The sequence below is a fragment of the Anopheles gambiae genome, chromosome X (assembly GCF_943734735.2).
Source record: "Anopheles gambiae chromosome X, idAnoGambNW_F1_1, whole genome shotgun sequence".
Lineage (NCBI taxonomy): Eukaryota > Metazoa > Arthropoda > Insecta > Diptera > Culicidae > Anopheles > Anopheles gambiae.
Window position 1 is genome coordinate 16,944,139 of NC_064600.1, and position 128,093 is coordinate 17,072,231.

Consider the following 128,093-nt stretch of genomic DNA (forward strand, 5'->3'; position numbering starts at 1 on the left):
GTCCTCCCGTTGCATGGATTGACAATATCCGGCTGCGTGGCAATGAATTTAGTCTCGAAAGCCTATATAGGCCGGCATGTCCGCGTATGACGTTACGCCATATATAGAAGAAGAAGAAGGCTCTGAAAGTTCTATCAACTTTGAACGGAAAAGGGTTATTTCACGAAGAGTGAAAGGAATTGACTGGCCTTATTTTTGTAAGATGTTCTCATGCCCTGATTTTTCACTTATCCTTGCTAAATCATTACAGAATTTAGATAATTTTACAAATTACAGTCAGTCAAAGGTCCTGCAGTATAGGGCAGGGGTCTCTTCACATTGCCTAGTAAAAATAATGTTGTTGAGAGTCATTTTGACGTTACCTTTAGCTAATCGGTGAAGTTCAATTTTGGTTTGAAAAATTGGAGGAAAAAAACTATTAATTTTAACCCTTTTGAAGTCCTCAGTGTTATTACTTAGCAGACAGTATTACAAGCTCTCGAGCGCCCGCGGGTCGTAGGAGACCTCTGGCTTAGAGCGATATTTATGTTGGGGGGAAAAAACAACGGTTTGCTATGGAATATCCAACACGGCAACTGTGAAAATATGGCCTGTTTGACCGCTAAAAACATATTTTGTGTAAATTCATCTAAGCGATCGGCAATGTGCGGCTCTTAACAGTTCATATATTTTATTGAACTTTCACACATTTTTTCTCTTGGTTTAAACATTTGGCTTACAATTTTTACGTAAAGTGGGCCAACCGCAGACCTAAGCGAATCTGGACAGGCAAATTGCATATGCTGCTTAAAGAACTCATCTTAGAGAGGCAAAATGTATGGCATATGAAGAGACTCTGAAAATGTTCATCTTAAAAATACAATCAATATTGCAGATATGACGTCTTACAGAGATTTCACCATAAAACAAAACGCCCGATATCAGAGGTCAAAACCACGGATACAATTAGCGTGGCTTAATAGAATATTGTTTGATAATAGTTTGGAACATATTAAATCGTACTGTATTGCTTCGAAATAAAGACAACAATAATTAGGACATTTTTGGCATGGGATAATTTCTTACTATTTCAAATTTGATTGGCCGAAATTTAGTGATATTTTCTTTCATATTCTAGACAGTTTCGATATATTACATGTTTCATATTACTTACTTACTTACTTACTTATCCGGCGCTACAACCGCTTTGCGGTCTTGGCCTGCCTCAGGAGTGTCCGAAACCGCTCACGGTCTCGCGCCTTCGTCTGCCAGTCCGTTATCCCGGCCTTAATGGCGGACGCCTCCACGCCATCTTGCCACCTCAATTTGGGCCTACCACGCCTCCTCTGTCCTTGTGGACGGCCTAAAAAGACTTTACGGGCTGGGTCGTCCGTTTCCATGCGTACAACATGGCCAGCCCACCGGAGCCTGGCGAGCTTAATACGCTGTACGACAGTGAGGTCGCCGTACATCTCGTATAGCTCGTCATTATAGCGGCTCCTCCATTGTCCTTCCACACATACGGGGCCAAGTATCCTTCTGAGCATCTTCCTCTCGAACGCGGCTAAGAGGGCTTCGTCAGATTTGGACAGTGTCCATGTCTCAGAGGCGTATGTGAGTACTGGTACTATATAGGTACTATATAGTCCCAGCTTCGTCCGTCGCGACAGGTTCTTTGAGGTGAACTGCTTTTTCAGGCTGTAGAATGACCGGTTGGCAGCCAGCATCCTTGCGCGCAACTCAACTTCCATACTGTTGTCGTTGCTGACCTTTGACCCAAGATAGGTGAATTCTGGGACGACTTCAAAAGTGCGTTCACCTATCTGTACATCACGCCTACGTAGATTTGGATTATTTATTGGTAGGTCCGCTGATGTTGCCACCATCAGTTTGGTCTTTGCCTCGTTTATCTGCAATCCGAGGTTCTCTGCCGCCTGCTCAATCCCTTGGTAGGCTTCTGCTACATAGGAGAGCCGCAGACCAATGATGTCTATATCATCAGCGTATGCCAGGATCTGGGTTGACTTATAGAAGATGGTTCCCGTAGTCTCCACCCTCGAGTCGCGGATGGCCCTCTCTAGCGCCAAGTTGAATAGGAGACAGGCAAGCCCGTCCCCCTGGCGCAGACCCTTGGTGGTAGCAAAAGGTCCTGAGAGTTTTCCATCCACCCTCACCTGGCATGTGACGTTGGTCATAGTCATTCTAACTAGCCTTATCAGTTTGGCCGGGATTCCAAATGAGCTCATAGCGTCGTACAGTTTTACCCTGGCTATGCTATCGTATGCGGCTTTGAAATCTATGAAGAGATGGTATGTGTCGTTTCTGTATTCAGCCATCTTCTCCAAGATCTGCCGCATGGTGAAGATCTGATCAGTGGTTGATTTTCCGTTTCGGAATCCTCTTTGATAGTTTCCTACTATCTCTTCGACGTGCGGGACAAGGCGATCCTGAAGGATCAGGGAGAATATTTTATAGGCAGTATTCAACACCGTAATACCCCTGTAGTTGTTGCAGTCCAACCTGTCTCCCTTCTTGTATACGGGGTAGATGATGCCGAGATTCCAATCACAAGGCATCGATTCGCTATCCCACACCTCAGTAACAATTTGATGAATCTCGTTTTCTAGTCGTGCACCTCCATTCTTGACCAGTTCAGCTGCAATTCCGTCGGTTCCGGGTGCCTTGTTATTTTTCAGCCGACGGATAGCCTTTCGTGTTTCTTCTATGCTAGGTGGCAGTAGCATGACACTATCTGCTAGTGGCGCTTCTAGCTGTTCGTTTAACTGGTCGTTGAGTAATTCATCAAAGTACTGAGCCCACCGCGAGAGGACCTCTGGCTGGTTACTAACCAGATCTCCATCCTTGTTGCGACAGCAGGTTACCTTAGGTACAACGTTGTTTCGGTGACCTGCTATCGCTTGGTAAAACTTTCGTGTCGGTCCGTACGCCTCTCTGGTTTGTTCGAGTTCCCGCATGTTTTGCTCTTCCAAAGCATGCTTCTTGGAGCGGTGAACTCGTTTCTCTTCGCGTCTGAGCCGTGAATATTCCTCTGCGCATGCCCGCGTTCTATGCCGTTGCTGCATTGCTCGGTATGCAGTATTCTTACGTTCGGTCACTAGTCTGCATTCATCGTCGAACCAGCCAGATTTGGTGTTGCCACGACGTGGTGGGAGTATATTTCTTGCACAGTTTATTATTTTTGTTTTTAGAGCGTTCCACCTCTCGCTCGTAGTTTCATATCTGATTTCTGGTAGTAGAGACTCGTCTAAAGCGGCTTTGAATTCCTGTTGGACAGTAATGTCCCTTAGAGAGTCCGTGTTGAGCCGAGGCTGCGTGTTTTCTCCGCCCCCATTGGCGCGGGGGCGGGCGATTCTACAACGTATCACTAAGCCAACCAAGTAGTGATCGGAATCGATATTGGCTCCTCGATAAGTTCTGACGTTTAACAGGCTCGACTGTCGTCGGCGGCTTATTAACACGTGGTCGATCTGGTTGAAGGATTCGCCATCCGGGTGCGCCCACGTCATTTTGTGGATGTCCCTCCGCGCAAATTTGGTACTTCCTACAACCAGATTGTTCGCTGCGGCGAACTGGACCAATCTACTACCATTATCGTTACTGTGCTCATGCAGACTGTGACAGCCAGTGTATTGGCGGTACATTGGCTCCCTACCGACTTTTGCGTTGAAGTCCCCCAGGATGATTTTGAGGTCATGCCTGTGGCACGCATCTATAGTTCTAGCGAGGCGGCCGTAAAAAAGGTCCTTCTCCTCTTCCTCTTTATCTTCGGTAGGGGCGTGAACGTTTATGAGGCTTATATTAAAAAATTTGCCTCGCATGCGCAGGGTGCATAGCCTATCGTTTATAGCCTTGAAATCTATGATTACGGATTTCAGCCGGGGACCTACAGCGAAACCCGTTCCGAGCACGTGGTGGCGGTCGTGGCAGCTGTAGTAAATGTCGTAGCATTGCTTACCACGCCTGTTGTGCACACCGTTCCCTAGCCACCGAATCTCTTGTAGAGCTACGAGGTCCATGCTCAGTGTGGCTAGGGCGTCATCAAGTTGTTTCAAGGCTCCGGCTTTGCTAAGAGTGCGTACGTTCCATGAGCCCATTTTTATCGTTGTCCGGGGGCATTGCGTTGGGTCGGTATCGTTAAGTCCGTTTCGTATCCTTCTGATGCTTTCTGTAGTCAGTTGTTACATGAGACTGGGTGACTGGCCCTGCGCCCACGTGGCCGTTTTATTTTGCGTCGGGTTGCCCCCCCGACGTTCAGGCACCCAGTTTCCCGGGATACCCACCCCCCTCCTGGTTCGCCATATGCCACCATCCGCCCAAGGGGTTGGATCTAGCCCGTGTACCCAAGCTAGGATATATGGAGGCACATGTTACCACTCTGCACGACGAGGACGTGTCGGAATAGGAGTTGGATGGGAGAGCCTATGTTATCCCTCGGAGGGCTTCGGATCCCATCCCATTACAGAGCATGTTTCATATTACATATTATTATTATCATCGAGAAATGCTTATGTGTGTCTTTTTGTCGATGCAGGAGCCCAATCACTGGTACCTACTTCATAGACGGCACTGCAGTTTATCGACAAGAATTATGCCAAAGACCGGTGCGTTCTTTTAGACTCAAGATTGAATTTTAAACAGCATATAGATGACGTTGTATCGTTCGATCGGTTCTGCAATATTCGTGCGTAGTCTGGTGCACGACTACTGCTTCTTCAATTGCTCGTCTTGAGGCGATTCATCGAAAGCACACGCGATATGGCCTAAGCCTACTTCCCTGACAGGATCGCAATAATCTTCCTCCGTATGCTGCGCGGTGCCGCCTTCTAGGTCCTAGGTTAGAAGACGCAATGCACAGTGCGCTTTTATCACTGGTCTGCTAAACGGCTCTACCGACTCATCGCCTTTCTTGCATCGCATCGATATCTACCATCCCGACCACTTAGGTCTAGAGAAACTCTACGGGTCGTGCAGCCTCGCTCCATCGCTGGTAAGTTTGACCCTATGTACCGCATGACCCTTTTTGTAGATCCTCGTCCCTTCTCATGAAACTAGGTGTTTACTATTTGGCTTAGAGACGCTTGAAAGGAGACGTGAAGTAGCACAGTTGAAATTTATGTCTAAGCTAATTATAGGTGAGACTGATGCGCCCGAACTGCTAGCAATAATTAACATAAATGTATCCTCTAGAACTTTTCGCAATAATCGACTTCTTAGAATTCAACTGGCTAGACGAGCTGATAGTGAAAATGATCAAATAACTGCGATAACTCTGAAATTTAACGCTGATTACGATAGTTTTGACTGGCATCACGCGACTCATTTTTAACAAAGCTGCATATTGTAATGTGCGTTATGCTATGTATTTGTTCGATTATTTATAAGCTATGATTCGCTAGATTTAAGTTATAGGGTAATAAAGCCATTCCGCTCGGCCAATTTCTTCCGCAATAAAAAACAATACAATACAATACAATGTCAGTTGTATTCAACACTGTTTCGCACTGCTTCGACTTTAACATTTCAACTCAGTGCTTCAAAGAACGTCTCCGGCTTCTGCCGTGGCCACAGTGAACTGTGATAAAATTTTTGATTTTGCTATGTATTTTTTTTTGTACTGTTATTTATCTTGAATAGGCCATATGGTCCGTTGACGATTAACTAATAAAATAGTAATAATTACGGACGTTTTGATTCGCATTCCAGACAGTCACGAAATTTAATCAATAATCTTCACTTTTACACATACACTACAGCTTTTTTGTTTTTAACTTATTTTAAGTTCCGAACACCCAATTCTGATGATCAGTGTTTCTGTTCTGGATCAACCAATTCTGGATCAACAAGATGACGGTCAAATTGACAACGAGGTTTGGGTGCACAGCTATCTTCAAATATTGTTGTTTATTATTGCCACTGTATCTTTATTATCATTCAGGCCTATTCTATTTTTGCAATCGAGATGTCTCGACGTCGTGATGGATATTGCCAAGGAAATCAGATTTACTATGCAGCTAAACTATTTCACTTCCGTTAGCGGTTTCAAGGTTTCCATAAAAATGTGTTAAGTAAGCAATTATTTTTCAATTATTTCTTTTGATTATCTTTTAGGAAATTCCTTATTTTTTTGCTCACATTCAAATTCTGTTAACGTATTTTAAATGCATCTCCGAGAGTTGGACAGACAATTTCACGCCTACTGCGATTTCGGTTTCCCACCTCGATGGATTTTCCCTAGCAAACTTCTGTAACAATAAGCATACCTATTTCAAAAAGCAATCGAAACAAGTTTCTGGACTCGCCTCGATATCGAGAAATAGAAGAAGTCCAAAACTGTCTAAAAATTTGTTTTGCAAAACAAAGTAAAACATCTTGCTTCTATCTTGGACAAAATTGAATACGTGTTTTAGTAAAAATCAGAGCACAATATTTAAAAAAAATCTTTTCATGATGATAACTACTTTTACAATAGATTCCGATGTACTTTAATGCATATGGACCAATTTTACAGAAAATATCGAAGATATTACACTGGCGCCAAAACTGCTAAGAATGCCTCCGGTGGTGAACAGGCTGACAGCAAATATTTATTTATCATGACATCGGGGCCTACTAGAGGTCTGAAATACTTTTAATTTATTCTAGTTCATCATGGCAAATATCTAAAAATTTAAAAGCAGCATGACCAGAGACAAAATTTATAGAAATTAAATAAAAATATCATGACTGTCCGGAGTTTGAAGCTGTCCGTAATTTGTATTATAACATTTTTTTAGATTTTGCTCTATTTTATTTAAACTTTTGGGTAGCAAAACAAACTAATTTAGCTGATGAAAAATAAAAAAACAAATTAGTAATTCATTTCACTGAGGATCAATCGCCTAGCCATCAATCAATCAATAGATTTGCATATGGTATCTAGAACACAGTATGTAGTTTGGGGTATTTTTTGTACCGTAGTTTTAGGCAACAATTATTCGGTTTTAAATATTTATGTAACAAATTTTTGGTGATTCAGTTCAATTATTGTTACGTAGGTTTTTATTTTGTTTTGGAAATTGCATCGAAAGATAGGAGAATATTATTATTACACAAACCTTCCTACCTCTTTACTGCACTTAAACTACCGTATTTTAGGTCACTGTACACTGGTAGTAACTTGTCAACTGTAATGCAATGCAATTTTAAGTAGATAATGTAGAGGATGGTATAATTGACTATTCATTTGAAAACAGCAGTGATGATAAAGTGGAATTGTAACAATTGTTTAAACCTTGTAAAATTAAAATTTAATTATTTTTTAAAATGTTTATAAATGCAACAGGGATGGTTGTTATACATACATGCCGCGATACATGTATCTTTTTTACTGACATAAGCATAATTGTACATTCTGGAACGAATATTCGATTTCTGAACATCTAATCAAAAGAATTGAAATGCTCTTCACTCGTTGTTCCGTGAAATATTGTCGTGGGTCAGCGTGTGGCTCGTGCAGTCCGCTTAGACGGTTGCACCTATCGTTTTAAAACTGTTTCCAAAATATAGATGGAGTAATTTCGAAGCATTATTGGTATATTTTATTGCAATTTATCAATATTTACCCATCACAGGTGGTCAATCCAAGGAACCATTGGGGCCAAACCGTTAGAGCGATAAGAAGGATCACACAATTCAACATTGTTTCACTTATTTACGCACTGTAGGTCTTGTTTATTCGTTTTTTTGGATAACAATTCTACTTTACACCTTCCACCCCGCCCTACAACGATGCACACAGCTGCATCAGCTGGTACGGGTTTTGGCAGCTGAGCAGTTTAAGCTCCTCCTCAAACCCGGGCTCATTCGTCTGTATCCATTTGCGCTCCAGGTAGTACTGGATGCAGCTGTAGTACTCAGCGTCATCGTAACCGACCACGCTGACCGGCACGAACGGGTCGAGATGCTCAAAACACTCGCGCGACTCCAGCAGCGCGAGGGAGGGCTCTTGTACCTGGACCGGCCCCGCCACAGCACTGCTTTGCCGGCCGGCTGCCGTGTCCTTGAACTCTTTCACCATCTGGTCGACGGTGACCACACACACGCCGTTCGTCCAGTCGTTGCGCGTGATGCTCAGGAACGGTTTGGTGAGCGTGATCTGGTCCGGCGTGATGCGTGCCTTGGCTTCCGTCAGCAAGCGCGTGTGCGGCTGGAAGAATGCATTGTACCCGTCGATCACTACCATGGCCCGGGCGCGACCCGCACTCGCATGCTGCTTCAGCTCCTCCACCAACGCAGCGATCGTGTCGCAGGAAAACTTCGCCCGGTTGATACCGTGCTCGACGAGCTCCATCAGCGGTGCACCGGCCGGCGTAGTTTCACGCTTCGTCCACACGTACTCGCGGCTCACCGTCAGGCCCAGGCTTTTGATGAGCGGCCCGTTCTGGCTCTTGAAGTGCACCAGCCAGGCCGCACCATCCAGCGGCAGATCGATCGAGCCCTCGTGCGAGGCCGAGTTCGCAATCTCCTTCGCGCGCTTCATCCAGTTCGGCACCCAGGGCACGTGTATCAGCACGTACTGCTGCTGGAAGCCGTAGTGCAGCAGGTGCGCTAGAACGAGCGATTTGCCCACGCCGTCCTCGCCATGCAGGACGAACCGGTTCACCGGGCGGGCGAAATCCGTCCGCTGCAGGTACTCCATGATCTCGACGGCCGGCCGGCGCACCATCAGCGAGCACTCGTTGAACGTTTTGATCTGGCGCTCGAAGCTTTTCGGCAGCCCGCCGTGCGCAAAGATCTTCTTGCGCACGTCGCCCGGCACGGTGTAGTAGCGGCCGAGCGTGGCGCGCGTGTGATTGGCTACGGTTTGTTCCGGCGTGCGGAATTCCACTACCTTCGGCACGCGATCCATCGCGGCGGCGGCGGCTGTGTTTGCTGTGACCGATGACACTATCGAGCGGGTTTGATACCACACGGTGTTTGGGATGGTCATTTTCAGTATCATTGTTGCGGCAAGTGGCAGTTTAGCTGGTCGAGTAGCAGTAGTTCTTCCCTTTGCGGCTGTCTTGCTAAAACGTTTGCAGCGAAAAATAATCAACATTACAGATTCTTACATAATTCCGCACATACAGCATGCAGTCGCACACTACAATTACCTTTCCTAGCTTATTTTAATATAAACAGCAAATTATTGGCCGACCATTGAACGTTCGATGGGGTTTTGCAGTAGCAGGTAAGTTTCTTGTATTTATTTTGACACTGCACGGATTTAGCATAATATGCTCTGACACCGGCAATGCGAGGTGATTACAGTGGGTGTTGTTATGTTGTGGTCTGGCACCATGAGGAAAAGCTTGCTGGGCAAAATTTCAAAAACGCGCAAACGCAGAGCTCGGTAGAGCTGTCAAACCCCATTAAAAGACAATGTGACCGGTGTGCATTGCTGCAATCGTGTTTGAGTTGCAAGAAAATAAAAAAAGATGCGATAAATGATCTTTTTATTGCTTAAAATACGTTATATTGCAGGTAAGTGGTGAATTTAATAATTAAAATAAAAAAACAGCCAGAAATACAACAACATTCACAAATTGACACATTCCAATGCAGACCATAATGCACATCTACACGTCGTGCGTTTCATAAGATGAGATTACGTGTACACGTTCACCAAGTTGTGGAACTTTTTCCGATATTTCTGGCGAGAGATTTCTTTCCGGCATTGAATAACCGTTCAAATAGACATAGAGGGAAAACGTCTCTCGCGATTCAAAAGTAGTTCAATATTGTAAACATAGCTGCTTGTCTCGCACGATATTTCTGCTTAATCCGAACCAGTCGAGTCGAACCAGTTGAGTGGAGCGTCGTTTATACGGGTACCTTACATTCGGCTGTCCGTTTATCCGTGCTGTTGAGAAATGATCGTTCAATACAAAGATGACATTGCGGACGATATTTGAAATAACGGTTATCAAAGCATACTGTCTTAACAAAATCGTAATTAACAAAATCATAATAATTCATGGCACATTTCAAATACAGTCTGTTCCCGAGTTACGCGGTTTCTGCGTTCCCGACGAATCCGGGTAACTCGAATATCCGCGTATGTCGAATTTCACGTTTTTTTTAACTAAAATACTATTGATTACTCGGAGTTTTTTATTTAATTTAGTACTTTTATACACTTTATCATTTATTTGATATGATTCGTGCAGAAAATTATAATATTTCTGGCTTTTAAGCGGTTTCAATTTGTTAGCATAAATGCAATTTATACCGAACTTGACGCAAATTGTACTGATTGTACTGATGTACTGGCTATGTTTTACCAAAACGTAATACAAATTAAAAAAAAAATGGAATTTGTGATAAAATACACACTATGACTCATAATTTGTGTTATTCGAGTATCCGGGTGAGGTTGAGTCCCGATAAGCTCGGATAAGCGGCGCTCCACTGTACAAGTAGATGATTTGAGTGAACTGAGCTACTTTGATCTACGCGGAGTGAAATTTATCAACGCAACTTAGAGAGCGGTACTTGTTCCGACGCAATGCGTTGCGATTTTGCCAAAATGTATGGGATTTGACAGACGCATGCGTTAACGACGCACGACGCAGCGTCAAAGTAGAAAAATTTCTATTTCGACCAAGGTGTTATAAATGACAAGGTGAAGTTGTTCAGAGCAAAATGACATTTCTCGACTTGACATTTCTCTTCCGGGGGCTCCGGTATAAAAATCGGGGAGGACTGGTGCGGGGTAATGAAATTTGTATGCAGAGAGTGACAGATGTCCCCCACAATGTCGCCCAGCAAAAGCGATAAAAATCAACCTTCTAAATACATTATCCTTGATTTCGACGCACGTCGTGATGCGTCTGTCAAAATGGTTTAACCATATCGGGCGAAAATCGATATTTTTCCACGTTAAATTGTTTCGAGCGCAGTTTTGTGTGTAATTGGACTACTAAATAATTTTATTAACAAAACAAAATAAATGTAGAGAAAGGAATTTCGTAATTGCTGCAAAACAGGTGTGTGTGTGGGTCAGTATGCAATATGCAATAAAAAAGCGAAAACATGCTTTGCACTGTTTTGAGCAGAACTGGAAATGATTTTACAGTTGTAATTTAACATTATAATCACATCAGAACCTATAAATAAGAGGCATTATTGCTGTTTGTTGATGTTTTTCTTAGTAAAATGTGTTGACATATCCATGCAGAACGCAGCGAACAGATACCAGCGTGCGTCACGCAATGCGTTGCGATACGCTGCGTTGAAACAAGTCCCAGCCCTTATCCGTGTGTTTACATTAGCCCTCTCGAACATTTCGAAACTGAGCTACTGAAGACCCGCAAGTGATGGAAAACTTATTCATCGAATCCATCGTTCCCTCAACTCCATATCATTTTGAAAAGAGTTCGATAGGTTCGCTTCTGGCGATTGGCATGTCTAAACAGAGGCATGTCTAAACATCGAAAACCAGCGCGATATTCCCAAGAACCACAGACCATTCATATAGAGTTTTGCTCGGAAAGTTGGAAGGCTATATCAGCATCAAAGTTCCAGGTGGTCCGACTAAATAGCGCCTAAGTAGCTTCCTTATGCCACGGTGCCGGGGATTATTTTGCTTTTTGTTTTATTTTGAGGCAATCAATTGACAACAATATTTGTTTTGTTAAAGTACATAAGTTAATTTTTAAATCTTTTCCATTACTTTTACATTTTACATTTAAACATTCATGAATTACACAAAATTTAAGACAATTTACTGTACAATCACAATCACTTCACTCAAAATAATTTCTTGAATTAACTTATCTAATTTGTACAGTAGCAATGAAATCATTGACGGGGTCGGTCTTTGATACTTTGACAATACTTACCTTGTACTGATGTCATGCATGAAAAAGCTATAAAGTTCCACCAAGTTCGGCACACATTCTTAAAAAGCCTTAAAGTTCCATCGTCAACCCTAAAGATAGTACTAATCAGCCGCAAAGTTCCAAAGAGTGTGCTTGTTAAAAAGCTGTATGGTTCCACCAAGTACCGTTTCATCTCTTAGGGCGGTGGCAACGCTGATCGGATGCGATTTTATCGGACGAGATTTATATGGAATTTGACAGATAACGTCGGACGTGCGATTTCGTCGTCCGACGCAAGGTGTTATAAATGACAAGGTGAAGTTGTTCAGAGCAAAATGACATTTCTCGACTTGACATTTCTCTTCCGGGGGCTACGGTATAAAAATCGGGGAGGACTGGTGCGGGGTAATGAAATTTGTATGCAGAGAGTGACAGATGTCCCCCACAATGTCGCCCAGCAAAACCGATAAAAATCAACCTTCTAAATACATTATCCTTGGTCCGACGTTATCTGTCAAATCCCATATAAAAATTTAACAGGCCGTCCGATAAAATCGTATGCGAAAAAACGTTGCCACCGCGCTTAATCATCCACAAAGTTCGACGTCGGAAAGATTTTTCGTTAAACAGCCCCAAATCAGCTATGGAATTCGAGCTGGCTATTTGGGTAGTAGATCAGTTTAGTTCTACATTTTCGCGTGAACAATTCAAAGTGCACATAAAAAATAATGTTCGATTGTTTACTTTGAATAGATTAACATCTTCACACATTTAATGGCGTACTCACAAAGGAAATGTATGCAATAATATACGTTGGCAGAACCAAATCTCTCATTTCATTCCTTCTGCAGAACTGGGCTACTTTTAGCTAGTCGGACGCGACTTTCCCCCGTACGTGTTGTATCAACTGTCAGATTGCTGCTTGCCGGACAGCCGCATGCAGGACCATTGCCTTAGCGTACGCGGTCCCATATTTATGTCGTGTCTTGTTTTCTCGACAGACGTCATCTATTTTCCTCGCCCAGTAGTCGTACGATAATGGTAAAGATGGATGCACGAATCTTCGATGATATGAATTTGTAAGTAAAATGCACTTTTATTCGGTACAATTTGTCATCCAGTGTCCACCCAACGCTTGCCATCGCACCAACCCGTCGCAAGAGTGTAAAATGTTTACCCTTTTTTCGCCCATCCGGCGTTGTGTTGGATATGGATGTTGTGGGGGAATGCGAAAAAAAAAACATCTGATCCGTAAACGATGTTGAGCTGTTTGTTTATCTCGTTCTTTCCGTTGTAACCGTGCCTTACCGTTTCAGCTACATCACGCCGGACCGGCTCTACATCGAGCCCTCCGAGTCGGAACAGTTCGTCATCATCGAACGGCCAGATGGAGCAGTTTCGCTGCACAGTGCGTATAGTAGTCCCTTTTCCAGACGGTGCAGATTTGTTTTATAACCTTATCCTCTCTTCCTACCACCTCTCTGCAGCCGTGGACAGCAAGGAGCGGTTACCGATCCATGGTTACGAGCTGCGGAAAATCTGCGGAGTGCTCGGCATGGTGCGGCTAATCAGCGGGCTGCATTTGGTCGTGGTAACGCATCGCATTTTCGTCGGCCTTATCAACAACGAGCCGGTGTGGCAGATGGCTGGTTCCGATCTGATACCGCTCACGCCTACGCTGACGCACCTGAGCGAGAGCCAGAAGGAACAGAACGAGACCTATCTAGCCATGATGCGGCAGGTGCTGGACACACCCTTCTTCTACTTTTCGTACGGCTACGACCTTACCAACACGATGCAGCGCATCGGCAGCAATCCGAAGGTCGGGGACAATGTTGGCCTTTACGGGCAGAGCGACAAGCGCTTCGTGTGGAACGTTGGGCTGCTGGAGAACTTTCCACTGCTGGTGCGCTACGTTCTACCCATCATACATGGCTGTGAGTACACCCGGTGGCATCATGCCTTTTCCCGTACATTGTAAACTAGTAGTGGTCGGACCTACCTGATTCCGATTCCGTGTTCGGAATCAATTTCAGAGCCTATTTCGATGCTGGAATTCCAATTTTGGAGTCGATTTCGGAGTCGAGTTCAATCGATTACGGCGTCGATTCCGGAATCGATTCCGGAATTAGTATCGGTTTCAGAATCGGAATCGAACTGGGAATCACAATTTACTCCGGTAACGGTATCAGAATTGACTCCTGAATAGGCTCCGGAATGAGAATCAGTGCTTGTACTTGAGAATAAGAGAAACAAGAAGTTTCAGAAGTAAAATTAGTCCGGGAATCTCCATGAGAATGGATCGTTTACCAGTAGATTAGGATTCTTTGCGGCTATCAATACGTAGCATCATAGGACCCAAACGTCTATTCTTATGAAGATGTCAAAACCGACTCCGATTTCGAAGCCGATTCTGATTTAAGAGCTAATTCCGATTCTGAAGCCGATTTCAATTTCAGAGCCGATACCGGAGCCGATTCCAATTTCAGAGCCGATTCCGGAGCCGATTCTGGTGTCGATTGTGGAGTCGATAGCGGTGTCGTTCCCGGAATCAGAATTGGACCCGGAATCGAAATCGGCTACGGAATCGGAATCCAACTGGGAATCGCAATTTGCTAGGGTAACGGAATAAAAAATGTCCCTATAATTGGAATTAGCTCCGGAATGAGACACAGTTCTTGTTCTTGAGAGTCAGAGAAACAAGAAGTTTCAGAAGCAAGCAGAAGCATTCTTTGCGGCTATCTATACGTAGCATCATTGGACCTATTCTTGGAAATGCCTATTCTTAAGGAGATGCCGAAACCGACTTCGATTTCGAAGCCGGTTCCGATTTTCGAGCCAATTCCGATTCTGGAGCCGATTTGGATTCCTAAATCGATTTCAATTTCAGAACCGATTTTGATTGCGGAGCCAATTCCGGAATCGATTCCAGCAAAACTTCGGAGCTAGCCCCAATCGATTCCGACGAAAACTTCATTTTTCCCATCACTACTTAAACATTAAGTTTTCTCTCTCATTCTCTCTCACTCTCTCTCTCTCTCTCTCCCTCCCTTCCCTCCCTCCCTTGCTATCGGTGCAGTTGTTTCCATCAACGATGTAACGGTGAACGGGCATGCTCTCAGCTGGATACTGATCTCACGCCGCTCGGTACAGCACGCCGGCACCCGGCTGTTCTGCCGCGGCATTAACCAGAATGGCGAGGTGGCCAACTACGTCGAGACGGAGCAGATCCTCGTCACCGGACAGGATCGGGTGTCGTTCGTGCAGACGCGCGGCAGCATTCCCCTGTTTTGGCACCAGACGCCGAACTTGCAGTACAAACCGCGGCCACAGTTGCTGATCGGACGGGACCATCTGGTCGCCTGCTCGCGCCACTTCGACGACCAGTGCAAGCTGTACGGTGCGCAGTGCCTAATCAACCTGATCGACCACAAGGGCGCGGAAGAGGTGCTGGAGAAAGCGTACGATGCGACCGTGTCCGGGGTCGGCAACACGCAGCTGCACTACGTCTCGTTCGACTTCCACAAGGAGTGCAAAAAGATGCGGTACGACCGGCTGAGCCTGCTGATGAACCGCATCACCCACGAGCAGGACAAGTTCGGCTTTTATCACACCAACCACGTCGGCCAGGTGTACTCCGTCCAGAAGGGTGTGTTCCGCACCAACTGCATCGACTGTCTGGACCGGACGAACGTTGTGCAGAGCCTGATTGCGAAGCGCAGCCTCGAGCAGGCGCTGGAACGGCTCGGCATTTTCAAGTTCGGCGAGAAGCACATCGATCCCAACTCCCAGTTCGAGGCGGTCTTCAAAGCGGTAGGTTGATGGTGCTAGTGGCTAGTGTTTCATATAAAATTGAAATGCAATTTGCTCTGTTTTTATTACAGGTGTGGGCAGATAACGCAGACCTCATCTCACTGCAGTACTCTGGCACCGGTGCGCTGAAGACGGACTTCACGCGCACCGGCAAGCGCACGTTCAAAGGGCTGCTGCGCGACGGGCTTAACTCGCTTACGCGCTACGTTAAGAACAACTTTAGCGACGGCTTCCGGCAGGACAGCATCGAGCTGTTCCTGGGCATGTACCGCGTACGGAACGGGGAAGGTTTGGAGTTTCCCTCGCCGCTCAGTGTCTCCGATCCCACGGTCGACTGGCGCAAGCGAATGGTAATGTACTAGGCCGATACATCTTCCCATGCCACGCACTAACCTAGCCACTTCCATCCTTCGCTCCTGTTCTGCAGATTATGGCCACGGTGCTGTTTGAAATAGCGATGTTCTTTGTCATCATGCTATACCCGACCGAGTTTAGCTTTAAAACGGGTGTCCTGCTGCTCGGCTGGGGCGTGATGGTGCTGTTTACCCATCGGTTCTTCGTCAAGCATCGCAGCGATTTCGTCGACCGGCCGAAGCTGCTGTCAAAAAAGTAGCTTGCCGGCAGGGGCCTCTAACCGCTGGCGAAGAACTGGCCATGCGCGACGTGAGCATGTACTACACCATCGTGTGAGCACGGCACGGCGGCAGCGTGCGGATGCCGCACGGCAAGCGGAACAACAGAGGGGCAACGGATGACCGGCTTTTACATTTATACATTTGCATGTTACGGGTGCGTAGGAACGGTAGGTTTATATTCATTTGCGCGTGTGCTTTGATTTATTTATTAATTTATTATATTCGTTGATTTTTGTTCTTTTTTTAAATTTGTTTTGCAGTACCTTTCGCGGGAAAGATGCACAGAAATCACAGGCACGTAAAATTGATTGTAGTCCTGCGTAGTTAAAACAAAATGGGTTCATCTAAAAGAATGATCATGCCTGCTGCCAGTAGGAAAATTCAAATTTAGACGAATGGGGCTTCAGATGATGCAAATGAATCAATAATCAACTCCTAACCTTTCCTTACGATTTGTATCGAATGCATGGTCTACGGGTGCAGCAATGCAGCTATTTTGCTTCCTATACGGTTATTTCAGGGTAGGAGAATGTTATTCTAGCGTAAACCAATAAATCAAGGTGTAGTGGATCATTGCAATTAGTTTCTTTCCCAGCCGTAGCAAATCATTCACGACCGACAGATAGTGATACAGAGAGAGAGAGAGAGAGAGAGAGGGACAGAGAGGGACAGAGAGAGGGAAAGATGCAGATTGTGCGTGAAATGGGAAATGGTTAATGGGAATAAACATTCATCAAGGTGTAGCAGGTGTTAGGAACTGTTGGTTGTAATTGACCGTTACAGATAAGCAGGTTGAGCTAAATTCCATGCCAATTCCAGTTTGATTGTTTGTGACTAACAAACTATAAATATTTATATATTTTCGGCGCGGTCTTGTAGGCACGTAAAACGTAACGTATATGAACAATAGATATCTACAATAAAATCACTCCGTCATTCAAGAAAACAGCAAATGTACATGGTAGTTTCCTCTATTTTTGTTTCCTCTACTAAGCCTTTATCGGCATTAATAGGGTTTTGTTTGCCCTTGTCTCGAGAATGCGTAATTACATTTATCATGCTCATTTCATTCTATTACGATTGCCTATTCCTGTAATAATTTTGTAATTATGCGTGTCATACTATCTACTAGTATCATTTTTACTAACGTTACTCACAGTATGAAACAATCAGCCTTATTCTATTATTGCAATCAGCTATACTGCTAAGGAAAAACGATTTACTTTGAAACGAAACTATAATGGGTTTGAGGTTTCTATAGAAATATGTCCAGTAGTCCAGTACAGTGGTCTCAATTGGTTTTCCCTAAGAGCCTTCTAAAACAACAAGCATGATTAAAAGATCAATCGAGTCAAATTTGTCGTCTCGATTAGAATCTGGTAAAAGACTGGAATATTACACGTAATATGGTTGTTTTTATTATCCTAAAAAACCTAAGACAAGACAAGGAAATTAAATTTTGGTCTTGTAAATACAGTGGCCGGCAAAATAAAGTGCCCACTACTTACAATTTTACATTTTTCCCGTGAAAAATGAAGTAATTGTACTGCTGTGGAAACGGTGCATTACATTGAAAACTTAAGGATTTCTAGATCAATCACATCATCGTTGTAGCCAACGATGTGGATGACATTGTTAGCGAACAAACGTAGGATGGGAATCCGCTTACTCGATACTATGTTACATAGTTCAGGAAAACGGAAGGATAGGAATGATAGGGTGATGCCTGGCAGAATTTTTGTCGAAGGCTTTTGTCAACAAACGCCAAGCTGGAGACACTCTAATGCACAACGCAAACTCCAGTGTGCTCCAGTGTTTCGTCTTGCATGCAAAACTGGCATGTGGCAGACGATCGCTGTATTCGTTGCAAAAGCTGTCCATGCTGCATTTTATTGTGGACCAAAAGGTAAAACATCGATCTCTGCAGCGATGTCAGTTGACGACTGCCAATGTTGTACCAAATCTTCCTCCAGTTTAGCGTCGGTTGCTCTGTTACTATTTTCGTTTCAGGTAGTCTTTTGATGTGTGTTAGGTAGATAGATTTTGCTGAAATGATAGTTATCGTTAATTCTGGTATGTAAGCTAATTGTAGAATTACTATTTTTAAGCAAGGATAGTTGGATGTTGGGTGGGTTTCCCACGTGTATGATATGCTGCGTTCCGACTCGAAGAGATCTCTGTTGGATAACATAACGGCTTGAAAGCAGTGATTTTGGTTTAGCCGAAGGAAGATGTAGATTTAGCCCACGATTTCTCGGAAGAACCAACTGTTCCAGTGGAATGCGAAATCCTCCGGAACCATTCCATAGAAATGCTCTCATTGCCCTGGATACGATTTCTATGTTTGCCTCAAGGGCACCGCATACAAACCTAAGTTTCGGAAGAACAAAGATGTTGAGGAGTGATACTTTCTGGTATAGATTCGGGCATCTCACTCGATGCATCCATACCAGCTGCCGGAATTTTGCAATGATGATGTCCCATTGTCTGTCATTGTAACCCGTATATTGTTAGAGAACGAGATTCCCAAGAATCGCGATCGTTCTTCTGTTCGTAGCCATGGGATACTATACGATTAGCAATAGTGATCAGTCCAATGTCTATGGCCACCGTCTTTTCTAGATTAAGCTTTGCTCCCGAGCACATTCCACAAGCATCAATCAAAGCCGTCACTCACTCGATTTTGGGAAGGGATATTGACACCACCGAGATATCATCAGCATATGCATATTTCAGATCATCCCGATTGCAGCATACACAGTGGCGGATCGAACGGACTAGGCGGTCGCCTGGGACCCCACCGATGTAGGGGCTCCGTAGATCGCTAGTCCTTAGTATGCCGTATGTATTACATGTATGCCGTATGGACAGAGTAGCGATAAGGGCCCCCGGAAGGATGGACGTTGGGGTCCCGAGGCTGCCGCATCATTTGCACCCTCCCCCCCACAAAAAAATTTAAAGTCTGTGACTGATTATCGTAGGCCCCCCCAACAGCATAAAACATTGTGGAATAAAACATCGATCGAGCGGACTTTTCAACACTTGATCGTCCAGGCGATCATAGAAACCTTTAGGAGGTTTCCCTTACTGGAAACGTTGGAGTTTAGAAACCTTACCTTAGGTAGGGGGACATAACTAAACTCTTGAAATAAGTTGCAAGGCGAAGTATTAGGAAGCGTAACGTCCTATCTTGGCAGTCCGAACGAATCTGACTTGCCACGGTCGGAATTGGTTTTATTTATACAGTGGGTTTCGTACCTTTGGTTTTGGAATGTGGTTTTGTCCCAATTGAAGGTTATTGATATGAGGTGCAATTTATACATTGTATCTGATTGAGGTGTCTGTAATTATGTGCCTATGCTGCGCTTTTAGTGTTTTTACGAAGGTTCTGGAAAGTATAAACTGTTCTAGCCAAAGAACGGGTGCGTTCGTCGATCTTTGCCTACATTGCACTTTTAGCAATAACTTGTTATGCGTTCTCTGTTTGTCCACTTTGCTGCAGTAACGCTTGAATTGCTTATGTTGCTCGTTTCGGTTGTTTTCGATAAATGTGTCTCAATGGTTTTTTTTTCTATGGACGGTATGGTCTGCATATGTTGCTATGGTGTGGATTGATTTGCTGATATAATATAATGAATGTGTTGTAATAGTGTGATTTGGCTTTCCGAAGTGTGTTACAATAGCTGATAGTGTGGTTTATAATAAGTTCTGTTTAGAAGATATGCTACACACTTTCTAATCTGGTTATGAGCGAGTGTAGGTAGAGGGAAAAAAGGTGCATCGACAGAGGGTCGCCTTGACGCACAGACCGTTTGATGGGGAAAGGAAGCTGTCCATTCACTAGTATTAGAGAAAAGAAATGATTGCCAATAAATCTTAAAAGTTCAACCAGTGGAGGATTAAACCCCAAAGAAACAATCGTTGTCCATAAAAATCCTCTGTCAACGCGATCAAAAACAGAGAAACAGTGCGTAGAGAGGAGAGACGACACGTTCCTCCCCTTTTCCGCACCAGAACTATGACGCCATCGACAAAGGACACTGGAACATTTCCTTGGAGGGCTTCATTTATCACAAAAGTCACTTCGCGACCTATGAGATGAAATGTGCGAATATAAAAAATCTTTGTGATTCCGTCCGGACCAGGATACTTCCGAGAAACCGATGTTTTGATTGCATTGAAAACATAACATAAGAAAGAGTTTCCATTCAAGAAAGTCCTTGTAGTGTCTGTGTATATAGTTAGTGATCTCCTCCTCCGATACGAGATTCACCCCCTCATTTGTTTGTAGCTCACTAATCCTGTTTGTTTTCCTTATTCGCTCTTACAGCTGGATAGAGGAGATAGTTTCTCCGACGAGGAAGGTTTCGTTGACTCGAGTGGAAAAAGAAGCATCTTTGTAGCATTTTTGCTTTAATTTGGTTAATTTTTGTCAAGTTCTTTGGGATTTTGCAGATAACGATCATACGCTACTTTCAATTGTCCACTAAGTATTCCGTGATTCAGACGGAAATTACGATATTTTTCATTGGTCTGTCAACGAAAAAATACTAAATCTTTGGCTTGGCGAGCTCTATCCACCATGCTATCCAAGAATCGTAATTTCTCCGCTGTCTAGTCCAACCCTCGCATCTGTTATCAAACTCTTCTATCACTTCATGTAACAATATGCGTGTTCACAATTGCCAGTAGCTACTAGTGCGATGGGTGGCCGATATCGGAAGGTTCATTCTTACCGTTAGAGCCTTGTGATCAGAGAAGGCGACTATATGTAGGTGTGTTGTCCTGAGTTTTGTCCTAAGTGTTGAAGAAACATAGCAACGATCAATATGAGATGCCGAACCATGTGTAATATAAGAAAACTCCACAGTATTTCCCCTGAGTACTTCCCAACTATCACAGAGTGCTATGTTGTTCACCACATTTTGTAGTGCAAAACTAGCATTCCCCCCACCGGCCATGTCCTTCAGTTGCAAAATGCTGTTTAAATCCCCTGCAAGAATCACGGGTTCTCGTTTTCAAGTCGAACGCGGATAAGGCGTGAGTCCATACTTCGCTTGACCTGAGAATATTTTACGGCCAAGCTACACGTACCGGACGACATCGGACGATGCTATAAATCCGTTAACGCCAACTGTCAAATCTCATACAAAATCGGCCCGCTGTGATCCGACACGGCCCGGCCCGACGCGAATCTCTTGTCTGCGGTCCTACGTTTTATGGCATCGTCCGATGTCGTCCGGTACGTGTAGCTTGGCCGTTAGGCGTTCGCGTAATGCAATCGCTGTTCGTCTCATGTCTTGACGTTTGCCAGTACGTTAAAGCCAGGGATTGTCATGTCAGGAATGTATACTTGTTGAAGAAAAATAACATCTAGGTCAGTTGAATGCATAAAAGTCTGTAACGCGTCAAGTTTAGTCTTATTAGATATTGTATTTAGATGGACTGAACCAATACTAATACTTATTTCATTTCAATTAGCCATTGTTAAGCTTTTACAATTTTAAGACACGTATCATTGAATGGACAGAAGGAAATGAAAAAGAAGGGTAAGAAAAATAGAGAGATATTAACAATACCTTTATTTGTTTGGATGGACGACCTGGTTTGCGCCTGGTTGTCGAGCCCTGGGATGAGTTTTAATCATCACTTTCAATTTCATCATCAGTGCGACGTTTCAGTTCAGTAGCGGGAAGAGACGATAAAATAAAATCGGCGCAAGCGGGGCTTTGAAACCTGACGCATCTTTCTTAAGCGTGTCATCCACACAAATGCGCTCCTGCATCAGTTCCTCTTCCGCATCGATGTATGTATCAAGCGATACCGTACAGACAGCTGAGGTCGACGCTATCGCTTGATCGTCCGCATTAGGTGGTACGGCTATCGGTTGAGGTGTGTGTGTGTGTAAACTTTAGCAATCGTGGCCATGGCTGTATCTATTTCATGCTCCGCAGCTTTGGTTTCTTTCCTTGCGGATTTCTACGACGAAGCGTACGATTGTGTGACAGACAAATCCTGTCGATTTTTTGCTCATGATACACGGTGGTGTATGCGTTGAAGACAGTGTCGGCAGGTTTTTGTTTGACCGGGATACGAAACATTTCTCATTTCTCCCTCGACATGCAAATATGATGGGATTGACTTCTAACGTGTCATGCACACCGAACGAATGCCAGTAAGCTTTCTTGCTAACAGTCCGGAGCTGTTTGGATAGCACAGTTGCTTGATATCAAATACTATGCCGTATTTCGACATCGCCTCTCGCAATATTTCATTCGAAATGTAATACAGAAGGTCATACACCATGACTTCCGTTCTTCTATCGACCAGCTGGATGACATATGTGTAATGAAGCAATATCAGTGACGGATTTAAGGTATCGGGGGCCCTGGGCGGTAAGACGAGTTGAGGCCCCCTGTAAATGGTAAATGTTAGCGGGGGTGGGGTGCAAATGAATCGCCAGTGTCAGGGCCCTAACGTACATCCTTCCGGGGCCCTTGTCGCTAGTACTCTGTAGTATGCAGTATGTATGAAAGTGGACAGACTAGCGTTTTACGGGGCCCCTAACCGCCTAGTCCGCCTACCGTTAGATCCGCCGCTGAGCAATATCCTTCCCATTTTCACACGGTTCCTTTCTACGCACTCTTGTGCCTGCTACAGGGAACCCAGGTGTAGATAGACATTATAGTCCAATAATGCTTTTAGATGTGCCCTGACCAGGTTATCCTTAGTAAGCGCAATTTTGCAAGAAGTGCTATAACTTCTTCTTCTTCTTTCGGCTTCACGGGTAGTGATACACTACACTAGGAGAAAGCTTGATAATACGTCCGTTCGCGATCACGGATACAGTCGTACTAATCAGTCCATGTGAGCGTCTACTGCGTGTCTTTCGATTCTAAAGTCGATTTCATGCCCGTCATTCTCGACATCACAAAGCAAGCGAGAAATGAATCGAAAGCGATATTTTGGAAGTTTTTAAGTAAACTTGTGCAGTTTTCTGCGATGGAAACTAAAATACTTGTATATTTTAAGATTCATCAAAAAATACCAATTAAATTTAAATTTTATAGAAAAAGCTAATTTTATCGACCAGAATGAAAAAAGAGATAATTCTATGAAATAATATAAGAAATGATGATTTATTTCGTTTATCTATTTCATATGAAATTTCTTATCATTTTACTAGAGTTCAAATTTTTGAAATCATCTCCGGCAGTTTGTCTGCCGATTTGACGCCTGCTGTTCGTCTCAATTGATTTTCCGCAAGAGATTTCTAAAACACCAAGCATGTTTAAAAGAGCAATCGAGTCAAATTTCTCGTCTCAACTCGAATCAGGTAAAAGAATGGAATATTACACATAATATGTTTGTTTTTATTGTTCTAAAAAAACCTAAGACAATACTTGCCCGCTGGTAGGAAATTAAATTTTTGTCTTTGAAATATTTTTCTATGGCAGCATAACTAAAAACGCCACGTCAGTATGCCTTCTTAATAATCGTTTTTAAGCCGTGTCCTATTCCTATTCCGGGATCCTTTTTCGGATATGAATCGTCCAGCACACGTGTTAAGTTTAACCAATTTTATAAATACAGCGATAAATAAATTTAAATAAATTCTCTCCATATTTTTTACTCCGCCTTTGTCTTCCATCTAGAAGAGTTGTATGAAATAAGACGCGACCGTCAAAAACTTGATCTTGAAGAGACTACATCATAGAGAGACCTTATTTCAAATTTTACAAGGCCGGGGAATCTTTTTTATGTAAATTTTCAAAACAATGAAAACCAGTTAATACATTTGGTGTCGGTGAGAAGTAGCGTAAAGGTGTGACTGCTCGATATGAAATAGTTAAAAAAAGGTAGATCGTTCTGGAATTGTATTTTCATCTCTGACTAAGTGGCTGTGTAATTTAAAAATTAGCTAACATTTTGTCAACGCAGCCTCTTCCTACGCTCTCCCTCTTTCTCGCTTGCTTGGATATGATTATACAGGCTATGTGAAATCATGCGGTATTATAGACGAAAAAGAGATAACATCCGCGAAAGTTCAGCATCTTCCTGAAAACACACTTGAACAGACACACACACACACACATATCCTTGAATCTGTTAACTAAGCGGAACAAGAGGCACGTGAGGGAGTGGATCGCTCCTCGCCATAACGTTACCATAACGTTGAATCCGATTCACCTCGAAGAGCATGTGTTTTTTGGATTCCACTCGAAAAGCGAATAAAAAATTCCAAAAAAAGCTAAATATCATGAATTTTAATTCGAATCGAAAGTAGATAGTAAAACCCAAACTCGTTTGCGCTGACAATGATGAGCCTATTCGGATACTCCAGGTCACAGGTTTGGTTTGCACAATTTTTGCTGGGAAGGAAGGGCCCCACTATTCCATCGGTGAGATAAAACTTCTAGAATATTTTAAATACGGAAAATACGCTTGAATAGCTCCCATAAATTACTTGAAAGCACTGGTTCTTGGGATACGATCGGATCGTAGTAGGCATCGTATCGGCCAGTCACCTACATTGATGTGTCCATTAACGATAGCCCTAGGATCTCCCTACCACTTGCGCAACGATTGATATCGACCGATGGATACGTGCTTGCCCTTGCCATAAGGTTAACTTATGAATTCCACCTTCGTATCTATTTTTAAACTGACGTTTGGTCCTGCCTTTTTGGCCAAGGCAGGTTCTTCACCTGGGTCATGTGGTACCGCTGCTGTTGGAAATAGTCTGTTTCGTGTTTTACAAACTGTTAAGCGCTTTTGCCTCATTTAGCACCATTTTCTAAACAGAGCGGGTCAATATTATCGACGCTTATTTAATCCGATGCTGGATCGCTCGCCAAGGCTAGCAAGCGTAGGATCACACAGATTTCTCTAATATGTATGAGCAGCTTTACTATCGACGGTACGTCTTTTCTTTTCCTACGCATCCTTCGCTAGGCTTGCTAAGGTAGGAAAAAAGAAGCAAAAGAAACACTACGAAAGAATTCGTTAAAAAGATGCAGATTAGGAAGAGATTCGCCGGCATAAATTATTAACACACAAGAGTGAAATCCCGCATATTCGATATAAAACGACATTTCTTGCACATTTTCGCTTTCAGTTCGTTTTTAGCTCCGGTTGCGTTGGGATTTACTGTAGTGGCAATGCAGGTAAAGTGTGTAGTTTGTGTAAATTTTTTTAACGAAAATAGTGAACCGCATGTGTTTAGCAATTTTTGCAACGAAATGACTACAGCTGGTGTTTTCATGTACGGTTTTTTTTTGTTGTTTCGTTTACTTTCTTCCCTTATTCGCCTCTGCTCTAGATCCTTAAAGTGTTGCTAGTAGTGTTTTTGGTGATTAACATAACGACCGGGTTCTTCTTCAAGAAGAAGAAAAAAGTGTACGTCCATCATCCCCCGGCAGTGCAGCAACCGCAGTATCCGTATGGCTACGCCTACAACTATTACTATCAACCTGCGCCGTACTACTATTATCAGCCAACCAGCGTGAACACTGCTCCGGTGCCGGCGACGTATCCGGAACCGGTACACACCGTGGCACCCGTGGCCTACCATCAGCCTGACTATCAGGCAGCAAGTTACGCCGGCAGCTCGCACCAGCAGCCGTTGCCTGCCTACCAGGCAACAAGTAATGTCGGCAGCTCGCACCAGCAGCCGTTGCCTGTCTCCCATGCAGTGAATTTCGCTGGCAGCTCCCACCAGCAGGCAACGGCTGTGTCCCAAGCAGCAAGTTTCGCTGGCAGCTCCACCCAGCAGGCATTGCCTGCTTTCGAAGCAGTAAGCTTCAATGGCAACTCTAATCAGCAGGCATTGCCGGCATTCGGATCAATACGGTTGAATAGTAACTCCAACCAGCAGGCTTTGCCAGCAGTAGAATCGAATGGCAACTCCAGAAACGTAGAAGTTATACCATCCGTCGGGTTCCGGATGGGCACCGTGACCAATGTAATAGAGGTGCTAAAGTCGGAAGGTAGACACATTGAGCTACCAGCGGAAATCGTTCCTATAAACGATGCAGCACCTTTACCGGTGTTCACTGCGCAAAGTCAGGGACGAACCGCGAATACGGAAACCCTATCCTCCAGAATTCAGGAAAGTGAACCATTACTGGGTACGGTTGTAGAAGAGGTACAACAGCCAATTACTGTATCCGAAGATATCCAAGACGACACTGCAGAAGTTATCCAAGAGTTGCCCCCATCAGTCAGCGGTGGAGCCAATCTTATAGTGTTACCGGATTCGGCAGGCGAAAATATTGAGTTGCCCGTGCGAATCGAAGAAACAGCAGGCTTACCGGCCGATAACGCAGGTACGATACTCGTGTCGGTAAATAGCGATCAAACAGTAAGCGTGCCAGAAACTGACGATCAAACTGTGGGCCTGGCGGATGCAAGCCTAGTAGCTGTAGACCTACCGGAAGCAAACGATCAGTCTTTAGGACTGCCGGTAGCTGATGGCCAAACTGTAAGTTTGGCGGGTGCAAGCGTATTTAATGTAGGCTCGGCGGTGAATCTTGATCAAACTGTAGATCTACCTGTAAATGTGGATGAAACTGAAGGCCTCTCGCTAGATGGCGATCAAACGCTAAACGTGCCCGTAGATGACGTTCAAACTGTAGGCCTGCGGATTGGCGATAATACTGACCTATCCATTGCCGGTGGAGATACGAAACCCGCAACAGCAAATACGCGCGATGGAAGCAGTGACGAGTCCGGGAAAGCGAACGCGCAGCCCGTACTGAGCAGTGTGGCCATTGTTCCAAATCGACTGTCCAGTAATGTGGTCACGTATCAGTTGCAGTCACCGGATGTGGAGCCACTTTCGTTTCCCGAGGTTCAGCAGGTGCTGCAGAAGCTGCTGCAGCGCGATAACTTTGACGAGAAACGGCTCAAGAAGGATGTGACGTCCAGTGGAGGGTATAAAACGTCCAAGGGAGTACAGATCGATCCGCAAGTCAGCTACAGTCGAGTGGCTCGCCAATAAAGCATGAGGATACCGCTTTAAATAGATTTTTTTTAGAATTTGTATTTTTTGTATTAACTAACATTAGTCTTAATATCAATTACTATTGGGGCTTATCGGATTGAAGGTGAAGGTGCGTAAATCCCTTTCTAATTAGGTTAAGTTCGTGAATGGGTTCATACTAGGAACGTTTGGGCTTTGCGCGATGATACGATAGTACTTCAATGGATGAGTTTTTGGGTCAGAGCCCTGTGGTATAGTATTCAAGCCGAACGACCAAATAAGTTATCTTGTCGCCACCATAGACTTGAATCTCGTGCGTGACAGAGAATCGATTCCGAAGAACCTGAATTATTTGTGAGGCTCACACCATTCAGTTTACAGCAGTGGTTTTCAACCTTTTCGAAGCATTTCCCCCCATGCAGGGTACATGTTGGATTTCATTCCCCCCTTACAATTTCATGAGCGGGGGAGAGCGTCGCAATTCATAGTATTTAGCAAAATTTTGATCGAAAACTACCCCCAAAAATAATAAAAATTCAATTCAAATAATCAAACCTCCTGTGTGAGGAATTCCCCACCGGTTGAAAATCGCTGCTTTACAGATAAGGAGCTACTACTACTACTACCACTGCTACTACAACCCATAAAGTGGTTTTTTGGAGGACAACAACACAGGCCTTGACCGACTACGACAGAGTGCTGTGTTTTTGTTGCCAAATAAGAGATAAAAAGAAGAAAAACATAATCTTTCGATTCTTAAATTCATCTCTAGTGCTAATATCACAAACATAAACCAGAACATGTCTATCTTTTTTTTCTAGTTGTATAAAACCATACACGCACATACTGGGCGGCTTGTATAACGTCAGTTCGTCTTTAGCAGGTGTTTAAAAACACAGAACACACAGAATATTTGTTGGCTTTAGGTGATCGGTATTTGCTTGTGTCTGATTTTTTTGTACAATAATTTATTATGTTTTCTTTTGTACAACGATACATTTTTATTTTTCGTTTTTGATACTATATGCTGTTGCTGCTCAAAACCAGATCAGTTTAGTGTAAATCATCATTAGCAAGTGATCAAGTACACAGTCATCTTTTGATGACACCCCCGTCGCGGTGTTGATTTTATCCTGTTCATCTTCAACACATTCGCCCATGCCGTCCATAACTGGCAATATGTTGCTGCGAGCAGCGATCGACCCTCACGCGAACGTGACCTTTCTAGGCCGTATTGATAGGCCAACTGCTTTTCCGAGAGTGCTTCTATTTTAATACGCTTAGTGGGCTCATACAAATACACATGGACTCCAGGATCAAGCAGCTCGTCGCAGGACAATTTGAGTCGTGCCTCCGAAACAAGGAATGGACGTACAATCGCTACGCACCACGCATGACTGTCTATGCTGTTACGCGATAACAAGACGAAGTAGAAGCAGGTGATCACTCTTTTCACAGCACACGGAACGGGTCAATACATAATCATGGCAGTTTGTAAATCGGCCATACCTAAAGGTCACATGTAAGAGCGTGGTGTGTAGGATCATCGAATGCCGCCGGAAGATGGTCGAGGTTGCGTCACCGGTCACTGGAAGCGCTCGTCTGATCTATTGTTTATTGACGCGGCGTTGAATTGCCACGGCACCTCGGGGGGTTTACGGCGGCTGATAAGTTTGCCGTTGGAAAAAAACATTTATTGGGAATATTAGAAAAAATAAAATAAAATAAAATTATACGATAACATTCAATGAATATTAGTATATTTTCCAATTACGTTAAATCATATATAAATTAGGTTATATTATTTTAAATTAAATGTTAAATAACAGTTTTTGAGTAGATTTCAATCTTTACTTAATACATTTCTTATTAAAAGTACGTTAATACAAAAAGGGAAATGATTTTTAAAAGTAACGTAGGTAAGGAAGTACGAAGGAAGCCAAACAAAACGCAACAAACCGGTAAAGTGCAACATACAATGTGGGTAAAAAGTTTAACACCGACTAACAAAGCAACCGCTGACTGTTCGCTGATTGTTCGTATTGTTTAAGAACCGCTCGGGGTCTCAGGGTGGGACCACTGCAACCTTGTTGGGACCAGCGAAAGTTTGCCACACTGTTGCAACAGCATGCACTATGTTTTATGCCACATTTAGCCTGTTTACTGTAAGATAATAAGGATTGACGAGCCTGCCTTGCGTGCTGTTTTCGTGTGCATTATTGCGTCCCACACGAAAGCCTGCTGCACTGCTGGACGATGGTGAACAGCCGAGAGACTTTTTGATATAATTAAAGCAATTACAAATATATTAAACCTTAATCATCGGGCTGAATCTGGCTGCGCGCGCAGGAAAATCCGTTGCTTGCGCAACGACAATCAGCACGTGGGAAACTGTTTTACTATTTCTATCACTCGTCTGGTTCTGCGATTCGATCGATAAAACGACAAATATGCTTCCCTCCGATCCCATCCCCCAGCGTCTCTTCGGCGTGGCTTGGGACCATCCCGAAGCAACATTATTAGCTGTCTTTTTGTTTTCGCTATGCTCGGGGAATTCATTCACCGGCACATACTCCCTGTCCGGGGATTGGTCAGTTGCGTAATCAGGCTTCAAACGTTCGATGTTATGCTTCCCAGCGCTACTCAAAATAATAATAATAATAATAAACCGCGTATATTACGCCCTTCCTGTCCCGCATGCCAGGGATGAGTGGAGCGAACTGAGCTTCTTTTGTTTTGTGAGTTTATGCTGCTATGGCGCATTACTGGGCTTGATAATACGAATAGCATTTGCTAGCTTAAGGAGGAGGAGGTTGATGTTTCCATTATATGTGTGAATATTTTGATAAAATGCTTTGACAAATCAAATTGTTCCACAGCTACCACTGCTATGTGATTGCTGCTACTGCTGCTGCTCAGGGATGTATGCTAATAACACACAAATATTGATACTTGGAGACAATAAACAATGCTGATTAAACTCCCAACGTCTCGGCAGGGCCACGTCAAGTGTTTTTGGCACTGTACGCACTTCCAGACCGGCATGCAAACGGCAAAAGGTGGACGCCCGTTTGCCCCCGCGCCAAGCCAATAAGTCACAGCAGCGGTCGCAACAACTGGACGCACCTCTTTACAACCCTGGCGGTTCCAGGGTCGTTGCGCGGCGTGATTGCTGGGCCCGGTAGAGCGGGCAGGCCATTCGACGGAACGGACGGTTCGACTGACGAAAGCGTCACAGTCCCGTGACATAAGCGTGCATCAATGATCGTCCAATGGTTTGGTTAAACATATCGCGCGCCGTTTGGCTTCTTGCGGGGTATGCTAAGAGACTGGCGAAAAGAGAGAAAGAGAGAGCGAGAGAGAGCAAGAGAGAGAGAAAGAGAGAGAGAGAGAGAGAGCGAGAGAGAGAGAAAGAGAGAGAGAGAGAGATAGAGAAAGAGAAAGAAAAAGATTGAAAGAAAGAGAGGGAGAGAGCGGGTGGAGGTTGGTCCGATTGCCTAACGTTGACGCGTATGTGCCAAGGTTAGGCATCGGTCGGGCGCGAACTAACTTGCCTTCGCGCTATCAAAGGACCGTTATTGACATTAGCACGGTAAACCAGGTGAAGTTGAGGGAGGCAGCGAAAAGAAGAAAAAAAATCATTACACTCATCGACCCCCCCGTTCAAGATGCTACCAAGGTAGTAAAAGGTTGTCCAAGAGCAGAGATTTTTTTTCTTGGCGCATGACCGGGCGCGCGCGTTGTTTGCTTTCCCCAGGTAAGAGTGGTACACCGATTTCAACATATCGCAAATGCGACTACATTAGTGCATCATACATATCGCGTCACCCACATGAGGGGAGCCGATTAGAGGATATTTTTGTGCGTAAAGGCATCATCAGTTTGTTGTTGTGGTGGTGTACACTAATTACTGATGAGCGAAACGTTTTGATTTTAATAATAATCATTACGATTTATGTGGATAATGAATTGATCAATTAACTTTATTCCCAGTAGAGTAGGGACTGGGAATCGATCCGTATCCGGCTTCATTAATGTATCAGCATCTTCACCCGTTCGACCACCCGACTAGGATAAAAAACAGTACTTTGTGTTCGTATAAATACGAACTGCTTCATCTAGACGCAACACAACAATACAAAGCAATAGCTTTGAAAACAATTGTGAATTGTTTATTATTTTTATTTGAAGTGGTGCTGGTACACTACTCAATAAAAAATTGCTCCATTTTGTTTGCTATTGCTATCATTTTCGTATCCGTTCCACATGTCGCGATCTCAACCCCCAAGCCAATGTAAATTCCTCTAAAGGTCAGTCCCGATGTGGTGGATCGTTTCCGCCTTGAAAAGAAATTTAAATACGAAATGTTACGGAAGAGAGGAAAAAAACAAGTTTCGCTATTGAAGTTTCGTCCAAACTGGATTGTTCAGTGGTTAATATTCAAAGAGACAAGTAACAAAAACTAACAAAAATCACCTTTAATCTTTCTATAACCGCAGCTTTGTGATGTAAAAATGATAGCTTTGAATGAAATATACATTATAAAACTACATACTCGATCTAAAGCTGCGATTGGAATAAATAGCCATTAGCTCAATGACAATATTTGCGCCGAGTTGTATTTGCTAACGATTCGTGCGTTCAGCCGATCGCGTCATCCTAGCGTCGGTTTGGGGAGCAAACAGCTCGTCCTTGGCTCTAGTCCTTTGCAGGGCAAGGTAGCTTATACAATCATACAACACCCGTGGTCGTGGGACGGATGTAATGCTCAGCAACCTGTCGCCCGGAAGCGTTCATGTACCGGTGCCCGATCCTTCGCTGGCCGCGAGTATCCACGCGACCTCATCTATGCGCGCGCTCCCTTGTGCTTCTTCAACATTTAAAACACTTCGCAGCCATCGCACTCGAACCGTTCGAACAATTACCGGATAGGGTAGGACGATCGTGAGAGAGACAACGGTTTTGGACAGATATGTGTTTCAAGTGCACCTCGTGTAACATAGTAATTTCACCGCATCTCGCCGGCTACATCCATTTCAGCGCCTGCTCGCTCTCGCGCCCCGCACGTCGTTGTTGCATAATGCGATACTACACGGTAACACGCTTTCTGGTTCCAAAAATTCCATCTTGCAGCTGCCCCACCGTGCGACGTGCTCTTTTCATGCTGGTTTCATCTTCGATTCGATCAGATGTTGAGATGTTCGCGCATCTTGTTACCCATCCCTGTGCGTGGTTCCCAGAGTGATGGGGGGGTTGACGGTCGAGCGGATGAGGGTAGAGGAAGCGGGCAGGGAAGGGGGACGAATCGGAGGCGAGGGGGCTTGGTTTTGTGTTGAATTGCGCATTGCCTAACACCAATTCCTTTTCTCATCGATGTATCAAACCATTTTGATGTGTTATATTATGTGTGTGCCCCATTGAGGCGAACGGCACTGGGTGACCTGTTGCATAAAGAACAATCACAAGAATATTTGCAATTACCTTTTTGCTTTTTTCTTCCTCTTTTAATTAAATCAAACTGTGATTGGTCAGAGAGATGTAACATTCCAATGGCATTATGATTTCTACTTTCATGTTGTAGTTCAATTTATTGTACGGCTTATTTTGTTTCGATTGCACTATCAAGAAATTTCTGAAGCTATGAGCACTTTTAAGAAGATGTTTTGTTTAATAAATAAAGTTCATCAGAGCTGAGCCCCAAAACAACGATCCCGATCGTGCAGGTATTAGTATTAGCACACTGGAATGATCATCTTTCAACGAAGCCACACGGACCCTAGTAATCATATCGCTCGATCCACCCCTGTCGAGGGCCGAAATGTGTGACGAACCCGTTCCAAATCCGGTTTTGACTTTTGCTATCTCGAACGGCGAGTAGTGTTTGGAAGTTTAGGAGGCATGCAATAGGTTACGAAATGATCGAAAGAGAAATTTATTCAAATCGTAGCCTCATTAGTCCTGGCCAAAGACTGCCGCCGTTTTCGATTTCGGCACGTCAAACTTCGGTGTAACGCCAGGTAGCAGATGCGTCGCGCACAAGATTTCGCACGTGTGTCCTGTTGTGCCACCGCAAGAGCTGTCCTGTGTTTGTCACAAGGAGAGAGCTACCAGTTGACCAAACTCAACAACAAATCGTCCGAGATCGCTAATTAAATAGTTGTTTGCGTGAGAGATGAGCACTCTAAATCGACCTGTAATATTAATAAGCGACTGGCTTTGTTTAAGGATGATTAGCCCAATCAACGTGCGTTGATTTGAGTGCTTCTAATTAAACAGAAACAGAATACCGCTAGAAAGTGGTGTCCGTTGAGGCCAGCCGCATTCAAATTTGTCTGAGCCGAGTATTAGGCCGGGAAAGCTGCTGGGTACAGTCGGTCACCAAGGTGAAGCGATGGCTTTGAAGCGTGCTACCACGGATGCATGAACTTGAAGCTATGAACTTATTTTCGGAACACTTTTCTCTGGTTGAGCTGCTAGTAAGGTACCACAGCTCAGTAGAGTAGTAACCGAGTAAACATTACTTCATGCAGACATGGGATCGTGCGCAAATATTGCACTCACTGCAGCAATCTAGGTGCAGTAGTTGTGGCCTATTAGCTCTCAACGCCCCAGTCGCGTTGCCTAAGTTTGTCGGCCAATAGCCATTCGAAGATTAGAGGTCAAATGCTATTATTGTATTCGCTCTCTTTTTTTCTCTAGGATGTTGGATTTCCAAGTACATATGGACAAATCGATTATAACAAAAGAACGCAAATAAATTAGTGCAACCTGAACCGAGCCGCAAATGCAAAGGTTTTCGAGTTTTCGGTAGCGATATGGCTTGCCAAGAACGTGAAAATACAATATGATGAATAAAAGTAACATAGTACAGGCGTCCCCTGAGTTACGACAATTTGATTTTGACGGTTTAAAGTTGTCATTGAGATTCCCCAACTATCCGATCTTCAATATCTATATCGTGTAAATGGCTGTTAGAGTAAAATTAATACATTATCGAACATTGTTTTAAATAAAATACACGATATCATAGATCCAACTTCGGTTATTCCCTTTATATTCACAGATATTCAACATACGACTATTTTAACTTACGCCTTGCTTTGGGACATTTTTTCGGTCCCAAATACGGTCCTATCTCGGGGGGTCATCCGTACATACATCAGGCGGAACGTCCAGATTGCTTGCTGAAGGCGCCTCCAAACTACGGTCCGTGGACAATTACGTCCCTGGAATGTTTATAATGCGTGCACAGTTACTTTAGAAGGATTAAAATAAAAACAAATAATTTTGACTATTTCTATCGACATTTTTGACTTTTTGGCTGTTTTTTTAAATCCAAAAACAAACTTCAATAATATAAATCTGTACAAATTTGATACATAGAGTTTTTATATTAGTATAAAAACGAGATTTAAACGTTCACCCAACAGCTGAAAGTAGCGTCAATATGACCCTCAACAACGTTATTTGCGAAGCAATGCGGCCCGCGAACTCAAAAAAGTTTGGGGACCTCTGGCCTCATGGCCTAACGCGCCGGCTCCTGCAAGGCTGGACGTGTTCGATTCCCCCACATTGATTGTTATGCGAGCAAATAGTAAATATGTATGCGTCGGATTTAAAGATCATGCGCAACATCATGCACTTGTTTGTAGGTAGATGAATAATTAAAACCCCCAAATTGACATAGCCGATTGTCTCCGGGTTGTTGCGGCGGTGGGTTCGTCTTCCGTTTGTGTTTGCATACCGGAGAGAAAGAGAATGGGGACGGGAGTAAGACGAAGCACCAGATGCTTTGCACTTGATGTTGTTTTTTTCCTTAATGAACCAGTTCGCATAAAGTTCAACAAAGCTATAGCCATTCGATAACCGGCTATTAAGTAATCAAATCTGAAATTCGTCTTCGGTCTGCTCGTGCTGTGGGCTGCGGACCCGAAAGGGGCGGCCACCGTGTTGGTGTGAAGATAGTGCCCGGCCTTAGGTAGGAGTAGAGGATCCGCTAGTGGCCAACGTTCGACGTCATCCGAGGTGATCGAGGGACGGACGGCCAAGCCAACATTCCTGCTGCAAAGGTTGTCCTCCCGTCCCTCACTCCAACACTCTCCTCTTTATCGCTTGAAGAGGAAAGAGAGATGACAAAATATTCATTGGCATACATAACAACGGCGGACATACATTAGGGAGTAGGCTCTCCGGGTTTTTTTTTCAGGCAGATAGAAAAGGATGATGTTTGAAGATGCACTGCACCACGGCCACCTGAGAGCAGGACGGTGGATGCGGCAAGATAAGTGGTATGAAGTGCGGTTTGGTAAGGTGGTTTCATAACCGGCAGCAACCTAAAGGATGTGTCGTTGGAGTGTATGCATTTTCATAAGAGAGAAATTACACATATCTGCATAAAACACATTTGTTCCGTCCTATAACTTTTATCTAGTACTCAACATATCGTTTTCATTCCTTGCAAATTCTTAGAAACATAAGAGCATTGTTTATAATATTTAAAACAGGGTTTTTTTGAGTGATGTAAATCGCATCCTTCACCCGATCCCGATCATTCAACTCGGACGACTCTTTATCGACAGGGGTTGCTTCAGGCTAGCGCGTACGGTATGGGGATACTGCTAGCATCTTTCTCTGCCCTTTCCTCTTCCCCGCCCTTCCTAACCCTCGTCCACAAAGAAACAAAATGTGTTTTTGTGTCGATAGATCGCGTTGATCGCTGGCTCGACTGGTGCAGACGCAAAAGGCAAATCACACCCCATCCGGGAAGACAGTTTACTGGTGCGTTACACAATGCCGAGTGGCCGAGCTGAAACTTTCCACCCCACCCGGCCGAGCTGCTGAAGATGCTGCGACCGGGCGCGCTCACACACCCGTGGTCGGTTTGGGTACGGTGGCCCCCACCAAAAACGATCACACACCGGCCCCAAAGCCTATTGTTGTTTGGCTTTGGCGTCCGAACCACTGCACGGGTGGAGCGCGCGCGCGTACCGGGGCGGAATGGTATAAAATTGAGCGCAGATGCGTTACCAATTATCAGTTTGGCAGTGTCTCGTGGATCACAAACAACACGCAGCCAACAATGAAGGTTAGTTGTGGCGGTGCTTCGGGCCACAGGCCAGTTGGTTGGGATTTGGTTGGGACGCTTGTGTGCATCGGTGTGCAACGGATAAAGAATATACAGTGCCTGGATGCTAGGAACAATTTAAGTTGGTTTTTGTGGTTTGTTGCGGCAAACACCTGTGTAACTCTCTCGTTGCGTGTGCTTGTGTGCTTCATGTGCAGAAATGGACTAACTCAGTCAGTTGAAGGACATTGTCGAATCCGTGCTTGTGGTTTACCAGTGTCTTACGATTGTCTATCAGCACCGTCGTAGACAAAGCATCATCTGCATCACCAACATCGATCAATTTTCTGCCATCATTCAAAGCCCAGCGCATGCACGTGTTACACACAACAAAAAAGGCTCGCTAGGAAGCTGTGAAACACCATTTAAGACAAGGCTGATACCTATACCTGACTATATGACTCGAGTCTTGTAGGGATATAGCGCAACTAGATCGGGATGGGTCGATTGGTTTAATGGTAGACGCGCTGACTCCTGTAAAGGCAGGATACTGTTTGATTCCCATCAGAATCATTTCTACGCAATAAGGACCGATGTGATGTTATTCAGTTTCGTTGGAGCATCCCAAATCTCCACTTACTTCTTTTAATCTTTGAAATAACGCTAGTTAGGTGTAGTCACATGAAAAAGACGAGGTAGAAACACATATAAGCTGGGGAAAGAGGAAGATCAAACGTGTCTACAAGGAGGAGGAGTGTTAGCATGTAATATCCAACTGGCAAATTTATTCTTGTTGATGCTCAAAATTGGCATGCAATCACCATTGCGATAGGAATGATAAGCTTCCCAACTTATTTAGGACTAGGATATTTAGGATATACAATGTTGTCTACAATCATTGATTGACATTACTATTAGTTGCAAAGTTGCTCATAACAAATAGGTTTCCAAACACAACACAAACTCTTTCGTGCTAGCTGAATCAAGATCGATCCCTAACGGCTAAGCTCGTTCTTCTCTCTCTGTTTCGGCAGGTCCTTTTAGTACTGTGTGCACTCACGGTGTGCACATCAGCCACTTTCGACCAACTGTTCAAAAAGAAGGACTTCGACTTGAGCGGGCTGTTTGACGGGCTGTTCGAAAAGGAGAAGCATCACGGTCCACCGCCACCTCCTCGGCCCGTCTACGGCCCACCGCCGGTACATCACGCTCCGCCGCCGCCGCCACCTCCGGCCTACGGACCACCGCCAGCTCCGGTGTACGGACCGCCGCCCCCGCAATCGTACGGCCCACCGCCCCCGCAGTCTTACGGCCCTCCGCCACCAGTGCATCACGCACCGCCGCCACCTCCGCCACCGCCACCACGTCCAGTGTACGGACCGCCGCCCCAGCAATCGTACGGCCCTCCGCCACCAGTGCATCACGCCCCACCACCGCCACCTCCGCCTCCGCCGCGCCCAGTGTATGGACCTCCTCCGCCAGTGCATCACGCACCTCCTCCGCCACCACCGCCGCGCCCAGTCTACGGACCCCCTCCGCCAGTGCATCACGCACCTCCACCGCCTCCGCCACCACCGCCGCGTCCAGTGTACGGTCCGCCGGCCCAGGCCTATCACGCACCACCACCGCCGCCGCCGCCCCGTCCAGTCTACGGCCCGCCAGCAGTACAGTACGCACCTGCCCCACCACCGCCACCACCGCCACAGCCCGCCTACGTCCCACCAGCACCGGTGTATCAAGCGCCTCCTCCCGCCCCCGTTTACAGTGCGCCCCCACCCGCCCCCGTCTACAGTGCACCCCCGCCAGCCCCCGCCTACCAGCCGCCCGTATACAGTGCACCGCCGCCACCGCCGCCACCACCACCACCGCCAGTCTATAGTGCGCCTGCCCCGCGCCCAGAACCGATACAACTGCTCCCGCTGCAGAACAACCCAGTTAGCTTTTCGGGTGCCAGCTCGGCTTCCGTCGCGTCCGGCTCGGTCACCAACGATGGTTATCACTATGGCGTCGGTCACGGCTCTGGCCACTAGCCGGCCCGGTGAGCACTGAGCTCATTTCCTTTTTCACCCTCCGCTGTCTAACGGCTATCGCCATGCGCTGCAATTCTTTCACCCCTTCCCTATCCCCCTATCCGTACCGCCCCCGCTAGAGGGAACGAATCCGCTTCCGGATTGTGCAATACCAAAATAATGTCTTAATGTTTGTTAAATATGCTTCCCAAGCACCGTACCTTTGCAGCGACGAGCTGCCCGGAGCATTTCAGGGACACGATTCTGCTTTAATCGCGCCAATTGTTATCCCGATACGCGCGTTGCCTACTGTTCTGCGCGATTAGTTCAGCGGGAACGTCTAGCCACAGTGAATCTGCGCTATTCATTCATCACCTATGAGCACAGGGTCAAATCTGTGGATAGAAAGAGAAAGAGAAAGCGCACGAGAAAGGATCGGCAGATGTTTTGGCAGAGTAGTAACAAAGTAACAGTCTGAACAAATACAGCAAGGGGCAAGAGTGAGCTGAGCGATATAAGGTGTTGTAATCGCGGAGCGCATAGATCTGCGTGAGATCAACACGTCTGCAAAAGTGCTGGTGACACTGCACAAGCTCAGTCGCACTTGCTTCCAATATGGTTGCCATATGTCATTAAATCGTTTTTCAAACGGCATGCTACAAGTACTGAAATCAGTTTATCAGTTTATAAAGAAACATGAAACGAATAACCGATTGTGTTTGGGTTTATTATTTTCTTCGCCTTTATCAGAAGATCTAAACAGTTTACCTCCGAAACAATGACGAAACATTCATACCTGTGGTTCAAATTAGAACTGGCGTAAGTGGCATAGATTCAGGTTCATGGAAATGGAAAAGATTGATGGAAATGGAAAAATTGACTCAAAACACTCAGAAAATAGTTTGCCTATTACTGACGATTATAACAAGCGTACAGCCAAATTTGCTGCTTGGGTTAGCAGCTCACAGGTGTTACGCGCGTAACGCCAACGTAACGAAGAGAACGGAGCTTGACTTTTACACAAAACTTGAATGGCGATTAAATCGTAACATGCAATGTAAGGTTGGGAGTAGTTTTGATCACCAAATATAGTTTTTTTTTGTCACCATTGTTATTGGCTGCTTCCAAGCAACAGTGCTTTAGCTTTAGCTCAAACGACTGAAAAATCAAATATATGTACAATGAAAAATAAATAAATAAAATAATAAAAAAAAGACTCCGAAATTTGATTGAATTCCTCAAATAAATGCTGCTGCATTCTACTAACTCATCTTTATTTTGCTGGCTTTTTTTCTGGTATTCTGTTTCACCCACGTTCTATTTTTTCTTCAAAGATTCTTGAATCTAAAATATTCACAAATTCCATTAAATTTTTTATATCTCCAGGGATTTATGAATCTTAATGAACTGATCCGCCCAGCATGTACCTTAATGAAGGTGAATTAAAAAAATCAAAATCCCACCTTAAACATGTCCGTGGTGGGTTCAAGTCTCACATGGACCGTCTCCCAGTAGCAAAACTATCCAGCTGCGTGGTATTGCCAAGAAGTCTTGAAAGTCTGTATAGGCTGGCATGACCACGTAGGTTGTTACGCCAAGAAGAAGAATAATAAAAAGCTCAACCTCTATGAAATTTTAAAGATTTATGAATCCCTTGAGATTAATGAATCTTTAGAGATTCATGATACTTTAGAGATTCAATATTCGGATTCATTGAATTATTTCAAAGATTCATTCAGATTCATGCCCAACACTAGTCTGAACCACTCGTGCAGCGTATTAAGCTCGCCAGGCTCCGGTGGGCTGGCCATGTTGTACGCATGGAAATGGACGACCCAGCCCGTAAAATCTTCTTAGGCCGTCCACAAGGACAGAGGAGGCGTGGTAGGCCCAAACTGAGGTGTCAAGATGGTGTGGCGGCGTCCGCCATTAAAGCCGTGATAACGGACTGGCAGACGAAGGCGCGAGACCGTGAGCGGTTTCGGACACTCCTAAGGCAGGCCAAGACCGCAAGGCGGTTGTAGTGCCGGATAAGACCTAAGAAGGATCTGTACCACTAGTGGGCTTGGCTTTCTGTGATTTATTAATTACCATAGCAGGATAGACAGTTGTTGGTATGAGGCACGGTTCATTCAGGGCTTGAACCCATGACGGGCATGTTGTTAAGTCGTACGAGTTGACGACTGTACCACCAGATCGGCAACAATCGTTTACCATGCATATTTTCGATGCGAAGTCCACTAACAATACCGAGGTGAAAGTTTTCAAAGCGATGAAAACTCCACTGGATATTTACCAACAGAGGAAGCCACCAGTTAAAAGTTTTTGGCAAAATGCTACAGTTGTTTACCGTTTGCTAAACGCAGTCTGTTAGGATTCCACCATACCCCATATGTAAACGTTTAAGGCCCGTACCTTTCAGTTCGCTTTTCGTCCTGTCTAAAAACTTTTCAGTTCGCGAGGCGCATTCACTCTAGCAACGAATAGGAAAGGGGAGAACGCAATCTAGAGCGTTAGGTGCATCTGAGAGAATTGGTGAGAATAATGCTCGCAAAACACGGCGAAGTAAAGAGTGTTACATTCTCATAGCCAATAGTAAGCAACATCAATAAAATACGTGTAAATACTATTTTTTAAATAAAAGACTTATTTATTTTATCGTTTGCACAATCATTGCAAATGTGGGTCGCGAATGCCGCACGGGGCTTGGAGACCTCTGGAATAAGATATTTGATGCACATATCTTTTTTGTGTTGGTTTAACATTCGTGGAAGTTTACTCTGTAAAGAAATCATGTAGCTATTATTATTCCATCGATCCATAACATCAATCTGATATCGATCTCAACAGCAAAACTTTAAGGTAATGAAAAGCTTCGCTCAATACATTCGACCGACCAGTGATTTGTTTTTCTTTCTTTTTAACACCTTGAGTGCCCTGGCTTTCCTATATGATAGCCAGCTACGTTTACTGGGGTGCTATGGCTATCATACATGATAGTCAGCAATTGCTGACTTTAAATATTAATATATTATAACAGATAATTACGGATAAATTATCAAAAATTTAGAATATAAACGCAAAATAACAATTGATTCGATCAATATAGTGTAGCCACATACATTTCAGCTACAATGTGAGTTTTCAAAGCTAATTTTTGATCCAAACAAAAATAAAAAGTAATTATTTTAATCACCCTTTATTTGTATTCAATTACACTTTCCTGGGGGCTATTGCTACACAAAATGTATTGCTTGGACCGTAAGGAAACATAAACAAAAAAGGTAGTGCACTCAAAGTGTTGAACATATGGTCGTTCCGTACTTCGATTGGACGCTGCTTATCCTTCGCTTGGATGGAAAGCTTTGGTCTCTTAAACCCGTCCTTTAGGCGCCATTTGTGGTGCTTGGGTACAGCGAAAGCAAGGATCGACCCGAAATGATCTGTTTGAACTCGATATTTACTAAACGATTTGACCCAATATTCGACGAACGAAAGAAATATACAAATGAAACCTCAACAAGCAAATTTGATTCAGGAAAATCCCACAACCCTTTCGATTTACCTTTTCATCTCAGGTATGATCCCATTCCTTCGCATGTAGGACAACATTGTCTGCTAGCTTTTACGTAAAAATTTTATTTCAGTATAAAAGGACACTTAAAAATATCCTGAATTATCTGTTTATTTTTTTCCTTTTGCATCTTTCAATTTCTTTTCCCTCGCTCTCTTTCTGTTTCTGTTTCTCTCTCTCTCTCTCTCTCTCTCTCTCTCTCTCTCTCTCTCTCTCTCTCCTTCTCTCTCTATCTCTGTTTTTCTCTCACACACACGCCCTCCTTCATTCGTTTCTTTCTTTCACTATCCCTTTCTCCCGCTCGTTATTTCACTTACTGCTATTATAATATGTTCTGGCCGGATGTGCTTACCCGTGTTTTACTCCACATCCCAGCCCCAGCAGTCGTACCTTAAAACCCCTGCGCGCTGGTGTTACGTGCAAACTCGTTTGCTCGCCTCTAGCTCTCAACGGTTTTTCCTAGCTTTTCTCTTGCTTACTGAGGGGAGGGACTTTTTCCCCATTCTGTTCCTAATTGCTTCTTCTTGTTCTTCTTCTTCTTCCGGCTCTTCACTCACTTTCCGACCAGCTTGGAACAGAGATTGTTCGGGCGGGGGAGGGGTAGCGCTTCGCGTGGCAGATCACCCCAGATCAGCTATCAGTGTAATAATAATAATTAAAAAAAATACTACTTTCCTACTCTACTAGGCTAACCTGCCTATCCGCTCAAGCCCGATCGGCTGAACGGTTGGTGTCAGTGGATGAACCGGAGCAAGAGCGCCATCGGTCGCCGGCCGCATACACCCCTAGGCAGCTAGGACGAGCTGTTTTCCGTGCTTCCCCCGGTGTTTATGTGTCCCAGCAGCAGCAGGCACAACACTCTCCCCTTTCATTGCAAATTGTGCAATTTTGGTAATGGAAACATAATTGGGGGATACCTTGAGGGATACCCGGAATAAATTAGACCGCTAAGAAAGGGAGGTGCGATGGTGCTGCTGGAAGTGTGCTCCCCCTGGGGAAGCAGGGACGGGAAAACAACTCGGGCGAGCGTACGCGCTGTCGCTCGGGTTCATCGCACACTGAGATGCTCTCGTACGTCTTAGAAATTGCGCCTGTCTGGATCGCGGTTTGCTGTTCCTTTTCCTCTTGTTTTTCAGCCCCCTTGTTTCAGGTTTCAAATTTCGCGAATCTCGCTGCCGCTGTCACGCGCTCCCCTGCGTTAACGTTGCACGGGCCCCACGTGTGCCAGCGGCTGATAAATGCTTTTCCTTAACTTTTGCTTTCTTATCTCTCTTGCTGTTTTGTTCGTGTTGTTTCTCCATCCATTTTCCATTTTCGTTTCCGATTAGGTGGTCCAGGGGGGGGATTAAAAGTGTTTGAGCTTGCATCTGCAGCATCAAATTGGTTATGTTATGGTTGTATTCAGGTAGTTGAGGGTGAGTCTGATATAGTTGGCGATGGACCTGCCTGAGTTTAACTGGGCGAGAGGGGCGAGGGGAGGGGGTTGGTTGGTTTTTGTAACTGTGTGCGTGTGTGTATGAGTGGATGTGTGTGTTGACTAACTTTTTCGACGATTGTAGGGTTTGCTGTTAGAACTAGATGCACCGAAGTTGTTGCAATGGGACATTAAAAAAACTCAAAAGAAAATGGGACTCAACGACTCCCGTGCCAAACTCAATGCAAGCTTTTCCTCTACATGTAATACACCTGCTCCCGTCTACTACTCCTGAACGTTGTGTTATGCGTAAATTTTGTTCTTGTGGATCATTTTTACAGCCGCACTTGGTTCTTGCTTTGCTTGCGTGCTGGCAATCCGCGTGCCATACGTTTTGACAGACGAATGTACCCCTAACGTTTACAGTGCTTTATGCTGGGGGGAGGGGAGTTTTCGTTAAAGTTATGGCAAAATATACAGTGATAAAAAGATAATCGTAGCAGTAATACAAATACAAATTTAACAATAATATTAAAAATAGCTATACCATTATCGCAAGCGTTGCTGGTCGTTAGCAACACACACGAACAAACAAAAAATATAAGAAAGCACTGTCGGGGTTTCGTTTTTGTTTTTGTTTTTTTTTGTAACTGGTGAGTGAGACAAAACTATGCTCGAGCTATGTGAAAGCACTTAGAGTGATCCGAAATTAGAGCGAATTGTAGCAAAACGAAGTAGAAAGACACAAGTACACTCCAAACTACGTTAACGAGCCACTTGCTACTGTACTAATGCGAATTTCAGGTGAGGAAAAAGGAAATCTATTAGGAGAAGGTACAGCGACGTCGAACTTTCGCCATTGACGTCCGTTACACGCACACACGCACACGCAGAAACACACACTTCCACACGCATACACACAAACACTTCATTTAAACAAAACACAATATCCTTCATGCTGTGTAGAAACAGCTTTGTTTAACGGTACCCCATCTGATAGATCGAGTAACATTTTTAAGAATGTGGAATGTTTGGATTGTAGCTCCTGCTTCAACTACCATACAGTCGACATTCTAGAACTGGGGTGTACGAATCGGTATTTTTCTCCTTGAAAGACGGAACGAAACAAAAAACTGAAAACAGGAAACTAAACAAATTTGCTTCCGAAAAAAAACATAAAACGGCGCCATGTCTATTGCCAAATGTTCAAGCGATCGTACAAGCGGTCGTTTTCGAACTACAGTGCACGGGGAAGGAACCTCTGTTCCTCCCACACAGTAATCACTGCGCAGTGAATGTTCGAAAAGTTCGCCGGGCCGAGCGTCCGAGGGAGTGCAAATAACCATCGGGCTGCCGGCCCTCGTCAACACTACGACCGGTCAATCATCGGGCTCTGGGCGCTGAACGTTGATTTGCAAGGAGACCAAAACCTACTCAATGAACAGAGAAAAAAAAGGAAAATAGCACTCACACAACTGCCCCTGTAAGGCGAAGGCGTACTGTGTGCGTGCCTTCGTGCGTGTGTGTTTGTGTGTGGATTTGCTGCTTTGTGCGCTGCCCAAAGGTGGTGGAGTCGACGCGATTGCATCGACGTTTGCGCACAGCTTGGTAACAGTCGAGCGTTTGAAAAGACCTCGTGTCAAGCACCTTCGGGCCATACCTGCCACGCAAGCAATGGGCGATGGGTTTGAATTTGGTAAAACGGGATTGGGAAGATGCGCACTCTGGGCCCGTCTGTCTGGCAGATGTTGGGCCCGGCTGGTTGGCACATCGGTATCAACGTCCTGGTTCGTGAGTCACTCGTGTCCGTGAGTCGTTCGATCGACGATCGAGTTATTGAGGCGGAACAGGAACGGTACCGCATCAAAAAAGGGGAAAAGGGAAATGCGATAATAAAAGAAAAAAGAAAGATCTAAAAACATTTACCGGAAAATCGGAAACAGGAAGCAATGGACGTGTACCGTTCTTGACCGCATTGTATGGCGCTTGTATCGGTTATCGGTCTTGTGCGCTAGTGTGTACATGTGTGTGTGTGTTTGTTTGTCATTCCTACAGCCGTAATGATCTACCCTGAAAAAAAAAACGTCGTCGCGTACCGTCGTCCTACTATCAGCTAGTGTTGTGTAAAGTGTGTGCGTCCGTTTGCCACCCATCTCAGTCCTTATTTAGGGTTACTTAGCTCCTAATATCGTGCGTCCCGTTAGCGCCACTCTCTCTTTCTCTTTCTCTCTCTCTCTCTCTCTCGCTATATTCCGTATCTGTCTACCGATCTTACTGTTCTACTCATACGCTGTAGTGCGCGGTCCATGCGCGCTCGGACGAGCGTAGCACGCGTTCAAGAGTCCTCTAGAATCCGGTCCTGCGGGGCCGGCGTTTCCGCTCATCTCCTTCTGGCGGCCGCCACCGCAATCATCTGCTGCAGCATCGGCTCGGGGCTGCAGGCCTTCGGTTCGCACTGCATCTGGCCGTCGCCTCCGCACCTGAACGCAGGACAAGGAGAGCAAAAAAGAAAGGTAGGTTTAGTAGGCGTGTTGCGCGGTAAACGGGTACGGTGGAAGCAGTTCGGGGAATACTTACGTGCAGCGCATGCACGGACCGGACGCGGACGCCACGGTTTCGCCGACGTTGTACGGCTTGCCCTGTATCTGGCAGCCGCGCTTCTGTACGTGCCCCTTGTACGCGTGGGACAAGAAATGCGGCGGCAGCGTGGTGGTCGTGGTGGTCGTGCTGGTCGTCACGTTCAGCACGGTCGCCATCGACACCGGGCACTCGTACCGCGGGCAGCAGAATCCGGCAATCGGCTCCTCGTTACAGCCGCTGATCGGCGGCGGACACGACTGCTGCAGGCAGATGATGTCGCTGCGGAAGCAGAAGCAGAAGTCGCACGGATCGTCGCGCGGGATCTGCTGGGCGGACACGTACAGCTTGCCACCGTAGCGGCAGGTGCCCGGCCCGAACGCGGCCGGGTCCTCCTCCTCTCCGTAGTCATCCTCGTACGAGGACGGCGGGTAGTGGGGCGGCATATGGCCGTAGCCGGTGTCGTAGTGCTGACCAGGCGCACCGTACGACGGTCCGACCGTTTCCGGCTGCTGCGTCGGTTTCGCCAGGCTGCTGCTTTCCTCGCTCACTCCAACGACTTCAGGCTCCTGCACCTTCTGCTGGTCGTCATGTTCGTCCTCGGTGAAGGTTGGCTTTACTGCTTCCTGCTGCTCTTCGCTGTCATCACTGACCGGCTGTGGCTTCTCGGGAACGGCGGGCACGACGGCTTGTTCGTCCACCTTCTCGTCCAGCTTGTCGTCCTGTGCCGCAACCGGTGCGGCTACGGTAGATGATGCGAGATCTTCTTGCGTCGTCGTTGCGGGCTGCGATGACTCTCGTACAGGTCCGTCTGTCTCCGCTGCCACCGGTTGAGCGGTGGTAGCAGCTGTCGACGTGGTCGTCACTGCCGGCTCCTGCGAAACAACCTCTTCCGGAGCTTCCGAGTGGTGCTGTTCCTCGTCACGATTGATCACATCAACCGCGGCAGCAGTAGTTTGAATCTCATCCTGCGACGGTTTGGAGGTAGTTGTGGTGTCGGCGTGCGCGGCCGTCACTTCGGTCGACGTCTGTTCCGCTTCCTGCTGCACAGTGGTTGGCTGCTCGGTGACCTGCGAGTCCGACTCGGCGGCGACCGTCGTGTACACTTCAGGCTTGGGAGTGAGCTCCTCTGCGGACACCTCCTTCACGGGGGTGCTGGCTGGTTCGGCTGTGGTGGAAACCTTTTCTGGTGCTCGTGGCGTCGTCACTGCAGCCAACGATTCTGCCTCCTCGGATGATTCATCATCCGCGTTTAGATCGTCCGTCTGTGGCTGTTCTGCGTCATCGTGTTCTTCTTCCGAGGTAGCTCCAACTTCCACCGCGTCGAAGGCGACCGGCAGTCCGGTGGTCGATGATACCGTTGGCTGAACCTTTTCGTCACTCTCCGGCACACTCGCCGGTGTGGTGGCCTCATCCGTCTGCTCTTCGTCCTGCGCATCACTGACGACCGTACCTTCGCTGGGAAGATCACGCTCTGGTTCGGCCTGGACTGAGGCCGCCGTGGTAGATGGCTGACGGTCCTCTTCACTGATCAACGCAGGCTGTACCGTCGTTGCCTTGCCGTCCTTGTCATTATCTTGCACTTCATCCTCTTCCAAAGGTGCAGCAGTCGTTACTGGAAGTGCTGTACTGGATGGTGCGTCCTTATGCTGAGAGTCTGCCTCTGGCTCGATCGCCTCGTCGTACACTGGGCTAGGTGGCTGGACCGTGGTGTTGCTTTCAGCCGTCTCTTTCTCCACTGGTTTCGTGTCCTGCTCAGCGTCATCGAGTCCCGTTCGTTCTGGTGTAGCGAACGTGGTTGAGTACGAATCATCTTCATCGACATCACCGATCGAGGGTTCGGGCAGATCGGCTTCGGGTTGGTCCTCGTGCTTATCGTCAGTTTCCATTGCTGGAACGCGTGCTGTAGTGACGTGAACCTTTTCGTCCATGGTGTCTTCTTCCTTATCTGCTTCAGGTTTGACCTCCTCATCCAGGCTAGCGCTGCTCAAAGTCGATGGCAACGTCGTGTGCTGGTCGTGCTCCTCCACAGCCTGTGGTGCAGCCGTCGTTTGTTTTTCCTGCTCAGGCTCGAACTCGACCTCATCCTCCATTGGCGCTTCCTGTTCAGGCTCAGTTGGTTTAGTGATGGCGTCTGCTTCCTGTGGCTGCGGCTGATATTTCTCGTCTTGCGTTACCTGTGGTGGTAGAGTCGTACGTGTCTGCTGTTCATCATCATCGTGCTCGACCTGCTCGTCTTCCTGAGAATCTTGCAGTACAGCTTCGGTAACATCGGCCACATTGGTAGCAGGCACTGGTTCGGTTGGGTACATTGAATCCTCCGACACATCATCAGCTGCCTGTGCTACTGGGACCTTCGAAGGTGTATGTGTTTGTTGTTCGCTACCTTCTTCCTGGCTCTCATCATCGTCAGCAGCAGGAGCGCTGGCATCGTCACTGAATACTGGCTTTTCACTATCTTCTTTCTCGCCATCCTGCACCGGTGCAGCTGTAGTTTGCTGTTCCGTAGCTACTGGAGCAACCGTCTTGCTGTCGTCGGCAACATCTGCCGTTGTAGTTTGCTCACTGTCATCGAAAGTAGCAGCCTGCGTGGTAGCGTGTTCAGAAACACTCTGCGCGTCCGACTCCGAATCCTGCTCAACCTGCTCAACTTGCTGTTCATCGTCCGTGCTAACTGGCTTAACAAACACCTGTGGCGTAGTGGCAACCGGCACATCATCCTCCGGCTCCTCATCTTCACCAACCTTATCAGCGTGCTGTACATCCGGATGTTCTTCCTCCACTGGCGTTACGTCAGAGTCGCTGGCCGCAATCGCTGGAGTCGTCTGCTGCTTCTCATCTTGTTCAGCCTGCACAGCGGCGGGCGTCGTAATGAGATGTTCCTCGTCATGTTCCTCATCCTCTGCGCTGTCTGCTACAGCAACGCGGACTGTCGTTGAGTGAATGTCATCGGAATGCACCTGCTCTGGTTCTGTGTCATGTTCCTGTTCATCCTGTTCCTGCTCAATGTCCTGTACGATCGCTGGTGTTGTATCAACTGGACTGGATTGCGTTACCGGCGCTGGTTGCTCTGGTTCACTATCGGCCTCAGGTTTGTCCTGCTCCACAGACGATACCTCATCATTTCCAGCTGCCTCCGTAGTCGGCTGTACCTTGCTCTCTTGCTCCTGTGCAACCGTTGTTGGTACCGGTTCTTGTTTGGTGGGAGCAACCGTTTGCTGCTCTGTTTCTTCAATCTCGTCGTACATTGGCACCGGTTCAGGCTTCTTTTCCGGCACAGCAACGGGCTGCATGTCTGCCTCGATTTCGTTGTCTTTCTGTTCGTCATCTCGGATCGCTGGCGTTACCCGTTCGCGTTCCTGTTCCGGCAGCTCCGGTTTAGAGGTGCTTGGAGCCATGGTTTCTTGCTCCGCCCGTGGAGTAGTGCCCTGTTCAGCATCCTCTTGCTCCTTGATCTGATCCACCGGCTCTAGAGGGACCGTTTCCTGAGGAATTTCAGCAGGCAATGGCACCGCAGCATGCTGTTCAGTATCGTCCAGCGTCGGCTTGAAGATTGGTTCCTCCTGTTCCTCATCATCCTCTTGCGGGAAATGGAAACCACCGTCCTGTTCCGGCTCCCCACCGACTGGGCTGATCAAATTGTCATCGTCCGTTTCCTGCGCATCAACTGCTTGTGGCTTCGCTGCATCCTCAACAGGCTTCACCTCATCATGCGTTGGTTGTACAGCATGCGATGTTGAAACTTCTTCTTCCAGCGTTGGTTTCACGATCGGTTTGTTATCTTCTTCCTCGTCGACGCGGTAGATAATTGCATCATCGACGGCATTTGATGAAGCTGTGGTGCTATGTGCTGCTGTCGCTTCGGTCGTCTTGCTCACATCTTCATCATCTTCCTGCTCCATGGCTGCCTGGACAGTCACGGCGACAGGTACGTCGGATTCCTTCTCACTGGTTACGGACGACACGGTGGTGCCTGGCTGTTCGTCATCGTGCGCTTCGCTTGGCTTGTGTGTGGTGTCCGGCACATGGTCATACTGTGTCGAAGCTTCCTCCTGACCGGTTGGCCGTGAGGTGGTTGCTGCCGCAGACTCTTGAGCATCATCTTCAGTTAATTCCGGTTCATCAGTTAGTTTCACCTCCTGGTGTTCCTCTTCTTGGAGCTCGTCAGCAGCAGCAGCAGAAGCAGCTGGCTGCGTTGTGGTTTCAGTCTTTTCAAGATCGTCCTGCTGCTCTGAAACCGTTGTAGGTGCAACTGTCGTTTGAATCGTTTTACGCTTAGTTTCGAATTCCGTAACTGATTCCTCCTGTTCCGTAGCTGTCTCAGTGACACGAGCTGTCGTTGCTTCTTGGGCCGGGCCCTCTTCGTCTTGCTCCACTGAGGATGGCTTATCGGCACGGACTGTCGTACTGGAAGGTTCATCATCGTCCTCCGCCTGATCATCAGAGCTTTGCGGTTGATCTTGTTCCTGCGCAACTGCTGTGTCTTCGTCGGCTTCCACAGTGCGAACTGTCGTTGGTGCTGGCTGTTCCAGCTTCTCATCCTGTTCGACCGACACCGGCGTATCTTCTGCGACCGAGCTAGATGTTGTTACTCCATCATCGGCCTTACTAACTTCCTGTTGCTTATCGCTGCTAATCGTGCTAACCGTAGTTGCTTGCTCCTTATCATCTTCTACCTCATCGGCGACAACGGTCGTTACACGCTTATCCTGTTGATCGGTTTCCACGCCACTAGTAGTGTCTTCGGGCTTGGCATCATCCTCCCCTCGCTGTCCCTCTTCTACTACGCTGTCCTCCTCAGGTTTTACGACCGAGGCAAGCGTCGTTCCAGTCTCCTCAGCGAATGTCTTGGCGGTGGTTACTTCCTCCTGATCGTCTTGCTCTGCTGCCACACTTTCGTCAGACTCGGGGCCACGCTCTGCAGTGCGCAACGTAGTACCCTCTTCCTGGAGCGCAGATTCCGTTACGCTAGCTTGTGTAGTTGCGGGCGCGGCATCCTGTTCTTGTTGCTCCATCTTTACTGGATCTTCTTGTGCTACATCGTCATCCTGCGTGCTGACCACCACCGGTACCTTGGTCGGAGCTGCCGTGCTCAGGATAATTTCATCGTGATAGTCTGCAGTCGTTGGCCGGTTGCCGGCGAAGAAGTTAATGTGCGTTTCACCGTGTGAAGGCTCAGTTGGCCGGTAGGGCTTGAACACCTCATCATCCAAATCGGCCCCAGCGCTATCGCTCTCAGCTTCCGATGGCTTATCCGATACATCATCATCGTCCTCCTCATCGGTGGACAGTGATTGCGAATCACTGGCAGGTGCTTTGGTTGTTGCTTCGGCGGATTCGACGTTGGAAGCGCCCGAGTCGGATGCGCTGACATCAGCCGACACCTGTTCCTCCTCACTTTCAGCATCGCTTTCCGTAGAAGCTTCAGTCGACTCAACTGAGGCAGAGCTCACCGTTGTGGACGCCTCCTTGGGGCAGCTGTACGATGGGCAACATTCACCCGGCAACGTGCTCTTCGGCGTGCAGTCTGCGCTAGGAGCAGCATCGCACCGTACCATCTCGCAGTGCACGATACTGTTGGAGCAGTGGCAAGCGACCTGACATTTACCGCTAGCTGGCACGCTGGCTCCGTTCTCGTACGTGACTCCATCGATCAGACAGTCTCCCTCGCCAGGAATCGACTCCGGGAACAGTTGGTCCGGACTTTCGTGCACGGTCTGCTGCTCATCGTCTTCGCCAACCTTTTCGACCGGTGCCGCTGGTTCCGGTTGTGCATCATCGCTTACAGGTGTCACGACTTCCGGCTCTTCGCCGCTGTGTGCCTGGTCGTCATCGTCAGCGTGTGTGTCCGGTACAACATCCTGCGCTTGTTCCTGTACCTGCTCATCCTGTTCATCCTGTTCGTCGACCTTCTGGTCCTCCTCCTTAGGGTGCTCAACCTTCTGGTCCTCCTCCGCATCGAGCGGAATGATTGTGTTCATTTCCACTGGCTCGTCCAGATCGGCTCCACCCTGCACAGGGCGCTGCTCCTGTTCCTGTGCGTCGTCCTCCTTGCGATCGCCAAAGGTCGGCGCGTGCTCGGTCGTCATAGAGTCGGATAGGACGTGCGAGTCGGCCTCGAGCGGCATATTCGGCAGTATCTCATCCTTGGGTGGTTCAGGCGTTTGCTCCGTGGTGGAAGGTTCGTCCGACGTAGTTGGGACCGGTGGCAGCTCAGTCACGACGACTGCCGGTGGCAGCTCGACAAAGTCCTGCTCGACAGGCACCTGCGGCTCATCGTCAGCTTTTTGTGCTGGCTCCTTCTTATCTGTGCTAACTACTGCCGGCCTGTCTTGCTCTGGTACCGACACCTCTGGCTCCGATGGCTGGTACGTCTGCTGGTCCTGTTCGCTGGGCACTTCATCACGCACTGGCACAACTGGTGTGGTGGCAGCTTCCTGTTGCTCTTCCTGCTCGACCTGTTCGTCTTCTTCCTTCTGTTCTTCAGGGATGTCTGCACTAGCACCATCATCATGCTCAACTGCATTTGTCTGGTCGTGATGATCGTCGATCTCGTTCTCCTTCTCATCCGCACTTGTCAGCGGTACCTGCTGCGATGGGAGAGCGGTCGTCATCGTCTGCTCAACGGTTTCGTCACGCGAAACGGTCGTCGCCTCAGCCTCAGGTGCGGCAATTTCATCGAAAGCTGGTTTTGTCGTCACCGGTGCCTCGTCCTCTTCCTCCTCGAACGACACTGCATCGGCTTCCGGTGCCTGTTCATCCTTGGTGGGTGCAACAGTCGTGCCAGTAACATCGTGCTCCTCTGCATCAACGTCAGCGTGGCTTGTTGTGCTTTCTTGTTCCGCCAACACCGTAGTCGATTGCACTGCTGGGCGCATGGTTGTCAATGGAGCGTCAAGGTCAGCCACGGTTGTGGCTTCCTGCTGTTTGTCTTCCTCACTTTCGTGTGATCCCACATGGCCAGGAATGTGATCGCTTTCAGCTTCGGGCGCTTCGCTCAAGGATGGGCGTGCCGTTGTTGCTACCTGCTCATCATCAACCTTCTCCGGTACCTGAGCATCATCGTCGTCGGCTTCCTCGTGGCTATCGTCGGTCTGAACGTCCTCGAACTGTGGTACCACATGTTCCTGTTCTTGCTGATCATCCTCGCTGTCAATCTCTTCCTTCTCAACTGGCACAACGTCATCATGCTGTGGCATTGTGGTGCGCTCCACGCTAGCTGCTGTGGTCGTTAGCGTCGCCTCAGACTGCTGCTCATCCTGCTCAGGTTGAGCCTTATCGAACGACTGTGCTACCTGTTCCTGTTCCTGTTCTTGCTCTTCAACGTCGTCCGCGGCAGTTGTAACCGCTGGCACTGTAGTCGTCATCGGTGCGGCTGCACTTCCGTCGCAGATGTACTTATCCGGACAGCACTGTCCGGCTGCTGGTGGCAGTGCGGTACAGTTTTTGCCCTCGTTCTCCAGCGGCGTTCCACACTCCTGAACAGCGCACACAATATCGCCTCGCATGCAGTAGCAGTGTTCGCACGGTTTGTCCGTCATGATCAGTGCACCATCCGCATACGTTTCTCCGTTGTGCACACAGTCCGTAGATACAGCCGGCGAGACGGTGGTCGTGAGAATGAAGCCGGGCGTCGGACGCACCGTAGTAGTATGTTCGTCCTCCAACATCAGGGTCGAATCCTTGTCGTGATCTGTAAAGGTTGAGCATAGGTTGGTTTAGGGTTGGATCTCATTTCAGCTGTTGTCAGCAAGTAGATCAAGCTAGGTCCATCCCAACACTTACCACAATCGTATTTCACCGGACAGCAGACACCCTTGTTGTAGATTGGCTGGCAGCCATCGATGTGCAACGTACACTCCTGCATCACACAGGTCGTCATGTTGCGAATACAGTAACACAGTTCGCACGGCTTTTGTGGGTTTGATGGCACCTGGATACAGAAAATGAAAAGCAAAGGCGTCAGCTACTTGCACGTTCGTCTAGGATCTTCGCGCAACAGCGTACCTGAGCTCCCTCCGGATAGAAGCGTCCATTGATCGAGCAACCGTACTGGTCGAGCGAACCGACCTCGCTGCCGGCGGTGGCACCGAGCGCACTGGACGGGCTGGCCGTCGTTTGGTGGTCGACGAGCTGCACCTCCACCTCCGGGCAGGTGATGACCGGGCAGCACTGATCCTCCCGCTTTTCAATCGTGCAGTCCTGACCGATCGCCTTCGTGAACGGGCAGACGCGCAGATAGCACATGAGCATGCGGTCGTGGCAGGTACAGTTCAGGCAGGGTTCGTTCGTCATGATGCGGTCGCCTTCGCCGTAATGGTTATAGTTGTAGTAACACCCGGTAGATTCGCCATAATTTTCCAGCTCTGTTTGATCACTTTCGTACATCGGGGCTAAAGTAAAACATACGAACGATTTGAAATAGTTAATAATTAAATGTGTTTGAGCAGTTTGGTCTTGAAACGTAAGATTCTGTGGCGTAAGAACGATTTGACTTTTGCTGCGTTACTAGCGTTACCCAATCATCCAATAGTGTGCGTTATTATTGTTTGGATTTAGTTTGAAACCTATCTGGAATGGTGGCGACCTTGCTGTCATTCACCCGCTCTTGAGGTCCGACTGAAGCCTTCCATAATTGTCGGTTGGATCTGGCACACTTTCGTCCAATCTGTCGGAAGTTTGCAGTTCATAATGCGCCCCTAGGGCTCACATGTTTCAGTGCTTACTTTGCCAGGTTTGCACCTGTATTGTATGATGTACTGGTGTACTTGAGCAGATTATCAAGGCTTTTGTCAATCAATCATTGCTAGACTGTATTTAGTCGATGGTTTTGTGGAAACAGATCAAGCTCAACCCGATGGTTGCCGCCCCAAAACCAAAGCCACGGTCTTCAGCCGTCTTCCGGCAGGCGACAGAGTACTCTCGCTTCTCACTTCTCATGTACGACCTTTTCCCTCGACCCTGGTACCAGATTGTGACGCCTGACACTCCTACAGAAACGTGTGATATTTTCATCCAGAAATCAGATTGACGTTTGCATTGCAATCTTTCTTCCGCGTCCATTCCACGCACCAAGCGGAAGCGGAATCATATTCCACCACCGCAACATCGTACGGTTTCATAAATATTAATGTACAATACCTCGTTACGCCGGATTCCTTCTCGTCTCCGTGCGATTTCTCTCACCCAATTATTCGTAATACGCGTTGCTTTTCTACTTCTGCGGTCACAGCAAAGTTGGCAAGCGTGTCGCACGGCGAGTCGCATGCCTAATGTACCAATTTCCTCAAGTGACAAGGCCTTTGGGTACTGACGAGATTTTGGATGACATTCGACTAAATAACGATCGATACTTGCAATCGGAAATGGCATTGCTACCTACGCAACGCGGCAGAGAAAGCATGTTTGATTGATGGGTCGGCTTATTGCAAATTAAAGGTAGTCATGTTTTATTATGTATGTGATTCTGAATTGTTTATCTTAACTTTTTTTTTTAATCAAAGGCAAAAATATCAGCCTGAGACTGTACTAAACGATTTTAGGATTAAAATCCATCAATTACGGCAAGAAAGCATGGCTTTCCTCATTCTCTCGTGTACTGAGAGGCAACCCAAAAGTTATGCATCAATTGTTCGGCTCGGGTGAAAAATGGGACTGTCCACGAGCTATCTATGTGTGTGACACACTTGTTTGTGAGTGTCATCTGTTAGCTTCCCCAGTAACACCCCTACCCTCTTCCCAGCATTTCTTTCCAGCAGGTCCGCTTTATTTACCAGCCCGGTCGGTTTTCAGTTTTGGGGGGCATCGACATTTATGGTGCATTTCGGTATTGATTTAGCTCGCTGTGTCAGGACGGCTCAGGTTCAGCCGTTCGAACAAAAAACAAACCGGTAACAGCATCGCATGCTGGAATGTCCCAAGCTTCTACCCCAAAAAAAAAAAAGAAAAAGAATGTGCCGTTATACCCGTAAATGTGACGAACGTTGAATATTTCCGTCTGCGAGGGAGAGCGAAGGCAGCGAAGTGCATCTTTCAACCCCCTGGAGCACCGTCACCGAGAATCACACGTGCTCGCGTCAGTCGTGTGCACAATCCAGGGGTTTCGGCATGCCGCTTTGATGAGCCAATCTATATGTACGTTTATGAGGAGTCTGTAGCCCAGGGGAGAAAAAAGCCGGAGGGTGGCGATGCGGTGACATTAATTAAGAAATTAAGGATTAAAGAGATCTTACGCGACCCGGGCCGAGCCGAAGTAGCACGCTCTGGGCTGCGTAAAAGGAGAGGAGAGGAGGTGAAATGATGGAGATTTTGTTGGATCGGGATGGGATAAGAAATGGGCGGAGGTTCCCAGAGGGTTCAAGTTTATTTAGCACCTTTCGGCTGAACGTTTCCAAAACAAACAGAGAAGTATGTGTGTGTGTGTGTATGTGTGGGTCGCCACAAGAAGTATGCCTACCACTGCCACGCAGGATTTGTCTTTATTCTGCACTGAAGTGTGTCGAGATGAACATACCGATAATTTTAATAGGCTCTGTGCGTGTATGCTATGTTTGCCAAAGCCGGACCTGCTGCTTGACCATCGGCGGCGACGTGTTGGGCTGGGCGATTCCATGCGTCATGTGCCGATCTTATCGCGCGCGCTGGCACGTGCACGTGGTTGGGCTTACCCAAACTAAATTGAGTTCCGTTCCCCGGGCAAGAATGCTGAACATCTCACAGTACACACACACACACACATACCACAGATGCGGCTGGACGGGACGCCGGACGGAAGACGGACGGACGGACGGTTGCGTTGGCAATTTCAGATGCGCGGACCTTTCTCTCCTCCGCACGGCGTGGGCCGGTGTGGTGATCCTCCTGCCTGCCGGTACCGTTATGAAAATATTCGATTTCCCCCTTTTAATACGCACACACACGCTTCGCCCATGCGCCTTCCCACATACACACAGACACATAGATACGCATCTTTAGCTGCAGCATCATTACGGACTGCTGCAAACACACGGGACGCGCTCGTTTGCGAAGGGTGAAAGGACGGGCGGGCAACATCCAGCGACACACTGAAACTTGTTCTTGCCTTCGCCTTCACCTTTGGTAAGAAGGGGAAATACCACCAGCCCAGAGCAGAGCAAGAAGACGGGCGACAAACCCGTGCGGTTTGTCTAGCTAATTGCTACGCCATAAGCCGCCATGTCCGAAAAATAATGCACAATCACAGGGACGGCCGGGGTTGGCAGCAGCCGACGAGCGGGATACGTTTTCATTAAAGCGAGTGTCATTTGTCATCTTAGAGGGTGGTGGTCGAAACATGTCTTGTACGTGTGTACTTTTTGCTGGTGTGCTTTGTTTTGGCAAGCTGAGGTACAAATGGTACCACAAAAAGCCAGTCGGTGATGTGTCAAAAGGCATCACACGCACTCCTTCTGTTCACGTCATTGCTGTCTGCACGGGATAGACAACAAATCGTTTTATCCCAGCCAGTTTCCCCCATTGCCGGGCAACAATCGTGAGTTATAAGCTTGCCGGCGCAAATATTCCCTAGTCATTGGCCGATAAATGTGCTTCGCTGATTGCGCACCGCCGTTGATGATGTATTTACAAATTTTTCTTTTGTTGGTTCGCATCTTGCCGCCCCTCAGAAATGACAACATTGTACCTCTGCAATCGCTGTTACTTACCGCTGTGTGCTGCCGGTATCAGCGTCAGTGCTAGTGCCACTAGTAAGTACGCCATCGTGTGTTGGTCGAGCCCGAACAGGCCCGAACTCCTAATAATCATGCTGAGCGTTTTGGGCTGTTATTTTTGCTTGCCGGCGGATGCAATGACGGGCTGTGGGAAAGAGAAGAAAAAACGAGCACAACAAAAAAAAAATCATTAGAAAATAGGCAAGACTACATTGAGGTCTACTAGGATTTGTTGAAATCAGAAGCACTGCCAGTGGTCGCTGCAAAGCGAAATGCCAAACCGCCATCAACATAAACATGTGCACGAGTAAGTGAGAAAGAGTACGAGAGAGAGAGAGAGAGAGAGAGAGAGAGAGAGAGAGAGAGAGAGAGAGAGAGAGAGAGAGAGAGAGAGAGAGAGAGAGAGAGAGAGAGAGAGAGAGAGAGAAAGAAAGGAAGTGGAAAAGTAGCACAAATTGTGCAGCACACAGTTTTCAACAATAAAAAAACCAAGCATCTTCTAATTCCCGCGGTAGCACGCAGGCAGGCCGCTTTCTCTGCTACGAAGAACTGTGAAGAAGCAAACAAAACGGCAACCCGAAAGACACACAAAACACAAAAGAATGTGTCATGAAATGGGTTTCGAAAATGTGCGGTACAACATATTGCAACTATTAAAATGGAACAAAATTCAGTGATTCGTTTTTTTTCAAGGGAAATACTGCCTTGAACCCAGGGAATGTTGAACCCAAATCGAACGGCCTGGCCTAACCAGGCCAGCAGATCTAGGGTTTATCGCGTCCGGATTGTTTCCGCAATTAAATAACGCGCCCGGAAAGTGGAGTAGCGAATGTTTGTCACGTAACGACGCAAGTAGTTCAGCCGGGAGGAATTTAGCACTTGACGAGGGATGACGCCAGCCAAACCATCGTTTCGCTGGACTAGGAAAGGCTCCGCACAAACAACCGAGAGGCCGAGTGGTCCGGAATTACGGTAAAAACTGGTTCGAACTGTGAGAGGTGCTTTTTGTTTGCTGTTGCTTCGTTTTCCTGCGTGCCTTTTACCTTCCCGGTTTGACTGCGGCCAGTTTTGCTGGTTTGCGACTGCTGCGGAAAAGTGCAAACCGTTTCGGGGGATGCAAATTCCAGTGCTGACTTACACGCAAGGTGAAAGTCGTTTGCACCAGGCGATTGAGAGAAAGAGAGAGAGAGAGAGATAGCTGGATGGATTCACGGTCAAGATTGTTGCCGAGATGGGCCGACTTTGGGTAAGTGCGATTCAAGCCAATGGACTCCGTGTCCGTGAATTCCGCATGCGGTGTAGGTCAGGTCGTGCCGTGCAAACATTATGCGCTGCAGATAGGGGTGTTTGCTGGTTTTTGCTGCAGTTTGCTGCTGTTTGCTCAATGATTTAATGTGACTTTTGTGTCAAAGATTCTAGCAACGTTTTAATGTATGCAGTTTTGATGCTCATTTTCTGATGCAGTTTTGGTATGGGGTGGGAAAGATAATCTTTTCAAACAAAACATCTCGTGCTGGAAACCCTGCCTCCATCTATGATCGGTATCTATGATGCGATCGGCGATTATAGAGCAACAGACACTGTGCAAAAAAGAAAGGAATAAAAAACAACAACATAGCATGAACAACCGGGCTCCCTCCCCGCCCTACCGCGAAAGGGGTGTGAATATCGGCGTGGACGTCTCGTGACTTCTCGTGCACCGTTAGAGCTGATGATGATGTGGATCGAGTTTTAAGCATCACATACGAACGTCAGGGGGGAGGGTTCTCCGGTCTGCACCGGTAACTAAATACTAACATTTAACGGCACTTTCCGGCAGTCCGTTGGCCGCCTTGGGCCTAGCGCTGCCCTGCCCCCGTGTGTGTGTGTGTATGTGTTACGCTGGGAAACCGTAAGCCTTTGCTTCTACCTTCCGAGCTGGCCTTGGCTGGCGATTTTCCGATTGCCAAGAAGAGGCACCACACAAGAAATTGATGTGCATGCGTGTTTGTGTGCGTACGCTATCTTCTGTGCCTGGGAAAGAACTGGCCCACCACACATACACGCAGTGGTGAGCTAATTGGAAGCCGGCAATTTGGACGTGCCACTGGTACTTTCCCAAGGTGCGGTCGCGTACTTTCCGCACAACGGAAAGGGGGTAGCTGCTGACCACAGAACGAATGGTGGGAAGATGGTGGGCATTTGAACGAGTTTGTAAATCGATGATTGATGTCACGTGTTTGCATTACCAACACAAAGCAGCAGCAATTACTTTGGCAAGTGCGGCAAAGATTGGTGAACCAGAATCTGAACCAGTTTCTTATCCGTGAAAGGAATAGCAGGTTCATTGAACTTTTACTTTTGGATATTTGGGACGCTTGGGGGGTTTGAATACCTATTCAACTGTGTTAATTAGTTAATGTAGGAAGATCTCAGCAATGCGTTTCAAACTATGCCTCCTAGTCTTTTGAATTATCTTGAAAAGAAAAAACAAACAATTGAAAAAGATATACTCATTCGTTTCTATAAAGAGCATTTTTACACAGAAAAATGAATAAAATCACCTACAATTCTACAAGCACTAGGGATCGATTTGGAAGAACTGAACGTACCTCAAGAATGTTTTACAACTGCAACTTTCAAGACCCGCAAAAAAGTAACCATAAGCAACGAGGCTAAAGAACCAAGACATACTGATTGAGTTCTCGCCACCCGTTCGACATCCGGTAAGAAGAGTCGTCGTGGTTTCGCTCTGCGCTAAGGTCGTACAAGAAACCATGAGCACCTGCATTGAGGGACAGACAGATTTTCAGCATGTCCTACGAGCGTTTGCATTAATGTGGTTAGACTTAGCAAACGGCAGTGTGAGAAGCAGTTGGTTGTTGTTGATTTTCATTGTTTGGGGGGGCACCTGCCTGTTGAAGACAGTGCAGAGCAATCGGATTGCCGTTGAGCGAAAAAAAGTGATTTCGAAGGGTCGGCCTGTGGTTCGAGCTGTGCTAAATTAATTACCCCAATAATGTGATCTTAGGTCAGTAATTTGGATAATGGGGCAATCTTTTTCACGAAAAACTAGCCATCATACTGCGACTTAGCATCAAATTAGACGTGGTCGTATCGATTATGGTTCGGTTGAGGGCCTCGTCAATGTAGCATTTTTACCAAATTTACGCCAAACTTGCCTTTATTATGAGCGTGTGAGGGTGATTAGCTTGCAATTGTATTTCAGTGTTTACCGCAAGTCCCAAGTTGGCAACATCAGGGAATGTTAATTCACTGTGAAAATCTCGTACAGAGTTCTTCAATTTCCACCAGCTTCTCTTGTGTGCATAATCTTAATGCCATCCGGAAAGACGGGAAGGGGGTAGGAGACATTACCAGCAGTGGGATTAAATGAGATGGCGACGTCATAGCGACGGTTTGTGCACACTTTGCACACTTTGCACGCGGCGTTTAGAGTGCCGCGCGAAGGTCGCAAAAATGGTTCGTGCCTGATCGTGCACAATCGCACACCGGGCGACTGTGAGGGTGGGTTGGGGTTAGGATTGAAACAAAACACGTCCTCATCGTGCTGGTGCTCGTGCAAGCAACTTCCAAACGGTCCAATGTCATCTTCCCCGGATATGGCGCGGCTCTCCAGAGAACCCTCTTGAAGATGGGCCGGCTCGAAAAGCACGATACCACGCGAGCGAGATTATGTCACCAGTATCCTTGCTGCCGTCTACTTCTACCAACGGGTGCTGCTGCTAAAGGCTCCAAAGCCCTGCCAAGCAACGGGCTGACGTGTGTGAGGGATGCGCTACTCAGTGTATAGCATCTCGAAATGTCTTTTCGTTAATTTACATTATAAAGTAAAGGGGAATATGCTGATAGATGCTGATATCTTTTTTGCATGTGAGGGGCTCATTCCCTGAACTGACTTTGCAGTAGCTTAGACCTATTAGAAAACCAAGAACTGTGTTTTATTTCTTTTTGAAACCTGTTATCTTGTACTAACAAACCCATCATGAAGTATACCCATCATTGCAATTTGTGGCAGTCAACCAACTCCAAACGGCATGGTTTCTTTGTTCTACCGTTCAAAATTCCAGTTCCTATGCCGTTCTGTACTGGCACCACTGGAAAGGAACCAGAATTATCCGATCCCGATGAAAAAGGGGTGTTACACATTACCGAGCGCTCGAGGGGCTGTAAGGTTATTGAGCGAAGTAGCAAAGACACTTCTGTGCCGCGTCTGTACGTGCTATGGCGCAACCCCGCGGAAATTTGCGGGGGCTTTCGGGCGATGCAAGGTTGGTCCACTTGGGGCACGACACGATCGTTAACAGGCTGCCCAGGCACCCGGCACAATTCGGCACGTCCTGCAAATCTCCTCGGCCGTGTTTTATGAGCAAAATGGGGAGGATTTAAAAAATACCATAAAAGCGTGTCATTGGAAAAAAGGTACCAGAAAAAAAAGAAAAGAAAGCGTAATTCCAATATTGGAGCATCACCGAAGGCGCGGGAATCGTTAGTCGGGATAATATTTTGTATATGCGTGCTCGCACATCCACGCACTCACACAAATACACACATTAGGGATTATTTTGAGAATGGAGTGAGTGTAGTAGCCTTCTTTTTTGCACACGCGGGAACGCCATATTTTGTGCATTTTTAGCGCGTCTCGCCCAATCGAAGCCGCGCTCGTGGGAGCAAAATGGTGGCGGTGGGATGGGTACGGGTATGATGGTTGTCACAAAAACTACCGCCACCATTGCGTGTCCCACGAGTGCGCAAAATGTGTGTGTGTTTGCGCCTTCGTTAGGTATGCAGCACACACACGCGAGGCTGCTGGCAAAAGGCTTTTTGGGGACTCGGAATCGATTTCGGTTTAATGTATGCCCAACCGGAGCTTGCCTCGAACGCTTGCCGATTTTTGTGTGTGAGTTTTTCGGTAAGCGCAAACATTATCATTCCACGGATGACGTGTGGATTTTTGTTTTTTTTTTTCGCCTGCGCCTTTGGATGGGTCTTTTGGGCACAAGGATTCGGTTAGTGGCCACTGGCAGTCATTGTGGATCCCTATTTCTTCTTGTTTGTTTGAGGGCGTATGTTTTGTTTTGTTTGACATCAACATGCCTTGTGTCATTCTCAATTTTATGCTGTCAGCAATGGCTTGTATTATTATCACTATCACCACAGTACGCAATAATGCACGGTTGCTGCTGCTACTAGACCGCGCTTGCTTGGTAGATGTTTTTGCATAAAGAAATGAATCACATGTCTCCTCAGCAGCGCTCTCGGTGTGTGTTGCTAAACCTGAACCAGCAAGCTGGTGTGGGATAGGCAATCCGGTGTCGGTGTGTAAGCCAAAACTCCAACCCGAGTCCCGGACTAGATGGTATGCATATGCCAGGCAATCATCTAATCACCGTTATTGCTTCCGTTCTTGATGCTGCGCCTGAGACAACAGACAACACCACCACCGGCACTAGCACCGTGTTTATGGGCCAACTTGGTGAACTTGGGAATCTGGCCGCGACATCTAGACGCATCGTTTATGATAGGTAATAAAAGATTTTACCCGATGGGCCTGTGGCATCACGGTCGAACATTTTCGGCTACAAATTGACCGTTTTCAATTGAGAGCCTAGGCAGGCGGGACGGCGCGAGACCGACACTCACGGAGCGGCCTAGTTTCTTGTCATTAACTTGCGGTTCCCCATCCGGGACCGGAACTAATAACGCTGCTGCTGAGCGCGTGATTGGCGTGGGCGTCGGAACTGGTCGCGTTGCCGTTTTCTGGGCCGTCTGGCTGGACGCTACGTGCATTGCGTCATGTGTGCGTATTGTAGTGTATGTGTGTGTCTACAGAAGGTTGGGAAGAGTACATTGGGGGACGTTCGATAAAATGCTGAGAAAATGTCCCAAAAATTGGTAATTCGCTCCTATTGATTATTTAACATTGTGAGAAGTTTGATTTTTTCTAAAATTAAATTTCTGATCGAAACTATAAATTGATTGACTTTCTGTTATTGTAATACTTGACGAATAGACGACTCTTTTCGCTATAATACACGACTTTTTTCTCGTGTGTTTGTATTTTTCGGGGCTTACGGGAAGCCACGTTGGCCGCCCATGTGTTGCTAAGGTGATGCTTCCGCCCCGAACCGGAGAACGAACGATGACCGATGGGTGGCAAATTGAGCGGTACAAGTGGGAGAATTAAGGAAAAAAAGCACACGCTAACTAACACGAAAAAATGCCCAACCTTTTCGGGGTGGGAAGGGAATATAATGCAAGGCCAGCGAGCGTTATGATGAGCGGCCAAAGTGAGCGGCGCTACTACGCACCAGTAGCAGCGTCTCGAAATAAATCTCGAAACAGCAGATCACGCTGATCATCCACCAAATCTTCCTAGCTTCGCACCCAAAACCCGGAAAGTCAAAATAACTATCGAACATTATCATTATCATCATTTGGCTCTCCTCTGCTTCATCCTCTTCCTCATTCGGATCGTCTTAGCAGTGCGTGCGTGCTCGCGGTGTGAGGTTGCGGAGAGCAACCGCCAGTCATTAGTCGGGAGGAGCATCGTACCTCAACAACAGCAAGCCAGCGAGCAAACACCAATCTAGTTGAAGCGGTTGCAACCATAGTGCTACTTGAGCGAAGAACTCTTCTACGCTAGCGCAATTGGACGATGTTTCAGATCGAAAACTTTTGCCAATTCATGCTGTAGCGAGACGGAAGAGACGGTGCGCGCTCATTTGCAGCCGCTAGGCGACGAACTGCATCAATTGATTGAACTCGGTTTCGAGTAGCCGAGACTTGTGTCCAAGCTGAAACTATTGGGGTTATCTAGAGGTTTTCCCGATTGTCTCAACCTAGGACCGTTGCTTTATAGGAGGCGTGCCTAGTCGCTGAAGAATAGATTCGCGCCCATTCAGCATGGCTGTACGCGTTACGAAATCGCTGAAACATCTGCCAATACGAAGAAGTACCCTTTTAAACTTATCACTTACCACTTGAGATATATGAACGAACCATCCTTACATGCGCGCTCTCTTGCACCAAAGTTGTTCAAATTGGATCAGGTCTTGTGGAGCCTTCTTCCCCTGGAGCCTTCTTCTTCGCTGGTTTGGATGTGCGCGTATGTGATTTGAAGCTAATTTCTGCCAACTACCTTGCGTTAAACCAGATGTTGTTCTGCTTTAATTTCCTGCGATTGAGCGCCCGCTATTTACGCCATGCGCCCAATTTCTCAATTTCCCGCCCCAAACGACTACAACTTCTGCCCGGCCCAGCCAGGCGGTGCTAATCTTCCGGGCCGCGAGTGTATTTGTGTGCACACTTCACGATTAAAGCCGAATAGAAGAAAAAAAACGACACACAACTTCACCTAATGAAGCGGAGAAGTGTTCGATATAGAGTAATAGTGTTACTGACGCATCATTACAACCACTTGAGCCGAACCGGTTGCCACCATGCTCTTGGCGGTAGTTTGGCGTCGGTATCGTATTTTTGGGGGCAACGTGATGAGAGAGAGAGGTACGTCGGGGCTGAAGACTTGCTTCTTTTCTAGGTGAGTTGAAGTTTGAGGTTTGAAGTGTCCAGCAGGTTGCAGCACGTGCTCAGCTTCCTGATAGCGCGGGGTAGATATGCTCTTCTTTCAAGTGTTTTTCAATGCGCGGTGAAGTTTGCTGCTAAAGGCCCATTTTACCAGGCATTGCTCAATCATATCCACTGGTGTATGTGACGACAATCGTCTGCTATAAATGATGAAATAACTCTATTTTACATAGCATCTGCAAACGTTTCAGCTTAACATCTTGTTCATATGTATGCGTTCTGGCTCTGAAATTTGCTCCATTTTTGCATGAAACCATTTGAAGATATTCAAACTCCATCCTTCGAACCTTGGGATATAAGCATTAGGCCAATCTCACTTTGGTATCGAGCGAAAAAGGTTAATCACAATCGCATGACTAACAAGTGGAGCATCGAAATGATTGCTGCTCTTAATTCCCCGGAGTGCCGACATCGGCGAATGCAGATCTTCCGTACCGTACATCAAATCAGCAACATCAAGATGACAACAGTTTACCGATGGGCTTTGCCTGTCCGAGAACAGCTAATAATGCCTTGCTCCAATGACCAATGATGAGTTTCGTGGCCTACTTCTCACCATAGTTGTGCGGCCCTAATCTTCATCTATCCTCGTTACTTTCCCTATCTGGTAAGCGGCAAGAACGTGAGCTGCTTGACAGAAAGGGAAGAAAATGAATAAGGGGGACTGGGACCACTGCAAGCTAACCGAGCAGGACATTAAAGATAGATTTAACAGTTGGATCTCCTCTCCGTTAGACCCCAGGCTATCTGCGCCTGTCACCCAGGTCCTGCTCGATAATTGGTTCGGGAAAGTAGCGGTGCCGAGCGAGTTCGCAGTGACAAATTGGGTTGTCGTATCTAGCCCGCGATACACAGCCTAGTCATTCAGAGAGAAAAATATCAACTCCGGCAAACCTTCCAGAGTACAGCATCTTCCCTGATCAGCAACAGCATTTCCCAACAAGAGCAAACGAAAGATCTCACGATCTTTTGGAGCGTTAGAGCCAGCGCCTTTACCCTCGCGGTCATACCACGGATCGATACTGCTCGCTGCTCCAGGTTTTGGCTGCCTTCGGGGTCATCCCGAAACGCCCCGAAGGCAGCTTTCTCTCGCCGGTCCTGATCTGGCTGGGTGATTTGGCCCGAAAAGCATGGGAATATGTGTTGAGACTGGTCGAGGGCATATACGGAAATCCGTTCGAAGTGCGCTATTTCCGGGTCAGCTTCCTCTAACTCACTCTCCACCATTATTCCATCTCGTAAGGTTCAGCAATTGTCCATAGAGCCTCCGCGGGTCGCTCCGAGCGAACACATTCCTGACCTCCTCCTTCTCCGAGTCACTCTTATGGACTCGATTTCAACCTTTCTTCACCACTACTACCTGTCACACAGTCATCTTCATCCCCCAACCATCCCCCCCCCCCAACAAAGAGGAGGTTATAAGACATGTTCGATCTGGGTGACTCCTGGGTTTGTACGTTCGCGCATACCTTTGCCTGGTAGGCACGAATCGACTTTTCGCCTTCTTCAGAATGACCCACCCAGCCGTCCGTCCCTGCTTTGCTTTCCGTTTTGCACCCACTTCCACGGGGAAAAGAGGTCAGCGAACAGGCAAGAGACCCCGGCGTTGAACCGACGCTCACATGCCGAGGGTATTCGATCGGGCAATCGGGGTTTCTCTTCGACCATCGACCATCGCTTGCGGTCGTGACTGGCCGAACAGTGCACACTCACATCCTACTTCGCGCTCGCTCGTTTGGGAACTGGCGCGGTCCGCAGTCGGCAGTTATTTACTTTCTTATTGTTGCTCCATCCCCCTCCTCGTCCCCCTGGGGGGATGTTTTCGTTTGCCAGCGCGCTCCTCGCCCGCGCGATTTCCAAACGTCTTGCTGGAATGGGCCTGTTTTTTTTCCTTCTCTTATAATAGGCAACGTGCAGCAGCAGCAGCATTCGATACATCTTCGATCTCCAAGCAGTGGAGAAGGAAGAAAATCGGAAAAGAAGACACACGTCCCATGCATCAATCGTATGGATGCGTACGCCGCAGTAAGAGGTACCAGCAGGCAGAGGTGTGGAGCAAAAACTCCATCCCAGAGGATGAAGCCTGACTGGACCATCGCTGGTACCGCTCGGGCTGGTCTGCGCCCGAGGAATGATACAATACACAGGGGAAGAAGCTGAACTTGAAAGCAGCGGCGTACCAGAAGAAAGAGCGAACATGAGCCTTTGCCTTTTTCCCCCGGTTTCCTGGAGTCTGTTATTTCGTGTAACGTTTCGTGGCTTTTTCTTTGCTACTTCTCGTTTCTAATACTGTCGATCCTATGTGTTCGTTCTGGTAATGTAAGTTTCCACTCAACCCCGTTCCACTGCGTGCCAGCGTGGTTGCGACGCAAAAGTTCCGATTTGCTACATAACCTAATTTTCGCCGAGGTTCGACTCTCGGTGTGCCACTTGGAATACCTACGGGGACCTTCGGATGTACTGTTGGCGGGCAAAGGCGGAACGGTGACGGAGACGCACAACTATTTAGCAGCAAGAGTAGTGTGTGCTCCCACACTAGCGTCCCAACTCAGGGACGTAGAAACTATTGCTTACTACTGGCATACTGGCAGTTTTCACTCGTATTTTTCCGACCAACTCCTGGAAGACTATTGAGAAAGTCTTCGCAACGCATCATGTGAGTCGGAGATCATAGCGAGCTACCACAGAGAGCTCCAAAACATCCAAATGCACCGAGGAAGCAAAACTGTGTCCGGCTATAGAGCCAAGATCGAGCCAATAACGGTATCGATGGGTCGGTCGCAGCAACCGGACCGGATGGATATCGCGCGCGAACAGCCCGCCGTAGAAGGTGTACGAAGGGAAAGAGGAGCAAGCCATCAGCTCTAGAGTGTACATTACTCATACACGGTTTGTTCCAAGCTTGCAGCACGGTACGAAGGCAGGGTAGATTTTATACCAGTGCTCTACCTCAGTTCCTCCGGAGTTTGACCACAATCTACGCAACCTAGATTGTGCGCTTCCCGGGAGAGAATGTTAGCATACTTACGTGGCTGTCACTGCGCCCCATCGCTCCAACCCCAATATTGATCTGGGTACCCACTGTCGCGAAGCTGATCCCAAGACATTCCACCTTCTGGGGCGCTGGGTGAGGAAAGCAAACATTACATCAGGCCCACAATGCAATGCACCGGTAATGGGTGGGATCAGTCAGCGCACAGGACGCAAACGATACGTTCGCGGTGTAAGCCCCGTATTGATGCGCCGGGACCATTAGGGGACAGAGGCTTTTCCACCCTGTCATGGTGAGACGTTTTTGTGATCTTCTTCCTCTACTGCCTTTTCTTTTCGGTTTGGTTGTGCCATACCACACGCGCACGCAGTGCAAAGAAATGGTGGGATAAGGCATCGAAACTGTCGCTGGATATTCGTTCTCTGGACCTGGGCTTTGTATCACTGGACTGTTTATCACCGAATGTATGTCAGAGACCCGTAAACACAGACGTGTAGAAGAAATGGGCTAGGAAGGAGGGGTGTAAGTGGTCTCACCGATACCGCGTTCACTCATGTGCACTTGCGCATGCAACGCATTTAGTGCAAGGATGTTTGTAAATGCCTGAGGGCATTCGAGTTGGCTGTCACAGCAAACATGGAATGGAATGGAAAAAAGCGATCCAGTAGGTCACCGGAAGAAAAGTAGGTAGTTGTTAAGCTGATCAGGAAAGTGCGTTGTGATGTTTTATTAGCTGACATGACGCCAACTCGCCCAAAGCACTTGTCCAGTCCTGGCAGGCTTTTAATCTAAAGCGCTCCAGCTTAGCTTCACTTCATTAATCTGTTTGCAAGAGGCTGGGATATAGTGTAAGACATCCCTGCCAAATCTCGGCAAAGGTTTATATGAATAGGGTACCTTGAAATTGCCTAACTCACTATGAGATCCGAAAGCATCAGCCTCAAGCACAAAGATGGACTGAGCTTCCCGTATCCCAATCTAACTGTGTAGAGGCGATTGGGTTGGTTTGGAATTTTATTTCATCTTACGGGACATACCTGGTCATGTCCACATGCCGAGGAGTTCAATGCCTTTTTGTCTTTTTAGCTGGTGTGTGTTTTTTTTCGAAAACGGGTCACCGTTTCCGGGCGTCCCATTTTCGCTTCAATGTTGGGCCTCTTGTTTCCTGCGTTTTTTTTTCACCTCTTATTTTGGAGATTTTCAAGTGTGCATTGAACATGGAGCTGATCATTCAAAATGTTACATAAGAACGGTAGAGACTTTTCGTAAATGGTAACAATTTTCTCGTTCCGATACATCTGGCCTAGGCGAGCTGGAGACGAAATGTTACACGCTCGCGGGAGCAGCGGAACTGCGTCTAGGGCAAGGTGCGACCAGGGGTCATTCGAGTGAAATTGTCGAGACCTTGGCAAACAACTTGCATCCGATGCCTGATCCGTCAACTGCGGAGATGCCCGCTTGGCTTGCTGCGGGGGAGGACCGACTATTTGGTAAGATCACGTACCGGCTATATGGAGATGCGCGAGATCATCATCATCATCATCGCTGGTCAAAGCGATCATCTCATCACTCGTCGTACGCTGTGCCCAGGCAGCATGGGCAACGGGGAGCGTTTTGGAGAAGGCCGTCTAGGCTGTCGTTTGTCGCTGTTTGCACTATTTCTAGTGCAAAACTGCGTCCCGCACCGCCACCACCTCACTCGCCAGAATCAAGTGACGTGAATGGTTTAATAAATAAATTGCTACCGCTGCTGCATCTGCGGTGTGAAGCGGGCCTACGAGCTTACGATGGGTTCGTATATGAGCGGTGACACTGTTTGCTGACGACTAAATCGTCCAGCGTCTCAATGTTTGAGCACAAACACACACACACACACACGTACAGTCAAACTTCCCGCATGCTAAAATCGTTTAGCTGCTGATCGACATCAGAGCTCGACGAGGCGCAAAGCGGTGGGCGTCGAAAATGAGTGGTCGTCCGCACAGGAATGAATGAAATCTTCGCATATCAACAAAAAAAAAAGCATCAACAACAACAACAAAAACAGCAAAGGAAGCATAGTAAATTATATGCATATGGCACAGAAGACGGCAGAATTTAGCACTGGCTCTGTTCGATTGACCTAGAAACCGGCGTTCGGTTCCACCTTCGCGCGCTCGTATCCGAAAATCCGAAACAAGTTCCGCCAGGAACAAGATTTCCGAATGTAGGTGAGATTGAATGTTATTTAGCCAAAAAAAAAAAACATACACAAAAACAAAATAAATGAACCTGTCCCGTCTCGAAGTGGTCATCGCATCGGTAATAGGTTCGTTTTAAAAGGGGATTGTTCGCACGAGATACGATCTCTTCTTCGGGGTGGAACTCTGGTTCGACCATCGGACACGGTTGAGAAGCTGTTAACATCGTGAACCATGTCTTTAGACTTGACTTACCTTTGTGTGTATGTGTGTCTAGAATCTATGCCCATATATGCCGTGTGGGTAAGTGAAAGCAAAGATATCGGTGGAACAGGTCTGGATGGTCGAAAATAACGGTGACACGGTGGTTATGTTCTGCGAGTTTTTTTTTTGGTTCATCATCTTTCTCTTCACCCGTTGATTTTTGAGAGTCTTCTTCCTATGTGCAATCGTAAAAAGCTCATCGTTTCTTGTTGAGAACGAGAGAGAGAGAAAGAGAGGAGTTTTTGTTTCTTTTTCCATGGTGTAATGACCTATGCAGACACGCTTGCTGAACTTGCTTTACCAAGAAACCGGATTAGAATCGATCCCGTACGGCTCTTGCCAGCACGTATATCCAATACATCACCAAGCTGCTCTTCGGCTATTGGTAAATAGAACGCTATTTACCAATACCAGAACTGCAAAGGCAGTCTGCTTCGTTCTCCTACGATAAGACCGATAAGTAGATCTCATGTAGCATAATTTACACGGGATCACTATGAGTGGGAAGCGCGTATATTTCCGGTTTTCTTTTCTGGCTGAGCATACACCTAGGAAGATGCTGTGCCTGGGCACCATCTTCAGGGTGGAAGATCTGCGTTCAGCTCTCCTGCCTCCGTAACGCGTGTTGAACGCAGGCCCCCGCCACTCATCAGTATGCAGCGCGGGATTCATTGATTGTGCCACACCACGGCAAAAGTAATCGACGCCAACGCCTCGGCAGCGTCTGACACCTGTGTGTGTGTCTTCCACAATAACCTGTCAACCCTTGGGTGATGAAGGTGCATGTCCTTCCGCTGTGTTCCGCTCACCCACTGCGCTTGTCGGTTCGGATCTGAACCTTCCTCTCTGTTTCTCTCTCTTTCTGTTGCTAGCTTCAACACTCACTCTCTCGTGCGCGCGCTGTGCCGCTGTGCTCGTTGGCAGCCAAACTGGCGCCTAACGGTGTCACCGGGTTTGATTTCAGATTCCTCCTACCCGGTTATATTTATACATCTACGTCGCTCACGCGGTTTCCCACGAGCCCGCTGTCAGGCGGCGTGAACCGGAATCATGGTTAATAAAGCGCAATAAGTCGAGGCTGGACAGGCTGGACCGGCCGAAAGGAAGGCTCATTTGTGTCTTTTACGCGTGTCCACTTTGCGTTGTTTCATTTGTGTCAGAACATTCTTTTGCTGCGACCGGCTCACCGTGAGGCGAGCGGTTATTGACAGCATTAAAAATTGGACAGCAGGAATAACACGACCAAACCATTACGCGGACTAGGCGAACGATTGATTTGTCATCTTAATTGAGCACGATTATTATTACGTTTCCCGTTCCAGCCTGTCGCTGGGCTCGTTTATCACCGGTTGTGGTAATAAAAGGATAAGGTAGCTGCTTTAAACACAAACACTCGAACTAATTGGTTCTGGATCAGATATTGCACGCAAAGTCATACACAGTTGTTAGTGATGGCCCAATATCAGAGGTTCGTCGCTTGCTGGTAGTAGCAGTTTTCCAATCTATAAGAACAAAATCATTGTGGCACCAAATGTTTCCACAAGAGAGAACTGTAAACACACACGCACACAATGTTTTTTTTTTTTGCCCGAAGGACATTGGCGAAACACGGACGCCCTTGCGCATCTGTCGGTCAGTAAGAGCGAACCATTAGGTTTGCCCGTCTGCTTTTGTTTGTTAATAATTCGCCCTAGCCCCATCCGGCCATTCTAGGCCCTGGCCAGGCGGCACAAATAAAGAAAGATACCCGGTGGGAAATCACTCGCCCAAGATAGGCGAGGCTTGCCGCCTTGACCGCGGCATTCACCGTTGACCGTGGCTCGTGTCGCGTGCTCCCCGTTCAGGACGGCGCTTTGCCCGTGGTGATGAGACATAAAAAGCAAAAAGCTCAACAACAACAACAACAAAAACGGAACGCCCGTTGATGATGATGCCCTCTGTTTTAAGGTGGGCACGCAATTCCATGGTCCACACGAACAGCTCGAGCCCCGTCACAATCGCGAGATCACGGGCAGCTTGAATGCCGGCGCATCTTGCGGCCAGTGTTGGGAGAAGCGATTTTAATTTTTAATGCACGAAACAGCCCTGTGGACCCTGGCGCTTCCAAGTGTTGCTTGTTGCGGAGGGGAGAAGAGGGGTTGTATTTTATATTTTATTATTTTGCTTGCCCGGGTGCGTGCAATTTTGCGCCAGCATCGGGGGATGCAGGTTCAAATTTTCCCATGGAAGCGACCTTTTTGGGAAAGACGAAAACAAACGAAAACACAACGTCCAAACCATTCCAACGGCTACAGAACGGCTTCACGCTGGCGAAACGGAGTATCGGGCGTTTGGACGTTTGCTGTACAGCAAGCAGTAGCTACTTCCGTGGAAGTGTTCAAAGTTTTGATGTTGCGAATGGTGTGTTTTTATTTTGGTGTAAAAATAAAGAACTGACCTTTTCCATCTCCTAGTACTTTTATCTCGCACTTTGGAATTAAGAAAAAGAGAGAGAGAGAGAGAGAGAGAGAAAATTCTTCATTTCAAACGTTCTTGATCTCGGCTCCAAAAGCTTTCGTTGCACTTTGTAGCACATAATTTGCAACGAACACACGGACGCTACTTCACGGTGCGCAGCGCAACCGGTTCGTATCCGGTGGAAGCGACGAAGTCTCCCGCAGCGTAGGCTTACGCACACCGAAGCATTAACCGAAACTGTAACCCTTGTATAATTAGGGGGAAGCGAACGACCGTGCACTGCTTGCTTTTGCTTGCCTTTCCTCACACACACACACACACATTGGCCGTGTACGGAAAGGGGCCGCAAGGGAGACGGGGAACCCGACCGCTAAGACATTTCCAGAGAATCCAGGTGAATGATCCGTTAAAACCATTTCACACATTTGATTAGCAAGTTTCCGCCAGCTCGCGCCACGGAGCGCGTGAACGGCCGCGGGACCGGCCTGGATGGTCAGGCCAAGCGATGGCGCAACGCGAACGGTGCGATAAGCAGGCGAGAAGCCGAGGAAGAAAAACGTGTGTGTGTGTGTGTGTGTGTGTGTGTGTGTGTACAAAGAAACCAACCGGGATGTATAGTTGGGAGGGGCAGTTTGGGGGGGGGGGCGGGAGGTGGTAAAACAGAGCCCTACGAAATGGCAGTACAAAAACAAAATCCAGTCACCACCCTTCCCTCCCATCCCTCTACTACCATCATCCTCCTCTTTCCCCTCACCCCCTCAATTGCCAGAATTACCGATCGCAATCGCTGAAAACAGCAACATGGAGCTGAGGGGCGGGAGCGAGTGGCTAATAAAAACCTTTTCAATAATGAAGGGGAAAGGGCGAGGGAACAGGGGGGAGGGGAAGGGGGATAGAAATGCGAGGAACAAAACCAAGATTACGGTTAACTAAGAGCAAAACAAAAAAAAAAGGGAAAAAACTACAACTTCGAACAAAATGCTACGAAATGCGAGGAAAACCAAAAACGGCAAACGGGAACGGCAAGCAAATTTGATGAAACAAAAAGAAAGGAAAACGAAAAGAAAGAGGTGGAAAGAGGGAGGGGAAAAAAACACGGGCAGCCTCACACACATAGACACATGGGAAAAGTAAGGGTAAGGGGCGGACCGGGGCCTGGTGCTCGGAAGAGAGCTCGAAAATGGAAACAGGGAAACAAGAGCAGGGAAGCAAGACGGTGACGAAAAGCAAGTAGTCCAAAAGAAAACCCCGTGTGCGGCGCGAGTGCCTCCGCAACGGAGGAAAATGAACCCGATCGCATCGCAGATTCGATCCGCACGCTTTGCGCTCGACAGCAGGGTTGAGGATGGGATGGGGCGGTGGATAGTCGAGAATGAAGCTAAACTAGCGGTCTGTACCGTGTGTGTGTGTGTGTTTGGGGAGAGGAGAAAAGGCGGAAGGGATCGGTGTATGACTCCAGAGCGCCACGGGCCTCGCGCCGATGCGATGGCCCAGTGGGCCGGTGGGGACGGGAAGTAATTGGGAAGTCAGTTTCGACTGCGCGCATCTTTCGCCTCATGGACGGGGGGGGAGCTGGAAAGGGGAGATCGGTCGTTTCTCACCACTTTTCTCGTAAGACAACGAGTCCAGCGACCAGAAGTGCGATGGCCGCGCGCGAACGAGAGAAAAAAAGGGGAGAACCAGTAACGGCGAACCAGGCGAGCGAGATGAGGCGATAGAAAATTGAATTTGATAGAAGGCTGCGCAAACGGGGGGGTTCGCACAAACGCGGCCGCAACGAGGGATTCTCAAGGTTTCTGGCCTGCGTCGAGACCGTGCATCCCGTTTGGGGGCATGTTTTGCGCAAAAGGGGTTCTCTTACGCAGCCGCAATTAGCATACTTTGGCGGCCCGGTCGTGGGTACGTATGGCTCGAAAGCGACCGTAGGACTAGGACAAGATGGTTTTGGAAGAGTATCCTCGGATTCCAGTACCCTCTCGCTATGATCTCGCACACGCTCACACAAACACACGGAAGCAAAATACAAATAGCAAGAAAAAGGCAAAATGCTCAATTAAATTGAAATAATTAAAAAAAAACTCACCTCGTCTTGGTAAATTTGGTCCTTTTGGGGTTTCCACTCCGGTCAAGAGTGAGCGCGCTTTGCTCTCCACGGGATTTGATCGCTGATCGGTTCGCTCCTAGTGCGCGCGCGCGCTGGCCACGGCGCCTCCGCCCGACCCTGTTAGCTCCTGTCCAGATCCACCGCTGCTGGTGCGTCCGCGGCAGGACGGGGTTGATTGCGTGCAGGTGTGTATGTGCGTGTGTTTACGTGTGTTCGTTCGTGCCCTTTCCCGGTGCTGTAAGCGGGCTGAAGGAATTGCGTTTCCGTAAAGTCGAACGGCTGCAGGAATCGAGCGCAAGGCGACGATCGAGCGCCGATTTTGAAGCACACATTCGCACACAAAGGACACATCAACACACGCCCCATGCATCAAGACACACATACACACACACATAGATACAGATCGGTTCGGGCAGATTCGCGGCACGCAGGATTGATGAACGTAAGATGTGAAAGAACAAGAAGAAGAAGAAGAGAAAAAAACGTTAAAAACACAACATTAAATTAAAAATTGTAACAGCGTGGGAGTGATGCTAAAAAATAAAAATATTAAAAAAAAAACTTAAAACATGCTAAGTAACACATTGCGCTCAATACTAAGTAATGAAAACGACCTCACAGTAATTTCATAAAAAAAAACACATTTAACATTGCTACCCCCTTCCCAGTCCTGAGGCGATGGATTTAGCATTGCAAGCTTGTTTAAGAATCGTTTCAACGATTGGCAGCAGGTTGGTAGAAGAGTGGCGCGCGGCAAGGTGCAGCCAAACAATAAAGCGGATCTCGCTCGGCTAAAAAGCGCAGCGCATCGGAGCATCGGGTTTGATTGAAGACGTCGGGGCCAGGTCGCGGCCAGCAGGCCAGTTTTAGGTGGTCCGTCGAAAAAAAAAAGCGGTCGCCCCATTTCTATGTGCAAGCAAAACGCTGTTACCACACCACTTGTTGGTTGAAGAAGCGGAAGAAGTTCCGTTCGCAATCGCACACACAAGGCACACTGGTAAAACTGAGCTGCTGGATAGAAGCCTTCCGCTTTTTTACGCTTTGTTTGCTAGATAACCGCGCACGCACTTGCTTGCATTTGCAAAAAAAAAGGCCGGAAGGAAACACTTGCAAGATTGAACTGCGTTAAGATGAACACCTTTGCTCAGGTCACGTCATTGCGCGCAGCGTTAACCATTGGGACCTGGACCCTGACGGTGGCGATCGGCAGGCCTGGCACGACGGACAGTTTCTACACTTCGATGGTCTATCAAGGAGTCACGGATCACCAGACAACAAACCCTCTTTTGCAGAAAAAAATCAAAAAACAAAAAAAATCCCAAAAATAACAGCTCAACTTCTAACAGCTTACAGTTAAACACAGGCTGGCCACACTTGGCCACTGGCTGGGGGTTTCCGGCAAAAGCGTTTGCTAAGCTGGCCTACGACTGGCCACACCGACCACACAAAACAGACTGAATCTGGCTGGCCAATTCCTAGAGCCACGGAGGACACCTCGACGCGAAGCTGCCTGCCCTAGCGATTCTGTGCCAATGCCGTTTTTCTTGCTGCCGTACACTACTATCGTTCTCTCTCTCTCTTTCTCTTTCTCTCGCTCTTTTGCTCTCCATCCCCAGCTGCAACCAGCATCCCTTACCTCACTCTTCTCTCACTACTCTTTCTGTCCGACACATACACTACACGAAGTCTGTCCTTCTCTCGGGTTCGTTCTCTTCCGGCCACACACGCTAGCCCCGGGCGAAGATGCGCTGTCTGTGATGCCCAACCGTCCGTCGAGGCGTTCACGTACCAACTAAGCGGACGGCAGCGCATCACCGGCACAGAAAGCCTCCGCTGCCCGTAGTCTCCATCCCCCCAAAAACGGTGTGTACCTTTTGCCGCGATTCTGGTTCCTTCCTGCCCCCCCCCCCTTGTCCTACTCCCATCCTCCGCGGCCACGCCACCGGACGCACAGCCTCCCCCCAAAACTCCCCCCTGAGTTAAATTCTCGATATCTCGTTTGCTCTTCGCTCGTGTCGGCCGCTCGCACGCTCGCTCTCCAATTGGTGCACTCGCGGTCACTCATTTTCCCGCTCACGCCGCGCTTTTTCCTCATCAATTTTTCCTTCGAGGACGTTTGCGCTCTCGTTTCCTTTGGCTTTGCTCCGCGGCAGAGTGCGGCCAGAGTGGGGGGTCGGGGATTACGTTCCTATTTCGCTTTTGTCACCACCGGGAGTTATGATAGCGATTTCTAGTTAATTTTGTTTTCTAACCACACATCTCGTACAATTTAGTCCAAATTTGATGGACATTTTCTGGTGATGTTTCCTCGAGCTCTGGTCGTAAAACAAACGGTTAGAAATGAGGAGACAGAGAGTGAGAGAGATAACAAAACCCCGAGTTAACTCGTCGTGAGTGCAGCTTCCGTGAGTGGTCGGACGGGGGAGATCCACCGACTCCACATTCGATGTCGCTCTCGCATCACTCGGGGTAGCTCTCATCTCACGCTCCGCAAGCATGTCATCCGCCGCTCATCTCACTGGGCGGACCGGACGCGCACCACCACCGAAGGGGTAGCTTGATTGGCCTCAGCACTTGCATTCTAGGTTCCGCCTGTGCGGGATGCTGCTCGCAGATATTTCCCTGCATAGCTTCCCAGCTTCTTCTACTACTGTTCGCCTTTCTTTGCGCCTGTTCCCTTTTTCCCTACTTGTTTGTTGCTTTTTCTTTGATTTCAGCACCCCAATCAAAGATAGTTTGTGTGTGTGTGTGTGTGTGTGTGTGTGTGTGTGTGTGTGTGTGTGTGTGTGTATGCTCAACCTGCCTCCATTTGAAACCTACTTCCAGTCGTATCCTACAAGTGTTTCCACAAACCAAGCATTTTGTTCACACACAGTCCCGTGTGTCTGTTTGCTTACGAGACGGTCCAGCATTGCGAACATGCGCTCTGGAGCGTCCACTTGAGTCCCTGCCCCGGTGCTGTGCTTCCCGCCACCGTCGCCGTGCTACATTTCTGTGCTAGTTGGCCAGCTTCTCCAGCGTCACGGTTTCAACGGCACGACGTATGGCACGTGTCCGCTTCAGCTGCGCTACCACCGGCAACACTTGCAACCGCTACGCCAAAAGGCCGCGCGCTTGCATCCCTACACTCTTCTCTGTCGCGCGCACTCACCAATCGTCAATGAGTGCAGCCGTTGCTAGGACGACGCCAGACTCTTTTCCCGCACCCCGTGACGTTTGATCCTTCGGCCGATAGGCGGTTTCCTTCTCTCAAATTGCTCGGAAAAAAGGCGCAAACAGAACAGTCTAATTGCGAGAGAAAGAGAGTTAGGCGATTCACAAATACTCTTTGCAGCAAAAAAAAAAAGGAAGAATGTAATCCCCGCCGAGAAAGCCGTACCAATTTGCACCAAATTTTCCGGACCGGCAAGGGTGCCAGACTTGGTCTTGCAAAAACCAAAAACAAAGAACGTGTGCCAGGTAAAGATTAAAATGGAACATAAAAGATGCATGAGAGATGCTCGGACGGGATGCAGAGCTCGTACGGCGTTCGGTTAGGGGCACACGCACATCACAACTCTCTTCCGCTGAGAGCCGAAAGAGAGTCGATGACCTGTGTGCGGGTGGTAGGCAAAAGCCGGAAAAAACACCTCCAAATGGGGTGCTCCGGAAAAAAGCGCGTCACCCGGTGCGGCCCAATCGTCCAATGGACAAGCCGGCATTTTTGCCGCGGGCAAATAGATGTGACACAAAATTGAAAATTATGTTAAAAGAGCACAGAGATTTAGATTGAACTGAGATACTACGATCAACAAATCTGTGCGGTGGCACAGAGAGTGCGCACCATTTTTGGCAAACATTGTTTTTTTGATTGTTAAAGCCTATTGTCTCAAAAAAAATCACTTGTCTGTCCGAATGACCCAGCTGCCACAGGTTTCGCCCAAGAAGTGGCCAATGATCACAGCTAATCACACACACACACACACGTCACGCGTCGCTGGGAGGACCGTAGCACAGAACCGTAGCAGTTACCGGCACGGAATAAGTTTGATCGTCGATGTTTTTGGGGCAGCAGCAAACCCGGTAGTCTCCTGGTGCTGGTGTGCATATGAGTGTGTGTGTATGTGGCGTGAGTCCTTGGCGTCCGGTGACGCCAGCAGCAGGTTCGTTGAGAGGTGAAGCAGGAGTTTTTTTTCTCTATTCACGGCTATTTTGTTCTTCCAACTAATTTGAGCACTCAAGTTCACAATTTTTTGAAGTTTCGTCGCCTGAAGCGAACTTTTTTTTTGCGTTTGTGTGTGTGTGTGATCTGATTGATTCGCCAAAACCAAAAACTAGCTTATTCAACTAAGTAAACCTTTTTGTTCCTAAACTTCCCACAGACACACACACACACACATACAAGCAAGGAAAACTAACTTCTAGACAATCTTCCAAAGGGTCACTTGATGCAATTGCAATGTCACTTCTCAGGATGACTCGTGCACACATACGCACACACACACACACAAACGCACACACACACACACAATCACGCATAAACATGCACGCACTTGGGAAGGATGCTGCGGGTTGTTTTTGTTTTTTTTTTTTTCCTTTTACCAGGACACACATACAGCAAACGCGTCCTGCCACACTTTGAGCCGTTTTAGCGTAACACGATTGAGCTCTGGCACAAGAACACAACAACAAAGGGGGGGGGGGGGACCAAAAACTGAAGCACTGAAGTTGTTGGAAAGTGGAGCCGTTTGGTTGTCGAGGCGAGGCCTGGTGGATGGCGACGAACGCGAAGTGTCCTAAAGACCAAAATCCTGCTTACGCACTTTGCACGCACCGCACGCGGGGACACAAATGCACCGTCGGACGAATCAGTCACGAATTTCTACTCCCTCCCTCACCCTCCCTCTCTCCTCCCCTTCAAATCCCTCCCTCGTAGCGCCTCCTCACCCGCATAAACCGTACCGATTCTCGACTTTGTTTGCCGCAGCGCTTTCCCGTCAGGTACCACGGGACGGGTGTCTTCTGGAAAGCTCCTGTCTCGCCGAGGTGTTCTCTTGTACTATTGCCGTCGACGCTGGTTGCGTCCTCTTAAAAGAGCAGAAACTTAACAGCGCCACCATACCGCTCCTTCCCGCCCCTTCCCTGCGCTGCCACCCCCTCCAGCGGCTTGCAAAAGATGCTCTACACGCACCGTTCCCAAACCCTCCGCTCCAGTTCGCGCTCGCCACCGTCTCTACTTCCACACCCCCCCCTCCCCCCCCCCCCCCCCTAACCCATCCGCGAAAACGCTCCAACTGGCGAGATATTCGAAATCCTTCCCTACACTGTTCCCCTTGTCCTACCCCATCATGCGCCCTATGCTGTGGGGTCTCGCAGGCCAAGCTGACGTGAGTGACGCGCTCGCTCAGCACAGGTGACGACGACGAAGACGGCGAGTAACTTTGTATGAACAACAACAACAACAAAAAAAGGGCAAAAATCGCACCGATTCTCCCGAACACTGGTGCTGCTGTCTCGCTCTCTATCTCTATCTGCTCTCTCTTTCTCTCTCTCTCTCTCCTCTCTTGGAGCTGATGTTAAGGGAAGGAGACAGAGAGAGTGAGGGGTAGGGGACGGCCGTACGTGCACGATAGATGTGCTGAGTGTCGGTTCGGTCCGTCCGTCCGTCTGCTTGGCCCTTTTGCCGATGCTTTGCTTTCTCTGTCTGGCTGGAACCGCTCATCTTCGCCCGAGCGCCCGTCAGATTAGTAGCGGCATCTCTTTTCTTGTGTGTTTTCTTTCATTTTTTTCGTATTTTTTTTTTGCTTTTTTGGGGGGAGCAGACGATCGGGAAGACGACACCTCTTCGCTTTTCGCCCAACATGGGCCAACCTGAGAGCAACAAGAAGCATCGCGCGGCGACCGGTGAGAATCCGGCAAAAAACCGTACCGTGAGAGGTCGTGCCGCTGCCGCACGGTAGCTGCTGATGGCTGGATGAAGCTCGCCACTCGGGGGATGGAGACGTGTGGGCCTTTGTCCGTGGCCGGCGAGAGAGAATCGTAGCAACGCGCGTAGCAAGAATTATCGCATTAGAGAGCGAACGATTGCGATGGTGATGGTGGTTGGGAGGGGTGGTGTGGAGAGCATGAGCGAGAAAACCGACCGAGGTTTACGCGAAGGGGGCAATCGGAATCCTTCTTAATAGCTAATTTTAACAAACTCTTATTAATGCGATTTGTCGCGTTGCATACACGAAGGAGGCTTCAAGCTGGAGCTTTGTGCGATCGCGTACGATCCTCCCTCTCGGCGAAGCTTCTGTGGCACGGAATGGATCGAAAATGGAAAATGGAAATTCAGCTGTTGCTAAAGTTTTGCTACGATTTGTTCGATTTGTAGCAAATACTATTCAAAAATACTTTTTTTTTAAATTCAAGGACAAACATTAAAGCAAACATTAAAAAACTAGCAACCTTCAGCACAAAGGAAGCTTGTAGTCGTTGCAGGTATTCTTTGACCATGCCCTCTGCGTCGGAAAAGCCGGATCGCATCTCGCATGCGTTTTGCTCTCTGTTCGAAAGGATGGTTTGGATGATAGTTTCGTTTTCGCTCTGTAGAATCGCTCCCCTAAACTTGGCTTAGCGAGAGGAGAATCGCACAAGAGACGCGTGAAGTGAAGACAAGAAAATGAGAAAGAAAAAAAACACGCGAGAAACGAACTTCAAAACCGGGGTGGAAAAAGATGTGGACAAGGTTGGAAAAGCGGAAGAAAAGAAACATAACGGCAGAACGTAGCGAAAGAGAGCTACCGTGAAGGAGAGAAAGGGAGAGCAGCGCAACGAGAAAGGTGTAGTGATGCCATGCGGATGAGATCTGCTGGGCTTAATATTCTGATCAGGTTGTAAAGGTAAGGTTTTCGGTCCTACACTAACGGGAATGTACCGATGCCAAGGTGACACAGCCGCGTCGCGTCCGCCGCATCTCGCGAGGCTCTGAGCGATCTTGGCTAGTGCTTTCCTTTTTGCTCTTGTTGTTTGAATACAACCTAGTTGGTGGTGGAGGGGCAGGTGGCAGGGAGCGAAGGAGTGTAACGTAATGGGAGGAAAGGGGTATGTGAGCACATCTACCACCAACATCCAATACCATCGGAGGATCGTTTATGCCGAACATGTCCACAAGAAACCCTCAAGCACGGCCTCGCTAGAGCACCTTGGATTGGCGCAGTAATTTTCCGGGAATGCTATTCCCAGCGGGTCCAGTTTACTATTTTTCCCTTTTCACATTTGTGCAGATGAGGGCGAATGGGACGGGGTCGGTGGAGTGGGCCTGTCGCTACCCCGAGAAACGTTGCGTAATTCGTGCGCGGACTGTGGACTTCTTTTACTGTATGTTTGTTCGACATTGAGGTTTGGGCGGAAAGGTCGCCCAGGGTATAGTACACTCTGTCAGTTGTCTTTAGAAATGAGGTCAGACACCGCACGGGGGTTCGCGAGAGCAATTTCCCACGTCATGTGGCCAGGAATCGATTGCCCTTGTTTGATCTACTAGTACGATCGTTTCGGTCTTAAGTTACTTCCAAATTCACCAACATCTCCTAGAGATATCGGAGAAAATATCGCTATTAAAAATCTCTTTCAACGTCGAGTGATGACGCTCAATTAAGTTCAATCGATGACGCTGCCCGGAGGTCACTCATGATTTCCAAAAACACATCTCAAATTGAGAGCGTTGTAGCAAGCCTTCGTTGAGGTCCATCTTTGCCTCCTAGGAAATTCCAAAACATCCTTGCGGGGCCGGGCTCCTGGGCAATAATCCAAGGTGAGGGTTGTCGGGCTGACATTGAAAGATTCGTGCCAGATATACCTTTGCGTGCCGCGTTGGGGTGACTCAACGATCACTGAGCAGAGCGCGGCGTTGGGGAATATCCAGACAAGGTAGAGTCTTGGGTTGGTCTTTTCCCAGCGCCACTGGAACCTGCTTTAGAGTTGGCACGGGTGAATCAACTGTGCGAGGGCAACACGTCACCGATCGGTCGTTAGGCGCTGCGGTTTAATATTTATAAACTTGCGGCATTCCAGAGATTGCAATCCCCGATGACCGATGCAGAATCAGCATATCCGATTCGTAGGCGTTTGTTGGGTTTTTATGCACATTTGATGTAAGTACGACGCATTGTTAAGTCCAAAATCTACAACAGAAATTTAGAGGGAAGAAGTACCGTCAGGAACAAGCAAACTGAACTTCACAGGAGACATTCAGTCCGGAGATCTTCATCTATGCGATCTGCAGAATTTTAAAATTCATGTCAAAGTTCAAGTCAGTTCAATTCAAAATTGTAATAAATAATGTGGATCCAACATTTTTCATTTAAAGTATGTTTGTATAGTATAGCTCTCCCGACCAACTACACTACTGATTTACGTTTTTATTTTGCTTTTTAGAAGTATCCTATGCAGTGAAAAATAAAATTAAAAATGACCGTTTACATTTTAACTACATCATAGTTTTGTCCGAGCAGTGATCGCAAGAGGATTCTTATAAGAAATATATCATTTATTCATATTTATTTCATTATTCTACATTCCTTGGTTTGCATGCTGTATTGTACCGTATTTTAGCATGTATGCTGTATGCGTGACCTCCTTTTACGTCACAAATGACCAAATTCAGTTTAAGGCGGTCGTTATCCGTGTAGCCACCTCTCAATTGAAATGCTATTTATGTAGATAGTAATGATAAGGGTAACATAATTGATTATTCGTTTCAAACCACCAGTTTGGACAAAATGGAGCAAATCTAAGAATTGTTATTTAATGAAAAATACAATTTGTAACAATTTTGCCAAAAGTACCAACATGGTCAAACTGACGATCAAACATCATTTTTTAAACATGTGTTGTTAAATGTTTAGTCAAAAAAAGATATACAAATGGGTGACAATTGTTATGCCTATTTTTTTCAAAATCGCGAGGCTGTGAAGTGTCTTAACAAAATAAACTCTATTTCAAACAATGGTCAAATATTTGTATTTGGATATTCGGGTGAAATTACAGACTCGTTCCACGATAGCGCAAATGTGTGCAGTATGTCTCATTTTGTTTGAGATAACATAACATGGTATGTCATGTTGGATGGAGCATATTCTTTTCTGAATAAACACAACAAGGTTAATTCATATTTCTGACAACATTTAGAAAGACACAGCCTGGTGGATCGTATGGATATACATATTGTATTTGGTTAAAACTGCAACAAGCAGAGATAAGACAGTCGATTCAAAAAAGATTTTAAGATATTTTTTTTTGTTCTGCGATCACGCTGTCCCGGTAAATGCAACGAATTAGAACTAAGAAGTTGTGGTACTAATGTTTTCTAATAATGAGACGCTAGCATACTTGTATAGTGTCAGCATATATTACTGACTCATTCATCATTTGCTCAAATTTCATCATCATTTCTTGCACAGATTTTTTGCCGTATATTCCGCCAAGATGATTTGTTTATAAATGTGACCTGCAGCTCGAAAGGGTTGCTCGTCCATGGTCTAGTAGATCACATCAAATAATGATCAACAGCTTGTCCATTCGTGAGTATTAGGACAGAGGGCACAGAGTGTTCGAACTGAAGACTCTTTTCCTCCTTGATGAAGTTTGAACTATCGCGACCCGAGGATATATTCGTCCGCCAACCGGCATTGCGTGGCATTACGCAACATATCCGGGGAGCAATCAACGTACCACAAGGTCACGAACATTTGCGACATGCTGCAGGCCGCTCAAAATGATAGCCGACAACGGACGTAAGTATTCGCCACTGATATGTGCATTGGATGTAAGCGTCCCCAAGGCTGAAAGACACAACTTTTTGTTGGAAATAATTGTCTTCTTTATGTGTGATATGAGATGCGCAGTTTCAAACTACGTACAGTTTTTTAAATTATATTTTTACCCACCGCTACTGTTTGCCACTGTAATACATTCTATCGGGTGTGTTGTTTTGCTAAGGGTTTTGTTTTGTTTTCCATCTGCTTTTCTACTTTGCACTATTCTCGTTTCAAGCAGCAGCAGCAGCGAGAACCTTGGGGGCTCCGAAGATCCGACTGCGGTATGCGAGTCTGGCTCGGCACGCAAAAATACGGTACATAGATTCAGAGCCACTCATGCGGATTATTCCCGGGGCCTGGGATCATGCTAGCGAACAGGCTGGGTGATCAGTATCATTAGAAAATGGCGCAAAGTCGAAACGGGCGAAGACCGTAGCTAGGGTGAACTAGGAGATTGCGGCGTGTGAGGAGGAGAAGGTTGATGGGGGGAAGTACAGGCAACAAAAAAAAAAAAACAGGAAGATGGCAGACACACGATCCAGCGCAAACAAGAAGCGTAGAACAACATCAAGCAAAATAAAGGCAATGATCGCCCAGCGCTATCTACCGCACCGCGACCAGCTCCAGACCGGATCGTTTCCATAGCAAGAGGTGAGAGGAAGCGGGGAGGAAGATGAGGCAATCTGGCAGGGCATACCAGAAGAGTGGAGAATGCTGGTCGTTCGCTGCACGCAGCACAACCCCGGGCAGATTGCGCTGAGTCAGTGGCCGGCAGCGGGGACACATCTACAGAAGGGGCAAAATCGATGGAAACGCTACGGCACGTTGCCCCTAAGCATAAGTTACGCAGGCCTACACCCGCACAGTATCGAAGCGAGCGCACAGTGATTTGTGTGGATTCAAACAATCCAAAAATATCTGAAGAGAGCAATGTGCGTTATTTTGGCGCCTCCGGCAAAAGAAAAGCGCGTATGCGACCCCCTTTTTGCGGCATGACCTTCAGCCGCGGTTGCGGCTGTGTGGTGAAATGGTCCGGCGAAAACGGGCAATGTTGCCGTTGATTGCCTGCAGGACACGCATTGGCATTGGCCACGGTCGCGGGACTTTGGCGTGGCATTTTGGCATTTTCGGAGGTACCGTTTGGGGTAGCCTCCGGCAGCCAGCCTGCCAAAAACCGGGCCGTTGCTGACGGCAACGCGCAGTAACGAACCAGAGGCTGCCCCAAAACACAAGCAGCAACGCGATGCACAGGTAAAAGGTAAAAGCAAATCCTAGCAAAATATCCACCCCGCACACACTCGCAAACTCTGGCACGAACCAGGGGTTTACATATATTGGAATAATTATAACGGAATCTCTCCGGCTGCATGACCGCTGACCGGACGGACGGAGGGGGTAGGGCTTGGAGGCTGTTTCGAACCGACCGTGGCCATGACCGCGTGCATGTGCGTTTGTGTGTGGTGCCGTGCTATGCCTGTCGGTCGGGCTCGGTCTTGGCGTTCGGGTTCGGGCGAGCTGCGCACGGCGCGAAGCTGTTCCACTCTTGCAGGGCTCAAGAGCAAGTTGCGTAGATGCGGGGCAGCCTCTCATTACGGAAGAATGGAGTGCGCTTGTCTGCTGTCTCTGCATGCTCACTGGCACTAGTAGTAGTAGTAGTAGTAGTAGCAGTAGTAATAGTAGTAGTAGCATTAGTAGCTAGCGTTTTCGCGAACCAGCGGTCATATGTTTTTTTGTCCGATCGAGGAGCTGCCCTTGCGCAAATAGGTAAAGAATCGCATTAATATCGATTGTGTATTGAAGTTTCAAGTGCACCAAGCGCGTGGCGTGGCGTGCTGTCCGTCATCGTGTCAAAGCTGGTAAAATGAGACTGATTGTAAGCTCGTTAAAATGTATTTTGCACAAAATTGAGCAGAAAGGGAACATATTCACCCGAGGTGACATATTACTGGAATATTTGCTTTTCTGTTTTGACTCAGTAATGCTTATAGACGTTTTTCTTTTTAATACTACACTACGTTTCTAAATCATAACCGCACCTAATTTTGTGAATTTATGGCAGTACTAATGTATGAATAGTTTTGCAAAACACGAAACATATGTTTTTGAATGTATTAATAATATCATAATTTTAAGAATATAATTCATTCTCTTTCTAAATTTCAAAAAATATTATAGTATTTACATAATTTATTATTGATAACAAAAAATCTTAAAATTAGTGTTTTAAAATTACAGCTTCATCTATTATTTTATCATATTCTTATCGCAGTAAACTATGTGCCTATCGATTAAATCTAGTAGCTATTAAAAATTTGCCATTGTTGTTTATTAATTTTTGCCATTCAGTTTAAGTATGGGTCGGCGAAACTAGCTCTATGAACATGAAATAGACCGAATTGATGCTTGCCAAGCACTTGGCAAAACTAACCACGGAATTGTTGTACTACATCGAAGATCTGTGAAAGTTATTATTTCATTTCATTTCATTTATTTCATTTCATTTATTAGTTTCAATATGTCTGCCTCAGGGGTTGAACATATAATTGCTTAAAAACCTAGTTGGCCCTATTGGTACTAAACTAACTGTAACTTAATTAAACTAAGGGGAAATAGAAAAGGATGTAACAGAATGGAAATCCATAGTGAAAGGAAAATAAGCAGCAGATAAGAAGAAAATATTTAAAACAAAAAAGAATTTTAAGAATAAAAAAGACATAATTAGAAAAAATAACAAAGAGCCGGAACATAAAATTAGAAATTTAAATCCCGGTAATGTTCATTGAATTGACGCAAACAAATTAGCCACGGGTCGTTAATGCCAAACGCTGTATTGCGGAAAGGTATTGCAAGAGCAGTCCGATTTCTTAAACACCTGAAAGGAACATACCAACTAAGTTGGGAAAGCAAGTCTGGAGCATCTATATTATCAATTATCAATTCACAGCAGTGGTCGATTAGTTAGAACTGTATTGGGTGAAAAGTAAATCGGTATTGCAAGAAAGCAATGTAGGACTTATAGCGGGTCCGATTATAAATGCGATACGCCGTTGCTGCATATTTGAACAGTCGTTTAGTGTGTGGATTACGGTATTCCCGATAGTCGCGTAAGTAGCGCTGCTTATCACGTTTCATGGATTTAAGAATTGAATTGTACCAGGGAGGAAAAGAAGGGGCTTTACGTAAAGGACAGCACAATGGGAAAGCTGAAGACACTAGCTATGTGAAAATAGAGACCGCTTCGTTTAGCGAAGGTGCCGAGTGCACACGTGACCAATCGGTATCTAACAGCAAATTATTAAGTTTTTGAAAATCACACTTTCTAAAATTATATGAGCAATAGAGGTTACCTGTATTACTCCTAACATGAGTCGACAACTGATTAACGGATGTGTGATTAATAGAAGTACACAATTCTAATGCTGGGTGATGCTGATCTTCAGGTAATAGAGGAGAAGCCGATAATGAAGGAACACTGACGTGAGACGCGTAGTTATCATGAGGAGAGTAGTAGAAAATTAGGTCTAATTGAACATTCCGAATATTTAAAATGCCACTGAGCTGACGCAAGTTATAAAAACGAATAATGTCGAAAAACGCATCAACGGATGTAGGGGAAACTTGTGCACGAAAATACTGATGTATTGTGTCGTGTATCCAAGAAATATCAGCTCGATTAAAGTCTCCCAAAAGCAGCATACGATCATGTTTTGATCATGTTCATCCTCGTCACTATACTATCGATCGTTGCATCAAGTGCACTGAGCGTATTTTGGTTTTTTTGGCGAGAGAAGGGGGTATGTAGATTGCACCGATGAAGATAGAGCGAGAGATGTTTTGATAGTAAATATTGAGTGTTGTTGAATGTTGCGTATGACCGAGAAAGGGAGCAATAGTAGACGGGACCATAACAGTCGATGTAGACGGAAAGGCAGGCATTGCACATACTGCTGCTGCTGTTGATATTGATGTTGTTGAATTAATTGTAGTAGCTGTTGTTGTAGTTGCTGTTGTTACTATTGTTGTTGTTGTTGGTATTGTTGCAGGCGTTGATGTAAGTATTGTTATAGACGTTGCAGCAAAATGTTCGTCTATGGTGGGTTGTTGGTTTGGCTGCGTAGGTTGTAAGGCAGTGACAGGGATGCTGGTGGTGATGGGGACGAAAGCTGCGGGGACGATGAGGTGAGTATTGGTGATTGTGCGTCGATTAGTGGCGGCGACTGTGGAGCCGGTGGTTGCTGTTGATGTTGGTGCAATGCGTGTGGTTGGTATGGGAACTGAAACTCCCGTTGCGAACGGTAATCGGTAAATTCACGAAACGCAACTTCAGCTGGCCAAGTATTTTGAGACAGAGCCACATTCTTCAAAGTTGATAGGATGCCAACTTTGAAGGAAACGAATGTTAGTCGGCTCAGATCCGCATCATACTTGGTTAACCGGCGAACAAGTATATCGTTTGTATTGAGCTTAGATTTAACCCAATTTGCCATATCGTCGGGAGTCACATCAGGACTGATGTTGGTAAAAAATAGCCAAAAACGAGGTTCAGGATTAGCCACGGTTTTTATCTTAATACCATTATCATCAGTGTTAGTGCCTCGCAGTAGTGGTCTGTTGCGATTATCGAGTATTTCCCGTTGCATGTGTGAGTGTTGTCCGAGATGAGTGCCTTCGTATAACTGTGTGCGTGTTGACTCTAAGGCACGGATATTAGTCGGGGCAACAACCCTTTTCTCCGTAAAAGGTAACTCTTTAATTAGTTCGACTTTCATTAGTGCCAGGGAATCCGTGATTGTTGATGTTAGTTCCTTGATGATAAGTGAAGTTGATGTCTTTTCGCAATTCTTGCAAAACCATTTTAACTGGGAAAATCTTCATAAGTCACGTAAGGATTCACTTGAGAGGCCAATGCAGGACGGATGAAAGTGTTGTGCGCAGCCACCATCACATACAAACGGGACACCAGTAGTGAGCTCCAGGCAGATTCCACAATTCATCTTGCTCACTTTATATATGTGCAGTTGGATGTAAGTGTAGTGATACAGGGTTTTCGAGGATTATATAGACATGTTCAGCGAGTTGTAGATTCGTTCAGGCATATAATAGACTCTTTCAGCGAGATATAGAATTGTTCGGAAGTAGGCGTTGACATGTTCAGCGATTCTGTAGAGCTGTCATTTGTTTTGTTTACACACTGTGCCGCAGGGTTCAATTTTTCATTCTTAAAAGTCCTAAAAGTAGCTAATAATCATTCTCCAAGCTGTTGAATATATAAATTAATTGAAAAAGGAATTTTTTTCGAAAACCGTTTGTTTACCTTCTGATGAGAATGATCCAACTTGCAGTCCAAGGGGAACGAAAGTGACAGCTCTACAGTATAACCGAACATGTCTACGCCTACATCCGAACAATTCTATATCTCGCTGAAAGAGTCTATTATATGCCTGAACGAATCTACAACTCGCTGAACATGTCTTTATACTTACTTACTTACTTATCCGGCGCTACAACCGCTTTGCGGTCTTGGCCTGCCTCAGGAGTGTAATGTGGGGGTGTCATATCCTATCAGCAATACTCAATAAAAGAATACCTACAAATCAAACACGAAACAGAGTTTAAATCAAGCAAAATAACTATGTAACAGATATTCGATAAATATTCTTATAGTTTTTTTTTCAAAACTATCGCATAAAGAAAAAGTAATTGTAGAATTCTTCTTCTTCTTTGGGCATAACAACCGTTGTCGGTTAAGGCCTGGCTGTACCACTTGTGGGCTCAGCTTTCAGTGACTTATTATTTACTATAGCAGGATAGTCAGTCCTACGTATGGGGGCACGTTCTATTCGGAGCTTGACCGCATGATGGACAAGTTGTTAAGTCGTACGAGTTAACGACTGTACCACCAGACCGGCCCAATTGTAGAATACGAGAGAATAATACAGTGGAGCCCCTCACAACGAGTGAAACTTATAACGACTTTTCTACATAACAGTCAGATCGATATACTTCACACATTCTCTCTTAACGATCAGCATTTCCTTCAATTTTCATTATCCATCTAGCAAATGAGATTCGATACTAAGAATCGTAAAATAGAAAACTATTGCCAGAAGAAGAAGGGCAGTATAATTGTGCAGTAGTGTGTGATATAATGATGAGTGTTTTTTTTGCGTTTCGATACTAAAATTTGAACAACACACGATCTACTGATTGCAAACATTATGAAGACATGTTCCAGTTTACAGATGCATATATGCGTTTATACCAGCACATTTTCGAGCCGGGATCGTATTATTTCACTTTTCATTCAAATTAAACGGAAAAGAGTCTCCCACACAATGAGTAAGGCACTGGAATGGATCAAACTGCGGCGTTTCACTATGTTTTTATTTGAACTATGTTTTGAATTCCAAATATACTAAAAAATAAAACTTAAAACACTTGACGTATCTAGTGTTATTTCCAAGTGAAGCAAGTTCCCACTGTCTGCAAAGTTTAATAGTGAAAACAGACCAAAGAATTAAGATGCATCTTTACCATGATTGCAAGTCGGCGAAGCGAGGTGGAAGGAGCGAACAAAAAACTTACCGTTTCCTATTCGATCAGCTCCCAATCACATAACTTTTCTGTCACCCGCTTACCATTTGTACCAAAAAACCAGCGAGACGTAAAAGCGAAATGCCAATCGGGCAGGGCCACCGGGGAAGCAAAGCCGCTTTGTCAAATCGAACGCCAAGGGAAAGCAGAAAAGCTTACCCTTTCCGTGTGCTAGCGTGTGTCGAAGTAAAGGGTTGCCGTGTCGGCTGTCACCCTGATTGCGCGTGCGCGCGCGCATCGTCGTATTCTGCATCCTGCACCCTTGTTCGAATCCCTAGAGGGGGGGGGGGGCTAGCGGTGGCGGCGGCGCCCTGGAATTTCAAATGTGTGCTCCAGTCTAAAAATAGCTTGCAGATGCGCTTTTTCCAGCGTGATGCGCACCAGAGAAGATTCCACCGCAGCAGCATCAGCAGCATCAGTATCATCGGGAAACGGTTAAGGGGATGGGGTTGGGTGTGGGGTGTTATACGGTTAGATATAGTTCAAGATGGGACAGCCTCCAAACAGGTTCTGCGGGTAACCGTAAACCAGGACAAATCAAGTCTATTTCGGGAACACCCGTCCATACACAAAGACACGCGCACTCGCATTATCATAATTGTCGTTAAAAGGAGATTAATTTCTGACTAGCTAAGAGAGCTGCTGATGAATGTCAATTGAGGAAATTTAGGGCTTTTAACAATACAAAAACAAAAAGGAAAAAGAAAGGTTATTAACGCAAAAAGTTTAAAAGCAAAACAATCATTGAATGTTATAGTGCAGATAGCAAAAGACGAAGCCAACCTGCTGAGAAAAGCGCGACGAACATTAAAACATAATTCAAATTAAACGAATGAATGAAACACCGAACCAGTGTCACGTGTAGTGATGATTTAGTGTTATGCGTTCCTATTCGGACCTCACTGCCATGGACCTAGTTTGCGTTGCAACAAACAACTGACGCACAGCGTAATGGACAACATAAAAACTCTATCTTCCCGACAGGAAGCCACGAAAATGTGTTCCAAATAGGCGACCGAAACGCCACGCACATACGTAGGATTTACGCCTAAAATGGAGCAGCAGAGGGGGAGGGCTGTCTTCCGAAATGCTTTAACTATTCCAACCGGCCAGCGGCCAGGCGGAATTTCTCGGCTGGTATCATCGTGGTGCATCATTTTACTTGTTTCTCCCCCAACCACTCCCATCAGCCACCTCCAAAAAGCAAAGAAAAGCAACGCCCAGTTGCTACGATCGAGCCGTAGTTAATTACGTGACGAACGGAATGGGCAACGGATCGGATCTGATCGGATCAGGCGTCTCCCGGAATCGATGCAAACGGATGAGAACGAACGACCTTAACGAGCGGACAAACGAACGAACGGATCGATCGATTCCCGTTACTTACGGCCCCCGGCTCCAACTGGCCGTCCAGCCCGACACGAGCGACACGATGGTATGGGAGTTCCAGGGCAAATGCGTTTTTTTTTTGCTTTACGGCTCACTACCAAGTGTCACGGCCCCTGCAAACGCTAGTGAACTACTCGGCTAAATCACTGTTGTCCTGTCGTAATGGTGCAAGCGTGACATTTTGCCACTGGTACGGGGTCAAATGCACGTGTCACGGCGCCACAGAAACCTGTCAGACATTTGAAGAGTAAATAATTTGTAAGAAAAAAATCAGGCCAGTACAGCGTGTCTTTGTGTGTGTGTGCTATAAATAGCATGCAGCAGAAAATGGGGTTTTGAATGGTATTTAGGGCGGCATCATTATATTTCCTTTCCGTGGCAGCTACACCATCCGACAAGGTCATCCAGACGGAAAGTATTCCTAAATGGCACAATGCCGCCTGGACGAGCCCAAAAGGCACCACCCCCAGAGAGGTGCATTTGTAACGTATAATCTCCAGCAAAGCGCCTGGCAAGTCCCTGCCCTGTCCAAGGGGCATCAAATCGATCGCTTAATCCAGTCGCTTCTTATAATGGCAGCAAACACAGCATACGCATACAAGTGTGTCGAATGAACATGATATGTTTTGAAAGCACGCGTCCCCTTCACATCCCAGTACCGCAACCGACCCGTTTTCTCGCGCCCCGTTCCCAACCGAATCTAAATCGTTTTGGACGGGCAGGAAGATCGAGCGATGACGGCGATTGGCGACAGAGACGCCATTCGGGACACCGATCAACCGATACGAGCGCCACGATACAAGGTGCCCCGGCTGGCCTGCCCTGCGCTGGCTGCCAAGTACACGCAGCGCCAAGTGAATGAAGATGAGCAAATATAGCGGTACAATGCTGCTGCTCTTACCGACCGAGGACCGATCACTGATCAGGCGGCATCCCATCGGCCCGCCCGTCCGAGTACGAGCTTGAGGCGTCGTCAATGTTTATGTATCGGGTTTAATTAGTTGCACCGGGAGCGGTTGGGGGACTCGGCTGGGAACGTTTCATATTTAATTTAATCCGGCTGACAAGTTTGCCCGTCTGTGTTTGGACAAGACGTTTTTTTGCTTTCTTAAATCGGAATGGCTTTTGAAGATGGAGCCGATCGCTTTGCGGGACCCCTTTTCGCCCGAATCCAGCGTTTGGAGGGAAATTAACTCCAAAACGACAATCCGGGCATTCCTGGAACGATCCGGCCATGTCAGGAAGAAGCCAGGGCGGCCTTAGAGGACGGCCTAAAAGCAACCGGGAGGGGGTGATGTTTGTGTTTGTTTGCGTTTTGGCAAAAAAGAAAAATCCCCCCAGCAAACGTCTTGCTGGCAGGCCGTGCTTCGCCTAGCGTGAAATCAGTCGGTTTAGCCGATATTCTGGATGAATCTGTGCAGACTCCTCAAAACCTCCTCTATCGCTCCCACCATCCCCCTTGCGTTTGACGGAAAGAATCATTCAACCCCAACGCGGTAGCGGTCTGTTTGAGCGAATCGTTCGTAGCCCAGCGCGCTACAAGCAACATGTGGTTGATAAGGGTACGCGGGGCAAAATGAGCATGTTAAGCGGTTTAATGAATATTCCTTTAAATTTTCCACAAAACACAATTATTCTTACATTATTACATGGTTCCATCATTTATCTATGGATTAAAATTGCAACATATTCTGAAACTAACTAAAAAACATATAAAAAAAGTGTAAAAAAAGTTGAAATATCAACGTGATGCTATTTTGACACACGGAACAAAATAGGCATATGTAACGAAGGCTATGTAGGATACAGGTCGATGCATATCACTTTTTTGCACTAATACAAAGATCCTGGATTTGACAGTTGCCTTGTTCATTTCTACACGCACGCACACAAGTTTGAAGTGAACGGGGTGTTATTTAGGCGACTATTTTTACTTATTATACTCCAAAATTCATGAATCGGATGCAGCATCCGTTACAAAATGCTAACAAACGTACCGAACGAGAGAACTTTCAAACCGAGACTTCTTCTACCTACTTTCAATCGTCAATTCCTTAGGCATGCATGCTATATGTATACTATATGGACTTTGATACCTAAACAAAACGTGAAACGTCAAAACACTAGGGTATATTGCCACAACAGCAACAGCGCTTAGGTTATGTTCAGACATATGACTCTCGATAGTAGACGTCTTTAAATGAGGAAGTAAGCCTCTAAATATGGGAGTTACAAACATAGGTTTGAACGAACATAGGAGGATATAACCTATCTCGACAAGATAGAAGAAGAAAAAGGTTATGTTCAAAGTCTTTGGATTCGTTTCGTGCAATGTATTCTCTTCCTATCTTTTGTTTTGCTGTTCAGGAAAGCCATTTAAATTTTTCCAAAAATGTTTTATTAAAAATACAACCCTTTTTTACACGATTCAATCGACGAAATCGATTCTTTTCAAGCTGCGCCTGTTAGCATTATTGTGCGGACAAATACTACACCATAGCCTCACCTATTTTGCCCCACGTGAAACATTTTTATGTTGTTTGTTGTTTTTAAAAAATAAGCATTCAATTGCCTTGCTTTCTTCCAAACAAATTGTATAGAAATACCATATATTTAACATTAGGTTTACGGCCGTCTCTTCTATACCTATATCTACGGACACACGTCAATTTGACGGGTGGATAAAAATACTTAGATTGGTTAGAATCATAAAAAACCCTATTTTATAAAAAATAATGAATCGTTTCACATTTGTTAGTTTTAAATCTGCACACTGCTAATTTATTGTAATAGTTATTATTTTTCCAATTATGTTTGAGGCCACTTTATTTTAAACATTTATCGAGATTTTTTATAATTATAAGTGGTTTATAGTGCTCTTTCATTCCTACATTTACTTTTGTTTAAAAAATGTTACAACTTAACTAAACAAACTAAATCTAATCTACCCACCCGTCAATATGACGGTTTCTATAGAGATAGGTATGCCACATATGTATTTGAAAATCTATGAAAATAAAACATATGCTACAAACTCATAATATATTATTATAAATTTACGAAAAGAATAAATCAAGATTAAACAAAAGGTATTTTTATTATTTCAATTCCGTCAAATTGACGGGTTCCGTAAACTTAGTGTTAAAAATACATCATGCAAAACTTCCACGCATCCCTGTGAGATTGCTTAAAGCTTATTTTCGAAGTGGTAAAAACTATATCAATATGCTACGGAATCTTATTTTGTATTTTCCTTGTTTTTTTTTTTATTACGTGTTTTAAAACTTACACGGTATTCATTGTACACTACAATGAATACATTTTGAGCCTTACAATTTATCCTTGTTGCTACGTGTGTAGCACTCGATTAGCTGAGTCGCAAATGGTTAAGATAATTTTAAAACTGTTGTTTATTCAAGCAGTTTTAAAATTGGTGCTTTCTTTCCGCGTTCTAATTTGCAACTAACCGCGTTTCGCGATGGCGCCCTGTTTCAGATCAGCTGTTTGGCAATGAACTTGGTTGACCCTTTCAGTGACCGCTGCTGAACTTTATCCTAATTGGCCCTAATCTTGGTCATATATATATATATATATATATATATATATATATATATATATATATATATATATATATATATATATATATATATATATATATATATATATCTCATATTTTTATCTTATCTGTTGTTGTACTGTGGCGTCATCTGCTGCGATTCTTTCTACCTATTCGTGCTCATGGGACATGACAGCTCGATGTTTGTAAATAATTGTAAATATTCCAATTCGCCTGTCAAATTACATGTGACCTATATCGTGCCAACAATCCTTGCTGTGAAATAATGGTGCTCATTTTACCCCGTTTGCCCCTACGCCACGGAATCCGCACAGGGCCGTACAGGGCAGGGAAGGGTGGCAAAGTACGCAAAGAAGCGGGAAACCTTCGTACATATGTTTTTTTGTTTGTGTGGCTTTCTTCAACCGATTCTTTCGCTGCCTGGTTGTTTTTTTTTTGAATTGGATGCCAAGCGAGCGAGAAATTCCACAAAATGAGTCGGGGCACGTATGTGTTGTTTGCGTCGCGTGACATCGGGTCAGGCGGATCACCGCGGTTTGGCAGCGCGCGGGGGCGTTTTATGCCCCCCCTAAGCGGACGGGTACAGGTCGAGTCGCGAGTGGACCCCGCGAGCCATTAAATCGCCGAGTGGCCGCCGATTGTCATCCAGACCTTAACCCACTTTCGTCGCCCCATTGGCCGGCAAGGGTCAATACGCGCAATACGCCACCGGATGGGTCGCACGGAAGGCAGCGCACATAGCAGCGCAGGAACTCTGGCACGGTTTTCCTTTTTGTGACCGGCGTCTGTGTCTGTGTGTGTGTATATGTGACACATAAATGAGGGAAAAGGCGGAAAAGAAAAGTAACCAGCACGACCCGGCAAGTGTGTTGCATCTGGTTGGGGGCGGGATGGAGGGATGGGGAGAAGGAAAGACCACGTGGGGTAGGATAGATGGTATGGCACGGAGCCAGTGCTCCCGTGTGCCTTTTGTGCGCACTGTTGCTAAGTCATCTGCGCGTACTGGCCCCGGCCCTGGGCAAATGGCATTCCCGCGGGTAAGGTTAAGGGGAAAGCTCGAGCTCGAAACGAACGCTGGAGGACGAGCTGTATTAATCCCTGGCGATCGCTGGCGCATTGTGGACATTGTGTGTGTGTATGTACGTGACTGTATGTGTTGCATAGCCAGTGCCAGTGCTAGAGTGCTGGTGTCATCATTTTGTTTGACCCAATCCAAGGAATGTCATAGCTTTTATCTCTCTCTCTCTCTCTCTCTCTCTCTCACTCTCTCTCTCTCTATCTCTCTCTCTCTTTTCTTCTTTTCTTTTCATGCGAAACTTTGCACAAGAGCAAACTGTCGATTCGAATGGATGGCTATGGCCGAACCCTTGGCCCGGTTCGAAGCGTCCCTTTGCATCCCATCCTCGGGTTGCCCTCGAGGTTTGTTTTTTTTTATTGCACGGGGACCGCGGGTGTCAAACGATCGTTCTATCAATGCCCGGGCCCTATCGATCGATGAGCCCGATGGGCGGCCTGCCCGTGACGTTGATTGTAAAAAAAAAAACTGACGGCAAGGGAGCGGGGAGGCCAATAACACGCGGTGCGCGGCCGGTTTCCCGTAGGCTTCCCCGTATCTTTGTGTATATACTTTCCACCACTTTCCCTGCGCCTTACGCCCTGCGCCTTGGCAGGCTCGTTAAAGCGCACGCTTAAACTTTTTTCACCCCTTACCCTCCCAATCGTTCCAAAATAAAAAAAAAGGGAAAAAGCTTCTTCTTCTACTTCTTCTGTTTCAATCAATAAATAACTCACTTCCTGTTTCGGGTTCGGTCAGCTTCAATGGCGGTGGGGAGCGGCGGGCCAGCGGCCAGCGTCTTCGCACCAATCGCGAACTCCTACCAACTACCTCCCCACCTCCCCCTCCGCCCTTCCATCGCTACCAATCCTCCGTAACTACGGTGCAGATGCAGCACGACGGGACGGGAACATGGAGATTTAGTAAGGGAACGCGCATAACGTTGCACGTGTGTGCAGGGCTGGAACAGGGAACAGGGTCATCAAAGAAGAGGAAGAAGTAGAAGAAGAAGAGGAAGAAGAAGAGAAAGCACAAGAAAAAGAACAAGCCGGAGACATGGGAGGGAAAAATCAATAACATAACACACATACCACCATTTTACCAAATGCGTCGACCTGTTTTGAAAGTTGTCGAATGTTTGTATCGTATTTGCTTGGCCCCGCTTGACGCAGCATGCGCGGCTGACACGGTGCTGACGGGGGTGGTGGTGGTGGGGTAATGCATCTTCTTGCGGTTGACTGCAGGCCTTTCTCTCTCCGGGCTAGAACATCGAAACCGGCAAACGGCCAATGTACACAGCATTCTGCTCCGCGGAAAGGTACCGCGCAAAGGGAAAGCTCAGCTGTGTCAGTTTCGTCTCGCTCCCCGACCCCAACACAGCCTCCGCCTCGCTCCAAACCCGTGCCCTGTGTGCGGACATACGGTTTTTTTTGTCTTTGCCAACAACAACAATAACAACAACAAAACATATTATGCTTCCTGTGAGGACCGAGTCTTTATTTGCGGATGTTTTTTTTTTCATTTCTTTTCTTTTTTTTTTGCAAATTTCATCAGCTCCAAGCTCGAGGAATGATAAACGCCACGAGAGCGCGGTATGCGCGGAATGTAATGTCATCTCGCGACGCTGCGTTTCACCGTTACTTTCCTAGAGAAGGAAATAATTCATTGTCATGTTAAGCAGTGGTGTGGTGTGTGATGCTCTCGGCTGCTTACTTGAAAACGTTCGTCGCTTACAGAGCGCGCGATGCATTGTGCTTGTGGTGCAGCCAGGCAGGTCGGCCGTTGAGGGGGGTTGGGGGTGGGGGGTCACTTGGGGAGCCTTTAATTTATTTGCGACATTAAAAGCATAAACATCACAACCAACAGCGTGCGGATGGGTAGGGGGACTTGCGAAGGTGTGTGCATGTGTGAAAGCACTCAATTTGCTAAACTGTGCATTTCGCGAATACAAGACAATATGCATACACAGGTACAACGATAACATATTCGGTATGGGGTAGTAGACAGTACACACGGTGCACGGTAAACAGGGCTGGGGCGATTTCGAGAGGCAACGAGCGGGCAACCTTCTTTCATCAAGCGTGTTTGTTACAGCCCATTGGCCCAAACATAAGCGACTGTCTTACAGGGCAGGAGTACACACTGGGTAGTCGGCCAAATACCAGGCAATAGGTTTTCTTTTTCCACCTCGTCCTTTTGGCTCCAGCAACAAGTCATGCCACCGCCAAGTATCTTTTTGAGTATCTTTTTTCTTAACGCTTTTAGTTGTAGTGTTTTTCTAGTCAACTCAACACTGTAAGCTTCATTTCCAATCCGTAAGATCCCTATTCAACATTGTCAAATGAATGTCGTGCGTATATCGATCAACTAATGACAGATCATAAGAGTTTCCACTTTAATTGTTGAGATGTATTTTAAGCGATTAAATTGTTATTTTCCGATATTGAGCTGGCTAGAGGAACCCTGTAAGTTTTGCGCGCATGGGACGCTTTACATCGATACTTGATTTGAATCCTTTATCGGCAGGATTTGTTACATCGTGCGATGTTGATGAATGTATTACTGGGCCGGCCCCATCTTGGGAGATAATTTCCCAATTTATAAGAAGGATTTTTTTAAATATATTTCATGAAAAAATCCGATGAATTAAATAATGTACAGGGATTTCCAAGTCGCTTTCAAATGTGAACATTTTTTTTTTCGTCACGTGCAAAATGTTATTCCACATCACTTTGATATGATATAACCATCACAATATATATTTTAATTTCTTCAGTATGATTTTCAACACTTCAACGGTCTATTGCCATCGTTTTTTGCCGGAGTTTGAGCTGGATCTCATAATCCGTTGACTGTTGAAATGTTGAAAATCATGGTGAAGGAATAAAACAATATTTTCCAAGTCACTTGGAGTTTCCGAGTCACTTTCGAATGTGCATATCACTCGAGAGTTTTCCAAGTCAGTTTCGAATGTAAACATTGTTACTCACCGCGTGCAAAATGTTATTCCACATCGATCGGACATTTCATTTTCATCACAATAACTTTTAATTTCTTCATCATTATTTTCAACACTTCAATGGGCTGCTGCCATCGTTTTTTCACCGGAGTTTGAAGCCAGATCGCATCATCTGTTGACAGTTGAAGTGTTGAAAATCATGCTGAGGAAATTAAAAAATATTATGAAGGAAATGACCATATCAGAGCGATGTGGATCAGTAACTTTTTGCAATCAGTTATATTGCTATACTATATGTACTATACTATATGTTCAATCGAAAGTGACTTGGAAAATCCTGTAATTATTCACCGCCTCCAAGATGTTTTTCGACAGCTGTGGTGCATTTGCGACATAGTAAAATTTCAGTTTTACACATGATTTTCAACACAACACAAAGAACTGTCCAACTCAAGCCAGCTTGAGCCATGTTGAAAATCATGTGGAAGTACTGAAAAATCTTTGTGATACAATAGCAACATTTGACAGCTGTCGAAAAACATCTCGCAAGCAATGAAAAATGCTGTAAACATTGGAATTTGATTCGGAAAACTCTGTATCTCAACACCCTTGTTACCGATAGTGTATCGAAACTTTGCATATTTCTGTAAAAACTGTCACCCTGTCGCCCTGTGTTGCTGTGCTGTTCACTACAGCCGAATTTGCGCTAACGCGAATCGCTGCGCCTGTATGCGACGAAAGCAGACAGTCTCAAAATCGCTACAGCAGGACTGAAGAGTAAAACGCGTAAATATCAGCAAACCGGAGGAGCGTACAAACGCCCCAAGTAGAGGGGAAAAGCAGTGGCGGCTGCGCGGCAGCTAGCGAAGAGTGTGAAAGGCTGGCAGAGAAACAAAAATTAGCGGCAAATTAAGGAATTCAGTGTTTCCGACAAGAAGAAAAAAAAACAGCCCCCTCGCAGGAATGGCAAACAGTAAGAGATGAAACTTCAAATACACAACAAAGACGCGCAAGACCCCGCGTAATAAGAGCGCGAACTGCGCGCGGGAACGCACAGCAAAAGCAGCGACCACCACTACTACCATTCACCCCGGTAACAAACACACAAAAAAAAACGCTCTCGCGCGCCCGGCCAGATTTGCGCTGAACGTTTGATGAATCAAACGCTCAGGGATGATACCTCGCTCGTAGCGATCGCGGGCTTTTCGGTGGTTTCGTTCTGCTCCCAAAAGTGGCCGACAAGATGGAAAGACACCCCACCCGCCCGGGGCTGGCACATCATCTCCTCATTGAGGGCCCCCCGCCCGGATCGGGTGAGGAGTGTCTAACAGTCCGGTAGGTAGTGGTTTTTTGTTTTCTGTATTTTTTTTTGTGTAACTCCACCGAACAGCAGGGACTGACCAATGCCTCCCGGACCCTTTCATACTACTCTGCAAGTGAAGTGTGTATGTGGTGGTCACAGAAGGGGAACAGAACGAAAGCTAACTTGCTGCCACGGTATGTTGGTTTACCGACATGAAGGTGAAAGGAAATTGTTCCGTTTCCTAAGGGTGTTCTGCTTTTTTTTTGCTCTTACTGTTGTTATCTCTCTCTTTCTCTATCTCTCTCTCTCTCTCTTCTCTCTCTTTCTCTTCATCGTGTGCGAGAGCCTTATTCGTTCAAACTCTTTCTCGTTCGGGCGCTTTTTTTTCCTCTGCTGCTCCTTTATTGGGTCGGTCAGAGTGTGCTGACCTGTGCGTTTGCGTCTTTTTCATTTTCCTCTCCGGCCATCGAGGCATCTCGCGATTGCGTGTCGAAAGTTTCAAATAACAGCACACACAAAAAAAAACAAGCATAAAATCCCGCGTCAAAGGTCTTCCCCTTGTTATAATGTGTACCTTCGTCACTGTGGAGCGAGATGCAGTGTGGCAATTTCGTGGCAGTGGAAAGAAAGGAGCACACGAGGAGTGGGTGGCTGGAAGAGAAAGGATAACTCTTGCGCGAACAGCGCAAAACTTAAACACTAACATTGAATAACCATTTTCCAGCACGGGATCATTACGATAAGTGCCGACCAGGCAGATGCAGTGCATGTGCGCATTCGTCCCCGGCCTGCGATGTGCGCAGGAATTTCGGGAGCAATCATATTTCGGGCGAAACGTTCTCGGGACCAACGCATGGCGGCAACATTAGGGTGCGCTTAAGATGCGCTAAACCGGACCACGAAGCTCGCACAAATTCCCATGCGCAAAAGGGCTAATTAGCATAGTATTGCCATGTTATTTTTCATCAATCACAGCCTTCTACCTGCGTATACGTTTTGCTAGAAAACTCATTCCTGCACTATGGGAAACACACACACATACACCTACATATGCACAGCTATCATTCGTGACCGCCCAATATGAAGATAGATGATCAGACATTTGTTCTTTTCGCGTAGCGTGTTGTTTAATTTTCTACATTTCTGTTTGTTTGGGGTTCTGTTCTTTGCCGTTGCCCCTTTCAGCTTGGGGTCGTGTGCTGGAGTCCGGCATCAGAGATAGCGAGTTTGTGGCAAAGGGAGGGTAAGATTCACAACGTGCCAAAATCTAATTAACTTGCGCGCCCGTCGATGAGAATCGCCCGGGCAGGAGTTAAGGTTTTTCAAAGGGGTTTCCTCAATAAAGTTACCCAAAAACAACCCCACCCCGTGTGTTTGTGTGTGTGTGTGTGTGTGTGTGTGTGTGTGTGGATATTCATACGTTTTTGATGGATACGTTCCCCAACGATAGAGAGAGAGAAATAGCTGGAAGAAGGGAGAGGAACAGGAGGCAAAAATAAAACTAACAGGCAGCAAATATCGCAAAAACAGTGCCGAACAAAGACGGATAGCTAAATTTTACAACACAAGGGAGGAAATTCTTCGTGGGAACTGTTCGCATCGTTTACGAATTTGGCGCTGAAGAGCTGCAGGATTAAATCAATTTCCAATCCACCGGCCACGGGTAGAGTATACAACACCGTAGGTTTTAGTTTATTATTGTTGCGCGATGTGGGAATGCGCAGGCATGCGGAACTACGTAGTCGATGGTATGCAAAGCGAACAAAACAGGGAAGCCTGCAGTTGAACGGACAGCCGATACTCCGGTCGCCGAATTGGTGGCGACGGGCAGCACGACCTCCGCCAGGAGCAAGGCAGCCGATCGCGTAAGGGCAGCCGATCACCGCTGTTCCGTGGTAATATTTTAACCCAATTAGACCATGACCTTCAGCTAAGGTCAGGTCTTTCTCGCCCGGACGGAAACCGCGACTAAACGGTTTTGATCGCGAAGACCCGTTCCCCACCACCGCAGCTTCGTTTAGTTTGTATCATCAAAACAAAACATGAGATCAACGCTTCGCCAGCGGAATCGTTGATAGCGTTCCCCGCGTGTCCGGGTCAACGGCGGATGGCCCTCGCTGACCTGCTCCACCGGTAGTGGAGGTGACGGGTTGAAAGATCACGAGACATCATGCATCAACAGCCCCTTAATACCGAACGAGGCTCGGGCGGATTGTTTGTTTTACTCGCTGTGGCCACGGAGCGGTAATAGCACACGTGAAGATGCTCAATTGATGACCCTTCGCGGTGTTTGTCGGTTTTGTTGACAGGGTCGCTGAAGCTGTAGGAAAACATATAAATAAAACGACGTCCATGTTGGAAGGAACGCTCGTGCGATAAGTGCATCCTGCATTATCGCGGGGCTTGCCGGTCGGAAGAAATGATTAATCTTACCCGCACTCGCTGCGCCTTCTAAGCGATATTTCAATGCAAGGACGCACCGGCAGGAACAACGAAAAGGCAAACAGCGGCACCTTGAATTTGCTCGATAAGAACATTACAGCGGCTCGCCAAACGGCTCGCAATGAAGATGCAACTGCTCTAATACCCGGTGCCGGACAGGCAGCCATCTTTGGAGTGCGTTTCAGGTGCAAAATTGCGGTGCGATTGTTCGCGGCTCGCACCACCACCACCACCACCACTGGAAAGCCTTGCTCCGCCGAAAGGCTGCTAAAATTCCATGGTAATGTGGCGGCGCGAGGGCTCACTCTTCGGCCCGCGCTGTGTCGGTTGCTGGACAGCAGTACATGAGCGCGCCAAAACTGCAGCCAGACAAGTGACGAAGCCCTGGGTGAGCTCAGCACGAGCGGTGAAGCGGTGGCAAAAAAAAACATGAGCAGATCGATCGAGCAAAGTGTTTGTTGGGGGCACAGGATGATACATTGCGCCAGCCGATAAAAAGAAACATTCCCCGACGACTAGCCGACATCAAGATTACGGTCTCATTTCGCGTGTGTCCGGTTTGAATGCGTGTGTGTGTGTGTTTTTTTTTTGCTGCCACATAATGCGAGTGGCATGAAGTTTTGACAGACAGAAAGATCGACTTTCCATTCGCTTCAATCCCGGACTGTGTCAAATTAACACGCCAGATCGGGCTTTTGCTGGCTCGACAGGCTGATACGGATGGGTAATGGAAAACAGTAACATTTTCGGGTGCGGTCGTCGTCGAGGCACGCCCCGCGAGCGCATTGGAGCGCGTCGAGAGCGCAAAGGATGCTGGGCAGACGCTGACGGGCAAGATTTCAACCATAAACACGCTCCTCCAATGACACCCACTGTGTGTGTGTGAATGATATGTGCTTCATATTGCCTCGAAAAAGGAACGCAAAAGACGGACGCACAAACGGATCGTCAGGTGCTAGATCCGATAGAACCCCGGCTACATGGTGTTCATGTCTCACTCCTCGGGCTCGTCAAAATCATTTACCCCGTTGAGACTGCCCCTCTCTCCCCTCTCTCCCCTTCACCACCCCGCACACCCACTGCACTTCATCGCCCAGCATCCAGCCCAACGCGTTCGTGACTGACGAATGATAGCAAAAATGGGATGAGTTGCAGAGGCTCCGTTTACGTCGGACGCTAAAAATAAACCCCGACCGCGTGCTTCTCGACTCGCGCCAAATTATTGATTCACACGGTCCTCAGAAACCTTCTTGCCATACCGCCTACCATCCCACCCTCCTCCCTCCCCCATTTCACAGTACCCGGTGCCCCGGTGGTTCCGCTTCTCCGCGGCGATTGTTCGCGTCACGAAGGTCACGGCATGCGGGGCGGCAATGGTTGATGCGCAACTCTTCTTCACTTCAGTTTCTCCTCGCGCAAAAGGGAGCTCTATGGGCGAGCGGTACCTCACATGAAGCGATGCCTCTGCCCCTCTCTCTCTTTCTCTCCCTTTCATTATCTCTCTCTACCTCTCTCATGTTCACTCTATCTTTCTAATTTAATCTCTTTGGTGGGCTTTGCGAATGTGCAAAAGGGGGAAGGGAGGATTTTTTAAAGGATGGAGATCCCCTCGGGATCAGTACAAGTGCCCTGGATTGAGCGATTCCTTCCAAACAGCAGTGAAAACATTGACAACTGTTTTTTCAACGCCCCACGTTAGACGTAAGGATGGCGGTTGGAAGCAGGAAGAGGGTCAATGAATAATCGTTTTTGCGTTTTCAGGAATGTTTGATTGCACGTTTGCAACAGTTAGCCGTGAAAAAAGAAAACGTACTCATTACATGAAATGAGTAGCGATCGGAATGATCGGACAAAGTATTGAAGAAGTGTGTTGGGATATTGTGACTCATAGCAATGATTCATAAATTATCGTCTTCTTTTTATTTGACGTAATAACCTAAGTCGATCCGGACCTGTCCATGTCGCTAATGAGAGCGTGCCGATATGTGCTCATAGCAGGATAAACAGTCCAGTGTATGGGGGGGGGGGGGGACTCGATACATACGAGGTTTGAACCCATGACGGACATGTTATGTTGTTGAGTCGTACGAGTTTGCGACTGTACCATGGGACAGGACTAAGGGATGAAGATTGAGAAGTGAATTTTAACGGAACAAAATCTCATTTGAATGTTAAAAACCAATCCAGTACCAGCGAACATGTACGTTTAGGATCCATTCCAGTTACCTTCCTTATTAGGTTTTATTCCAGCTTGAACCAATACGAAACAACCACACATCAAGCTGGTGCCGTTTTTTTTGTAAAACGAGCATATACCGAGAATTACTACATACATCAGCGGTGAAACATTTTTTGGAAACTTGTAAAGCCTCGTCGCGGGAAAATTGTGCTCATGTCTGCCCATCCGCAGCCTTGTTCCGACAAGTGACGGAGCAAAATATCGTTCGAAGTGAGTTTATGAATGGCTGCGCGTCTCGGTGAACATACTCAATGAGACCCCCGCATGTCAAGCAGCAGCGACCGCAACAGTGGAAGCGGAAGCGTCTGGCCCGACGATGATGATGATAGTGTGCTCCAATGTGCGCGCGGTGATTCTTGGCTCGGGAGCGGCAAACAATAGGGATGGTTACGGGATGGGTGCGAGAAAAGTAGACAAAAAGTAGAACTCTTTTCCCGTTGCTGCAGAGAAAGCGTAGGGAAGATGCCGATCGAGACGCGATTACAAAGGTTGACGGCGGTTGGGAGGCTGCTCTCCCGTCCCCGTTCTTCCGTTTCCTTTCGTTAGCTTTCATCTGGGCGAAATGGTTGTTCAGCTTCAGCTTGGCTAAAGACGCTACACTTCATCGACTGGAGGCTGAGTTAAGTCTACTAGTGCTAGTGCTGTAAGAACAGGGTTGACGGTTACTGAGGCACACTGAAACCAAACAAAAAATAGGAAAACTACAGCAAAAAATAAAGTCCCAAAAAGGGTGTTAGACAGTTAGACAAAAAATGTTAAGAAAAGAAGCGCTAAATTATTATTCAGCATTATTCTATGATCTCTCTCTCTCTCTCTCTCTCTCTCTCTCTCTCTCTCTCTCTCTCTCTACTCCTCTTTCTTTCTCTCTCTCTTTCCCTCACACACAAACTCTCAGCGATTGCGCTTAGGCTTAGACAAATTGATAACAGATTGTGCACTCGATGGCACAACATCAGCACATTGCCTTCTTCCTCTATCCTCTATCCCAAAAACCCTGCAAATTACCTTCAGCTAGATACAAAGAGAGCGAGAAACAAATTACACCAATAACAACAAAAAAAGGAAACAAACGGGATGAATAGTAAAGAAAAACCCCGCTGTTCTTGCGTGTGCGCACGATTTACACGAGATTACGCAAGGGGTAGCAGAACGCAGCGCTCACCACGGCGGATTCCAAAGGCCGGCGCAAACTGCCTTGCAGACAGGGACGGGGCAAGCACCGGCCCTCGCACACCAACGCGGGCTAGTGTGTCCGCGTAACGGCGAGTGCCCCTCCGGTTTATTAAATGTCCGGCCCTATAACTGTACGCCTTAAAAGTTCATTATCATGTTGTTGTTTGTTCCTGCTGCATTATGTTTTCATGCCATCAATGGTTGGGGGAGTCGGAATTTCATCAAAAAGCACCCACAGTAGGTGGTGGTGGGTGTTGCTGCGGTGTGGCTAATGTTTTAGCCATTCCAATCTAGCAGTTAGAGAGGGGTAGGGGGTGGTAATTCTGCAGAACTTAGTTCTAGCAGCGTTACAAAAAAAACAAAAGGCAGCGTTGAATGCGAAATGGGTAAAAACACACTACCCACCCACCCAACACGCTTCTTTTCTTACACGCTTCTTTTTCTTATTTATTCGGAGCACTACAAAGCCACCCCTTACCAACTAGGACCGATGATAAAAACCGTTGTCGTTCAAGGTAAGGTGATGCCCAACATTGATTGAGCTTACAAAAGCAGGCTAGTGTGGGACTAGCTTCGTGTATAAATAGAACAAAAGTCATATATATTCCCGAACGGCTGTTCTCCGGTCCGGTCCGATTCGAGATTGGAACCTAAGCCGCAGGCGCGCGATGCATGTCGCTCGATCGTGCGGCCTAACCACTGTACTATCGGGCCGCCTTGCACAGGCAACTCGACGGGCCCCTTTTTATCGGAACTACTATTACGCAATATACTGCAACTTTTAGGCGGAGCGGACTGTTTATACCGTTTTTGTTGTTTGGTTTTGTTTCTTTTCAGTAATGTCACACAGCAGTTCGAGCCGTTTAGCAAATAGTCGAGTGGACGTATAATAATATTTATAATAGCAGCTAAACGGGGGAAACAGATCAGATGGGCTGCGCCTAACCTTAGCCGCTTCCGTGTGTTGCCGTCTGCGCTGTCAAGCTCGTTGCTTCCGCTTGACCCGTGAGCGTGCGACACACCAAGCCCCAAAATCACACCAAACAATGACTTCGTCCTCATGCGGTACTCAGCAGTAGTTTAGTAGCGTTTTTTTTGCTGTATTTGGTGCCAGCTCATTTCGCCAGCTGATCGCAGTTGCTGTCACACACTGGGTCAAGGCTGGAGCCGTGTTTCGGTCTATAGGATGGGAGACTGAGTTGGGAGTGAGATTCAAGCTTAAGCTCATTCATGGCAAAACATCCCACAGGGAAGGGCGATCGCGCTAACAAATGTCCATCGTATTTGCTATCCGGCGTACGGATATCGTGAATGAAGCTGCTTAATTCTACAACCTAGCACGCTTAACTACTACCTCAAGTTACATTGAGCTAGAAAAAAAAAACATGCCTCACAAAAGCTATAAAACACTTTACGCTGCGATAGCGCGAAGATGGGAGAGCTAGAGCTAATCAATGAAAAGTACACGACATCAAAATCGACCATCGTATGCATTTTGTAGCTGTCGTCACCATCTGCGTGTGCGTCATTCCGTTACTGCTTTCTTGTGCCTTTTTGTTCCCTGCACGTTCGTCATCATGAACTTCATCGTGCCCCTTCTGCTTCACTCATTGCTTCATCTTCGCTTGCCGGTACTTCCTTTCTCCGGCCATCGCCACTGCCAGGTACAGGTTTCCCGGCGCTGCAGTAAAGGGAGGGGAAGGGAAGGAGGGGGAGAGCAGAGGGAGGGACTTCCCGTTAGCTTCATGGGAGCAATTTTTACGCCGATCAATTCCCGAACACGGCCGGCGCCGAGGTGACCAGAGTGGGCAACTGGTATGTAAATTACTTATTATAGTTTGCTCATTCCCCTGTGCCCTGTGTGTGTTTTTTTTGTTGCGTCGGAGGAGGGATGACGAAGACGACGACGACGACGCCTGGAACGAGTGCTGCTATAGGGGGATGGACCACATCGCTCCCCCGCTCGGTTACATTTCCAATCATCTGTTTTTTTTGTTCCTTGTTTTTTTTTTTGCTGCAGCAAAGGAGCCAATTTATTTATTATGATGAGCAACAAGCTTACAGGCGCGGACGGCATCTAGATAACACACACACTCACACACACAAACGCATGTGTGTGTGTGGATCAGATTGGTTCTAGTTGGCTGCAATCAATCAGCGGGAAAAAAGCTGGCGCAGGACAAGGAACCCCGCAGGCACAACTGCGCTGCTGATAATTGGGGCCGTACGCTTCAGACAGTCGCGCGATTCAATTAGCAGCGCTATTAGTGACACCGCGCTCTTGTTGGCGGGGGGATGCGATTCTTCCGTTCGCCGGGATAAGTGTAATTACCGCGTGGTCCCCGTCGCTGCAACTGCTGCACCGTGTGACGGCGTGCGTCGGGCAGGCGCCAAGGGACGCACCGACGGTGGAACTTCAACTCCCAAATGCTCCCAATCGCGTACATTTGAGCCATTACGGTGCTACAAATCAATGCTCGCTTATTCGCGCCCAATTATTAGCATACCGGGAAAGCGCGTTCGATTTGCACTGGGCATCAGGAAACGAACCTCGCTTACATACCTTCCTGCAGTGCTGCTGGTGCTCTGGTCAAACAACAATCAAAATACAAAAAAAAGAATGGCATTGGATGCTGCGAGTTCAAAAGTTCATGATGAGCTGGGAACATCATTTGGATGATGGGTTGTTTCTTTTTTTGTTGTTGTTGCTTGTTTCGTTTTCGTATCATTTCGGTCTTGTTTAAACGACGTCAATTTCGTTCTCGGCTTCGCTCGTCGTCGTCGATCCGCACCAAACAACATTCCTCTTAGATTATTCTACCCCGACAGCGCCGTGTCCGGTTCCGATGAGATCATGCGCTCTACCGATCGTTTGTGCCGGGACGGTAGGGCCCGCTCGCCTGCAGGTCAGCCTGCCGTCCGTCCGTTCGTTCGACCCTTTCATCCGCACGGTAACCTCTGGGAGAGGAATTTAATCCATCAGGTTTGCGCGGCCTTCCGTCGCCGAGCTCCGTCCTAGCCGCCAAGCGTTCGATTCCAGGGGGGGGGGGGGGGGGGGGCAAGCGGAAGTAGGCTGCCGTGGCCGCTGTCGTCAGCCTGCCAACTGCTCGACTGTGCGGCCAAGGACGCCCCGAAAGGGACCCGGCTGTGTGGATCGGGGTGGATTAATTTGTTTATGATTTTCAATTTTGTGACCTATCGGGCCAGAACGCAGTACACAAACAAGAACGATTAATAGAAGCAGAAGAAGAAGAAGAAGAAGAAGAAAAATACACAATAATCAGTTGCCCTCGCGAAACACAACATCCTGCGACGATCGTAAAAGAATGTCCGCGATGTCTGCGCGCGGTATATCACGACGCTCCGGTTTGCTTGCAGCACCGGCCGCCCTTGGGTCTCATTAAGCATACTTCCAGTCGGTGCCGGGACACATCACGAAACTGAAACGCTGATCGGTGTCGTTGTTGTTAGCTGTCCGCGCGCACTTCACTTACGTTTGCGAATGGGAAAAAATTGAACACGAAAAGCCCGAACTAAATCCCAACTAAACCTTTCTTCCGGGAGCTTCCAAATGGCCGTGCCCGCAAAGCACCGTAAACACAGGAAGCAAAACCAGAAGGAAGCAGAAGATGATGAACAACAAAAAACGCACGAAACGGTCGATGAAAAACTACAACAACCGTTCAGTGATTGAACTTGTGCTGCTGCAGTTATTTAGCCAGCTGTGCTAGATGAATCATCAACTTATGCGAGCACAAATGCGCTTGCCGTGGGTTTTATTATTATTGTTTTTGAAGCACCGAAGGCAAATATTTGCTCTTAGGTCGCCTAGTCGCCAGCCAATGCCGAATTCCGGCGCCATCGGACATTCTAGGACATGCTGCAGACTGCAATTGTCACCGGGAGCTTGGGAGCAGCTTTCATCGAATGTCGCTCGCTTTTCCAGTAAATGCAGGCACGCTCAATGTGTGGCAGGTTGTAGCTAATCTAAAAAAGCTAGCGCTCGAACCCCGACGTCCGGCCGCTAGCCAACGCGCGGATGAAACGGCAGCAATTGGTCCGGATTCGTTTCCATTCCCTATGCGGTTGTGGCAAAGCAAAGCGCACACGAAAAACCTTCCAAAGCAACCAACATTCCGCTGCTGCTGCTGCATTCGCGTGGCTTCCGGTCCGGCGGCCAATTCCGCGGGCTCCGCTTTGGCCCAAAAACCCGAAAATGCGCCTCTTCCCCTTCCAATCTGATCGATTGGAAACCGGCTGACGATTGTTGTTTTATTGTTGTTTTTTTTTGGTTGTGTTACATGCTTTATGCTATAAGCGAAGCTCCCCTAAAAATAGATACTTGGTGTAATTGTGTATGTGCGTGTGTGTGTGTGTTTTTTGTATGTTCCGGTCGCTCCTCTATTCCAGGCCAACAACAGCTCTGAGTCATATGTACGAACTAACGCCATCATCATCATCATCATCAGCATGATCATCCTCACCAGAAGAAGATGCTCTGTGCAGCGTACGCTTCCGTCTGGCCAGTGGGCATCTTCTACCCGTAGAATGGGGGGTACTGCCGCGAGGACGTGCCCGAATCGTGACTCTAAATCCTTTCCGCCGCTGCCACCGGTCCCACCCGTCCCGTCCACACGCAAACACAGGTTGCGCGCGGCAAGAATGTGTCCGAGTCCGAGGTTTGAGTCACGCGCGCAAGCGCACAGCATTAAACGACCTTTGTCGATCGCTGATGCGCAATGATGAGGCAATCACCTTCACAAGTTGGCATGAATTTCAATAAACCCCGTCTTTGCAAGCTGCATCCGGGAAGCGGGCCCGAAGCTCCCGCATAATGGCGGCTGCCCTAGAGTGGTTCTTATTCCGGGTGCATGCGGTCTTCCAAAGGGATGCAACTGTTCTTGGTCGTGTGGGGGAAAGAATTTTTGGGGCTGCACCAATAACACCGATACACGCAACCCAGCTCACTCGGCGCGTCAAGCTCGCGTACGCTTTTTTGTGGTACGATTTCCCAGGTTTGCGCGCGCGCGCGCTCGCTCACGCGCTGGTATGCTTTCATCATCATTATGCACGGACCGTGCGATGTATCGGAACGCCCGTGTACCGCTCTTTCTATCGCTTCGCCCAGGACGTGAGGTGATTATTGAAGGGGGTGGGGCGTCTTTTTTTTGCGCCCTCTCTCTCTCTCTCTTTCACTGGAATAAAAGCTCACGGTGTGCTAGAGAGGCGCGTGAATTCTCGAGGCTTTATTATTTGATTGATTGATTGAATTAGCACACCTACACACACACACACACACACACACACACACACACACACGTGGGACTTTTGGTGAGAGCGGTTGGGGTCCCAAGCGTGTGACACAGCGTACCCCGTTTTGCGAAAGTCTAACCGGGTTTCGATGCCGTTCCACATTTGTCCCGTGCGTCCAACCCAACATCATAAATTCGCGCGCATGTTTCGCGCGGCAAATTTGGTGGGGGAGGGGGGAGGAGTAAGACGTCCTGAGAAAATGACGTCGCACCCACGCCGGTGGAAAGTCATCGCGCGTCATCAGCTAGATGGATGATGAATATGCGTGCGAGCAGATGTGCAGATGCATTTCGACCCGGCCTGATCCGCCAAACAGTGGGGCAAGGCCGGTCGGAAGTCCAAAAAATATATATTGGATTAGAACAAATATCGTGTTTATTACAAAGCTAAATAGTTAGTTAAGAAAAATCAGTAATATTATACCTCTATCATTTAAACTTCACAATATATGACTAGTCAAAATTGAAAAATCTTTCCGAACTACGTTTTCCCCTGACTTTTGTCCTATTTTAACATAATGAGTTTAGATGTGAATATTTGTAGTAGGTGATCGCTTAATACATCATTGAAATGAAAATTTTATTTACTTTCAATGAACAATATAACAAAAATATACCTTACTTGTTCTAGCACCTTTTTTATTGCAACCGAAAAAATCGCACTAAAAACAACATTTTTCAGCTTTGGTGTCTGCAGAAAGGATTATGAATTACAACAAAATATACTTTTGTATATCCACTTTTTTTCTCCAAACCTCATTTTACTTGTGGTTAACATGCTGCCAAACATTCAGACTTATCATTTAACCTCAAATGTGTAAAAATGCATTCAAACATGTTTGGAGGGCGCGCCTTTGCACGATGCGACATACAAAAATACGATGCGCCCGCGTTGCGGTGTGTTCGGGATTTTAGTACTTTTTGAAAAAAACCGTAATATTTTGTATATACCTGACATTTTGTAACAACATATCTTGAAACTGTAATACATTTTTTGTATCTAACGTGTGAAGTTTTCAGCGTTATTGACGAAGATATATCAAAATGGGTGTCCCTGATTTGTTTTCATGCTGGATGAAGTCATATCGTTCGAACCGTACCTACCAAGTGGGAATCAAATCACAATGCTCATACACGTTTACTAGCACCTCTGGGGTTCCGCAGGGTAGCAAACTTGGACCTCTGCTATTCCAGATTTACATCAATGACCTGCCAAGTATACTACCCCTGGATTCATATCTTGCTTATGCCGATGATCTGAAGATTTTTACTGTCGTCAAAGACACAAGCGACTGTCAGCGCCTGCAAGAAATGCTTGATTTAATCGGAGATTGGTGTATCGGTTTCGGCTGCTATGTCCAGTTAAATGCCAGACTAAATCTTTCACTGGAGCACGTCACCCGATCAGACACAATTATTTTATCTCTAATAACTCGCTGACGCGCACTACATGCATACGAGATCTTGGTGTCCTGCTAGATTGTAAGCTAAAGTTTCTTGAACATCTTGTCATGAGTTATATCCAGGGGAAACCAGACATTAGAACTTATAATGAAAATGGGTAAAGAGTTCCACAACATAGGATCGTAATCACCTAAAAGTCGTATACTGCGCTATCGTTCGGTCGCTCCTAGAATATTGTAGTGTAGTATGGTGCCCCCTACCAGCCCGCTCAATCAATCGCCTGGAAAGTATTCAGCGCAAGTTTTCTAGGTACGCTTTACGGCTCCTTCCCTGGTCCAACAGAGTCCTACCTCCTTACTATACACGGTGCCTATTGCTTGGTTTGGAGTCGCGTAATCTCAGGCGAAAAAAACATGCAGCGTGTATTCGCGTTTCGACTGTTAAAAGGTGATATCGATTCTCCTGCGAGTATGAGTATGTTGCAATGATCCCCTTGCCAAGCCTTCTTATTGGGTCGAATGGATCAATATTGTGGGCCAATATATTTCTAACATGTGAAAACCCCTGGAAGAACGGTGCACAGTGGCGCCATCTGGATGGTCAACGATGATCATGTTTTACAAGTAAATTAACCATTTTAAACAAGATTTGGTATGATATATGTCGGGAATAGTACTTATGGCCGCGGTTGGTTCGAGTCCGCCCCATAGTGGCGCCCCCCGTTGCATGCGTGTACGCGTATGCTTTTCGTGCGGATTTGTCCGGCAGGTTCGGCCGTATGTAGTGAGATCGTGCAGCAATGCGACAGCCGATAGCGTGGCGTGGCGTTTGGTTTGGCGGTCGAATCTCACGGTTCAGGCAGCCCCCACCCAGGGTTCTGGCCGATGGCCCGATGGGTGTGAAATGAAGGAGACATTACCGCGCTGCTCGGGATATTCACCAACAAGTAAAGGACAATTGCTGAAGAAAGTTATTGAAAAAAAGGGAAAAACTCTCAATTTTTCTGTAATGAGAAAGACAATTACCTTCGACGCGACGCTATCCGTGTCTGCAGAAAGGATTATGCGGTAGCTGCGGCAGCTCCCGGGCACTATCGCCGGCCCACCAAAGCCGCTCCCCCGGTGCTGCGCGAATGATGAAACGATTCTGAACTTGCTAAATGGCTTTTCCTTCCCAGCAAGCGAATGGAAAATTAATTTCATTCAACAACTTCCCAGTAAGCAGCGAGAACCAACGTCCCCCTCTTGGTGAGCTAAGAATATCCAGCTCTGTCTGCAATGTACCCCCCCCACCCGCCACTCCTCCTCGACCTCTTGCCACTCACCCTGTTCCGTGCGGTTTAGCAGTGCCAGCCGTCGCCTCAGGTCAATTGAGTTAATTAATTAAGGGATTAAAATTATCTCCGCAGTCGCAAAACGGCGACTGTGACTCATACTCACACCCGCGCTCGACTTGCCTGCGTTTGTGCTGGCCGTATCCTTGGCTTTGACTTTTTCCCACACCCCCGCCTTGACACTGCTGTCGGTGGCCAAAATTTACGGCACATTGCTCGCTCGTGCGGGGGGTAAAGCGAACGCACCAAGAGCACCGCAGAGCGAAACAGCTTCAATATCACAATCGATTCGGGTTCGCACTTCGGGAAGGGTTGTGCCTGATAACCCCTTTCTATTATTTGCGACAGTTTTTGGGGGTGAGAGGGGGGGGGGGGGGTAAACTATTGCTCGAATTGAGCTGGGAAGGATTTTTAGCTTTTGGTTTAGAAATGATTCCCAAAACTGGATGAAAATCTTGCGATAATTTGTCGCGCTGTTTTAAGCCAGTTTTTTAAACAGCGATCAGGAAAGTTTCTAAAGCATCCGCCCTCATTGGTCTCCGTTAAATGAAGTTGCTGCGAAAATGGAAGAGAGAGAGAGAGAGAGAGAGAGAGAGAGAGACAGATAGAGAGGTCGTGAGAGCAAAAAGTATGCAATCGCACGTGAATTTAAATAAGAGTAACGCACGTCATTACAATAAAACAGTCGGACAAAAATTCACTGCTGACCTATTAAAAACATGTTATTTTCCTCTACTTCTCTTCCTCGTCGCAACACTCGCCGCTGGCAAGGGACGCCCGATGGCCTCGCGAGAGACTTTAGGAGCATATGCGCCTCGAATACCTAACAAGCATTGAGGTTTGAGCAAATGCACGAGCTGCAAAAATTGGCAATCAAATGAATAAACTGGCACCGAAATAAGCGAAACGAATCAGAATGGCATGAAACAGCGACAGACAGACACACACACACGCAAAAAGGGAAAATCAAGCACGAGAGAGTAATGTTTTACTGGCACGCTGGAAAAAGAAACATCCATCCATCCGTTTAAACCTTTGTCACCTCGTGGCTGCGAACGGAATGTCTGAAGTGGTAGCACGGAACAGCAACAGCAAAAAACAGACGGGGGGGGGATCACCGGGTTTCGGGAGCAAAACTGTCTTCCGAATGGTTCCCACTTGGACGTTTGGTTTGCCAGCCGAGCAGACAAATTGAAATTCAGCGCTGAAATGCCCCATTCCCGGGGCACGGAAATTCAAGCGGGCGTACTATTTTACCGCACGGGAAGGGGCACGAGCATCGGCCATTTACCTTCTGCAGCAGCGCTGTGCTATATGCTAAGCCAAACGGCTCGTTGAGGCGAGCGGGTCAGCCAACGTTCGCTCGGTATAATGAAGAGGAGAAGACACTCTGCTCTAGTTCGGTTGACGTGTTTCTCCCGCAAGCAGGATACAACGCTTCAGGTAACATGAAACGTTAGCTCCAAAAAAAAGAGAGAAAAAGCTGACACCCCATTTAACATTTTACAGTTCGGGTTGACGCGCCCCAAAATGGTGCTGCTAAAATAAATTCCCTAAAACGTTATGTTACATTGCGTCGCGTTACCCAGCGTTACTGTTGTCCGGAATGTCATGGAATGTTCCGGTATGGGAACCAATTTCTTATGGACCATTCATAGTCACAGATAGCGGCTATACCAGCGATCGAAATCCAAGTTGTATTTTATACAACTATCACACATGTTTTATGCATAGTTTATCAATTTGGCACATTATGTGAAACTATACAACAGCGATGTCAATCTCATTTCACCCCGCGTGCCAAAATGCTACTAAAAATATATATGCTACAAAAATCAGATCTCTAGCAGTTCTTTTCACTTCTTTTTGGAGTAACAGTTACGTTACAGTAGTTAAAACTTTGATGCAAAATAAAGTAAAAAAAATACTGTAACATATTATTTTTAAGTGGCCATAGGCCTCTGATATTTCCAAAATTTGTATAGTTTTGTGCCAACTAATTTAAGATTTATTACGCAAAAATTATGACAAAAACTGGCCATGACTAACGACGTTGGTTTATCTCCAATATACGATAGTAATTATTATGTTGATATTGGAGTAATTTTGATTATCAATATTTTTATGCTGGTATTGATTTTGTACAGCATTTACGTACGTTACAAACAGTGAATTATTACTCAAGATGCTGTTCAAGATCCATACATTACTACCGGTCGGTTTGTGCTGCCCAGTCCACACTTAGACAAATCTGCATGTGACAATCAGGGCTACTAACCTACTAGCCAAAATCAAAATAAAAAACCCGATTCCGAAAACTGTCTATTAATTTACCGATCCCGTGTAATTAGACGACTTGCCGATTTGTCGTCTTTTTGTGTTTAATTTAATTTAATTTAAGACTTAAAATTTAATAGACTTACAGTCTAAAAAGTATCTAAAATGACTTCTTAGACTATTTGTCGAAAACCTGTGTAATGAGTATCTACTATTATTATTAGATGATGTATCTCAATAAATGTATGCCTAATAGACAGATATTTGTTGTCTATTGAGCTGTCAAATAGCCATCTATTAACGATTTTAGTTAGTAAGGAAGCCTTTAATAAATGTTCCTGCCAATCTCGATAAAAATCCTCTTTCATTATGGCGACCAAAATCGAAGTCATAAGCCCACCTGTAGTTTATCCAATCACATTGTCTCATGGTGAACTTTAAGTTTATAAAACTAAACGTTGTGGAAAAGTATATTATTCTAAACTGCAACCATGCCTAAAGAGGGACCTTTTTCAAAACAATATACCAAAAAAGTGTGTGAGCAGTGCGTTTTTAATTCTTGTTGAGTTCTTCATGTTCTCAACTCTTTTTCTTACCAAAATTGCTCTTTTGATTACCAAGTACTTTTATTGTTTGCTTTAAAATAAAAAAGTTAAGGTAAAGGAAAAGATTTAAAGCTAAAACGCTAAGTAGTTGCTTTAAAGAATTGTTCGTCAAATATTTGTTACTAGTAAATTTATTGATTGGAAAAGTTTTAACAGAATTTGCATTAATGTTTTCACCATTTTACTTTAATTGGCCAGAATTGAATGCTCATTCTCATCAAAATAAACATTTTTGGTTTTTCTTCTATAACTCGAAATGTTTTGCGTTTTTATCTTTATTATGCATACATGCATAATTAAAAGGGGGGAAGAAATACCGATAAGATTTGATGACGATACATGGTTTGACAATCAATGGAGAATCCTGCGATGTTGCACATCTCGTCATATTTCAGGAGTTCAGAATTGACTGGCATGTACTGTAGAAGCAGAAATGCAAAATATACTTTACTTTACTTACTTTACTTACTTTACTTTACTTTAGGCCACACCGAAAGACCTCGAGGGCGACATTTGTAGTCTACATGTATTTTTTATAGAATTGGCTCCGTTAAGCACACCAATGTATATTTTAAAGCTTGGCCAATTTACTCATTAGCTTTCCATTTGCTCTTAATCCAAGGAGCCATTTCGTCCTCGTCAAAATTAGGATTTTTATAGAAACCCGAACAATCTAATCTGAACGGATAGTCCCGTAAACGTGCAAGGGATAAATTTTAGCATAAAAGTAGGCCATGTTTTCAGTAAAGGATAGGTTCAAACGCTGAAGTTCTTGGAGTGAACACCGTGCTTCAACATCCATAATAGGCCCAAGCACATGGATTACCGAACTATATACTCCGTTTCCGAATGCATAGGCTTTCCGATTTGCAAGGTGTCAAAGACTCTGTCAAAAAAGGAGCATGGTTCGTTACAGGCCCTTTCGGCAGCAAAGTTAGCCGACGACTGCCCTAAATTCTGTACGAGTCTGTAAGCGGTCAATTAATAAATTACGTAACATTGAGCATATGGTGAATTACCGTACTATCAAGCAAACCAAAACAGTAAGTATCTTTTTAATTCAATGGTATAGTGTTCAAAAGCCTCAATACAGGCCAAACAAAATGAATCTGACATCTCAACATCAAACCAGAGTCATTTATAGCGTGACGTAATTTACGTTTATCCCCAAAGTTTAAGTTTAAGTGCATTCCCAGCAGCTTCTTTCCTTCCTGTTTCAGTTTGCCTGTTATTTCTTTCCTGGGCCGTGTACTTCGTCTGCGTAATAATTTGTATCAGCGAGTGCACTACTTGCATTACACAAATATCTTCCCAGGGGTGAGTGGGCCGAGAAAGAAAGGGAGGGACTGGATATTTGCATCCAAAAACCCAAAGCTCGCGTCGCCCATTAAAAAAAAATAACAGAACAGAGAGGGGAAAATGGTTCGCAATCGAACGGTAACATAACCTTTTATTTCTTTATTTCTATCTTTCTCTTTCTGCACTTGTGCACATTTCAACGAGCGCGAATTGATCACGTTGTTGTTGTTGTAGTTGTTTGTGTGTGGTTTTAAATAGAGCACACACACACTCGCGCGCGCAACAGAAAAGAAAACTAAACGACAAAGCCCATTAACATGCACACAGTGGAAAAATGGAGCGGCAAAGGGTCACCACAACTTTAACGCAGCGTCCTCTGCAGCGTGTAAGGAGTGGGAGTGGGAGTGGTGCAAGGTAAGAAAATTAAAACCAAAATAAAAAGAAGCAAAACTGCAGGAACTGCTTGAAAGCGCAAAAGGCAGAAGAAAGTTGTCAAAAGAAACTCTCAAAAGAATGTTGCTGCTGCTGCTGTTGGACATGCGTGTATGCGTGTACATTGCTTTTCTGTTGTTGTTGTTGGTGTTGTTTGTCACACGGGCAAAGTGGGGAAATGGCGTTCGCGCGAGAGCAGAAAGGCACAGAATGCGTCGAGGTAAGAGCAGTGTAACACAAAAGTTAGTGAGGCAAGCGTAGTTTGTCGATGGTTCGGTGGTTGGGTCATACCACAGGGGGGACCGAGTGGGTGGAGGTGCGAGGTCTTAGCGCGCGATGTTAATGCACACGCGCGAATGTGAAACGATCGTGGCAGAAGAAAATCAAAAGCAAAAAACAAAAAAAGCACATCCAAAAAATGCCCGCAATGGTAACACACTCTATTGCTCTGGGCCGGACAGACAAAAGGGTAAAAGGACTACTCTTTTATGTGCTTGGTTATACGTGTGTGTATGTGTACGAAAAAAAGGCCCAAAAAGGGCGGCTGAGACCGAAATCAGAGCAAAAATGTTGCCACATCACAGGCAATACAACCCGAAAACAAAACAACTACAACAAAAATACCAACCTCTCCGCACCAACCGACGCTACCAAGACGATCCGCAAATGCGCTGGTCTGCCTTGGAGCACGGAAGAGGCCGAAAATAGAACAGCCGAAAGGAAAGAGGAAATGTGGCACAGTTGCAGTGTGGTGCGCGCGCGGTGCCTTGGGGAAAGCAGGGAAGACAGATCGAAAGAAATTTGGCTGCCAATCGTTTGCTTCCGCACGGGGAGGGCTCGAGAGGGAAGAGGACTGCCTGCCTGCGTGTTTTATTCGTCAGCAAAAGTTGCCCATGTGTGTATGTGTGATATTTTAGGGGGGGAGGGGTTGGATAGGGAAATAAAGTCAGGGAAAGCGGATGCTGGTGCTGCTGCTGCTCTCTATTACTCCGGTAGGTCATTCCTTTCACTGGAGGCCATCGCAGACGGAGAATGGTAACATCGTTACCAGCAAAGTGGTCGAGCTTAGCGCAATTTGTGTGTGGCAGTGCGTTTTCGCCCAGTTCGGAGCTGTGTTTATTAAGTTTGCGCTTTGCTTGTTCCACTGCCCAAGCCATGGGAAAACAAGCGTTTTAAGGTGAAGTTTGTTTAATGCGTGAATTGATTCGCACAATTTTGCGTTCTGGAAAGCTACATACAAATGTTTCTATACCGAAGATCTGCAAAACCTTATATGTAACAAACTAGTTAATTTGGCCAGGCTACAGGGCTTCGCATGCAAATTTCAAGGGTCCCTTGTATTCCAAAATTCCCCTATGTACACCGAAATTATGAGCATTAAAACCCAATTGAAATCAGTAATAGATGACAGCCACTTACGAGACCTTAAACAAAAAACAATTGATTACCAATCCAAAACCCGATACAATACTAAATTTGTTTACTGAGTACTAGGACTCATATACAAGCTACACTGGTTCTAGAATAGATAATGAAAGCCTACCGGTCCTGGAACTGCTCATGAACCCTGGAACCGACCATTGACGCATGCCGGTCCTGGAAATACTACTGAACCCATGTCAGTCCGCAAACCGATCATCAACTAGGATCGGTATCCTAGAACCGATTATAAGCCTATACCGGTCCAGAAACTGATACTGAACCCATACCGATCCTAGAACCACTTATTGCTGTTTGTTGTTTATTTGTCATCTAGTGTCTAGTATAGACTTTCTGGGTCACTTACTCATATAATAAATCCTTAATTCATCTACAAACTTAGCTACGGCGCTATCAATGAGGAAACGAGAGACAACTGATTTTAAACGGATTTATACTAATATTGAAGTCAACGAATCGTTGGTATTTGTTGAAGCGTTGTAACATTTGGTTAATAGACGCATTGTAGGAATGTGCAGATCTTGAGAACGTAGGTCTTAACAGCTCATGTGCCCTGAGAGGTCGTTCAGGAGCATAAAGATTCGGCTTTTCTAGCAGGTAGGTAAAGTCTATGTCCCCGCTGATTAACTTCGCGACAAAAGTAGCTTTTAATGCCTGACGTCTATGTTCTAAGGTTTGCAGACCAAAAAGCATGCACCGTGAAAGGTAATCTAATTGTCGTGATGAAGCCCATTGTAATCGGCATATTGCTATTCTGGAGAATCTTTTTTGTATGCTTTCTATCCTAGCCGTCCACACGTGACAGTATGGGGAGAAAAGAACTGAGTTAGACTCTAGGATGGAATGTACTAATGCGGAATATAATGCTTTCAGACATACTGGAATTTTTATCTCAAGAGTTTGCCTGATTACAAATCCAAATATCCTATTGGCCTTGGTAATTATAGAGTGGTAATGCTCGCGAAAGGATAGTGATGAATCTTCCTGGAACTGATGCAGAACCCTTACCGGTCCTGGAACTGATGCTGAACCCATACCGGTCCTAGAACCTATCATCCATTTTTTTGGGCATGCACTAATCTGACAGTTGCAAGCATTTTATTTTTATTAATATCTTTTAATGTGTTCCAATTCTGTTATTATTCTTCTACAGCGTTTCGGCCATTATTTAATGCCATCATAAAAAAATAAACAATATACAAACCTCTCCGTATCCAACACTAAAATCTGCGACAATGCCGTGTGCCTTGTATCTTTGGCTTATTGTATTTCTCGGTCATCAACGTTCAATCTTCCCCGCCCCCCTATTCCCTAAGTGCCTCTGCACCGGAGCAGCCAGAGTTCAACATCCCTCCGACTTTCCCATTACCCCCTCCCTCGCCCCATCGATCACTCAAAACACACCCAGGCTGCAGTTTCCGTAAGGCCGCGCGCGCTCAATGGACGCTCCCCTTCCTCGAATGCTTTCTGCTCCAATACGCGTTGGCCCACAGAGAATCGGGCAAGATCAAGGCTGAACGCCACAGATCAAGGCCAGAGCCCCCCGTCCTCCTGGACAGTCCGGCAGGGGGCGGGAAGGGAGTTGAGTCCGAAAGGATGCATTCCGCACGCAACCGTTCCCGTCCAGTGTAACGGTTGTTTTCAGTAGAATGTATATCTATATAGAGATGTGTGTTTTACCCTTTTTGGCCTTCCGCGAATCCAGATGTTTCGGTGCCGTTTCATGCCAATTTTGAGCGTTTTGCTGCTAGCCTTTTTTTGGGCTTTTGTTTTTTGGTTTTCTTACGATACCTTTGCTTTCCTTACGATGCTGTGCCTGCGAGATGCGCGAGCGATAAGCAATCGCGCGACGGATGGCGATATCGAGCGTGCGCGCGTGCGAACGCGATATTCACAACATAACTAAAGACGAAAAAAAAGAGCGAAAAATAAAGCAAAACCGTGACTCTCCACATTCCCATAACGGCGCTTCGATCTCTGGCTTGCGCTCGCGGCCTCAGGTTCGCCTCAGGCTTCCATCTGTGCGGCGCTGGCGATTTGGGACAAAACTTTATCTTTTATTGCTGCTTTCGAATAAATTTCGAATGATATTTCTGCTGCTCCCGGCAGGAAGTGAATATGCGCGGAATGAAGCGATACTAAAAACGGGTAAAGGAGAGATGGTGTCGGTTTGTGGAAGGAAGGGAAAAACGCACTCAAAAAAAAAGCAAGGAAACGAAAGTTCAGCACACGCACGCTCCAGAAAAAAAATAAATAATCAACTAATTACCATACCGACCGGATGGGAGCAAAGAAGGTGGGAAAAGGAAGCGGAAACGAGCCAAGAACAGGGAAACAGAGAAGAAGAAAACAAGTATATGGTTAAGGAAAATCTAGCAGAAACAAGAACAAAAACGTACGACTTCAATGGGCGCGAAATCGGTTTCTGTGTAAATTTGTCTTGTGGGCGTATGTGTTTGTGTGTGTTTTCGAAAAAAAAAACATATGTCCAACACATCGAAGTGTTCATCCTCAGTTTTGTTGGCAACATGACATAACATTAACATATTTAATTATTTGAATGATTTTCGTACCTAAAACAACGAACCTAACGTTTGACACGGTTCTTTTCTGCATGCTTTTATGAATCGCATCGTGGCACTCTGCATACAGAAAGTTTACCGAAACAAGCTCCCACTGTGCGTCAAACAAAGCTGATTGATTTGCTCGTGCTTTTAACATGTTTCGAAGCGTTTTTGGACAACTTTCTTTCTGATATCTGCGAACGTGCCGCTCGCACACTCAATGAACAGTGTTGGTTTTAGCATGGGTTTAGCCCAAACCAACGCAATGAATTTCACAACGTGGCTCAATGGGTACAGCTCACCAGAGCACGGCTCAATCGAAAATGGGTTCAGTAGGATAACACCAAACATCCGCCAAATCGGTGAACCAGCAGCGGACTCCTTCTGACGGTCCCATCTTGACCCGAGCGATTTCCTCGCTGATCCTTTAGCCATCTCTCCCCCTCTTGCCTCGACGCTGGGCTGCAGCACGCTTCCTCCCAGTGTGCAGTGACGACCACACGGGCGACGGCAGACCGCGCGCAAAGTGAAGACAATTTATAGGCGGATTAGTAGGCTACCGGTGGATGGGTCTCGAACCAACGGGTAAACTGGCCACTATCGCCATCCGTCCAGCCCTGCTTAGCAGTGGCTGGGTGGCTGCAATCGACACACCGACTCCCGGAAGCGTTTCGCACTCCCCCAAAAAAATCCGACCACCACCGAGGGCCGAGTGTTGCAGCACGGGCAAAATATGCTTTTAATCTCGCTTACCCTCTGCGACGGGTCTGGCAACCCGGGCGAGCCTGGACTACCCATAAATCATCATCCTTTTTCCGAACCGTCTATGTGTGTGTGTGTGTGTGTGTGTGTGTGTGTGTGTGTGTGTGTGTGCAAAAAAGACACTCTCTCCCGCTCCCGATTTGCCCATTTATAGGAAGTCGATTGTGCTGCATGTGCGCGCGCGTACCTATCGCCATTTGCAACCGAGACCGAGCGTACATTTACACCATACACTCTACGAAAGTAATAAAACCCTCGAAAACCTATTCTAGTTGGTGGGGCGCGGGCGGGATGGCCGGTCGGTCGCCTTAAACCCATCCGGGGGCCGGACGGGGCGGGGCACGGGCGAGCATATAAATGGTCGTTCATGCCCCGGAATTAATATCAATTAGCCAGTTGCATGTAAATTTTGACTCTGTCCATTTCATGCCACTTTCCCCGACCGTTTCACATTCCCCCTTCCCACCACTGGGGTCGGAAGCTGTGTGGGTGGGTTAGGTGGATTCGATCCGAGGCCCGTCCTGCTGAAGAATAAACGGTTGAGTTTGTGTGTGTGTGTGTGTGTGTGTGTGTGTGTGTGTGTGTGTGTGTGTGTGTGTGTGTGTGTGTGCGTGTGTGTGTTTGTGTACTATTATGCGCCCGAGCTGGAAAGTAATCCAGGCATTCAGGGTTTCTTCCGTTGTGTGCTCCACGGAACACGGGACACAAGCTAGGCAACACCCACACCTTCCCACAACACCCCACAGGAGGGAGGGGATGCATTTTTTGTCCCTTCCCGACTGCTCTATTTTCGATTTCGAACGCGCACAGGACACTGGTTGCTTAGGACACGTGTGTAAAGGGTGAACATAATGGAAGGATTGCGATGTGTGGGAAGGTGCGAGGTCGTAATGCAAATGGTTTAGAAGTGTGGAACAGGAGCGATCTTCTCCCCGTATCTGTCGCTTGCACTAATGGATCGCTTCTATGCCATTTTGTATGCGACTGTGGGTTGTGAGTGTGTTTTTTTGTTTTTATCTTGCCTGGGACTTTTGCAAACCAAACAAAACAAAACGTCTCCTAACAACGTGAGCAAGAGTGCTGCAACGGGCTCAAATTGTATCCCACATCGTTCTCTGGTGTTTCCAGCGTTTGCGAGCGATGGCCAAAAGAATAATCGACCGATGGATCGCCGTGGAAATTAATACCCCAGTGGTTGAAACAGTTTTTGTGCGCGTGCAACCGTGCGCAACAACATTCAAAGGACTTTTTTTTAATCCTGTGTAGCTGTAGCTGTTTCGCGGGACACATTAATAATACCCGATCGAAAAAACGGTTTGCTCAACAAAAAGAAAAAAAAACATACATACACAAATTCTATATTTTAACCGTTTTGCTAAATTTCCTGCAGGCACAAATTTATTTCCCTTTTCCCGATTTTTGTTTAAAATAAACGAAGCAAGCACTCATAACTGTGGCCCTTCCACAGACTTACTTTTTTGTGTTGCTCTCATGCTTGTACAGCAGATAGTAAAGCTGCTCCGCCACATAGTTGATTGCATTTTGTACAGTTAAATGTTATTGTTATGTTGTAACTCAACTTTGCTCCTTTTGCGAGGGTTTGGCTGTTTCGTGAATATCTTTCAGTAGCTTCTACCTGTTCAGTGTCAGGTTCACGATTTTTTCCCCGTTTTGCTATGTTTTTAATTGCTCCCACCACTTTTTGACATTGTCGTAAATTTTTTTACCATTTTTACAAAATAAGAAACAATTAATAAAGGTCCCTAATTCTATAATTTATGCCAGAAAGCTGACATTTCAGCCTGACAGTGGAACAAAATTCATTATCCGAGCTGTATCCGCTTAACCGCTAAGTTCCGTCATATTCGAATTTGTCACCATTTTTCTAAGAAACAAAGATGCATTTGAAAAATGTTTTGTTTTCTTTTTTTCTGTTAAAGACGGATCTTAGTAATTTTATTAATTTAAAAATATTGAGTCAAACAATTTTTAACATTTTTTCACATAATATTTATGCTTCAATCCAACAACTTCAACGAATCATTAGCTAACCTGACGGAGCCTGCGACGAACCGGCATTTGTTTACATATTTTTCAGGCTGAAATAATTTAGATTGTAAATCTGCGGCAATAGTTTACAGTGTCGTTTTGTAGTGAGTGTTGACATGATTTCTGGCGGCATGTGGCACACTCCACACAAAACAGCTGGCTAGAATCGTAAAACAACCCAATATTTGAAACTAGATGAACAAATTTAGGGTAGCGAAATTTGGGGCAAGTGTGCCACCTTAAGCATTTCAAATTATAAGTTACTAAAACCTCTTTATCAAAAGCCGATTTAACCTTCATTTCTCTAACCACCTACCGGGTATGTTTTGCTTATTATAATAGCCTTTTATTGGAAAATCGAATCGATCCGCCTAGAATGCATAGAAAAACGTTTTCTTAAACAGTTATCCCAAAATCAGAATTGTAAAAATTTGTTTAATGCATTAAAAAAAAAAGTTTATATTCCTTCCTTATAAACGCCTACACGGGTAGTTAATGCATACAATAACGAATTTTGTTTTTTTTTTTTTGAAAACTGTCAGTTTAGTCGTTAATTTTGTGGTGATATCTATAAAAATGCGTATAACTGGATTGATATAGCAGATTGATATAGAAGTAGAGGTGTAGTTTTTGCTCAAAGATACGAATGTCATAGCCATTTTATATCAATTACCATTCATGAATCTGAATGAATCTTTGAAATGAATCATTTAATCTGAATCTGCAAAGATTCATGAATCTCAAAGGTTAATGAATCTGAAAGATTAATATTTCTCCAAAGAATCATGAATCTTAAAGATTCAAGGCTCTTCAAAGTTAGGTGTAGATGTTACAGGGTTTCCCACGATATATTGGTTGGTTCCCATCAATTTTTGGTGGATTCCCATATTTTTTTGGTGCGTTCCCACGATTGTTTGGTCGTTTCC

General features: G+C 46.5%; 5 protein-coding genes across 11 annotated transcripts; 3 read left to right on the top strand and 2 right to left on the bottom strand.

Moving 5' to 3' along the window:
• Positions 1–7,680: 7,680 nt before the first annotated feature.
• LOC1277407 (small ribosomal subunit protein mS29) lies at positions 7,681–9,519 on the bottom strand. 2 transcript variants are annotated; one of them, XM_316867.6, is made up of 2 exons: positions 9,132–9,519; positions 7,681–9,044 (listed from the first exon to the last, which is right to left on the bottom strand). In XM_316867.6, exon 2 carries the CDS (start codon positions 8,978–8,980, stop codon positions 7,760–7,762), a length of 1,221 nt encoding a protein of 406 aa, XP_316867.6. In that variant the 5' UTR covers positions 8,981–9,044; positions 9,132–9,519; the 3' UTR covers positions 7,681–7,759. The 2 variants fall into 2 exon arrangements, with proteins under 2 accessions (XP_316867.6, XP_061519267.1); XM_061663283.1 differs by having other exon boundaries at positions 7,681–9,040; positions 9,132–9,317.
• A 3,235-nt stretch (positions 9,520–12,754) lies between these two features.
• LOC1277408 (phosphatidylinositol-3-phosphatase SAC1) lies at positions 12,755–17,241 on the top strand. Of its 3 annotated transcripts, none has more exons than XR_009765398.1 (7): positions 12,755–12,919; positions 13,157–13,248; positions 13,328–13,777; positions 14,920–15,653; positions 15,725–16,003; positions 16,081–16,455; positions 16,549–17,241. XR_009765398.1 is itself a non-coding variant. In XM_061649485.1 (6 exons), the coding sequence occupies exons 1-6, from the start codon at positions 12,879–12,881 to the stop codon at positions 16,264–16,266; spliced, it is 1,782 nt and encodes a 593-aa protein (XP_061505469.1). In that variant the 5' UTR covers positions 12,763–12,878; the 3' UTR covers positions 16,267–17,241. The 3 variants fall into 3 exon arrangements, 1 of the variants encoding a protein (XP_061505469.1); XR_009765399.1 differs by having other exon boundaries at positions 12,758–12,919; positions 16,081–16,442; XM_061649485.1 differs by having other exon boundaries at positions 12,763–12,919; positions 16,081–17,241.
• An 8,101-nt stretch (positions 17,242–25,342) lies between these two features.
• LOC133393066 (uncharacterized) lies at positions 25,343–27,316 on the top strand. The gene is made up of 2 exons (XM_061656348.1): positions 25,343–25,455; positions 25,611–27,316. Exons 1-2 carry the CDS (start codon positions 25,450–25,452, stop codon positions 27,288–27,290), a joined length of 1,686 nt encoding a protein of 561 aa, XP_061512332.1. The 5' UTR covers positions 25,343–25,449; the 3' UTR covers positions 27,291–27,316.
• Positions 27,317–36,247: 8,931 nt separating this feature from the next.
• On the top strand, positions 36,248–39,054 carry LOC1277409 (uncharacterized). The gene is made up of 2 exons (XM_316869.4): positions 36,248–36,357; positions 37,371–39,054. The coding sequence occupies exons 1-2, from the start codon at positions 36,352–36,354 to the stop codon at positions 38,364–38,366; spliced, it is 1,002 nt and encodes a 333-aa protein (XP_316869.4). The 5' UTR covers positions 36,248–36,351; the 3' UTR covers positions 38,367–39,054.
• Positions 39,055–41,964: 2,910 nt separating this feature from the next.
• LOC1277410 (microtubule-associated protein futsch) lies at positions 41,965–80,235 on the bottom strand. 4 transcript variants are annotated; one of them, XM_061644911.1, is made up of 7 exons: positions 80,123–80,235; positions 75,161–75,460; positions 57,592–57,742; positions 53,918–54,303; positions 53,696–53,843; positions 45,911–53,603; positions 41,965–45,813 (listed from the first exon to the last, which is right to left on the bottom strand). In XM_061644911.1, exons 3-7 carry the CDS (start codon positions 57,689–57,691, stop codon positions 45,714–45,716), a joined length of 8,427 nt encoding a protein of 2,808 aa, XP_061500895.1. In that variant the 5' UTR covers positions 57,692–57,742; positions 75,161–75,460; positions 80,123–80,235; the 3' UTR covers positions 41,965–45,713. The 4 variants fall into 4 exon arrangements, with proteins under 4 accessions (XP_061500895.1, XP_061500919.1, XP_061500913.1 ...); XM_061644935.1 differs by having other exon boundaries at positions 80,108–80,221; XM_061644929.1 differs by lacking the exon at positions 80,123–80,235 and adding an exon at positions 76,818–76,977.
• Positions 80,236–128,093: the final 47,858 nt, after the last annotated feature.

Bases quoted from the DNA above. Each gene is read 5' to 3' on its own strand.
- LOC1277407 (XM_316867.6), bottom strand. From the start codon at position 8,980: ATGATACTGAAAATGACCATCCCAAACACCGTGTGGTATCAAACCCGC.
- LOC1277408 (XM_061649485.1), top strand. From the start codon at position 12,879: ATGGTAAAGATGGATGCACGAATCTTCGATGATATGAATTT. The intron at 12,920-13,156 runs GTAAGTAAAATG...TTACCGTTTCAG, and splicing joins ATCTTCGATGATATGAATTT to CTACATCACGCCGGACCGGC. The intron at 15,654-15,724 runs GTAGGTTGATGG...TTTTTATTACAG, and splicing joins TCGAGGCGGTCTTCAAAGCG to GTGTGGGCAGATAACGCAGA.
- LOC1277410 (XM_061644911.1), bottom strand. From the start codon at position 57,691: ATGATTATTAGGAGTTCGGGCCTGTTCGGGCTCGACCAACACACGATG. The intron at 54,304-57,591 runs GTAAGTAACAGC...GTTTTACTTTAG, and splicing joins GATACCGGCAGCACACAGCG to CCCCGATGTACGAAAGTGAT. The intron at 53,844-53,917 runs GTACGCTGTTGC...TTCTGTATCCAG, and splicing joins TCTATCCGGAGGGAGCTCAG to GTGCCATCAAACCCACAAAA.